Below are 144,179 nucleotides of genomic sequence, written 5' to 3' on the forward strand. Positions count from 1 at the left end.
AGTGCTGGTAATTGCTTCCTTTCTGGGCCCCATGGCTATGATAGATTTTTTCCCATAATTATAATTTCAGCAAATTTTTGCAATTGTAAGATACTGCATTTTTAAAGAAATCCAGCTGTCATTCCCCATTGAGTAGAGCTTCGTTTTCTGTTGTTCATTCAGTTGTCTTCCTCACTCTGGGCACCGAGCTCCAAGAACTCTTTACAGGGGCGGATTTATGATGGATGCCATCTGGTCTGATAGAAGGAAACAGATATTGATTTTTAATATTTTCTCCCAACTTGTTTACTCTAGGATAATACAGCAGCTGTGTGGCAGCTTGTCTCCGAGTGGGAAGGATTATTACCACTGCCTTTTGATGAGATAAATTACCTAGGATGACTTGAATGACTAAAGGGTATACTTTGATGTTATGTCGCTTCATTTACTCTTATGACTAAATGATTATTGATTTTATATTTTTAAGCTCTTGAAACGTGAAAATAAGTTGGTGGAGGAGCCCGGCTGTGTTCGTTTTATTAATTTATTTCTGCAGGGCATAATTCACTTTGGACCAGGTTGTGAAGGTTTTGGGTTCATGACCGGCTGTAGATACAGTTGCAAAGAAATGGCTTATTTATATAGTCATTGCAAGTAGTCCCAAAATCAATACAGTCTGGGATTGGATGATTAAACTCAGTCCCTTTGTGGGATTCATCCTTGTAGCTGCTGCCCCAATCATCTTGACCACAGCAGATCAGAGGATCAAGGCTACAAATAGCAAGTTTGTTCAAGTTGAAATATTATTATTATCATTTTTGCTCATCATTTATTTTTTATCTGCTATGTTCATTCAATGACATTTTAATAGCCTGGGGGAGAAAAAGTGGTTGATTACCTACGTCAACGAAATCAGGAATCTGTGTTCAAAGAGGCGCCTCCCAGGCCTTCTAGAATGTCTGTGCGTGGATTCAGTGAAGTGTTTGATCAGAGGTCGGGGCTGCTCTGGGTGTCCTGTCCAGGGTGCTTCTGCCGGCAGTAGAAATCCGATGTATCTGCTAAACCTTCAGCTACTCTGTTGGTTGATGACGGCTCAGTGCCTCTGTGCACTGGGCAGATGCCTACATATTTCTGTGAAGTGTTGCCTGTTTTGTCATCATCTGATGTGTAGGCACTGGTCAGTGTCTGTCTGCAGAGTGCCTGTATCAGTCTATTTCATGTCTATTACTCCCCGGTCAAGTGCAAAAACATTGTCTATAGAAAATCGGATGGTTTTTATTTCTCACGATTTTCCCTCTATTTATTTTCATAGACTTTAATGTAATTCACCTCATCCCATCTATTCCTTGTTAATAATAACATCTGGTTTGATTACTTAGCCTCATAGCATCTCTGGCATTGAGTTTAACCTTTGAAATGAAGGGTTTCAATTTTTTATGTGACCTTCTCTATTTGCCCCACACTCAGTGACAAGAGAGGTTCAGACCCTGTGGGGGGAATGGAAGTAAGAGGGACTGATTTTCTAGGAAAATTTTGCACTTATTGACTCAGACGGCCAAAAAACCAGAGGGAACTGAACCCTGGGATTCATGGTGGCAATGAAGGCCCAGGCTTTATCTTAATTGCAGCAGAGTTCTCAGCCTGAGTCTCCCCCCAACCCCCCCCCCCCCGCCTCTTATCCCCACCCTGCTGTGGCCTTCAAGAGTTTCTGGAGACGGATCAGGAAATTAGCTACTGGGTTTTGTCCTGGGATGGTATTTTAAAAGCCAAAACTTTATATACCAATTGTATCTGGTAATATTACTTTTTGCCTTGGAAAGTTATTTCAGATAAGGCTAATATTTGTAGAACGTAAAGTCTGCCGACAGAGAGGACTACTCCATCCACGCAGGAGAAGCAAACACAAGGCATTTCCTTCCCAAGACAGAACTCACTGTTGTAAATCACGGGGGCACACTTTACAGAGTTAAAAAAAGGTGTAAAACACTTTTTCTTACTTTAGTCATTATGTATAATTAATAAGTAGTAAATTATGTGGCTCCAGTTTAAAGCTTGTTTAAATGCATAGAATTTGAAGGCGAATGAAGAAATAAAATAACTTTTGGAGCAGCGTGTTGTAATATGTTGATCCATTTCATAGGGGAGTGGTGAATATTTAATTAATCACCTTGTGACAATCATTCACACTGGTTGGAATCAAGGTCTCCATTAAAGCCGAAGAATAGCTTCATTACAAATGACCCATAAAAGTGTCAAGTGCTGGCTGTGAAGACAAGTAATTTCCTTTCCCTTAAAAACCATTAGATGGAATGATGGGGGTGGGGCAGGTGATGAAGTGCATAATCGTGTGATTACAAAGAAAAGCTTAAACAGTAAATTTGACGGCTGGGTTGGAGAGGGGAGCGGATAAGGGTTATAAAGTGATGGCTGTGTCCCTTCCAAGAGCTTTCAATTTCATAAGAGGACGAGAAGGGCAGCGTTCTATTTTTGCTGGACTTTTCTCTTTATTCTGCAGTATTTGCTCAGGATGTCGGCACGCCAAGCTTTCAGGGCTGGTGGATGTAAATAGAAGAATAAGTGACTGTATTCGTGAGCCTCTTGATTCTCAGCAGAGGGGGCGCTGCATTGTGACTGATGTCTGGGAAGGCCGGCCTTGTGGCCCAGCGTCTGCACAGCACAGAGGGACCCACGTGTCCCCAGAATTGGCACAAGGGCTTCTGGGCCTGGGTGCGAGGACTCGGAACACACTGATCATCGTGGCTCCTCTCCTGCCCCAGGACAGTCTGGAAGGCTGATAACTGTTTACATTTCACCGAATCTTTTTTTTTAAATTTTTCAACATTGGCCAAGCATCCTTGACATTGATCCACTTTCAGATGCCAAGATAGGTCTCTGGGTTTCAGGAACTCTTAAAGATATTTTCCTGAGTGAAAAATATTTTCTTGCCCAAATGACTCAGGGGTGAAAATTCGTTTATGAGAATGTCAGGATTCCAGGGCCTTGGACAGAATAATACAGAATGGACTTGTCTCCTCCAACCTAATCCACCCTGCTCGGCTGAGAGAGTCACCCCGGGTGTGAAAATCAAAGCTCAACTTTAAGAGATCCAGTGAGATGCCTGAGCTTGTGTTGGGAGAAGTCTTTCAGACATTTGAATTTAACTGTAATTACAAATGGCCTCTCTAGCTGTTAGAATTTGTCTAAAATTGGGCAAAACACAAAGGGCTATTCCTAGCTTTGACAGCAATAGCATCTGAAGAGACTTAAGTTTTCAGCAAGTCCTGGCCACCCCTGAGACGTGATGCTTAAACCTCTTTGGACCTCATCTATTTTAGGGTCCTACGCCTCTGGGTAGCCTGACTCCGGAGTACACACCCACTCACACAAGTTCAAGTGGCCACTCTGGAGAACTAATGGCTATTGACGCTCCTTCAGATTTCTGAGATGTTATCTCGCTCGGTAAAGACTTTGCGGTATGCAGTTTACATTGTATCTGGTGATTGTATAATCATTATTGATTTCCTTGTGTGTAGTACCTATGTCAAACAACCTAATATATTTAAATGGTGATTATTTCGGTTCTGTATCTACTAGGAGATAAGATCAAAGGCAGTTAAGTCTGCGATAGATGGGCGCAGATAGCGTAATGTACTTGTGCCTCTGCCTAGGCTATTATACAACTCAGCAACCACTGAGAGTATTTAATAATTAACTTTCTAAAACAGGTTGAGATTTTGGGTCTGCAGAAGAATGAGACTGGCCGATGGAGGAGGGAGAGCATCCCAGATTTGCAGCTAAAATCTTCTCGGCCGCATGAATGCCAACGGAGGGATGGATTGCTTTCAAAGATGCTGGGAAATCATTCTGTGTGCTTAATTTACTCCTTGTTTTGTACAAATACTCCTGAAGAAATGAGAATCACATTTAGACCGATGTGTAATTTTCCCCAGGCTGGAGTCGCTGCTCGTCACAGGGGTGGGATGGGCTGGGAACCCTGCCAGTGAGTGGTGATGGGGTTGTCAGTTCAGTCTCAGGGGGTGGCACGGTAATTGTGCTTTATGAATGATCCAGTGGTACCCAGCTTGGGCTGCTGGGTCGGGATGTCTGGTCAGGCACATTTGTTTGAAGACAAGACAAGCTGATGTTGCTGTGGCTGCAGAAACTTTTTTATAGCATTTTCCTTTTTCAAAATACATTTTGTATGACAAGTTTTGGAATTCTTTGTAATGTAATAAAGAAATACTTATCATTTTGAAAAGTACTAGCACTACAGTTAAGACAATCTAAGGAAACTTTACGGCAGTTAGAAAATAAAGCCCCACAAAAACTAAATCTTAATATGAGGCTTAACATACACATATATCAATAGACACTTTTGAAAATTATTGTTTAGACAGTCTCCCTGGACCATGACTCACGTGGATTGCAAGCCTTCTCGCGGCTCTGCTTTCCTCTCTGGCGGGGTAGGTGGGATGCGCCTGCCCAGCCCTGACAGAGGCTTCTGCGGCTTCATGATTTATTCAGACTTCTTGGACCACAGGATATTTTCCCCTTTCCATGGTGTTTATTAGAAGTTATCCTGCTTAGTTGGGGTCATTAACAGGACACTGAGGGCAACCACAGAATCAGAGCGAGGCCAAGTTTTTCCAGGAAAACATATATTTGAGTTTAATATCAGGTCATTCGTTGGAGTGATTTGTTTCCATGGACTGGTCCGCATTTGCAGGTGGAAAGTTCATAGTGCAAAACGTACCTCATCTTTTAAGCTTTGCAGAATGCTTTTGGGTCTGTCTCACGTAGAGTCTAGCAACGCCGAACGAGGAAGGGGCAACCCACAGCGAACGACCCATATTTCAGGTGGGAACACCATCGGTGCCGCAGGTGCGTGCCTGCCCCCGGGACACTCAGGCCTCCTGAGGGTTCGTGTCCTGCCTCCTTAACCCTGGGCCGCCAGCCATGGGATGAAGGCGTGCGGCTAGGCAGCGGATGCTTGAGTTTCCCTGAGTTCCCTGAATAACTTGTTGCGGCTGCAACGTGCCGACTGAGTTCCAACAGGTCCTCAGCACAGGGTACCTGGACAGCAGTGGAGTGAAGTGCTTCGGGTCACACTCTGGTTGAAATGCAATGATCTTACTAAGAACATTTGATTGGATTTCTATTTGGTTTGCTGATTTTAAGTGATCTCGAATTTAGTTTTGGAGTCTAATTCATTACAACATTTACCCCTTAAGCTAATTTCATACGACGACTAATGGAGTAATGTGTTTCTTCCTTATTTTTTATTTATTTATTTGTTTAGCTAAGGTCATGGCTGGAAGAATGTAGAAAGTGTTTTAAATTTTAGGGGGCTATCTTGCACACTGTTTTCTGTGGGTAATCTGATTTTGAAATGTGAAATGTCACGCACTTCATGGAATGGCATCCTTGGGCCGTGGTGAGGTGGAAAGCCCAGGGCCTTCTGCCCAATACCACGTTTGGTCCCCAGAGTTCATACCTTGAGTGGATGATGCAGAGGTCGTCCATACCCCAGCGCTCATTGGATGCTCTCCGTGTGGACACTGGGAGAACAAGGCCAGATCATCACCCCTCAGCCCTCAGGGCGGAGACCAATATGCTCATGGACGGGAGAACCCAGGACTTTGGAACTCTGCACACAGTCAGCAGGGCCTATTCAGTCATGGGGTGGTTCTTACAGAGGTGGGGGTCCACCCCTGCTGGGGGCATTTTAGCGTCAACTGGGCCATCTCCTGGCACAGTCTCTGCAAGCATCAGGGCCACAAAGGAACGCCCATGGGTCTCAGCCTGGCGTCTCCCCAAGCCGGCACCTGGATGGAAAGGCCTGGACCAGACAGTGCCTCCAGGACAACCTGTTGGGGGGTGGGGCCTGGACTTGGATACGGAGAGGCCAAGCAGTGTGTGGGGTCCAGCAAGTCTCATGGGGGGGTGCTCTGGAGATGCCCTGGGAGCTCTGGGGCCTCCAGAGTTGTCCATGGGGTAAGGGAGAGGGGAGGGAGTGGGGACGTTGACGCCCCATCACTCCAGTCCTGGGAGGCTGTCCTCGTCAATTTGCAGGCAGAGTTGGCTCTGGAAAGCAGGGGCTGCCTCTGATGGTGACTCAGGTGCAGTTCGCTGGGCATGAAGGCAAACCGGGGCTGATGCCCGAGGACGGTGATGGGTCAGAGGGGATGTGGCGGCCCCCAGACAGCCGCCACTCGGAGCCCCATTTCTTCGTAGCTTGGCTACTTTTATCCTGGTTTTGGCTACAAACGTAAACTTTCCACCTAAATTTTGAAAATACTCACTAAATTTGATTATCTAAAAGTGTGTTTAGTTCTAACTGCCACTTGAACATTGTGGGTGCTCTTTTCAGGGTGCAGATGTTTCCAGTGATGGCGTCATTTCACTGAGAGCAGCTCCGAAGGAAGCACCGTGTGTGGCCTGCTCGACAGCTCTAGAAACATCCAGACTGCAGACGGAATCAGGTCAAGATGCGGCCGCTGGGTGGGTCAACCCCATGTGACCGTGTCCTTAGGAGACAGCGGCCGTAGGAGGGAGATGCCATGGGAAGGTCGAGGCGGAGAGAGGCGCGATGCCTGTACCAGTCAAAGATGGTTGGATAGTCGCCGGGACCAGAAGCAGAAAGAGACACAGAAGCGCCCTCCCCTGCACGCTCCAGGGGGCGCGCGGCCTCGCCTACGCCTTGAATTTTGGCTTTCAGCCTCCAGAACTGCGAGGCAGTGCAACTCGGCTGTCTTAGGCCATACGGTTCGTGCCGCTTTGTTATAGCAGCTCAGGACACGGACACAGACCCACCTTAATAAATTGGTTGCCAAACCTGTCACACGAGAGTGGATGACAGTGACGTCTGATATCAGGGGTGCAAACTCTCCTGGGGCCCCTGTCCCGTCTTGGAAGGAGAGGCCGCTCGGGGAGGAGAGGCCGAGGGCCGCCCTGGCTGGTGTGTTTCTCGCTGGCCGTGCTGTGTGGGCCGTGTCTCAGCAGAGGAGAGCGGCCTGGATGAGAGGGGACAGGCCGCAGCTCCACCAGCCTGTGTCCCCAGCTCTGGGGCCACCCTCAGGTCTGTCTGGGGCTGTCCCCACTGCACAGACTGTTAACTGGCCCCCATGGGCTGGTTTCATGTGCTGTAAACCCAGTCAGCCAGCCTGCTTTGTGATGCTTGAAATCACTTTGGAGTCTCCGCTGCTACTCCTTTAAGTCTCCTCAAATTCCAGGCGCGACCCTTACCTGCAGCCTAATAGTCTGTGTTTTCTCCAGAAACTTCCATTGCTCGTGTAGATATATTAGTTAGCTAGGGCTGCCATAACAAAGTACCAGACTTCCCGTCGTGGTGGTGGTGAGGTGGGCTTAAACAATAAAGGTTTACTGTCTCAGGGCTCTAGAGTCCAGAAGTCCAAGGTCCAGGTGCCACAGGACACGCTCGCCCTGAAGGCACAAGGGAAGCGGCCCTTCCAGGCCTCTATCCTGGGTTCTGGGAATTCCCTGGTCTGTGACGGCGTAACTCTAGTCTTCACCTGGTGTGTTCCTTGTGTGCATGTCTGCCCCTGCACCCACATTTTCTTCTTTTTACGAGGACATGAATTGTTCTGGATTAGTGCCTGCCCTAATGACCTCATTTGCACTTGATTAACTCTGGAAAGACCCTGTCTCTGAACAGTCGCATTCTGGGGTCCTAGGGAGTCAGGACTCCAAGAGACCTTTTTGGAGGACATGGTTCAGCTCGTAACCGTGGGTTCTTAGGGAGTCCTAGAAATTACCTGCTACCCGGGATCATCTTTTCTGTGGGGGCCTGGCACTCAGTCCTCCAGAGGGACGACCCCCCCCCCCCGCCCCGGGAGGGTACAGACCTCCAGGGTCACTGTGCTTGGCACTGGCTCCTGGCTCTGAGTCTCAGGGCTGAGTGGCCCCAGTGGCTTTGCTGTTGGAACGAGACGCACCTGGCTGGACAACAGGCAGGTAGGCAGTGTTCCTCTGGCCCACGTCCTCTTTGGTTTAGGTCAATCCAACAAAAGCTGAGATATGTTGGTGCCACTAACAGACATACCCATTGTGTTTTACCTACAGTTGGCATGAAATATCTGAAGTTGTCCTCTCCATTCATGACTCTGGGCAGTGATCTTACCCTGTGTGTGAGGTCACACCCTGACCTAATCTTCCCACCTGTGCACAGGCTGACAGCTCACCTGAGGGTGGTGTGTGCACTCTGAGGGGCGAGGTGGACAGGACGGGTGTCCAGGGATGACAGGGAAAGTCTGAGAGGGCCTCATGGATCCTCCTACAGCCACAGAGAAACAACCGACCATCCTCACTGACAGAGAAGCTGGGAGCCTCACTCAGACCACGCTTACCGCCCCCCTCCCAGAAACCTTTCCAGGTACATATGGGACTTCCCTTTGACAAGCAGGGACACTGGGTTTTTAAATTATGAACAAAACAAGTCCAGGGTCACATGGGCTGTTAGAGGCAGAGCAAGGATTTGGATCCGGTGGGCCTGAAACCAAAGACCATGAAGTTTCCGTATCATGGATTTGGGCTTTTCCTGATGCATTCATTTCCCGTCAATGCTCTAACAGATCGCCACAAATGTTGCGGCTTTACAACGGCAGAAATTTCTTCTCTTGCAATTCTGGAGACCAGAAGCCTGAAAAGAGTCTTGGGCTAATTCAAGGTGTCCCAGGACTGGAAGCTCCAGGGGAGGACTCATTCCTTGCCTTTTCCAGCTCCTGGTGGCTGCCAGCAGTCTTTGGTTTGTGGCTACATCACTCCAGTCTCTGCATTTGTGGTCACATCACCTCCCTTTCTGTCAAATCTCCCTCTGCCTCCTTCTGAGAAGAACACCTGTGATGGTGTTCAGGCCACCTGGATACACCAGGACAATCTCACTATCCTTAACTTAACCGCACCTGCAAAGCCCCTTCTGCAAAGTCAGGTAACACTCTGGTTCCCAGGATGAAGACTTGATATATTTGGGGGACATTATTCAGCCACCACACCTGCCATTTTGCATTACGACATTCCTGGGGGTGTGCTACTCAGATCTCTCCCCCGCCCCAGGGAAACAAGCTGGCAGTGACGTCTTGGATTGTGGTCAGTGGACTAACTAGCTGTAGTAGCACCCAGACCCATCCACTGCTCACCTCCTCCCGGGAAGCTACAGCTGTCAGCTGGACATTTCTGCCCCATGTGAGGTTCTTCAAGGGTGCCCACTTCTCCACAGCCCTCCTTGGGTTGGCTGCTGGCAGGGGAGTGACCCTGCTCACAGGAGTGGGGGCTGCGGTTGCCCAGCATGGGCAGGGATTCTCCCCCTGTTCTCACAAAACTACACTTTTTCTTGTCTGTGTAAGTATCTTTACACTGCTTTAATTTTAAACTTGATTTCCGTGAAAAACTCCCAGTTGTAGGATTACTACATTATAAAAAAAGGATAGACATTTTATGTCTGTTTTTATGTTTTGTCAAAAGACAATTTGAATCAACTATTAAGAAACCCAGAGAAATCTATTTTTAAAACATTTCTTAAAGTATGTTTACTGTTTCATTTCTTATTTCATTGGCCTAAATCATCAAAATCAACTTTAATAATAATGTGTTCTTATTGTTATTTCTATTCTAATTTTAAATGTAACCCTAGTGTTTCCTCAAATGATAATTGTCTTTTGATTTAAAATTTTGTCCGCTGTTGATTTATAACTCTTATTATGTTAAGAAAATGTTTGCATTTCCGTGCTCTGTCTGAATTTTGGAAGTTTGAATTTCATCAGTTGCTGCCTCTCCCTCTGTTACGCTCACATAATTTAAATTACTTAATTTACATTTGTGGTACAATCATAGAATTTTCTTAAATTGATAATCATCACATAGATACATCATTATGCAGAACTGACCACGTAATTTCAGATCAATGGCACAAGCATGACATAGAAAATGTTTTTATTCCTGAGCAGTTTTTGGACTGTCCCTAAGTCATAGGACAGCTCAGTGAGAAAGTACACACGTTAATTGACAGGACTGAAATGATCCCTCCAAGTGCCTACGGCACACAATGGTGGCATCCTTATACACACATGCATGCACATGCACACGTGCATACACAGGCGAACACACACGCATGCATGCACATGCACACGTGCATACACAGGTGAACACACACACATACATGCACATGCACACGTGCATACACAGGTGAACACACACGCATGCATGCACACACACATGCAAACACACACAACATACTTACAGAGCACACGCATGCACATATACTCACACTCACTAACACATACCACACACTCACACTCACACACACACACACACGCACAGGTTCATCTCCACAATCTCTATGTACGCAAAGTCACTTCCTGCATAGCACGTGTGATCATTCCCACTTGTCAAATCTTCTCTGTCCTTTGTCTCTGACCATCACCAAAGCTGTGAACTCGGGGAAAGGGATGAATTTCTTTCTGATACTGTAGGAAAATTAAATTGTGATCTGAAGCATGAGCATTAATTTTCATACCAGCTAGAGGAAGTTGCATCTCAGCCCAACTTCTAAAATATCTGCTCTTAATGAGATGAATTTCACCCGGGAGACATGATTTTAAAGAGTAACCTTTGGTAGGTCTGTGACAGTCAGACTTTCTTGAGGAAGTGTATGTTACAAGTTAGGTAATTTTAGTAATTTTTAACCTCTTCAGGTATTTAAATGACATGTTCTTTGCTTACTATTTTGATACATTTTTACCCAAATTGCCAGCCAACTTCCCAACTGTTGTCCAGAAAAAGCTAATTTGGTTGTGATGGCCAAGCCAAAGAGAGATTGCAAATTACCTCACTTTGCCGGTGGATAATCGACAGTGACACACATTTTCTCCACAGTGTGGTGACAGTGAAATGCTACCCTGGACATCAGCAGAGAACATTTAAGGGTCAAGCAGCTAGTCTAAGGGATTTCCTGAGTCTTTCCATTTTTCCATTTCAGATTTGCGCAGCATTGTACCATTTTACTCCTTAGTTTTTATGTGCAGGAGAAAGAAAACAAAAAGATGATTGAGCCAAACTTTACTATTTGAAAACTTAACATGGACACCAGACCAAGGGTCCCTATTACAGCCTGTGTCCCCGACAGCTGCTGGCGACCTCCCCAGGTCTAAGATCTTTCTGCCATGTGACACCACTGTGTTATCCTTTTGCATTAAAAAAAATAATCAGTATCTCTTTTTGGAAAAGCAGTTTTAGCAATAAGAGTATTTACACAATGTTTTAGTGACTAGGATGTTCTGTTTATTCTAAGAAAAGATGGTCACAGAAACTACACAAGCTATCAAGGGCAAGACAGGCTGTGTGGAGCGTCTCACACCATTTAGGGACTGCCTTTTACGTTCCAACTCACAGTACCCTTTCAGGCCACTGAAAAATTGCTTCCGTGTAAAATTCCATTTCAGCAATTTGAATCATTATTCCACCTCGTTTGAGTCAGTTTTAAACAAGCTGTGAAGCGAAAGGGGAAAAATAAATGTTCCTTTTTACTTGTTCCCTGTGACTGCTGCTGAGTGATCCCAGCAGTGACTTTCCAACGGCAAACACTGAGCAAACCACGCCTAGTCAACTATGAGTTTCAGTAGAGTTGGGATATCAGGGCCTCGAGGGATGTTTCTGTTGTTTGAAAATGTGGGCATACGCATTTTTGATTTAAAAAAATTTAATCCAAAATGATGAGTTCATCAAATACTTAATGAATTCCTATTGCTTGAAATTACAGCTGGATGCCTGGAAAGTTTCTGATATTTCTTTAGAGATTTCTTGCTATTCTTTCTGGGATGTCTAATGAAAGAGAAAGGAGATTCCAGTCTATGGAGGTTCTGTGGCCTTTGCAGAAACCCTGACCCTGACATTTCAGTGCCAATTAATGCTCTCGGGGAAGCCTGAGGCTCTGTAGAGGGGACTCGACTCCGTTTTCACTTTCATATGCTGTGGAAGCTTCTCCGGCGGTCATGGAATTTATATTGGGAATTGCCTGTGTCCAGCCAAGAATCTTCTAATGCTACCATTTTGGCTCACACCAACTAACTAGTCCCTGCTATGTACATAGAACTGTGCTTCATTTTTTACATTAAAGCAGAACCTTTCGAATATCCCTTTGTCCTTTGCAATCCTACATTTCATTGTACTTTTCTTAAATGAGGGGAGTTCGATGGCTCTCACAATAGATAAGCTCAGAAGTTAGGATGGCATTCAGGCATGGTTTGATCAAGCTTCTGGCTCTGTTTAGCTATAATTGTCTTAGAGCTGCCCTCCTCCACGTGTAGCTGTCACCCCAGAATCACTTCTCTTATAGTGGTAAATAAGGACAGGTCATGCTTTGCGCTCTCTAGAGAATAGCTGCACCCTGAGCAGATGTTTTCTCCAGGTTCATCCACTGAATGGAGTCACAGAGCTCTGATGAACCAGGTGCTGAGCCAGGAGATTGGGCTGTGCTCATTGACCTCCCATTGCTACATGCCTCACTCCAGGTCCTGCTACAGTCAGCTCCCCCAACACAGAGCCTACCCGGGGAGGAAGAGGGGTGCGATTGTTACTTTCCATGTATTTCAGTGCATGGAGAGTAATACAATAGTACTGACCATGCTATTGCTAGCTTCAAGGAATGGTGGTGGGGATGGGGAAATCTCTGAAAAGAGAACCAGGAGAACATGCCTGCTCTTCCTCAGGCCACACCTGCCCATACCTCGTTCGCAGCATGGCAGTCTGAGCTCCAGGTGGTGAGGGCATAAAGCAGAAAGTTCCTGGACCCTGTCCTCCATCCCTTGGACCCCACCTCTCCATGATTCTGGACTCAGCCCCTCACCCTGACCCCAGTGCCAGCCTCTGGCTTGCTGTCCCGGTACTGGGAGCACAGCCCTCTCGTGCTACCTTAAGTCAAGTTGCTCGCTGGGCCCTGTAATCAAATGTGGGCTCAGGGGAACCTGCACCCTGGCCTTGTCCCTGGCTGCAGCTCCTCTGCAACAGACAGCTGCCTGGGAGGACAGGGGTGGTCTCAGATACATCCATCAGGCAGTGTTTCCAGGTAGAGGAGAGGTTTAACATCACCAAGCTCGCCTGGCCCAGGGCCCTGTGCTCTGCATGAGGCAGAGGAGTTCAGGGCCACAGCCTCCACAGCAGAAGGCCATGCTCATCAGAGGCTCCTGGAAAATCCAAGAACCAGACATTCAACAGTGGCTCAAGACAGCAGAAGGACTCAGTGTCGTGAGGAAAGATGACATTAAAAAACAGACTCCCGCCCTCGGGGGGCTGCCGATTTATTTATTTATTTTCCTGGGAGACGAGTGCTTTATGCAGATAATTACACATCAGCTCTCTTTCGTGAAAATGCATTTTTCAGCTTAAAGGGTGCTGAGCCATTATCACCATTTCCACAAACTCAGTGCTACCGTAGAGGTAAAAACAAAGAAGCCAGGGACCCGGGAGATGCTTGCAGGTGAGGAGAACTGCCTGCCTGCAGGAAGTGGGGTGTCTGTGGAGCCTGACATGCAGATATCCATCCACTGGCTGCAGGCAGAAAGGGTGCTGGGGCTGGAAAGCACCCTGCTGGGGGACTGGGCTGGGACCAGGACACCTAGGAAGGGGTGTGAGCTTCTCTCTGTAGAACAGGAGTTGGCAGAGGTCTGTGAGGCAGAAAGGAACATGAACCCATTTTGACTTTTACAGGAAACTCTGGCACCGGCTAAAGAAGGCATTTTGGAGGGGCAAGGTAGGGGCAGGGGGTGCTTGGGATGGCAGTGAAGCTGGGGCGGTTCAGTGGGAGAATGTGAGGACATTGTGGCAGGAGCACAGACCGGAAGCAAGGGTGGTCCTGAGACTTCTCACCCACGAGAAGGAGAGGATGGCAACACCATTCACTGAGCCAGGGAGCACAGGTGAGGATGGATGGATGGATGGATGGGTGGATGGGACTCAGGGCCATCTGGTTGACCTGAGCAGCAAGGCTTGGAGAAGGAGAGGAAGGGTTGTCTCCGAGGGAGGAGCCTGCGGATGGGAGGATCTCTCAGGTTACAACTGCCCCTGCCTGGGCACCTCTCAGGGCGGCTCCCACTCCCACTTGATCCTTCCTCTCCCACCCAGAGTCCACTCCACTGTGTTCTGGGGCCGCTGAGGGCTGAACTCTCACCGCCATCTCACCAGGCTTGGGAGCCAAGGAAGGGAGACTTGGAACCAATAACGGGTTGACATCGATCCCCGAGGGACAGGTAGGATTTGGTGAGCTGGACGCGAGGGGCAGGGCACTCCTGAGAGGTGGAGTCACGTGTTGAGGGCGGAACCACAGACACATTTAGAGCACAATCTGGGTGCAGAAGAACTGGGTGGGGGAGAGGCAACGTGTCGGGGCCATCAAGCACCAGGTCTTCCCGTATCCTCGTAAAGGAAGATGCTCATTGAAAGATCAGAAAGTCTGCGAGCCCTGGTGGCTCCAATGCCGGGAAGAGGACCGGCAGAATGTCCAAGATCACAGGTCAGGGCTGCACATGGCAGTTGAGTGTGCTCTTCTGCTTCTGCAGTTTTGCTAATCAAAACTAGATTCGAGGGACTTCTCTGGTGGCACAGTAGTTGAGAGTCCACATGCCCATGCAGGTAACACGGGTTCGAGCCCTGGTCCGGGAGGATCCCGCGTGCCGCGGAGCAACGGAGCCCATGCGCCACAACTACTGAGACTGCGCTCTAGAGCCTGCGAGCCACAACTACTGAGCCCGCGAGCCACAACAACTGGAGCCCGCGAGCCTAGAGCCCGTGCTCCGCCACGGGAGAGGCCACCGCAATGAGAAGCCCGTGCACCGCAGCAAAGCGTGGCTCCCTCTAGCTGGAACTAGAGAGAGCCCGTGCAGCAACGAAGACCCAACGCAGCCAAAAATAAATAAATAAATTGGGGGAAAAAAACACAACTAGATTCGAATCTCCCATGTTAAACAGATCCAGGGAGCCACTCTTGGTGGGTGATGATGTTATGGAAACAGGAAGGTGACGTGGTTTCTGAAATTTTCCATGGAGAATATGAACCGCATATAGAAGCTGATGGACCCTCCGTGGCCACGATGTGAGGTGACATCTTTTACTTCGTTTTCAGCCTTTACCTGACAAATATTACCTAGGAAGTTGCTGAGGTGAAGGAGAGGACCCCAGGGCCTACTGCTCACTGCCATTTTGCAAACACACTCAATGGCCCAGCTGCCAGCAAAGGCCCAGCTCAGCCCAGACAAATCACTTCCACCTCCAGTGCAGGTAATGGCATCCCCATAATCACATGCTTGAGGCACTTAAGGTCTAGATTTATTTTACTGAGAATAATAATCAAAGTGAAGATTGCTTCTGCTGCACCACAGTGCTCCACCAAAATTGATTTTCCTGGGGTCTGCATGGGTGTTTAAGGCTTCTTTTCCTTTGGTCTCCAAGGTGGATGGGTATTTCATTGCCTCTATCCCTTAAATTCCGTATGAATGATGGATATAATATTGATACCCTCACAAGAGAATGGTTTTAAAATCACAAATCTTTATCCAGTGCCTTTATGATCCAATCGATCACAGACACTGGGCAAACCCTTTGATTTTTACAAAGGAATTCCTTTTAAGTAAGGAGAACGCGCACGCATGGAAATGTCTTTGCCTTTCAGACCATCGAGTCCTGCATTTTCCAAGCAGGTTTCTCTCTGGTTGAGGAGGTTGGACACAGAGCCGGTGACAGTGGCTGCCCTGCTTTTCCCAGCAGAGGGCCTCCATCGCGGAAGTGTAGCCTGGCGTCATCCAACAATAATTAAGTCCTCCAGGCTCAGTCGTTTACGATTGCTAATCTTGGTGACTGTTTACACGCTACTATTTGTTAAATGGCAAAGTTTATTGATTTGGCAAATTCAGTCCCACATTGTAGCTTTTCTCTCAGTCTGTGTTGCTACATGTGGTTCAGCATTTTTAAATGTCAACTGCAAAGTATTATTGATCAGTAATTAAAAGTGCGGAGAAAAATTAGCATAGTAGAAGTTTACGGTCATTAGCACAAGTACCGTTGGGCAATTATTTAGCATGTTTTAACATTTATTTTCCTTCCTGTTATTGACATAGTGTATGATGCTCACCCAACAGTTTTTGTTTTGCTAAAAAGGGGAAGTTTCAACGTCAATAAGAATTAATGACATGCAATTCTTTTTGAAAATGTGCCTGTTGATTTTCCTGCTGCATAAATAAGCGAATCTGAAGGATCTTTTGTGCTCTGGCTAGAATGAGAGAGAGGGTCCGGGTATCGTGGGGCAACCATGGGAAGATGATGGCTTCCCAGGACCAAGGGCTGGGCGTCCTGGCTGAAACGGAACCAGGAAAGCTAGCAATGTGGGCCAGGCAGGGGGGCAGGAAACATTAGATGTTACCAGTGCCCTCAAAGGCCTATATATTACCATGTTTAAACATCTAAAGCACAAGGTCAACCATTCAAGTGTGCTACCCACGTGACTGTAGCTGAGGGTGGCCATGGGGCGGGGGCAGGGCGGGTGCTGATGGTGGCTGCTGGCCTTACTTGGGCATTATTTTCAGCCAGTGGAGTTTCATATTCAGGAGCTTAGTGATGGGCCTGGAAAGTCAGAGAGGAAAGTCTGAGCTACAAAACCAGTTAATCAGGGCTGGGGGTCAAAACCTGACCCGGTGGAAGGCCATGGAGCGGGCAGTCATTCCAGCATCCGTCTTTCATCCTTTAGGGGCTGAGTGCCCTGTAGGGGGGCCAGGGGACCCACTGCAGATGGGTAGACTGAATGCTCTCCCTTAGCTTGGAGCCTACACTGCAGGGTGCAGCCCAGAAGAGGGGTCTCCCCTGGGGCTGCGTGTGGCAACCACCAGGGCCGGGGCTGGCACAGAATGCCGATGCTCGGGCCCTGGCCAGCTACCTGACGCTCCAGCAGGGGGGCCTGGTTGAGGAGCCCCCAGGAGGAGGGTATCCGATGCTGAGAGGGGCCTCTTCCAGCAGGTGCGGGCGGGACGTGTGCACAAGGCCATGCTGTTCATGGTGGGGACAGTGGTGCAAGGTGTGTTCCCAGAGAGAGGGACACAGAGGTCCCCCTGGCCCAACTGGTTATCTCTAGGGAGGAGAGGACATTTCTCTGAAACCTGGTGAGCGGGGAGCCGACAAGACCCAGGTGCAGCTGCGGGCGTTCTGGAGGGATTTGACTCAGGAGAAAACCCAGCCCGATTCGGGGACAGGGCTGGGGGTGCCCACTTGCTGTGGTGGGGTTTTGACTTTTTCTCTAGTTGCCTGAGGTCTGCAGTTATGTTCTCCAAGACGGGAAGTGTCCAGAAGCTGGGTCACTGAGAATGGGGGGTCCTTGGAGGCTGAGATGCTGTGCTGGATTCTGGCTCTGCTTTGGGGTCTGCGGTTTGAAAGGCCCCCCCTGCATCTCTCAGTGCCAGCCTGCACCCACCAGACAAAGAGGCCTAGGGCTTCAGCAAGGTCGAAATTAAGGATTTAAAATAAAATTAAGTGGAAAGTGATCAGTAGTAGATCACTTGAAGATGATAGCTAGGTTCTTGAAGTTTGAAAACCTCTAGGAAACCCACAAAGGAAGGTGGCTCAGAAGAGGACAGAGAGAGGGGAGAATCACAAAGGAACGCTGATCGTTAAGGGAGAAAGATTCATTTAATAATTTAGTGAGCTCTTTTTTCAAAGAAATGAAATCTATTAAAAGCTCTATTTTCATTTGATTAATAAATGCTCTATAGGAACAACAAATAACCAAATAATTAAAGCAAATCCAATCTGTTAATGCAAACATCCTTACACCGTCCTTAATTTGCTTTTAAATATAAATATTAAATAGTGCCTACCCCTTCAAAGATGCCTTTCTGCAGCTCTGTTTTCCAGGCTACTTCTGCCTGCCTCGTTTTCACTGAGTGCAAACTCTTTTATCTAGTGGCACCACGTGCCTGCCTCTCAACTCTGAAGGATGCTTTAGCCTGACTTTTCTTTGCTAGCGATTGATTTGATACAGTACATTATACATTTTGTCACTTAAGGTCACTAGTATCCTGGATGGCATTAAAGCTTTGCATGTAAGGTTGGACATAAAGCATAGTAAAACATTTTCATTTGATTTCTCCAGTTTATTTTATACATTTAACCTCCCCTCCCCCCCCCCTTTTTTTTTTGTGCACAGTGTGTTATTTGTACATATTGAAGAACTTTTCCAGGGTTAGGTACACTGGTTGTTCAGCGACATTTTACTTTACTAAGATTACCTGAAAAGAAATAAAAAGAGAGAATTACAAGTGTTTTCCTTTTATTATTATTGCTACTACTACTATTACCTTTAAATATTATACTTATTGATAATATAAATTTATATGTATGCTTCAAAAATTTGCAGGTAGCACACTCAAGGCTCTCTGTAAGACAATTTGCTGATTCCCACCTACCTTCTGGGAAGAGGTGACAGAGCTCTGCTCATCCCACAGACGGTAAAGATGAGACAGTGAGAGCTGCGAGTCCAGGGAGAGGGGCTGAAACATCGTTACGTGGGTTTCCAGCTGTTCTCCAAGTGTTCCTTGTCATCCTTACATGTGCAAAATACCCATCAGCAAAATCACATCACGAGTGTTACCCACAATATGAACATCTTATTTTTCATGGACAAGCATATCCAATTCCAATAAAGAAACAAAAAATATTTGCCTACAAAATATCGTAGAATACCAAAAGGTATTTCTCAGACATTGCTCCAAAACAGATGAAAAATATATCCAAACTTATAGCCTGGAAAAATGTCCCTGCATTTTCTTTGTTAGAAAGCATTTCCTACTTAATTTTATATCTGTGTACTTTCTATTTTTAAAAAAATATTAGCAAAGAAGAACCCATAACCCTTTTAAGGTTTGGAATTTGAATCTAACGGTGTCTCTGGAAACTTTGGAGGAAGAGGCTATATATTGGATGATTCTTTAAAATGAAAGGTCTTTCTTGAAATTCCAAAGTATTTAAGATTTCCATATGATCGGTACTTTTGGAATGGGAAGGCTATTCTTATGTATGACGTGTGAGGTCATTTTAAAGTCCTAGGCTGATTCTCACGGCCAGTTAGTCATTCTACAAGTGGAATGTTGTCCTAAGTCTCCTCCTCTCCAACGTTAGACATCATATATATTTCCTGAAAAAAAGAGATTTGGTGCAGAAGGCATTTGTAGGACATCAAGAATGATTGACTGTGAGCTGGGCCTCTTGTCCCAACACTTCGATGGAGTTAAAATCAATGCCTTTGAGTGGAATGGTCTTATACATCATCCCAAACCACGTACTAGCACAGCCCCTGGTCAGGGGCTGCACAGGGGATATTCCTGGCATGCGGGCGCTGTGCTGGACGCAGGTGGACACCGCTGTGGAGACAGGGCCTAAAGTGACCGACGGCTGCCCCTTGGACCTCAGGCCCGTCGAGTGCTGTGCTGACAGTGCAGTCAGAGCCAGCAGGGTGTTGTGACGTGGGTGCTGATTTTATCTTGTCCCTGCTGCTGGGTCTTGTGACATTACACACCCACCAGCCACCCACCCCCGCCGTCTAGTACTCACTCCCCTCCAGCTGTCTTTTACTCTCCCTCACGCTGTCTTTTACTCTCCCTCACCTTTAATCAAGAACTTATTCTCTGTGCTATACAGGGTTGTGTATTCACTCTGAATGTAATAGTTTGCATCTACCAAACCCAAACTCCCACTCCATCCCTTGCCATCCCCCTCCCTCTCAACCACAAGTCTGTTCTCTATGTCTGTGAGTCACTTTGCTATACAGCAGAAATTAGCACACCATTGTAAATCAACTATATTTCAATAAAAAATAGAGAGAATTGGGCTTCCCTGGTGGCACAGTGGTTGAGAGTTCGCCTGCTGATGCAGGGGACATGGGTTCGTGCCCTGGTCCGGGAAGATCCCACATGCCGCGGAGCGGCTGGGCCCGTGAGCCATGGCAGCTGAGCCTGCACGTCTGGAGCCTGTGCTCCGCAACGGGAGAGGCCACAACAGTGAGAGGCCCGCGTACTGCAAAAAACAAACAAAAAAAAAAAAAAGAGCGAGAATTAAAAAAAATAACTTAATAGAGAAGTAAAAGAAAAGAAATGATTCTCCATCGCTTGCTTGCTATGGCCTTTTCTTTAGCTGTGGTTTTGAGAAAGTGGAGTTGCTCTGTAAAGACAGATTCCAGCTGAGTGCTTGTCTCAGGGAATCTGACGTTGCATCATCAGAGGGAACCAGGGCCCACGGGGCAAGTGGGGAACCTGGCCTCCATCACCCAGCGATGTCCCAGTGTGCCCGGCCCTGCTCAGCACAGGAGCCTGGAAAGGAGGGCACCTCCCAGGAAAATCAGCAAGGAGGGCAGCCTAGGAGTCCAGGTTAGAAACAGGAAGTCCTGAAAAATGTTCTCAGTCATGAGGATGCTGACGTCAGCTGGGGAAGGCAGTGTGGCTGCAAGCCAGATGGACTCCTGGGGATGGGAGGCCTTCCATGGAGGTGGCCACAAGTGTGATCTGTGGGCTTATGATTGTGAACGTTTGAAGGCATGGTGCCTGGAGTCGTACGGGGCTTGGACATCAAGAAGGTGCCCTCTGGGGGCTTTCAGGGTGAGAGTTGCCCAGACAGGACACCCCAGAAATGGAGCACCTCTCTCGGGTTGACCAGAATTCCCCCAGGGAAGGGAGGGCCTGTTGGAGAGCAGAGCTTGGCAGGGAGTTGGTTGTGGAAAAGCAGTGGTAACAGCGATCACAGCACAGGCCTGAGAAGTTTTGTCCTGTGTGGAGAGTATTAGCGCAGCCCAGGGCTCACTGCCAGGGAGATGTGGGAGAACCGTCTACAGACGTGTAGTTTGGGTGATTACTTATCTTACTACTGTGGGACACACATCAGGTTTATTCTCCGGCGCGTCTTGGAGAGCTCATTCTGTCCGTCATGTGGTTCTTCCCTCTCTCCAGTAGTTGGAAAGTGGTCCAGGTATGCAAGAGCTCCTCTTACTGTTCCGTTCCTGATGGTCATGGAGACACTTTCTAGCTTCCCACTGTGAAAACCAACCATCAGTGAGCATGCTTGTACACGTATGTTTTTGTGCAAGTGCACGTAGGAAAGATCTGGATATATAGGCACAGTGTGTACATGTTGATTGACTATGAGATGACGTATACGAAGGCACATTCCAGGCCACGCATCCCATGTGTTCATACAGCAGTGTATCTCTGATGGAAACTCAAGGTTTGGACCGTCCAGCCAAGTGTCTATGAAGTATATGCCAGAAGACAGAGGAAAATGGGAAAACTTAGGAGCTCAGAAGCACAAAAATTTACAGGCCCTGCTTGACAGGGGTTATGGTAGAACATCAGAAAGAATATAAGTTAAAGATGGATGAGTTATATCCTCCTGCAGGGTGTCAGGGGCCCTGCAGAAATGTCACCCAGGCTGCAGTGTGGACTGACCTAGCTGGTGGCCATGGGAGAAACTATCAACAGAGTGTAAGTTCTAGGATGGGTAGAGGAGACCTTTCAGGGTGAGTGCCTGTTCACACAGAGAGCTGAGAACTGGAACAAATGGCATGGTGTACGCCAGCCAGACACCTGGCTACTCTTCAGACAGGATGAGAACTCGTTCTGTCAATAAACAGGTTTTTAATTTTGACTGTAAAACTATCAGCTCTATTTCAGGTTTTGTTTTCAATACGACCGCCTTTGCAAAACCTTTTCTGGTCCTCAGAGGGAAGGTGGCAGCTTTCCCTGTGAATGCCCGGCACGCACTCTAGCTTTACCTTTGCGTGTTACTTCTGGGCATGGCTGTTGGTCCTCTCCATGGAAGTGGGCTGGCTTTGTGTCATTTTTAGCCCCAGCAGTCTTACCAGAATGTCTCATATTTAGTAGGAACTAAGTAATGCCTGCTTATTAGCCCGAATTATAGAATGAACAAGGGTACTGTCGATTGTTCAATTTTGCTGCTCATTGAATTTTCATTTTTATGCTCCTGGCTTCACCTTAAGGTTCTACCAGCTGTCAGTGATTTTTGTAAATGAGAGGGTAGAGTAATACAGAAAAGTGAGATGTGGTCTCCTGAACATTAGAAAGATTGAACATATAGAAAAGTGGAAAAGAACAGGATGGTCAATGAAGAAACACAGCAGTCCTCTTTACCTATGAATGAGATAAAGGATTAACTGTGTCAATGTCACAAAAGCACTTTCTGTGACTATGTGTTTGTTACAAAAGTATCCTTGCGAGCTGCCCTGTGAAACTTATTGAAGGAAGTCCCACAGCAGGCATATTTCCTCTGCTCCCTTCCCACATTCTCAGAAACCAAAGTTAGGGACTCTGGGCTTGTCTGTGGCTCCCGTGCACACGGCAGGGTGCTGGGGACCAGACCTGCTGCGTGATCTTATACATATCTCCACACCTTCAATGAAGACAGAAAGAATAAACAAAAATGTGGAAGAGACGCAAAGCAATGTAAGAATGCTGTTGTAGAACCTGACACAGATCACTTCACTGGAGAATTAGGGGAGATTCAGAGAACTTGTGATGACAAAGGTCCCTCTGCTTGGGACTCTCAACCACTGCGCCACCAGGGAAGCCCCTCTAGTTAAATTTACACGTTTATTGCTGCGGTTTTTTGTGTTTTTTTGAATCAAGCACTGTAGAGAGTCTCATTATTTTCTGTGTACTCGGTCTTGACTAGAGCAAACATTCTCACTAAAGCCAGTTTAAATTCGCTCTTTGATTGCTGCCTTAGCTTCACGCACGTTTCATCCAAAATTATTTCATTTTGGAAAGGATTTCTTTTGGAAGTCAATGGGAAAAGGATGTGTGCTTTTCAAAAGATTTTGAAACAAAGAAAAGAGGTGTTTCTTATTTTTTTAAAAAAATAAAATGTGAATATATCAGCTCCAGCCTGAGCCGTGCAATGCAAACGTTGGTTCAGAATGGCACAGTGTTGTGGAAAGTTGCAAAAGTGGAACCAGGGGCGTCCTTGTGGAAGTGTCTCTTCTCTTCGGTGTGCAGGGCCACTGCGAACGAGGTCCTGGATGTACCAAGAGGCTTAAAGGAACCACAAGACTAATTCCCCATTTAGCACATGTCTCTGCACCAATCTGGCCAAACCAGCAGAGAAGAGTTTCCACCTGCAATGAACAGATTGTACAGCATTGATATTGAAGACATTTTATTTTGGGGCAAACAACTTTATGGTTTTCATTGCAAAATGTCTTGTTGACCATTGTAATAAAAATGTAAACTCACATAAGGTAAAACATAGAGGGCTTCCCTGGTGGCGCAGTGGTTGAGAGTCCGCCTGCCGATGCAGGAGACACGGGTTCGTGCCCCGGTCCGGGAAGATCCCACATGCCGCGGAGTGGCTGGGCCCGTGAGCCATGGCCGCTGAGCCTGTGCTCTGCAACGGGAGAGGCCACAACAGTGAGAGGCCCGCGTACCACAAAAAAAAAAGAAAAAGAAAAACAAACAAATAAAATATATAGAGCATTTTCTTCTTGCTTTTCTGTAACCATCGGCAACATAAACAGAATGGTCATAGTCTACCAAGTGCAATTCAGTGCTGCACGTGAGGAAAGGGTATCGCTGGGTTTTTGTCCAATTTCTCTGTGACTGAGTAGCATGGGGAAGGGTGTATAAGGTTTTGAAGCTTTCTAGTTCTTTTCACTTATGTGTGCTTTTTGATCAATTTCTCTGTGAATATTACTCAGTGAGGGGGAATTCTCTCTCAATTTACTTCCCAGTCCTACTCAGATGTAATTCTGTGTCAAATGTTTCTACAGAGTGAGTCCTGACATCTAAATCTTTTAACTTTGAATGCCTCTTACTATTTCAATTCTCGAGGATATAAAAAAAAAAATTACAGTTATGTACATGTGTTAAGCACTTGTGCGGATCCCTTTGAACCCGCTGTCCCGTTGCTCTGGTAGAAAATGGATGTGTGTGTGTTTCTGTGTATACAGGCAAATAACCTCAGAAGGTCTTTCACTGTGATGGTAACCTTTCCATACACTTTCCAACTTGTCTCCGTTTTCTTGAAGGTCGATTGGGTTTTCAACTGTGTTATCTGCTAGGTGTTTGATGGAGTGGTCCAGATAACAGGGAGAGAGCAAAGGAAGGAGAATTTTTTGAAGATCAAAAGTGGCTGTTCATTCTGTTATCTGACCCTATCTGTTGTCATAGTAACAGGTCCCTTTTAACCTATGTCATGGGATGATTTGTCTCCATCTGCTCTGACTTCTCCTTTGACTGCGGAGCTACTCCTACGACAGCATCGAGACCGTTCCAGTCTCTCTGTGAAGCTCTGCTGAGGGGGCAAAGGCACAGACTCCCTGTCGGATAGGATTTAAATTACATTTTCCATTTAAACCACTCTCTTAATTTTGGAGGAGATAAAGCCAGCAGAGATGCTTTCCCCCTGGTTTTACAACATATAAGTAAATGTCATTTAGAAATGAAATGAATGAACATGTTGATTCTCTAACACTGAGGACAGGCAGGGGGAAAGTGACTGAGCACAAGCTGGTGTTTGACGTGAACGTGTAATGAAAGGGACAGGCTAAACCTGGTGACTTCCCGGCGGCTCCTGGAGAAGGTGGGCGGAGGTGGGGGCTCCCTTCTTGCTGATGGCTTGTCTGTCCACTCACATCAGGGTGCCGAGGACTGACTGGACACCGTTCCATTTATTTTGAGACAAAGCTTTCGGAAAGCTGAGTTCCAGTTGCAAGCTTTGGTCGTCCCGAGGATATACTGTGTCTGTGACATTCCTTTTAGGTTTCGCAGGTAAAGACATCTTAGAAATGACCATTCAGTGTCCCCCTGGGTCCCATCCCCCCTCATCCCCCTGGGCCCTCGTTTTCCCAGCACCTCGCTGTCTGTGGGTGGGTACACACAAGGGCCACACACAAACACGGGCACAGGCCGGCTCAGGAGAAATTCCAGAAGCAGCCTCTCTGGGTGCAGCAGTGCAGGTTGAGGGGTGAGCCTGGCCTCTCCCCAGTCAGGGACTGCTGCGCCCTGTCGGTCCAGCAGCAGAAGGAAAGACGGCCCCTCCTTGCTCCCAGGAGGCGCCTTGTCCAAGCCAGCCCGGCACAGGCCCAGGATTGGGGGTGGGGGCAGTGTGGGCTTGGTTAAGCCCAGGTGGTGCCCTTCCGTCTTCCTCTGGTTTAAAAACCCTCCAGGCACAAAGCACTTCGTGTGAATTTCTGAGGGTAGCTCGGTAAACGAGGTACTTCGCTGACAGGTTCCTGAGGGATTTGCATAGACCGAGGAAAGACTTCCCACTTTCCGGCTCTGGAGGAACCTCTCTTCTGCTGTGGAAGATTCCCACTAAGAATAGGGGAGGCAAGGGACCTTCCCTGGCCAAAGCCGTCCTCTGGCCGGGGGCTCCCTCAGCCGCCCCACGGAGGGTGGGGCAGAGTCAGGCCTCTCCCCTGTGAAGGGGGGCACGGCACACTCTCCTGTGGAAGCCTCAGCCTCCGCATCTGTAAAATGGACACGACAGGACTGTGTGACTAGTTGAGCCCTTTTTCTAGAGTCTCAGCAAAGAGCTGGACACGCGGCGTCCGATGGCCCCGCTGTCGGCAGCTGGGAGTGTCTTCATCTCTCCCGGTCCTGCACCTGTGTGACGGCGTTTACCTGCAGCGTGAGGGTCGAGGGCTGCTTGAGGAGACTTAGGGGTAACTGTAGTACGCAGACTAGCAAGCAGTGGCAGCCGCTGTGAAGGCAACGACCCGCGAAGGGTCAGAAACGACGCTCCTGCCCTGGGGGACGGTGGCCTCTCTTCGTGGAGACCTCGGTCTGCGGGCCCAGCAGCTCTGTCTGCCTGTGGTGCCTTTCTTTCTGCCTATTTTGTAAAAGTTCTGTCCGGATGAGCTGAGGGCAGCCACATTTTGCTGCTGTGCCCTCCTCTCTGGCGATCTCCCGCGGCATCACACCGGCCGGCGGGACGGGAAGTGGGCGCACACAGGGAACCACGCATCCCAGACACCAGCTCAGCCCTTGCCCCTCACTCTGGGCTGGGCTCTTTTTTTTTAAGAGCCAAGTAGCTCAGGTTCGACATGTGGGTACAAAGCAGGTAGGAAACAGCGAAGGATAGTCTCAGGGCCAGAAACCAGGCATGGCCGAGGCCTGAGGGGCTGGCAGGCGGGAAGCCTGGTCCGTGGGCGCCGCAGGGCGCGGAAGCCGAGGGGCTGAGCATCCCAGCATAATTGCAGCAATGATCGTGATGCCGAGCCAGCTGCAAACAAGCCTGAGTTGTGAGTTTTATGGGCTGGTTTTACAGCTCTAATATAACCATAGGAATACTGAAATCAGCGTTTTAGGGAATCTTTCATCAAAATTATTATGTGGGATTTTAAAAATGCGTTCGTGTGTGTGTTTCCTCTCCCACTGGTCTCTGAAATGAGGAGCCTGAGGATAAAGAGAACCAAGGGGGTTGCTTTGGACGATTTAAATATTCACGGAAATAGTAAGATCACCTTGTAAGATTCTGACACCTGTACACTCTTCCATTTCTATTCTCAATGTAAACGCCAGAGCTTCCGATACGGAGCTGCAATGAATTAGAAAGTATAGTATATTGAATTTTTCCCCAGAACCTTAAATATTATGCTGCAAATTTGGTAAATTTGATATATTTATTAATCTAATTTTCAAAAGGAACTTTTAGGACAGAATAAATTCTGTTCTCTGGAGAGCTCTTCAAATTTATTTTTAGATCCATGGGTTTAAAAAAAAATACAAAAACTTTCTGGACCTTCCAAATATACCTATCAAAATATAAACTACTACCCGTTCAGATTCTTTTAAAAATGAAGGTAATTTCAATGGGTCCATTTAGCATTTTGGCCGCTAAAAACATATTTTAGCAACTTGTTTCATTGCTGCTGCACAGTTAAACTAAAAGTATACATCAGTTTCTCCTTATTTTGTGACCCCATGGTTCCTGTGGGTGTGTTGCGTAATGTACACTGCTTCAATCTCTTCCAGGTCAGGAGAGGCAAACAGGAAGCTTTAGAGACAGCAGAAACAGGGTGCTGTTAATATCCAAAGATTCAAGGGATGTGACACTTACAAAGGTGATGTCTCAGGGTTCCGGGAACAAAGTCCTTCCTGGAGCAGGTTTTTCAGAGGTGGTGGAGCACAGAGACCCCTGGCACACGGTCAGCCCGTCACCCACTTGCACTCTGCCGTGTTGGGACATGTGTCTGGATGGACCATGTCGTCCAGCAGGGCACCTGCCCGCACCCTGGCAGCAGAAGCTTCCTGGGTCCTTAATTGCATGGCAGCTCAGCCACAGGTCCTCAGGTGTGCGCTCTTTCTCGTGAACACTGCACATTGCTTACACTTAAATGGTCTTTAGCTCCCCTGACACTAGAGCTACGGCAATGTGCTATCAGACCCGCAACTTTCCCAGCTACTCATTCTTTAAAGCCACTAACACTGAAACACCAACGTTAACGAAGAAGTTCGCTGTTAAACCTGTCAACTGTGTGTCACGTCAAATCACCACGGTTTCCTCTAGACCCTTAGAGAAGTCTTAATTGAATAAGATTATGCTTAATAACCTTGGGAAAATATCTTGTGTGAGTAAAGTTTTAAAATAAAATTATGAAAAACTCATAGACAGAGACGCAAGAGGGAAGAGATATGGGAACATATGTATATGTATAACTGATTCACTTTGTTATAAAGCAAAACTAACACACCATTGTAAAGCAATTATACCCCAATAAAGATGTTTAAAAAAAAAAACTCTAAGACAAACTATATACATCTTTTCAGGAGAATACATTTTCCTTGTAATATTTTTAATGAAAATAATTTCTGAAAGCGTTGCATATACTTCAAAAGATAGATCTTTTGCAATAAGTGGAAAAGCATTTATCAATTGACTACAATGTATGAAACATTGTAGGCAATTGAAAATGCCTACAATATCAATGCAATTAGACAGCACATTTTATGATATTATATTATTATTATATTATTATAATTATTAACTATATTAATGTTATTCAATACCTAGCTTTAAGAACATATTTGAAAATGAGTAAAAAGGTCAAGAGAAAATGATTAAAATTAATTAGTGAAACGACAGAAAAGAAAATCCAGTGATTTTCCCCCATTTAGACCATCTCTTATAAGAGATTCCTTTTAGACTCTTAAGATGGTGGAAGAGAAAGGTCTTTCAGTGCTTCTAATTAGAAAAGGCTATCACTATTTAAATCGATTAAATGCATATACACAGAAAAAATAAACAATACCTAATGAATGTATCGAAAGGAGTGAGCAGATGTCGACAGAAATGAACTTCATTGCACACGATTTGCCTTCATGCCTTGGTTGTCTTTGTGTTTAAATTCTAAAAATCTATTTTAAGTAAGAGTTAGGTTTTGCACATTGTTATGTCTCTGGCTCCTTTTTCATTAAGACTGTTCCCCCCACAGAAAGCATTTTCAAGTAGTTTTCAAAAGCTCTCTCCCCAGCTTCGTCTCTGCGAAGCAGGCGGAGGAGGGCCTTGCTTCTTCAGATGTGCAGACTTGGGCTATCCCAGCAGGTCAGGCCTCGGGAGAGGACTATGTCATATGGAAATGTTTAACAGTCCAGCTCACAGCCTGTGGAGGCCGCCTTTTATCTTTGCAGGGTTTGAACATGATCCTTTCAAAGCCAGATAACCCAGGAAAGGCCTCGTCAGAGTACTGCTGCTACCTCCCAAGCCCCTGGTCGTGGGCTCCGAGGATTCAGTTATTAGAATCCAATAAGAAAGCTTTCTTTTAGTTTTCTGTTTGGGCTTCAGTCTTTATGTTCCTGAAAAATAGCACGCTCTCATCATTTTTTTGTAACCAGGAAAAGCAATTTTAAGATTGAGAACAGGGCTTCCGTGGTGGCGCAGTTGTTGAGAGTCTGCCTGCCGATGCAGGGGACACAGGTTCGTGCCCCGGTCCGGGAAGATCCCACATGCTGTGGAGCGGCTGGGCCCGTGAGCCATGGCCGCTGAGCCCGCACCTCCGGAGCCTGTGCTCTGCAACGGGAGAGGCCACAACAGTGAGAGGCCTGTGTACCACAAAAAAACCAAAAACAACAACAACAACAACAAAATATATATATAGAACAAAGTTCACCATTAATGCAAGCTTTCAGACTTATTTGGATTTGCACATCTTTTAAGGATATTGAAATACCTGAAATGGCACTAAACGCTTGTACGTCCCATTTGATAAACCCTGGGCTGTATAATTCCCAAATCTAGATACCTTGTTTCCTGGCTAATTTTAGAAAGAAGGTGCATTCTTTCTAATTTTCCACTAAGAGGGTACTTTGATACGACAGCATTTAATACCGATACGATCAAATGTAACTTGTTATTGGCCAGCCCAAATCAGCCTAGATTTTTCCACTCATGAGAATCACACGTTTGCCTGAGAAGTTACCAGTTCCCACAGCTGAGCACCCTCTGGGTCTTTACTTCACGTCTGCAGTGGTTCTGAAGCCCTCAGCTTCTCCAAGCATTGGATGGGAGGGACCAGGATTCTCCCCTACCCCCAATCCATAGCAGACAATTTTTTTTTTGTAAAATACAATAACAACATAAATAATGAACAAAAGTAAATAGACTTTTAAATTATTAGGTTCAACAGACATACAATTGCTCTGTCACAATGGGGTAACGGTTTCTAAGTGCTTACTTTCGGCTTTTATTCTTTTTTTTTTAATAAATTTATTTATTTTATTTATTATTTTTGGCTACGTAGGGTCTTTGTTGCTGTGCACAGACTTTCTCTAGCTGTGGTGAGTGAGGGTTACTCTTTGTCATGGTACATGGGCTTCTCATTGCGGTAGCTTCTCTGGTTGCACAGCATGGGCTCTAGGAGCATAGGTTTCAGTAGTTGTGGCTCGCGGGCTCTAGAGCTCAGGGTCAGTAGTTGTGGTGCACGGGCTAAGTTGCTCAACGGCATGTGGGATCTTCCCGGACCAGGGCTCGAACCCCTGTCCTCTGCATTGGCAGGCAGATTGTTAACCACTGTGCCACCAGAGAAGCCCCCGATTTCTATTCTTAATTGGCCATGGACAGGTGACAAGCCATTTGCAGACCATCAACTGCTAAATTGTGTGTATGGTCAACTGATTTTGGACAAGAGTGCCAAGACCACTCAATGGGGAAAGAATAGTTTTTCAACAAATAATGCTGTGGACAATTGAATAGTCACATGCAAAAGAATAAAGTCAGACCCTTACCTCACACCACTGACAAAATCTACTCAAAATAAATCAAAGACCTAAATACAAGAACTAAAATAGTAAAATTCTTAGAAGAAAACATAAGGGTCAACTTTCATGACCCTGGATTTGGCAATAGATTTTAGGTATGACACCAAAACCATGTGCAATAAAGGACAGAATGGATAAATTGTACTTCATTGAAATTAAAAACCTCAGTTCTTCAAAGAACAGCATCAAAAAAGTAAAAAAAAACAACAGATACAATGAGAGAAAACATTTGCAAACCATCTATCTGATAAGGGATTTGTATCCGAAATATATAAGGAACTGTTACGCTCAAAAATAAAAGGTAAGTAATCCAATTTAAAAAGTGGACAAAGGATTTTCTCCAAGGACGATATGCGGATGGGCAATAAACACGTGAAAGGATGCTTCCCATGGTTGTCATCAGGGAAATGCAAATCCAAAACATGAAGAGATAGTACTTCCCACCTACTCAGAAGGGTAGAAAGAAAAGTCAAATAACAGCACACTTGGCAAGGATGTGAAGAAATCAGAACGCTCCTACACTGTTGGGGGGAATGTAAAACAGTGCAGCCACTTCGGAAACAGCCTGGCAGTTCCTCCGATGATTAAACATAGACTTACAATACGACCCAGTAATTCCATTCCTAGGTATGTATCCAAGAGAAAGGAAAACCTTCTCCATTCAAAAACTTGCACACAAATGTTCATAGCAGCATTGTTCATAGTAGCCCAGAGGTGGAAACAACTCAAATTCACATCAACCTATGAACGAATGAACAAAATGTGGTCCATCCACACAATGAAATATTATTCAGCCGCGAAAAGGAATGAAGTATGGTACGTGCTACAAGATAGATGAAGCTTTAAAACATCATGCTGGGTGAAAGAAGCCAACACAAAATACCACATATTGTATGATTCTATTTGTATGCAGTGAGCTATAGCTAAACTTTGGGTTTGGGGTCTCTTTTTGAGGTGATCAAAATATTCTCATATTGACTATGGTGATGGCCGCACATAACTGTGAATGTACCCAGAACTATTAAATTGTACATTTTAAGTAGATGCATTGTTTGATATGTGAATTATATTTCAATAAAGAAGAGGTCGCATGTAAACTCCTCCCCTCACGTGTACTGGGTGTGGTCTCCCCGCCGTCAGGGAAAGCCTGTTCTCACTCCCCATCCTGGAGGGCTTCTCGAGACCTGGAAGGGCACAGGTGCCTTCAGCACGGGGCAGCCCTTGTGGTCCTGGACAAATGGCATCTGTAGCGAATCTGAAGGCAGCCACACAGGTCACGGGGCCTGACTCTTTGTCCTGAGGTCAGGGCTGCCAAAGCCCCAGCCGGTGTCCAGCCCGCAGATGGAGGGATGTGAAGGAAGCCCCCTCTACCCACATGGAGCCCTACTTTGCTCCCTTCCGGCGCCTTCCATACATGACCTGCTTCCAGGATGTTCAGCGAGCCGTCTCCAGGAAGTAGCACAAAGGTGGCAGAGTACCATCTCCCAGGATTTGGGAAGAGAGTCCCCAGTGTCCCGCGGTGCCTGAGATCCTGATAGATGATGGCAGAGTGCCCTCTAGGGCATGCACCTTGGAAGACGACTTCTCTCATTGCCCACCCTGCTCATGACCTCAGTATCTGTGCACTTACACAGGGATAGTGAATCTTCTTACTTCACAAGGCAACCAAGATTTTGGCATGCTTTCAAGCCCTAAGAAATGAAATGGGAAGAGAATTTGAAAAAGAATGGATATATGTATATGTATAACTGATTCACTTTGCTGTACACCTGAAACTAACACAACACTGTAAATCAACTATACTCCAATATGAAATACAAATTTTTTAAAAGAGAGCTTGACTCAAAGTGATACAACCATCATCTGGTTGAATATATACTCTGGACATCCTGTAATAGTATTAATTAGGTACTTGAAAGAATGCATAAGCATCTGTATGTTCTGTTAATAATTTGTGTCCTTAGATCTTTTACATTCATTTTTGTGTTCATGTTTGTTTATGTGACCTTTTACCACCATGCATCAAATAAAACACACCTGTCATATCTGGGAAAAAAGGGAAGGAATGAAAGGCACCCTGCCCCCCGGCACCAGCCCTGGGTCCCATAGCTCTTGCCAGGTGTTGTTCTGGGGTTTCAAGTCTATTGAACAAATGTTGTTGACCTGTCAGGCAATTAGCCAACTTCACGACCACCTCTGCAAACTATGGGACATGATTGTCTGCCATTTATTTAAAGAGGCCAGGACCTGAGTGGTATAACACATAGCAGAGCATTTCCAACACTGGTGGGATGTATCTGTGTGCATCCCAGCTTTTCTGCAGCTTTGCTTCCTGCACAAGCATGAAATCTTTCTCGGGGGAGATTCGTTCAGGAACTCGACCAGTTTTGCTGGAAATGTGCTGTTGATTATTCTACCCTAACTTTGCAACGATGAAGCATGTAGGATATGTAATGAAACGTATACTGAGCTATTTAAATAGACCCTTTTGTGGCTCATGAAAACAAAAGCTCTCAGCCTCCCAAAGAGAAAAGAAGATTAACAGGGTCTACACAAAAGCTCCAAAACGTTTTGAAAAGAGAACGAAACAGCAACCCAACAATAGGTTTTGGTTTTCTTTAAGCTGTGGTTTGGCCCATTTAGACACCAAAGCCTCGTCCCAGTGTCTGGTCTGTGTTCTGACACCTGTAACCCTGCAGACTGACGGCAGGAAGCTGGAAACTGTGACAGCCCAAACCGGATGGCACACGAGGTTCCCAAGGCCTCCTTCATCAAGAGATGTGGACGCCGCACAGATGCAATGGTGAACATTCCCCCACAAACGAGGTTTTCTCCCCAAACTGAGATCCCGCGTTCCTCTGTGGATGGCTGCCCACCCCCCATCCTGTCTTTATCAGAACACCAGTTTGGAGTCCAGGCTGGAATACCGGATGCAGGGCAAACAGAGATGTTTTTAAAAATGAAAAATCATGAAAGTTTCTTCCTGGTTGGTGATATTTAATCCTTACAGCAGTTTTATACCAGGTCATGCTGTGTAGCATGGGGCTTCCTAGGTTGTACCTTAAAACATGGATCATCTGGGAAAGAAGAAAAGCAATGCAAGGTGGAAAAGGACAGGAGTGTTTACCAGCCCCTCTTCCGATCCTGGCATTTCATACATCCCACCACCTTCAGTTTCTTATGATGACCCTTTGGGATGGATCATGTTATTATTGCTACTTTTTTAAATGAGCAACTTAAAGGTGTTTAAGAAACTCATCAGAGAGCATGGAAAGGCTGGCAGGACAGGACACAGCGAGACCCAGCGATCACTGGTCTGTGTCCCCACACCAGTCCCTGGTGCTCAGAGCTAAGCAGGGGGACGTCCTTCTGGTTCGTCCAGGTGGCAGTGCCCACATGTTAGAATCCCGACTCGGTTGTCCTGCTTGTGTCTTGCGCTCTTCACGATGCCCACTTTTCCCTCGAGGTGTGCAGTTCAAGAAGCTGGTGTCTGGTTGGAAAGTCTGATCTGGAATCCAGGTACCGGATGTGAACATTCAGGTACATGATGCAGCTGCGGCAGCTGGTCTGTCAGTAGATATGAGAGCGGCTGTTTCTCGAGAAGGTCAACTGTGCCACAGCAAATATACACCTGAGCGCCCGTCAAGCTGATTTTGCAACATGCAATGGGCATTTATATAACACAGCCCCTGCGATGCAGGCTTATTTCCTCAGATGGAGCCCAACTCCCTCCAGGGGCTTTCCAGAGGTCCCCGTCTCTATCATGTTAGACATGAAAAACCTCTGCCGTTGGCGATGGCCTGGAAAGGTACCAGGGCATCCTCAAATTCTTCAGTGCGAGTGAGCTCTTATCCATGCCTTTCTAAAGACTTTACCTTTTTTAGAGCAGTTTTAGGTTCACAGAAAAATTGAGGGAGGTACAACTCCCAGCCCTACAGTAGCCTCCCCAGTGATGAACATCTCCATCGGATGATGTATTTGTTACAATAGATGAACCTACGCTGACGTGTCATTATCACCTGAAGTCATAGTTTACATCAGGGTTCACTCTTGGCGCTGTACATCCTGTGGGTTTGGATAAACACGTAATGACACGTGTCCATCATTACAGTATCACACCGAGTGTTTTCACTGCCCTAAAAGCCCTCTGTGCTCCATGCCTTTCCTACACCCCCTGGCAACCACTGGTGTTTTATTGTTTCCATACTTTTGCCTTTTCCAGAGTGTCCCATAGTTGGAATCATACGGTGTGTAGACTTTTGATATTGGCTTCTTTCACTTAGTAATATGTATTTAAAGTTCTTCCATGTCTTTTTTTTTTTTTTTGCCACATCACAAGGCATGTGGGATCTTACTTCCCTGACCCGGGATCGAACCTGTGCCCCTGCAGTAGAAGCCCAGAGTCTTAACCACTGGACCGCCAGGGAAGTCCCCCTCCATGTCTTTTGGTGGCATGATAGCTCATTTCTTTTTGGAGCTGAATAATATTCCATTGTCTGGATGTATCACAGTTTATTTACCTACTGAATGATACCTTTGTTGCTTCCACGGTTTGGCAGTTCTGAATAAAGGTGCTGTAAACATCCATGTGCAGGTTTTGTGAGGTCATAAGTTTACATCTCCTTTGGGTAAATACCAAGGAGTATGACTGCTGGATAGTATGGTAAGAGTAGGTTTAGTCTTGTAAGAAACTACAAAACCGTCTTCCAAAGTGGCTGTACAGTTTTCCATTCCAACCAGCAATGAACGAGCATATGGTGCTTTTAGTGTTCTGGAGTTTGGCCATTGAAATAAGTGTGTAGTGTATCTTACTGTTTTTATACTTCTTTTTCCACGTCATTAGGAGAGCTTTTCAAATACCTGATAAATCTAGAATCTAACGCCTTCTGAAATTCTTTGGGTTTGGTATTTTACTCCCTGTGATGTTGTCTGTCCACATGTGTGTGGTTGTGTGTGAGTGTGTGTGTGTGTGTGTGTTGCAGAGGTGTGGGGTGCATTGGTAAACTAAAGGTGCCCATAGCTGATGGGGACTCTCCAGGCATCTAACTGACGTCGTCAAACACATCTGCTGTAATTAATGTGGGTCCATAGAGCATCGATAATGAAACATTAGTATCGCTCCAATTGGATGATTTTATTCAGCGTGTGTTTATTGGTTAAATACTTGACATAACTATCAGTTCAATTTTTTTTTAACTACAGAAGGCGGCCTGATAAAGAAAATCCAAATAGAACAGTGATTGCCACACTGACCCGTCAGTGTTGTGGTGAAACACCTGAAACAGATCTGTGGGGACAGAAGTGCCAGAAAAGGCTTCTCTTGGGTGTTACTGTGGGTGGGAACCAAAATGCAGTAACATAAATCTCAGGTGCTAAACGTCCTAAAATTGCAAAGGAAGCAGTATGTCTCAGGCACTAGGTTTCCACACGTAAAACCTGAGTATGCAGAAGAGAGACAAGATTCGAGGGACTGGAGATTTCTTTTTTCTTTTATTTATTTTTTAATAAAAAATAAATTATTTTAAAATTATTTTTTATTAAAAAAAATTAAAAATAAAAAATATTAAAAAAATATTTTTAAATGAAAAATATTTTTATTGAAGTATAGTTGATTTACAATGTTGTGTTAATTTCTACTGTCCAGCAAAGTGACTCAGTTATACATATATGCACCTTCTTTTCCATATCCTTTTCCATTATGACAGGATATTGAATATAGCTCCTCATGCTAGACAGTGGGACCTTGTTGTTTATCCATCCTACATATACTAGTTGCGTCTGCTAATCCCAAACTCTCAATCTATCCTTTCCCCTCCCCCTCCCCCTTGGCAACCACCAGTCTGTTCTCTATGTCTGTGAGTCTGTTTCTGCTTCATAGATAATTCATTTGTGTCATGTTTTAGATTCCACATATAAGTGATAGCATACGGTATTTTTCTTTCTCTTTCTGACTTCACTTAGCATGATCATCTCTAGGTTCATCCATGTTGTTGCAAATAGCATTATTTCATTCTTTTTTAATGGCTGAGTAATATTCCACTGTATATATACACCACATCTTTATCCATTCATCTGCTGATGGACATTTAAGTTGCTTCCATGTCTTGGCTATTGTAAATAGTGCTGCAATGAACATTGGGGTGCATGTATCTTGTTGAATTAGAGTTTTGTCTAGATATATGCCCAGGAGTGGGATTGCTGTATCATATAGTAGTTATATTTTTAGTTTTTAAAGGAACTTCCATACTGTTCTCCATAGTGGCTGTACCAGTTTACATTCCCACCAACAGTGTAGGAGGGTTCCATTTTCTCCACACCAAGGGAGTGGAGATTTCTGGGCTAACTATAAATTTTTATATGTACTTTCTGTAAACTAAATTGTTGGAACTGAATGGTTCAGAAAGTAATTTGACATATTATTGGCACCAATTTTATGAATTTGGAATATATATTTCCTCACCTTTCAATCATGAAAACTACTGGAATTCATGTTAACATAAAAATTCCATTTGATGAGGTCTAGAGAAGAGCTGGGAAGGCTCCCAGGGGCTGTCTGTCAGCCACGAATTCCTGGTGGGTTGGGTCAGCACCGGGATCCTCACGTGCTGCCTCCAACATAGAGAAGTGGGTCTGAGAGAGTCTTTGTCTCTCTCCCAGCACCCCTGCCTCCAGGATCTCGGGGGAACATATTATTACTGTCTGGTAAAGACCCGACACTGAGTATATAACCAACGTCCCCACTGTTTTTACAGAGCTTCATTCTGGAAGTTCTAGGCATTAATATAAAACAAGTTAAAATATTGAAAAGCAAGAGTCGTATCATTTTTAGAAAATTACCTGTAAAACTCAAAAGAGACAATGAAAACTGTTCCTTCTATGAGAAGTTTAGCAAAATACACAGCACAGAAGGCTGGGGCAGAGGACTCACTGCGTTGGCACAGAAACCCACGTTTGCCTTCAAGAGCCCCACAGAGAGTTTGATGGAAAAGGATTTCATTCCCTATAACAACAAAATCTAAACAATACTAAGAAACAAAAGTGATGGAAACGTTCAAGAGTTGAGGAAGGAAACTACCTAATCGGAAAGACACTTTTAACAACTGCAGAGGAAAATGCCAGATTCCTGGACAAGACTCACACTGTCAGATACAAATCCCCCCTCAGTTCATTTATAAATATTATATGATTCCAATAAAATGCTGAGGTTCACCTAAAATAACACGTGGATTTAATAGTCCAGATATTTTAAAAGACTAAGAGAGACTGTAAACTTGCCAGATATGAGACACTATAAGGTTACAATAAATACAGAGAACCAGTGAGAGAGAGAGAGAGAGAGGAATAAAGCAGTGCAGAAATACCAGGAACTCTCTAAATTATAAAGAAATGGTGAATAGATCACAAGTGAAGCACTTCTAATGATTCAGGGAACGATCATGAGTTAAATGGTAGGTCCTGAGGGAAAATGAGATCAAATCTCTGCTTCACCCCTCACGCGGAAGCAAACCCCTATCTGGTTGAAGTTAAATGTAAGAAAAGAACCCAGAACATTCACATGAGGGCATAGCACGGTCTGTCTCCTAAGAATAACATCAGAGATAAAAACCATAAAAGACTGATAAAGTTGATTAAATAAAAACAAAATTAAGAATCATTCATTTTGCAAAATTATCAACAGCATCAATCCCATTAAAAGTTCAAACAAAAATTTGGAAAAAGTTGTGAGACTCCTGGCCAAAAAAGGACTTTTATTCTGCCTGTGGGATAAGGAGAAAACCTATTCTAAGAGAAAAAATCGCAGGAAAACTTGGAAATGATTTTTCGTTGAGACGTGGGGATGAAGGAGGGGAGGAAGATGATGTTACTAGCTTTTTGCAAAAGATATAGAAATGAATAAAACAATTTTAAATAAAAAATTAAATTAACAAGAGAATATAAAAAAGAATGTCTATACGTGTATAACAGAGTCACTTTGCTGTACAGTGGAGACTGGCACAACATTGTAAATCAACTGTACTTCAATAAAAGAAATTAAGAAACGAATAAGCTTTTAAAGATATTCAGATTCATTAGAAATAAGGAAAAGAAAACTTAAAATTTTGAGATTAATTTTTATCTGCCAGACAGGATCTGATTTAAAAGAACACCAGTGTGCTCAGTGCTGGCGATGCTGTGGAGAGGGGGGAGGGCAGGGTGAGCCTGAAATTGCCTAGAACCCACGTATTAGCATCGCTTTTCTGAAGGAGGCAGTAATCGTTTTAACAAAGTGTTTCCTCAGGTACGTGTATATTAAAACTCATCTTGTTAAGTATATAAATGTAATACATGTACATAGGTATGAAAATGCGTTTTGTTAAATACATAAATATATAACGAATGCATGCATAGCTTTTTGGAAGGTATGCATGTGTAGTTATAATAGTCACATAAAAGAAAAATAATGTCTGCAATGTTATGGTAGTAAAATTACAGGTTAGTGTAAAATAAATTTTCTGAGCCCCCATGATTTTTGCACTGAGCATGCTTATAATATGAGAAATACTCTTTGAAAAGATGGAACTAGAACGCTTTAGGTGGGGAAAGAGTAATTCAAAAGTCATGTCGTAAATACATAATTTGGAGTAGTATGCAAATAATTAAAGCGTGTATTCTTTAAAAGAGCCTTATACTTCTGAAAAGAGAAAAGATTAATCAAATTATGGTATTAAGTACAAGAATACATCTCAGCCTGTAGAGAAAATAGGTAGAGCTGTGTGTTTTTCTGTCTGCTTGTCCACCGCAGGATGCAAACAGCTGCACAATCCCATGTTTGGGAACGCCAGCTCACTTCTGAGGACTTTGGAGGCCCACGACTAATCCCTCCAAATCATACCGATTCCTGCAGGCACAGTTCTCTGTAAGAGAACCCAGCACAACCGCATGCTCTTTGTAAGGCAGCCGCGAAGACCACAGCTGCTGGATCTGAGGTGTGGATGCGTGAAACCATTGGCAGGACCGTAGTTTTGGTGGGGATCTGAGTGCAAATGCAGGGCAACCGTGAGTTCTGTGGGGAAGTGAGCGTAGAGGTCAGTCCATCACCCCTTGGAAAATGCAAACCAACTGAAGCAAAGGTAGGATGCCACCCTTAACACACAAAAAGGCGTCTCTTAGATCAGGGGCAGATCTTTGCCTGCCAGCCTTCCAATGAGCTATACAATGAAACAAGTTCACAATTATTTTGAATGATTATAGTTTTTTAAAAAAAAAACCTTACTAAAATATTTTCTGATTTTAGAGTATTTGATAAAGTCAGGGAGTCTTTTGATGTGTTTTCTTTTAAAGTGAATGGATTCTGTTTTGGTAACTTTGATATTTCATTTGAAGGGAGTATAATAAACTGTTTGCTCTGTATTGATTAAAGAGATATAGTGCTTATTTTTTTGCTTGGTTTTCTAGTAGTTATTCAATAGGTTAAAGGGCAATGCCATCTGTTCCCTAACAGGACATTTTGCGTAAGATTTGCAAGTCCTACAGGCACCTTTAAGCGTGGATGAATATGCACTCTTGGGTTCAGACGGGTAGTTTTTTACTACGAAGGGATGATTATGTTGTGTGCCTTGAGACATTGGCTATAATATATTTCCTGTCCCTTTATTGCATTTTGGAATCATAAACAATGACTGTTTGGCTCAAAGCCATTTATTCAGCCCAAAAAGACATTATTTGCACAACAAAAATCAATAAAAATGTTACTAGGTCTGGCTGGATACTTTGCTTAACTGTGATATTTGTCTATCACTGATGGCATGCCATCTCTCGCAGGAGACTGGGGCCAAAACACAGCTATTGATCCAGTCAGAGATGATGGATACTGGCATTTGGAAAGGGCTGCTGTAGAGAATCTCGATTAAAAAAATATTTCTAGGTTTTGCCTGGAGCAGAGTCAAGATAACCCGAGTGAGGAGATTTTTCTCTGTTCTGCTGGGTTTCTCCCTCTTGTGGTGGAGAAACACTCGGACCAAAGTCATTATTGAAAGAATTAAGTCAATCTATGCTTAGCCAAAGGCTTTGGCATCACATCAAGCTGAGCTGATGTAGAAAGGATCTCCTGTCCTTTTCATCACCTTAAAACGTTGGAAAAGCATTTTGTATACACGAAGGATAGAGAGAGATGTGCTGCGATGGTGCCCTGCCTGCCTTTTCTCTCTTTTTACGTTATCTCTTTACATATAGGAAAACGGGACAGACTGCTTCCCCCTCCTCACACACACAAGTGATTAGCTATGCAGGATCACCTTGAAATGAACAATTTAGTTAAGACTAAAGGAGTTAACTAAAATGGAGCCAACCTGAGTGATACAGAAAATACGGCAAATAGGTTATGGACAATTTATGGCACTGAGCTTGAGGAAAAAAGTGATATACTGTTCTCCAGTCTCATAAATTTAAAATATGAAATTGTTTTTCATTTTTCATTTGCTATCTACCCACCTCCAGCATAAATCTGACCCACATAGCCACAGCAGAAGGTGATGGGAGGTGAAAATGCTCTCGTTCTATTTTACTCCATTTCATTTTGTTTTATTTATTCATGTGTTTGTGCCACACTTTTTCCAAAAGGACTTCCTGGGAAGTGGAGCTATCGGAGCAGAGGTCCTGCCCTCATGACTGCCGAGGGCAGGCTCCAGGGGCTGCAGTCGGCGAGGCAGTCTAGATTCCCAGCCCCGTGGACCTGTGGCGGGCTCAGAGCCAACAACTGGACTCTGCAGCCAGTGCTGTTTGCTGGGTCCCAAGTGCCCACCACAAAAGTAGCCCCTTTGGTTCTGCGATTGGCCTGAAGGACGGCTGTTACTTTAAACCATTCAGACACCCGTGTGCAAGGCTAGTGGAGTGCAGTCACTCTGCCCCGTCCTTGCTTTACGGTAGACGTCGGGCTGTTCTTTTGTTCTGAAACCAAAACATGGATCATAGAGGCCATGCGTGTTACTATTATTACTGATTATTCTTTTTAATCTCCAAAGTGTTCTGTTTGGGCTGCAAATGATTCGAATTCACAATTTAAAGTTAACCGATGTTGCAGTGTTGGCTGTTTTGGGTGAGAGGTTGGGCCTGCTTGTTTCAATCTACCTGGAGGTGTCTCACAGTTACTAAGTCATTCTGCAGCTAAGATCCTGCCTAATATATGGAAGTTTTACTCTAATAGTAAGTGAATTAGTTTAGTGTTTCACATCATGTGTCACTTTCTCAACTTGTATTATGGCTACATTTGTAAGTAGAAAAGTATCATATCACAATAATTAAAAGCATATTTGAAAGAGGTTAAATGACTAATAAACACTTAAAAGTATTGTAACTGCATTTTCTATTTGCAAAAAGTATATATATCATACATATATTACATATATATACACATATGTATATGTATACATATATGTATATAGGCACATGTATAATGCATATTACATAGATGTGTGTATATATGGGCATGTGTAGGCATTTTCTTGCCTGTGTGATTGTCAATGCATTTGCTACATCATATTCTTAAAAATATGTTTTCCATCATGCCAGATTTGTGAACTCCTGAGGTGAACATACCTCTCGAAGTCACACTTACGATTGCTGGGCTATCATCACACATACAGTAGAAAAACTCTCTTGCCGAGCTCTTGGTGGGTTCACTGGTGACTCCCTTTCACATTCCTTTCCTAAACCTGCATGTTCTCCAGTGATGAAAACTCACTGCCCTTTCAAGTCGCAATAGAGAAAAATCAGGGAAGGCTCCGAGTCTGAAGCAGCGGCCCTTTAAGCACTGAGACAAACACAGACCACGCTCATCCCCCCTGAAACAGCTTGTTCCAATTTAATAGCAGAATAAATACTAGGAAGCTCCTCGTAAATGACAACGAACAATTCAGCGGGGCCCTAACTAGATTTTGTCTTACCCTGCGGGTTCTCCTAAAATTTAAATGGTCTCTAAAAACGTCTATTTTGCAAGTTGAAGAATAGACAGGCTGATGATTTTTCTTACCATCACTGCTTTGACGCTAAGACTTCATTCTTAAAATTCATTCCGGTTTTGGTTTAGTCCGTTGCTTTTAGATCCTGGTAGGAGTTGGTTTCATATTAAAGACTTCAGTGTGAGATCCTCATGTCTGCTCCTGGTAGGACGGGTCGTGGCCTCCTCCTTAGGGAGCAGAACCCTGGCTCCTGTTTGGGAAGGTTCCAGGAACAATGGATCGTTGATGCTGCTCTTTTTTTTTTTTTTTGCAGTGCGCGGGCCTCTCACCGCTGTGGCCTCTCCCGTTGCGGAGCGCAGGATCCGGACGCGCAGGCTCAGCGGCCATGGCTCACGGGCCCAGCCGCTCTGAGGCACGTGGGATCCTCCCGGACCGGGGCACGAACCCGCGTCCCCTGCATCGGCAGGCGGACTCTCAACCACTGCACCACCAGAGAAGCCCGATGCTGCTCTTTTTAATCAACAGAGAAACTGGCCTAATTGGAGGACTTAACACTTATTTGTTGAATGAATGTGAAAGTGTATTTACTTTAATACTAAACCTAGTTAAGTCCAGGGCAGCTCACTGTCTTTTCAGTGACTCATCCAGCAGAGTGTGAATGGCAAATTCTCTTCATTTGAACAACAAAAGACCACCAGCCAGGAATTATTTTTGGAGAAGTACAGGCCACGGCTATGGTCTGTTTTGCAAGTAAACCCAACTCTACAACTGAGATGACGTCTTGGTTTTCTAACACGTCATCCTTTGCTGCCCTGACAGTAGGACTGCATGCTATTCTTAGGAAAAAAACAGTTTTTATGTATCAAAATCATGGGTGGGGGAGGGATGAGAAATTAATTTAGCGTGTAATTCATTAGCAAATGTAGACCCCATGATAGTCTGCAGAGGACGCTCGGGAATCCTGAGCAGGGAGGGCAGCAGGCAGAGATGGAGTAAATACTTTTCTTCTCCCGGATCGATTCTATTGATTGTCATTAAAGCAGCGAGCTCAGAAAAATGAAGTGGTTTCTAATTTCCAGGCTCCAGGTGGAGCCTGGTCGGCTTCTTCCTCATTCCAGTTAAGAGCGTCATTAAATGTAAGAGCAAACAACACAGTTAGAGGCCGAGTGTTTCATTAATTCATCATCAGAATTATCTCCATGCGTTAATATTAATAGCCTCAAATTGGATTTCATTTAAGAGGTGAAATAAATATACAGAAAGTAAAGTCTCACACAGCCCAGAGAGTCGGGACAGGCATCCCCCGAGCTGAGTCTCAGGAGGGCTGTGGCTGGGCCTCAGCTCCTGGACCAGAGCTGCCTGGAGGGAGAACGTCACTCAGAAACCACCGCAGAGCCCGCAGCTGGGCCTGAGCAGGGACGTGGGGGGGGGGGGGGGACAGAGGGCAGGGTGGTGTGCCCCTCCCTTCTCATGCAGGGCGTCTCATATGCAGGGCATATATTTGATCCTCTTCCCATGCAGCACGTGAGGAAAACAACATGTGAACGAAGGATGTGAGCTCTCGCTGATATTCCAGGTGTGTGGAAGAGCCATGTGAAACACGAGGGGAATCATTTCTGTACAAAGAAAGCTTCCCTGAAATTATGTTTCGTTCTCAAACGGAGATGGGAAGATGAGAAATTAGGTCATATTGAGTTACAGAAAGGCAAGAGCTTCCAGGATGGACATACACATTATTAGAATCTTATTCAGACAAGTCTTTGATAGAATGAAAGTTAAGTAGAACTTTCTTTGGTTATTTTCAAGTTACATGTAATTTTCTACCCAGGTACACTACTTTTCTAGGTCTGCCATTACAAAGAACCACAAACCCATGGCTTAAACAATAGAGATTTATTTTCTCTCAGTTCTGGAGGCCACAAGTCTAAAACCAAGGTGTCAGCAGGGCGGCACTCCCTCTGAGACTCTGGACAGAATCCTTCCTGGTCCCTTCCAGCTTCTGGTGGTTGAGTTCCTGGGCCAGCAGCTGCATCCCTCCTGTCTCTTCCTCGGTGGTCATGCGGCTCCTCCCCATATGTCTCTGTCTTCTTAAAAAGACTCCAGTCACACCGGGTCAGGCTCACCCTGATGACCTCCTCTGAACTTGACTACACCTGCCAAGACCGACTTTCCAAACAAAGTCACAGTCACAGGTACTGGGGGTTAGGACTTCAACATCTCTTTTGTGGGGAGAAGCATAATTCTACTGATGACACCAGGATAATTTTTAAAACGAAAAAGAACGTGTTTTTAAATCAGCGGATCTCAAGGTGAAGGAGGTTGCTCTCAACACCTGGAGGAAGGGACGGGCCCTGCAGAGAGTAAGAGGAAGACGGGTCACTAAGGGTGGCCTTGCAAGCGGTGACCAGCATAAGGACCGGCCCTCTGACATGTCAGAGGAGGGTTGAATCACAGGTTACACGGTGAAAAGCACAAAATCTACTTGTCTGTGCTCGCCAACCCGGCATCACCGAGGCCCCGGGGGTCTTTGAGGAAAAGGCATTTGGTCAGAGTTTCCTCAGACTTGAACTCCATCGTGCTGGGGAGGGGATGAAGAGCGTCCAGCCCCATACATGCTGGGGGGCGGCTCTGGGTGGAGGTGTGCTCCCGGCAGGACAGCTGTGGTGTCTGGAGGGCTCTGGCCTCAGGGGACCAAGTGAAGAAGGAAACCATGGCTGTGGAGAGCTCTGGGTGGCGTGACATCTTTCCCACAATTTTGCACGTGGTTTGTCCCGTTGCTCGATGTAATCCACACTCTGTAAAATCCTGCACCTCTTTGGGCAGATTTGGTCCCTGCTCATGTGCTGTAGCGCTTTTTGAGGACACCTGCCCCAAGTGTAGGAGGCCTTTATATGCAGTAGTCGAGATGTACAGGGTGGGAGTTGATGCCTTTGCAAACCCTCTGGCCTCTCAGGTAAATGTACCTTCCAGCCCTAAGAACACCTGTTCTGTCTCAGCATCATCTCACTGAAGGACCAGTTGCTGCCCAGGGTGACCTGTTACCAGCTTGAGCCACGCAGCACAAATGCATTTTCAACTTCCCTCTTGCTGTGCAACTCCAGATTACTGGGATAAATTTCTGTCCTTTAAATGTCTTATTTTTTTTAAAAAGCAAATTCTTAGTTACCTGCCTCAGGACACTGGGATACTAGCATTTCAACATGAATTTATTATATTATAATGTATCCTCCTGTTAGAACATTTTAGAATGGACACATCATCCAATTATTATGATAGATAATTTCTATTTCTTAAATTGTATTTTAAATGTGCAGTTAATGATTTCTGAGACTAGAAACTTAAACAGAAAGGAAATGGACAGAATCCTATAATTAATTTAACCATACACAAAAATGGACTTTTTTGGAGGATAAACTCAATGAAAAGGTAAATATATATTTTATATATTATTTCTTTCTTAAGTAATGAAAAATAGTCTTGTATTAGGGGGAGAAGTTTTTAAGGTAAACTGTCCCTGATCGAAGTTCTTATACAAAATTTTTTTCATCCTGGATGATACTAATATTTTGCTCAAGAATTCCAGTCTCTAGTAGGGATACCTCTTCCAGTCTACATGGTTTTTTAGTTACTCTTGGTTGAAGGACCAAGGCTTGGTTATTATGACTTCTTGAAATAAAGCAGAGTATTTCCTATAAATTGTACTCATGCTAGGTGGGCAACTAATGTGCCGGAAAAGCAAGAACTGCCTGAGATCCCACGGCCATGGGACATACCCAGGGCCCATGGCAGAGTTTCAGGAAGACCTGAGGGACTTGGGGGCACAGGTGACCACTTACCCCAGGACGGGCACCCTGAGGCCAGGCACAGACCTGGACTTCTGTCTGGGCCCCGGGTCTCCCTGGCAGGAGCAGTGGCACTGGTTACTTGAGAAAGAAGGGACAGAATTGGTTTGCAGCTCTGTCCTTTTTGCATCAATTATTTGGGGCCATGACTTAACCCTTGGTCATTTTTTGTCACTGTCATTCTTGATATATTCTTGTAGCAGAATCTGTCTTAGATGCAAACCAAATTTTTCTATTGGAATTTTAGTTAGTTTTAAGTGTACAGGAAAAAAATCAGTATATTTTAATTATAGCAAAGTTTAAGGTACACAAGTAGGTGCATGAAATGGAGATAGCTATAAACACATCCTTTTACCCCCTTCCGAGGTCCCAGAGAAAAGAAAGAACAAATAAAATAAAATAACAGTGCTGGGAAAAGAGAAAGAGAGCCATAGAGCTTCAAAGAACATTTGATGAAATGAATGTAAAATCATTGATTTAAGTTTTCTCTTTTTAATTTTACCCATTTTCGAGGATCTTTTGAAACTTTTTATGCATTGCTACATTAATTTGGAAGCAAACATCTCAAGAGAAACTTCACTCCTCTTCCCCAAATAAGCCCTCTGTAAGGTGATTTTTCCCTGATAATACTCTCTGTCTTTGCATAACTATAGGCACCTAGACACACTGAGAGTGGCTTTTTATAAAAAAAGAAAGCAGATTACACTTACTATTCTTTGTTTTTCTGATTTAACATTGTATCTTAGAAACATTTCATGTCAGTACCTAAAGGATTACATTGTGTTGAACTAGGCTTGCATAGTATCCCACAGCTTAAATGTCCCATACCTTTTTAGGATTGGAGGCGGGGGAAGAAGAGAGGCACTTCCCATGATGAACAGTTAGATATTTTCCATTTTTTCTACTGTACATAATGCCACAATGAATAATTTTCCACATAGATTATTTTGCCCAAATGAAAACAATATTTTTTTATATATTACCGGGGGTGAATTTACAGAATTGAAAAGAATTACTTCCTCAAAATTGTACCAATTAACACTCTCATCAAGTACCAAAAAACTGGTCTTTCTTCCCCAACCTGTTGGGCCCAAGTGGTTTCTCATTTCCACTTCCATTCTCTCAATTACTTGTGCATATTTCTAGTTTATAAAATTGACAATTTCTCTTGAGTATTTTAAATCAGGTTGCTTTTTTTCTTATTAATTTGTAGGTCATCTTTGTGTACCATGGATTTTATACAGATTGTAAATATATTTCCCCAGTTTGCCAAGTGTTTTTAAACTTAATTCATCATATTGTTTGTTGCATAGATTTTCACTTCAGTGTGTTCAACACTGCCAATCCTGTGTGCCTGTGTGTATATGGGAGGGCACTGAATTTTGCACACACACACACAAATCTTTTTATGTAGACATACATATATATAAATATATAATATATATTATATAATAATAAATATATGTCATAAATATATAATATAATAATAAACATATTATATAATAATGAATATGAATATATAAAATCTTAAATATATAATAATAAATATGAATATATAATATATATGCCATAAATATTATTTATATATATATATATATTCTATATTCTCTCTGTCTTCACGCATACTCACATCCCCTACAAGCTTCTGTGTTGACAGTCCCATATGTGTCCTGGTATCTGTGCGTGCACAAAGAGAGAGGGGGCTTTCCCCTTGCCTTCTTTCTTGCAGGGGTGGTGCTGTTTCTAGACTTTGCTGGGCATTTGCCTTGCTCACTCAGCGAGGCCCTAGTGCATTCTCTGAACAGCCTGGTCTTTCTCCAGGGTCTGTTCTCCCGTTCCATCCCCGGACAGTCACTTAATTTTTAATGCTTTGCTACTTGAAACAAGGCAGTTATATACCTACTTCAAATACTTTCGTAGACATTGATGATTTTAATTATTTTCAATAGATCCCCAGGAATCTGTGTGTTGAGTTAAACAGTATATTAATTTAATTTTAGGAGAAGTTTCCAGACTGCTTGTCAAAAGTCCAACAATTCACAAACCCACAAGAAATGTATGGGAGACTCTTTTTTCCTAGCATTCCTACACTGGATGAATATTTTTTTTAAAATTTTTTCTTTCCTGTTTAAGCTATGAGTTATTTAAGAGATTGCTTTCAAATTTCCAGGTTCTGAGATTTCCTTTCAATGCTCATTGGTTTTCCATTTATTGTTCTCAGAGAATTTGGCTTTTGAGGTTTCTTTGGGGAGTAGCATTTATTGACATTTTCTGAATTCATATCAAATTTTGTGATTATTTTATGTTTGAAAAAATATCTACACATACATTCACAATTGTGTCAGGCTTGTTATTCAAATCAAAAGTTTATCTTTACTTGATTGGAGGATACTTTATCTGAGTAAAGAATGTTCAAATACTTGTCCTGTATTTCTATAAACTTTTGCTTTATCTATTTTAAAGTTCTTATTGTTAGATAAAAAAAAAATTACTTGTAACTCCTTGCTAGATTTTTGCTCTTATACACACAACATGCAGCATATTGATAAAATCCACTTGTTCTTTTTAATCACCTTTTGCCTGAAGTCTCCTTTCTTTGATAGCCTGCTAACAGTCATGTTCATGCCAGACTGTTCCTTATTTGCATCACACTTGCATGTCACGTGTTGACAAATTAGCCCCACCTCCTGTCATCTGAGTCCTTGAGTATGGGCACCTGGTGACTTGCTTCTAGGAACAGAATCTGCCAGAGTGATGGATTACCACTTCCAAGGTCAGGCTGTGAAGAGTCCATAGCATCTATCTTGGTCATCCTCCCTGCCTCTTCTCTCTTGCTCCCTCCGATGAAATACATTGCCCTGTTTTGAGCTGTCTCAAGGAAGAGAAGCCCACGGAGCAAAAAATGAATGGGGTTTCTGGGAACTGTGAGCCTCAGTCCAACAACACGTGAGGAACTATATCCTATGAGCTTGGACCCCACCCCAGTCAAGCCTTGAGATGAAACCACAGCCTCGGCCTTGACTGCAGCAGTGGGAGATCTTAAACCAGAGGGCTCAGCTATGCCACACCCAGACTCCTGACTCAGAGGGTCTGTGAGAGAGTAACTGTCTGTCGTTTAGGCCTCTAAGTTTTGGGGTGATATATTACACAGCAATATCTAAATAACACATTCATAAATCAAACTTAGACAGATGCTCTCTGTAGTCTTAGACCCTTGAAATTGTTGAGTTTAACCAATTCCATTTGACCATGGTCATTGCTCTTGGGTATCTTTAGACTTATTTTTGTTGGCTTAATTTATGTTGGCAGTTCTCTTAAAATTTTAACATATTAAATTAATTTACGTATACACATTTTAAGTTGTGTTTAGCATACTTTTCTATGAATATCTGAATTCAATACACTTCCTCTTCCTTCATGAGATAAAATCTTTATATGTTCTCACTCTTCCACACTAAGATTTCATGTTAAAGCCATTGTAAACGTTATTTGTGTTTCTATTAGTCATTGTCTTATCATGACTCAAAGATTCATTATATTTAAAGATCAGTTTTACTGATTTCTGAATTCATCATCATCATTTCTTATCCTACATACTGCTTTCTGAGGATTTATTTATTTATTTTGTTTTCCTTGAGTACCTTCTTAAGTAACTTTTTTCCAGTGGCAATCCTCCTGAGTTTGCTATTCAACATGTTTGACGGTGTCTTCAAACATTAAAACATCATTTTGTTTTCAAACTTAAAGGTTTGTCTTCTTCGACAAATAGTTCTAGGTTTAAGATATTTTCGTTTTGAACTCTGAAGCTGTAATGATTGTCTTTCTAGTATACCAAGATATCTGAAGCCAAATTAAGTAATTCTTGTGCATTTTTCGGAAAAGTAGGATTTGGGGGGAAAATTTTACTGTTTTCTTTGCATGCTTGCAGTTCTAAAGCTTCATCAAGTTATATGGTGGGATAAGTAAATCTTTGGTATTTATCATACTTAGCCTTGTGTATTTGTGTATGTGGTAGTCGGTGAGGGGGGCAGGTATTCTAAACTGAGAAATTTCTGAGAAAGTTTTTTCTTATTCTCCTCCTTCTTCTTCCTATTGGTATGTAAGATGAACTCCTCTTCTCTGTTCCTCCCGGAGCTTTTCTAAACAGATATGATAACTTCTGGACCTACACTCTAGGTCTCTTAACTTCTCTGAACTTTGTTCAATCAGAATCAATCGCATCATCTTTCAGCTCCCTAAATTTGATCTTCGGACATATATACTCTTCTAGTCAGCCTGTTTGATTTATTAAGAACTCATTAGTTTTTCTTAGGAGCTTATCTTATTCGTATATGTGATTGCCGTTTGAATCTTAGGGTATCCTTTTTAAGACTTTATTTTAAAGTCTATTTTTCTGTTTGTTTTATTCTATTTTCTCTGATGTTGGTTCTTCTGCTGTTGAGATTCCGATTTTTCTTGCACGATGTTTGTTTTTCTAAGTGCTTGGAAATTTGGGGTTCTTTGCTTCTGTTTGTATTTGCAACAGTTTTTCCATGAAACAACTGATTTCCCAGACAGACAGACAGACAGTTCTCTCTTATTTTCACCCTCAGTTTGGAGTATCTCTGGCATCACTGTCATCGTCGTAGGAATTCTGCCTTGCATTTTGGACTCTGACTTCTCACTCTTGTTTTCTCCAAGTTGACTGGTCTTTGCAGAATTTCTCAATATATTTCAGTGAGGGGGGGCATTCTGTCGGCCTTCTTGTACTCTTCTTTTGTCTAATAACCTCCAGGATTTCTTCCTATGTAATACATCTTACTTGTTATTTTTATGAAATTTGAGATGGAAAGGAAACATGTACTCAGTATTCCATCTAAATCTCTCCATAAAAACAATATCATTGCTACGATGCTAGGTGTTAATTGTTGTCATTAATATTGCCAATAGCTATTTCTTTTATTCAAAGCTTCTCTGAAGATTTGAAATAAAAATTTATTTGTCTATACCAGTTACTCTCTCCAGGAAATCATTTTAGTTTGGTCAACAAGACTAACCACAACAAATTTCATTTTCTTGCTATCAAGAATTCTAATATTATTAACAGTTTCACTTAATCATATATATTATAGCAATTACTATTATCTTGTATTTAGTATTTATACTTAATTAGAAATGTCTTTATCTATTAGCAGTTCTAGATAGAAAAATGAGTCTCATTTGTGGTGAGAATGGACATTTGACAGCATTTTATCTGGCATTTGACCCTACCTCTTCCCCAAATCCAGTCACTGTGGGAGTTCAGATTCCCTGGGAATGTAAATGAGCCCAAACCACCAAGGTCTCCTTTGGAAGGGGACCTTAGTGGGACCAACAGCAGCCTTAGCTGGTCCAAAGACAAGAGAGAAGGACAACCCTGCTGGACCAGGTTTCTCTCCCTTCAGTCTCCTGCCAAACCAGCCACAAGCAGTGCCACAGGGACAGGCCACCGTGAGTGAGTGGACACCTGCCCATGTCCCCCCATCCTCAGGGAAACACAGGTAAAAGTCAGGTTCCACTGGGAAGGAGGCCCCAGCCCCAGCCTCTCTGACATTAAATCATTAGCCTGGGTGGGTCCCCCGCCACCACAAGGCTTCTCCTTGCTGGACCTCAGAGAGGCACCTCCGTGGTCGGCTTCCCACCCTCTGTGGGTCTAGAGCAGGACAACCACGGCTGCCCATCAGCATTCTCCATGGAGGAGTTGGTGTGAAGGTGGCATGGATTCTCTAGGACAAGCCCCAGGGGCATTTCTGCTCCAGAAAACTGAATCTGCATTTCCCGTGTTGACATTGGTGACTGGCTTGGACAAGAATAGGATGTGACATGATAAAAGCCTTGAACAATTCCCAATTCCAGTTCTCCAGATAAGGTCCAGACACATTCCGTAAAACACATACTATGTGAGTCAGTAGAACAGAGAAGGCTCCACAGAGAATCCAGGCCAGCCTGAAGACACGCTTGAAACCCCCAAGACTTCCAAACACCATCATGAGAAAAGGCTAATGAAGAAATTAGGAAAATAGAAATTAGAATTTATTATGTAGAAAATATAGAATCCAGTGGAACACTTATTTTGGAAAAAAAAATTTAAATTGATCCTAAAATTAAAAATTAAAGAACAGAAGCTATTTATAGCTACTAAAAAAGCAGAAAAATATCTCAATTTCTACTTAAAAGAAGAAAATAAAAATAATTAGATAATTTCCCATAAACGCTCTACATGCTTACAGAAGTGGCCATTTCCAAGAAGTTTAAATGTGTATATTTACATCACAAATGCCAATAAAACTGAGACAATTGTTTGCTTTTTGACAAGGTAAAGACGTATATTTAAGAATTTTCCAGAATCTATGTAGAATGCACACACAAAATGTATATTGTGCATGTGTGTGGATTTTGTTAATGTATGTACTGTATGCATGTTATTAAAAATCCATAACTTAAAATTAAACCATAAATTTTCCCAGTGAAAATTACAATCCTATGTGTTTAAGTTTTTTTTTTAAAGATTCTGTTTTTTTAGAACAGTTTTAGACTCACAGTAAAATTGAGAGGAAGATGCAGAAATTTCCCATATACTCCCTTCCCCACACATTATCAATATGCCTCTCCCACTATCAATAACTCCCACCAGCTGGTACATTTGTCAAAATTGATGAACCTATATTGACAAGTCATTACCACTCAAATTCCACAGTCTGCGTTGTGGTTCACTCTTGGTGCTGTACATATGGGTTTGGACAAACGTATAATGACCTGTATCCAGCATTACAAATCATACAGAGTATTTTCACTGCCCTAAAAATCCTCTGTGCTCCACCCATTCATCCCTCCACACAACCCCTGGCAACCCCTGGTTCTTTTACTGACTCCATAATTTTGTCTTTTCCAGAATGTCACAGAGTTGGCATCCCGCAGTGTGTGGCCTTTTCAGATTGACTTCTCTCACTTAGTCACATACATTTAAGATTCCTCCATGTCTTTTCATGGCTTGATGGCTCATGTCTTCTCAGTGCTAAATAATATTCCGTTGTCTGAATGTAGTTTATCTGTTCACCTACTGAAGGACACCTTGGCTGTTTCCAAATTTTGGCAATTATGAATGAAGCTGCTATAAATGTCTATGTGCAGATTTTTGTTTGGACATAAGTTTTCAGCTCATGTGGGTAAATACCAAGGAGCACACTAGCTGGATCAAATGATGAGTCGGTTTACTTTTGTAGGAAAACTTCAAACTGTTTTCCAAAGTGGCTATGGTATTAAGATTTGATAATAAAATGCCACTGATGATGCAGAGCTGTAATGTAAAGTTTGATGTTTTCCAATAAAGCTTTCAAAGGCTCAACACTTTCCAGCTTGATAGTTTCCCAACAGTTGACAAATTTCGTCCAGGAGACAGGGAACGGGGACAGTATTTGGGACTCCCATAGCCAGCAGTACTGCTCGGCCCATAGATTAGAATGACAGTCTTTTCTCCTACAGAGGCAAATAAAAAATAAAAATAAATACATACATGCAAAGAATGAAGAATAAAAAGAAAGTTTCCATGCCACAGAATTTCAGATGCTTACATTTGGAAGCCTGGATAGTTACGAGGAGGTATGTCAGTCTCCTGGGGCTACATAATCATCACCACAAACCAGGTGGCTTAAAACAGAAGAAGTTTATTTTCCTAGTTCTGGAGGCCAGAAGTTCAACATCAAGTTGTCCATAGGGCTGCACTCCCTCTGGAGGCTAGAGGGGAGGGTCCTTCTTTGTCTCTTCCAGTTTCTGGAGGCTCCAGGTGTCCTTGACTTGTAGCTGCCTCACCCCAATATCTGCCTTCATCCTCACAGGACCACCTCCTCTTTTGCATCTCTGTTTCCCCTCATCTTCTACTGAGGGCACCAGTCACTGGGTTTAGGTCCCACCCTAAAGATGGAGGACCTCATCTTTACTTAATTACATCCGTAAAGACCCTATTTCCAAACAAAGTTATGTTCTGAGGTTCCAGGTGGATGTAAATTGGAGGGAACACTGCCCAAACCCCTACAGGGGATACAAAACTACAGTGAGACAAGCAGCAAGAAACAGAAGGAGAAGCAATGGTAGAGAGAGGGACAGAGGTGAGGAGATGGAAACAGATTCTGCTAATGTTGGACATGAAAAGACTTCATCCAACCCAGTCATCCTAAAACTTGTAACAAACATTGAACTTATTGGATGAATATTAAATAAAATAGGATTCCTAAATATTTCTAAAATATGAATTAACAAAAAAATTTATTATAGATCCCCAAAAATAATAAGTTAATTTTGGAGCAGCAAATATATAATCACTTTTGAATAATATTTAATATTTAAAACATTTTTCTGACTTCACACTTTATTTCTTATTGAGGTACAGTTGATTTACAATATTCTGTAAGCTTCAGGTGAACAAAATAGTGTTTCACAATTTTTAAAAGTTATACTCCATTTATAGTTATTATAAAATATTGGTTATATTCCCTGGGCTGTACAATATATCCTTGTAGCTTATTTATTTTATACATAGTAGTTTGTATCTCTTAGTCCCCTACCCCTACCTTGCCTCTCTCCCCTTTCCTCTCCCCACAGGTAACCACTAGCTTGTTATCTATATCTGTGAGCCTGTTTCTTTTTTGTTATGTTCTCTAGTTTGATAAAGACCTAAATGTAAGACAAGAAGCCATACAATTCCTAGAAGAAAACATAGAACACTCCTTTACATAAATCAGCAATATTTTTTTTGGATCTGTCTCCTAAGGCAAAAGAAACAGAAGAAAAATAAACAAATGGGACTTAATTAAACTTCAAAGTTTTTTGCACAGCCAAGGAAACCATCAACAAAACGAAAAGACAACCTACTGAACGGGAGAAAGTATTTGCAAATGATGTGAACAATAAGGGGTTAATATCCAAAATATAGAACAGCTCATACAACTCAACATAAAAAAATGATTTAAAAATGGGCAGAAGACATTTTTTTCCAAAGAAGACATACAGATGGCTAACAGGCACATGAAAAGACGCTCAACATTATTAATCATCAGAGAAATGCAAATCAAAACCACAATGAGATATCACCTCACACCTGTCAGATGGCCATCATCAAAATGAACACAAATAACAAATATTGGCGAGGATGTGGAAAAAAGAGAACCCTTGTACACTGTTGGTGGGAATGTAAATTGGGGGCAGCCACTATGGAGAACAGTATGGAGGTTCCTCAAAAAGCTAAAAACAAAATTACCATATGATCCAGCAATTCCACTCCTGGTTATATATCCAAAGAAAATGAAAACATTAATTTAAAAAGATACATGCACCACAACGTTCATAGCAGCATTACTTACAGTAGCCAACGTATGGAAGCAACCTAAGGGTCCATCAATAGATATATGGATAAAGAAGATTATATATATATATATATATATATACACATATATATACACACACACATATACAATGAAATGCTACTCAGCCATAAAAAAGAATGAATACTGCCATTGCATCAGCATGGATGGACTTGGAGGGTATTACACTTGGTGACATAATTCAGACAAATACTGCATGATATCACTTATAAATAGAATGTAAAATTCTTTAAACTTTTAAATTGCTATATATTAACAATTTGCAAATTTTTAGTAAAGATATGATTAAGTTTTCTTAGATTCTTACTGTGTATTACCCATCAATACTCTCAAATTATTCTGTTCTATTAGATGTTTTCCTAATCCAGAGATCACTCTTCTTCAAGTGATTCCCAGTGGTCTGACTTCTGTTAAGAATGAGGTTGATGTGTATCCCAGGTGAGTGAAAGCACCTGAAAGCACTGTGACCCCAAGACCCAATGACTATAAAGCGAGGCTGTGTGTTTGGCTCTGGGCTCGGCTGTCATTGGACCTCTGCTGCTCTGTGGCTCATTGACTCATCTCTCTAGGCATCTGTCTCCACATCTGTAAATGAAGAAAGACAAAGGCACCCATCTAAGGAAACACTGTGTCACTATTTCTAAGCCAGAAAGCGCTGTGATGCTGTTGGAGTCCATGGTAGGTCAGAGCCATCTTTAGGAACATTCTCCAAAGCACTCAACACGGTGAGACTTCATGTAACTCATCCCCAGTGTACATCTGCCTCTGGGCTGGGAGGTGGTGTCGGGCTCCCACGGGTTCAGGGCAGGAGGGCCTGTTCACACTTCACCTTCTCCTAGGAAGGCGTGGCAGCGAGCGGACCAGGGTGCTCGTGGCGGCGCCATCCGTGGCCTCGGCTCACGTGGCTGCAGCCACATGCTGGGAACGTCCCTGCCAGGCCGTCCCCCCCATGGGGAGGCTTTGCCTCCACCAAGAGACCGCAAAGCCGCCTTCACTCCCACGTGAGTTTCCGAAAGGTCGAGTCTGACTCTGGAATGAAATGCATCCTGGCATCCTTGCTCCTGAGCATCTTCAGAGTGATGCTGAGCTGCAGGACCCCGGAGAGCATCCTTCTTCCTGAACATCTTCAGGGTGATGCTGAGCTGCAGGTCCCCGGAGAGGTCCAGCCACCAGGGGCCAAGCTTCCTGCTCAGCTCAGTGCTGCCCATAACTGCGCGCGCGGAGATTTAAAGAAACGCGGCGACATGCTATGGGTGTCCCTTTATAAACCGAAAATAAAAACAGGTCTAGTCAACACTTGTCCGACTTTTTAAGAAAAGGAAAATAGTATTTGCTATCATCTAATTTAAAATACCAAGGCTATTGCAGATGTGGTAGAAAGAATTCAAGTAACTCCCCTTTAGACTCTCCGGTTCGTTTACTAAAATCCCACAGGGCATAGTATTTTGGGTCATGATGCCTTTCGAATCCTTCTTCTAGCAGGACTGGACTCAGCAAATGTGTGAGCCATACGATACCTGGTACTGGAATGTTTTCCCTGAAAGAAAAATGAACGAAACAACATAAACCATCCAGACACACAGGTTTACGAAGCTGGGGCAAGTCCATCAGCTGTGCTTTCCCAAGTTGGCCCAGAGGTGGTGTTTGCACACGTGAACTTCCATGCTTGAGCGTGAAGGAAACACATGTGTGTATCACTCATTTTGTTCGGGAAAAATCACCTTAAAATATTACGTTTCTGAATGAGAGGGCAAAGCTTGTCCCCAAATGCTCTAGTTGATCTAAATTGAAACTGGAGGGCAAGAAAAATCTTTCCAAGTATCTACTTAAAACAGGGAAGGAGAGACTCTAGTCCAAATATACAGTCTTTAGAAATGCACTATTTTTAGACAGTCAATTTTCTTATCTCTTGGCTTCCCTGAGATTTGCTCAGTTAAAGCCTGAGCTGAAGATTAAAAAAGAAAAAAAAAAAGCCAAACTTCCCTCCAACCAATCCCTCCTCTACCCCTGAGGTGCTTATTTCCCTGGGCTGGGTCCTTGGGCTGTGCCCTCAGCAGTGCCATTGCACCCCTCGGCCGGGTCTCCACAGGTCGGGGGTGGCTGGAGCAGAATTGTCATTTGAGGTTATTTACTTTCCTAGTCAGGTTAATTAAAACTCTCAAGTCTGTGCTTATTCAAGCTAAATAATGTAATTAAAAAGACATTTAGTTATTCACCTGTTTATTATAACATTTACAATAACAATTTTTTTTTTCCGAAATTACAAAATGGTTTCCATTTTTTATCTCCTGGTGTGTGATTTTCTGCTCTCGACTTTCTGATAAATTTCCTTCAGGTTGGAAGCGAATCAAACATTCAGCGTCTTTGGAGGTGGCTGTCACTCCGTTGGATGTGGATTGAGGTACAAAGTTAACAGACAACGCGGTGGGAGCTCAGTGAGCAGATGGGAGGGTCAATGCCTGGGTCCCGATACCTTCCTGTGGGGACCCCAGGCCTTGCTGTCTTCACAGCCCGTTTCCTAAAAACAAACAAGCGAAACCCACAATAAGAATGTGGATCACGGTGAGTTGTCCACTGTTAGGACAAGTGAGATAGTGCGTTGTAAAGGCATCTTTGGTGCAAATAGTTGTCCCGAGCCCCCAGTGTGGACGGCCCGGAGTCACACACGACCCATCGTTTAATTGAGAACAGAATCTAGAACTGTCTAGGAAAAGGTATGGGTATATCTCTACAGGTAAAATTCAAAAACAAGTTCAAATAACGTTCATAGAAAAAGTGAATTTGTCATTTTGAGCTGTGACCCTAAGTGAAAAGACAAGGGGAAAACACGTAACTGTGAGGCTACTGCAATGTCTTCAAGGTACAGCAATAAATTGTCAGGACATTTTTATGGAGTTTCTTAACCTCTGGCTTTTGGAGGGAAAATCAATAAGATATTAAGGAAATCATGAATTAATGTTTCATAGAGTGTAGACCTCAATACGAGCCCTGTGGTTTAGAAAAATGTCCAGACCAGGAACCTTGTGTAGGCGGTTGAATCATCAGAGACCTTCTGCGCGGGAACCACGAGAATCGTTCTCTGCTCACACCAACTTCCCGGTATGATGCGTAGGATAAAACACGTAGAAGGTTCCCTGGATTATGATGATGAAATCTCCAGCGGAAATGAAATACAAACAATCCTTTTTACCTTAAATGAAATCACTTTTGTGTCAGTTTGCATACACGACACACTACGTTTCAGCAACTCTAGGTGATGGAGATGATCTTTGTTTAATGAATGATGGAAAATACACATATTCTGGACTTAAACTGTCTATATGAACATGCTTCTTTACACGAGGAGCAGGGGACCTTTCCCTCTGTCTCTGTCTCTCTCACTCTCTCTGGAGCAGAGGGCGTCTCCGCCCTCTGGAGGGCGTGTCCGCCAGGGGCCGACTCAGAGCTGTCGGCACAAGCAGGTCACACGCACACCTAGATGTCGGATGGTGGGGATCTCTAGGGGTTCCCAATCACCCTTCCCTGCTCGTTCTTAAAAAGCTCCAGGTAACCAAAGAGCCCATACGTCAGTGTCCTGCTCAGTCACCGGTGGCACGTCCCCCCTGCACAGCAGCAGACCCCCGAAGGCCCTGTGAGCGTCTCTGCGCCGGGCAGGTGCTGGAGCGAGGGTCTGTGGTGCTTGGCAGGGCCCGTCGTGCCTCCGGAGGACAGAGTCCCTGTGGAGGTGGCCGGCGCTGTGCTCGGAAGGGACGGTTTCAGGGTACCGGGGTCTGCAGGGTGATCTGAGGACACGGATCCCTCTGCTTTCATTAAACACACACCGTGCGACGCTGGTGGCTGATGGGGATGTCGGCTTCCCCAGCTCCATCAAGAGAACTAAGACGGGCCATGCACCCATCGGTCCTTGTCAAGCAGCGGGTTCCAGTGCTTGGGGCACCCAAAGGCAAGGGCGGGGGAAAACCAGACATGCAACTGCTAGTTGTTACTCGAGCATGACACCTTTACAACATAGCTTAGATCATGGTGACTCCAGGCTCAAAACCTTAGGAGGGCTTCTCACCATGCTCAGAGGAAAACACAGAGCCCACGTGGAGCCCTGCCCCCAGGCCCCGGGGGGGTGCTGTCTTCCTGTCTCTCCAGCAGCGCCTCCTGTGCCCAGCCCACATCCCCCAGCCCCCCTGCTGGGAATTGCCCTCCAGCTCCTCTGGGACCTCTGCCCTCTTCATTCGGGCCTTGGCCGTGGCCCTCGGGCAGCCCCTCCAAGCCCGTTCCTGAAGGAGCCTTTCCCAGCTCATCAGTGCTTACAGCCAGTGCCCCTGCGGGGCTGCTTTTCTGGGGAAGATGCGTGTGACCTGCTGGTCGCTGTGACTTCAACAGTCCATAGGCAGCTCCCGTGCACCGAGCCCCAGCGCACAGCTGGGCAGCAGGCTGTCCTGAGAACAAGAGAAAACACATTTGGACACCCTGGCCACAGTGGAGGGTAGCACGTGCGTTTAGTCCACCGCACAGGGCAGGGAGGGCTGGAGGTCAAGGGCAGGTTCAGGAGGCCAAGGTCCCTGCTCAACCGCCTGCCAGCTTCCAGGTCGGGCAGCTGTCCCCATCCGTGACCTCTCTCCGAGGCAGTGTCATGACTGGAATCCCCTGGGGGTAAAAGTCCATGGCCATTAAGGTGGGTTTTCCCCTACATGGCGGGGTGGGGGAGGGGGAAGACCTCTTACAGTGCCCTCAGCCCTGATGCTTCCGACAGTTGGAGCCCAGGCCTCGCTCCACTGGTTCAGTCCAGGCACGGGCCAGGCAGAGTCGACGGGCACCACTCCTCGCCTCCCCACCTGCCTCTCTCCCTGCATCAGCCGGGACCCTGCAGCCACGGGGCAGCTGGGCTCCATGGTCAGGCGAGGAGGACCCTGGCCAGCGGGCAGGTCAGGGCTGGGCCACTGGTTCCATTGCCAAGGTCTCCTGGGCACCAGCATCCACGTCGATGGTGCACAAAGTGGAACGTTGTCCAGAATGTCAGGTTTTGAACAAAATGCCCGTGCGTAATGTATTCCCAGGTGGCACCGCCAAGCTGGCCTGCGGTGGCCACTGTGACTGGAACACAGGAGGCTCAGAGAAGTGACACAGATGTCCCCCTTCGCCCCCATGTGTTTACAGATAGGAGCAGCTCTGCTTTGAGCTTCAGACGTGAGTGGCCGCATCCCGACTCGACTCACCTGCCGGCCTTGGAGGAGGGCGTGCGGCATTCAACAGTCATAAAGAAACCGCTTTTTTGTTCAGGAGCAGAGGTTTCTGTGAGGACTTGGTGGGGCTGAGGGCTCGGTGGGCGGAGTCGGTGGAATCGGGAAAACAGGGAAGCTCCGTGGTGCCTGTGAGCTTCCCCAGCATTCCGGTGGCTGCAGCTTCCCCAGCCCTAGGTCTCCATGGACCCTCTGTCCCTTCCCCGAAAGCAAGGCTGGTACATCCACACTGGACATTCAAGGCTGGCGTTGGGAAAGCGTGTCATCGGTATTTCCCCTGGAAGGAACTGGTCTTCCTGGAAAATCGGACATCTTTTAGCACATGGGAAGAGAGAAATGGTCATCACTTCTATTTCAGAAGAGCAAGAGACACATACATGGCTCAGCTTGGCCGGCCTGGAGCACAGGACAGCTCTGCAGTCCCCGCCAGGACGCCCAGCCTGGGCTGAACAGGTCCCAGATGAACTGCAGGATATACGTGGGACCCTTCAACGTGCAGAGAATAACCCTGAGTGTGTGTGAGGCTCCAGACGCCTTTTGAGGCTCTCGGAACCCGGCACTGTCCCACCTTCCGTCTGCCTTCCCGGCTTTGATGTGATTGGCCAGGAGGAGCCTGAACCCTGGGCGCAGGCGGGAGCCTCCAGGCTTGCTCAGCACGAGCCAGACCTCGGAAGCGCCACTCAGGAAAGATGGGGCCCCCGGGGGTCCTGAGCTCTTATAACCTGCCTCCCAGGAGGGCATCCATGTCCCCTACGAGAACACGTGGGCAGAAGGAAAGTTCTCCCATTCGCTGCTGTCTTTGCCCTGCCCGTCAGAAATCGGGGCTTTTGAGTTGAACTTGGTGTTTGGGAGTCTGAGTGACAGGAGCACATCACGAGTATTCTTAGGGGGAAAAGCCCACAGTGGAGAGTGCAGGCAGGCTGGGACTTGTTGTGCCCATGCAAGGAGTTTGTCAAGATGACTCGGAAGCCAGCATCACATTCCTCTGGCTTTTTTCACCTGGAGCAGCTTCATAACGGTTTTTTTTTTTTTTTTTGCGGTACGCGGGCCTCTCACTGTTGCGGCCTCTCCCGTTGCGGAGCACAGGCTCCGGACGTGCAGGCTCAGCGGCCATGGCTCACAGGCCCAGCCGCTCCGCAGCATGTGGATCTTCCCGGACCGGGGCACGAACCCGTGTCCCCCGCATCGGCAGGCGGACTCTCAACCACTGCGCCACCAGGGAAGCCCCCTCATAACGGTTTTATAGTTAAAACCACTTAAATATTTCTACTGACTTCTTCTTAGAGAGGAAGGCTAGGATGTGCCAACCGTGAGCACGTGGGTGACATGGAAGCTCTTTCTATGACTGTGCACAGGAGAGTCTGACAGCAACTCTCACAGGGAAAATGTGAAGGGTGCCCACACCCGCTTCCCGTGGGAATGAGCTCTCGTGCCCGGTCCATGGTGGGTGTTCTCAGGGGTCCCCGATGGCTTCTGCTTCGAGCTCACAAGGAAAACAGGAAGGGAGTGTGATTTCAATCTGGGCAAAGACTCCCCACATAACCCTTCATACGGGACCAGCAGTCCGGACAGGCAGAGGGAGGTCAGGGGTGGGTGGAAGAGGTGAGCGTTTTCAGGTTTCCCTGACACACAAGCAGCTCAACATGTCACCAGGCTGCTGGGTTTCCAGAGCCCGGCAAGGCACGGAAAATCAGCAGGTCATGGGTCTTTTCCCCTCGCTCCTTCTCCCCAGCTTCCAGGGATATTTGAGTGTGTGTCGGGGAAGGAGGCGCTGAGCATGCTTGCTGGGCGCTTCTGCTGAGCCCTGAGCACGTGCTGAAGGAATGGGGGAATGGAAACGCCAGGAGGGTCAAGAGCTGCGTGTTTGGGATTCCCAGTGCTGAGCTGCCCAGCCCCAAGGGACCACATGTGATGAGTGAGCCCTCCCTCCACCGGCCTGGACCTGCAGGTTTCTGGGGCACACGTGGCACTAAACAAAGAGGAAATAGCTCCTCTGGGTCTCCTTCTAGGAGCTTGAACTTTCAGGTACCAAGACAGTCCAAGGGCCACATCTTAATAAGAGAAACATTGCGGGACTAAGATGTGTGCAGAGAAGATGACGTCACGAGAGCTGTTACATCACAAGGAGGTGAGAGTCTCCTGGGACTCAGCCCTGCAGGAACATGTGAGCCACGGCGTGATGGGAGGGGCGTGGGGACCTGAAGCCCCTTGGGGGAGGCAGTGAGGGCTGAGGGTGGTGGATTTGGTTGGAGGTGGGACAAGATGGAAGCCTCCTTGCACTTGAAGGTGGTTGGACAGATCATCGTCTGAGCCACAGAAGGTCTCTAAGCCCCCGAGTCGCCATGGAAAGAAGTAGTACCTGCTTCGCAAGCTGTCGTGAAGGTGGGTCCAGGCTGTACAGTGGCTGCTGAGGGAATGAAGCGATGTTCCTGGGGGTGCGTAGCCGATGGCCATGACTGCCTAATTCCTGCTGTTGAGTGAGAAAAATGCTGCAGCTGTCATTATTGACAGACGATACGATGATCTACCCAGAAAAAAGTAACAAATTTATTAGTCAAACTGTTAGAGCCAATAAGAGTTCAGAAAGTTTGTCAGATACAAAAATCAGTAGCATGTCTTTGAACCAGTAATAGTCATCCAAAAATACAAATTCTTTGCAATATCCACAGAAACTAAAATGTCTGGAATTAATAGTACCAGCAACACACAATACCTCTATAAATCAGCATTTAAAGTTTTGACGTAGGACATAGAATCTGACCTGAGTAAGTGGGGGAGATCTCCCATGCTCCTAGCTGGGACAGCTTAACATTTAAAGATGTTAATCCCCTCAAAATTAATCTATAAAATTCATGAAATCCCAATTAACATTCTAGTTTGATATACAGTAAATTTAAAATGTCATGGAAGAATAAAATTTCATGAAGATCTATCTTAACCATATAAAACAAAAGACAGCAGACCAGCCCTCCCAGATATTAAGAAATACATAACCACGGTCATAAACACAGTGCAGTATTGACATAAAATCAGAGCAGTGGAACATAAAATAGAGCAGTGGAACAGAGTAGAGAGCTCAGAGGTACATCCATTTGTCTATAAGGACTAGAGCCATGATACAGATGGCACTAAAATCAATAGGGAATGGATTGTTGATTAGTAGATGGTGCTGGGAAAAGAGACTCACTATATAAGAAAAGTAGAACTGGCTCCTTTCCACCATATACAATGGCAGACTCAAGCGAAAGACCTAAACATGGACTCTAAGACTCTAGGTTAGTAGAAAATTTGGGAGTTGAACAAAGATTTGGGAGTGGAGAAGGACTCCAGAAACACATCTCCAGGAGCATAGACCATAAGAAGCACAGAGAGATGCCAGCTCTGTGATGGGTGCAGGAGGGAGCTCTCAAGCCAGAGACATGTTGGGGTGTGCGGGCCAGGGGTCTAGGAGAAGAGAAGGGCGATTGCATTATCTATCATATTTCCAGGGAACCCTTAAGCCAAACACTCAGAAAGTGGGTCAGCCCAAGTGATAAATTAAGTGGGAAAATGCTTTGGGAAGAGCCCATTATAAGGTCATAAATTTATTAGATAAAGTAATTGTGCAGTGTCAGACCATGCCAGCTTTGAATTCCCATTCACATAGCTAAGAATGGATCTTTTCTATAATTTCCTGGAATCATAATTGACAGAGATTCAATTATTCTGGAACACATGAACTATAATGGGCTAAAATACCAGACCCTTTCTTATTCATGGGCGTGTATATTTTTAATTGTCTTTTGGAAAGTTATTAGGAAGGGACAGTTGAGTAACAATTAATTTTAAAGATGTAATTAAACATATGCTTCAGTGTTTGATTTCAGCTCTCCTTCAGACACTAAGCACGATGGCTGCAGCACTGAAGCCCCGAGCTTGGCCGGGCTGCCCCCATCTGCACCCCTCGGGGGTTTGCTCCCAGATGCCAGGCGGGACTTCATGCCCTCCTCTGGCCTTCCCCATAGTTCATGGAAGTGATTCAAAAGCACGCATCACAAAATCAATGAGTTCTCCAAGGAGAAGCAAATACGTAAGTGGGAGGTCCCACAACAAAGCTGGAGTGTGCACAGTGGCTTCTGAGGCTCTGCCGCCAGCAGCCAAATAGCAGTGATGGAGGCCGGCCGGACTCCATGGAGTAGAGCCGCTCTTGGGGTCTGGATCCAGCAGAACTGGGTTCAGACCTCGGCTCCACTGCCTACGAGCTGTGTGACCTGTGTGACCTTGAGCAAAGCACATCACCTTCACCAGATCTCCATTTCTGTCCCTGCAGGGCAGTCCTCAGGGTGGAGGTTAAATGGGGTAAGTCGACAGGGCTGGCAGCAGTGATGATGATGAGTATTATTATTATTGCTCTTTGGGAGCAAATATAGGCAAGGACAAGTCGCCCATGATCACTGTCGGACAAGATAAACACGTAAGACACTGAACTGAACAGTAGCCGGACGGGATTACTTAAAGGAAGAGTGGCAGCTTCTGTGAGATCCATTGAACAGATGTACCTCTGCAGAGCATATAAATTATAGCATACGAATCTTTCTTTACGCAATGTCAGGAGAAGCCCTGATTGCCCAGGGGTGGAGGGAGCCTTCTGCTCCTAACTCTGCTCTGGAGGCTTCCTTACAGGACTCTGCAGGCCCTGTTCCAGATCTGCCTTCCTTTCCACACTTCCAGCAGAGTTGAGGCCGAAAGAATCTCCAGTAAATAAATCCATCCACGGCTGGTCAGGAACACCCTGGGTGACCTCCGTGTGCTGCATCAGCAAATGAGGGAGCAGGGATATTAGCAGATCAGCCCAGGGTCAGCACTCTCCTCTCATCGGTGATCAGCCCTGTGTCTTGAGTCACAGGGACGTCATCATGGGGCGGCACCAGCACAGCCAGAACTGGCTCAGGCTTGCTGCCTGGGTGACAAGCACATGGACCTTCTCCCTGCGCCCACTTCTGCGGGTAATGCTTGCTCATGGTGCCACCCTGTCCTCATGCCTCTGTCTGCGCTTCTAACTCATGCCTCTGTCTGCGCTTCTAACTCTTGTTACCAGCGGTTCTGTAACCTCGGCCCCCACCCCAGACTGGGCTGGTCTTAGCCATGCCCCGTTAGTGTTAGACATGGGGTTTTCCCCAGACTGTAGACTTTTGATCATTGGCTGCCGGTTAATGTTAGAGAAGAGCGGCTAATATTAATATTAGATATTTATAGATTTAGGAATAAGATTTCATCTCCTATTACGAGTATTCAGAAATGCTGGTTGTAGTTATTGTTAGGGACACACGGAAGTGTGCTTTTTTATTCTTCACCTCGTATTTTCAACACTTCATGCTATGCTCCACCTATGTACAAGCTGCCTGTGCGTACACAGACACAGCCTGCCATTGCCTGCCTGGTGGCTCCATGGAGACCTCTAGCTGAGGCTGTTAATACCCAATGGAGATGGAGAATTTCTGGGCTCTAGAGCCCGTCACTGGGACACCTGTTCTACTAGGTTCCGTTATGGTTCCCATCACTTGCTATGCACTCCTGTAAGCGGATTGTGTTTCCTTGTTCCTGTACAGCAGGCGTGGCCACATGACTTGCTTTGGCCAATGAAATGTTGGTGGAAGTGACACGTGTCATTTCTGGGTGGAGACTTTCAGAGCAAAAGTGTGCTGTTCTGGGATGCACCCTTGTGCAACAAATGCAGTAAGAGAATCTTCATCCTTAGCCATTTGCTTCCTTCTTAGGAATCATTCCTGCTCATCTACTTCTAATGAAGAAGCTTACCTCAATATGCTCACCCTTCAGGTGAAGGTTTCTGTGCTGTCATTTTGCAAATAACCAGTAATGTTTAGCTGAGCACTTCCTATATGCTTCATGCACCAGTTTATTTAAGACAAACCCCATGAGAGTGGTTCTGTTATTATGATGACACACATAAGAGTAAACAACCTGAACACGGCCCACTGAAGCCGAGATTCGAACCCTAGGACTTGAGTTCTAGAATTCTGCACATGACTTCCCCAAAGGTACTGGTAACACCCTATGGAAAAATGTATGCAAATATAGCAGACAGGAATGGACTCAAACGTGGTCCACTTAATTCCACCCTGGAGGACCCTCTGGGGAGAGGTTGATGAGCATTTTGTGCCGCAGAAGAAGAGAGGAAAGCATTTGGGTCATGGGTAAAAGGCTGGCCTGGTGCCGGGATGCTGCTTCTGGAGTCTGCTAACGTGTTGCTTCTCCCACTGGCTACCATCCAGTTGTACAAGTGTAAACTGTGATGCTGTATTTCCACATGGCGTCTTCTGTTCTACCCACTAGAGGATGTCTGGAAGGAAACATCAGACACAAGAACATCTGTCCTACTCTTACCTGGCTGAGTGAAGCTGCCCAGAACAGCAGGACGTCAGGAAGTTGACACACGGAGCCACACAGAATGCATGGAGTAGTTTATTTTCTTTTTAGTAAGAGAAATCAAGATAAAATTTTTCCTGATGGTGAAATTGTGTATTTTGCATTTTATTATTATAACAAAAAGATGGCCAAGAGTATTACAGTAATTTCAGTGTTTGATGGAATTCTTAATTTTATATGTTTTAATTCAGAGCAATTAATACTACTGAAGTTTTTATGCATGTTACCCTTGTGTTCATTAAACATACTCTCATCAGTGTGAAACTACATTCAAACACATTATTTTCAGCTGGTAGCTGGTTTATGGTTTTGGTTTGTACTTTAATTTGTAGCAGTGAAATAGACTCTGTAAAGCATTACTGCATTTTTGTGCTTAAAACTTACTGTATATGATAAATATAAAAACTCAATGCCATTAAATATATAAATGACAAAAAGTGGACTTGGATTTTGTTTCTATTGTAGGAAAATCTGATTTCTTTGACAAATTGAATGTGGGGCTCTAAGAAGACAAAAGGAGTTGAGAATGCCTGTTCCAGAAGCTGGTGATCCCATTTATTTCTGTCCTATGAGGAGGGACATAGGACAGAAACTGAAAGAGTTGAGCAGAAACCACAGCATCCAGGTCTCCTTCTCTCCCTGAAGTCCTCCTGTTGGCTGCTTTTCACCTTGCTTCAGGGAGATGACTGTACTAGGACTATGGGTCCCCGGGGTCTGGTCCTTCCACCAGAGCAGTTTAATCACAAATCAGTTACAGGAAGGTAAGCAAAGCCACCAAGAGAGCTCAGGGGCAGTGTGGCCACTGTGACTCCTGCATGGGCTGAGAGGTGACCTTCTCCAGAGGGGGCTCCATCATGGCATGTGCAGGAGGCCTTCTCTTCAGGCGTCCAAGCTCCAGAGACCCTCGTCCTGTGCCCTGTTTGTGCCACTCTTGGCTCTGTGAGCACTGAACAGCGTAAAGGGGGTGAGTGGGATAAGTCAGGAGACGTTTGTGCTCACTTAGAGGGTCCATGCAGAATGAAAGTTGAAGACACGATTCAGTGCTCCAGGACCGGGGGAATTTGAACCAGTTTCAGAAAAGCATCTTGCAAGAAACAAAAGCAAAAGATGTTCAGTGGTGTAGTTCTTTAAGCAACCACACTGCTGTGCAGATTGCAGCCAAAAGCAGCAAGAACCTGGGCCACAGAGTTCTGCTCGGCCCACACAGACTCCTGTTTGCACACACTGATGCACAGACAAGCTGCTGGATAGCCTGAGCACCTACCGGGAGTCAAGGACAGAATCAGTGATCCTCAGTGATCCCCTGCCTGTCCGTTCCTCCTCCACTGCCATGTGCACGTGTGTGTGTGTGCATGAGAGCTCAAGTGAGTGTGTAAGTGAATGTGAGTATACGTGTGTATGAGTACACATGTAAATATTACAATCATACTTGCAGTTTTGAATCTCTCCCAGGAAGCAGTAAGAAGAATAGAAAGCTTATGTCCATGAACTTTGCTAGAGTCGTTTCTGTGGAGGGCTAAGAAATGGTGCTGAAGGCAATACGTTGATGACTGGGCTTCCTGACTAAACACCACTCCCTTCCATCAAAACCTTGGAGAAGCAAAACAAAGGAAAAATAATTTTTACAAAAAAAAGAAACGCCATCTTCAATTAAAGGGAGGAATTTCCACAACTACCAACTGTAAATCAGGAGAACAATGAGCCAAATCCTGCAAAAATATGTCAAATCCTCAAAATGATACATTTGTGACAACCATCACCAAATGTGTGTTTTTTGTTTTGTTTGTTTGTTTTTTAAGTGCCATTAGATCTAAGGATGTGGTTGGACTACAGGGAAGCAAACCCATTTCAATACCAAGTAATGTCAGGGAAGAACAAGCTGATGGGGAAATGAGGCTGACAAGAATTTCCATCATCTGCTACTTGGCTTCCTTGCAGAGGAATTGACTTTGGGGGCATAGGAGTGAGGTCAGATGAAGAGGCAACAAGGCCCAATAGCACTGTGGAGAGCTTGTGCAGGGAATGTCTGGAAACTACGTTCCAGTGGGCATGCATTTCTCAGATAAAATAATTATCAGATTTCTCAAGATTTGTTTGAGACCTCAAGTCCCATTAAAAGCTAAATATTTGTCCAAGCAATTTCCACTTGTCTCTCCCTAGGCTCTTTTTAACAGAGATCTGGAACCACAAAAATGAGTAATAATCACAAAGGAACCAAAATGGGACCTAGCCCAAAGGTTAAGAAAATTAAAGAAGGAAAGTAATATAAGCAAAATAGTAAGGGTACAATATACATGGAATAAACATCCAAAGAGTTCAGACTATTGGTTCACCATGATCTCAAATTGCAGACAATATCAGTTACTGAAAAATAAGCTAAAAAATAAACATAAATATTCAAAAGGGAGACTATGTAATCATAGAAGAAAGAAATAAGTGAATTTACAGAGTTCCAGAAATAAATTTAACAGAAAAATAGACATTTACAGAAATTAAAATCATCTTATAAACAAACTAAGAAAAAATAGGATAAATACAACTAAAAACAAACAGATGTGTTAAACAGGCTTTAGGAAAACATGCTACATTGAATGTAGTAGATATTTGTCACTAATTTTGTCCACCCAACATATGAACTTTTTCAATATTTGGTGAATATGTCATTTTATGCCAGATTGCTTGCCCAGATTCCCTTGCAAATAAGACAAAGTGGAGAGATTTGGGTCCTGCTAATAAACACCCATAGAAGACTGGACACAGCAGAAAAAAGGATTAGTGAATTCAAAGGCAAGCTAGTAGAATGTGTCCAAACTGGAAGAGAGAGAGAAAACAGAAATACACACATAGGTTATGGTCAAATCATCTCACATTAGGTACAGCTGGAGTCCAGAAGAAAAGCAGAAAAAATGGGTAGAAGAAATACTGGAAAAGATAATGACTGGGCATTTTCTAAAATTGATGAATGAAGACATTAACTCACTGATTCTAGAAGCTCAGTGAACTCAAATCAGCAAAAATAAAACATGATTCAACAAGAAAAACACACTGAGGCACATGACAGTCAAAATCCTAAAAAACAATCCTAAAAAACAAAGATAGAGAAAAAAAAAATCCTAAGGGACACAAGAAACATTTCACAAAAGGAGATGCAGATCACTTTTGAACAGAAATTATGGAAGCCAGAGGACAATAGATATTTAAAGAGTTGGTGGGAAGTCTGCCAGTCTAGAATTTCTTCCCAGCAAATGTGCACTGTAACAGTATTACAGAATGTTCTTCAGGCTAAACAATAATATTACATGGAAACATGCAACTACAGAAAAGATCAAAGAGTACCTGAAAAAGGTAAATATGTCAGTAAATATATAAAAAAATGTTGACTGGATAAAGCAAAATCAAGTAAGAATCTGTAATGTACATACCTATTAAAATACATTACAAAAATAGCACAAAAAGAGAGAGTAAATAAACTGCTGTAATTTTTTTTCAAAGTTCAGGAAATAGTTATAATATTTATTTAAAGTAAAGTATAATTTGTCAAAGATGCATATAGTAATCTCTGGAGTGACTACAAAATATATGTATATATATAAAGTGAAAGAAAATTAAGCCAAAAAGAGACAAAGAAGAAAAGAATGGAAGCAGAAAAAAAATGAAAATAAATATCCAACTGTTTAACTTAAATCAAATATATATAGGTAACTATGTTAAACATAAATGGATTAAACATTCCACTTAAACTGCAAAGATTGTCATGTTGGGTAAAAATATAAGACCCAACTATAATAAGTCCCCTACATATGAACAGGTTCCATTCTGAGAGCACATTTATAAGTCCAATTTGTTTGTAAGTCCAACAAAGTTAGTCTAGGTACACAACTAACACAATCGGCTATCTAGTACTGTGTTATAATAGGTTTATAATAATTTTCACACAGATAATACATAAAAACAAACAAATACAAAAATAAATAAAACATTTTTAATCATACAGTACAGTACCTTGAAAAGTACAGTAGTACCAGGTACATCACTGCTGCTTTTAGGCTTGCTTCCAGACATCCTGGGCTTGAAATAAAGATACTGTACTACTGTACTCTATACAGTACTGTATAGTAAAGTACACAAAAGCACAACCACTTGCAGAGGGTGCGCACACGTGACAATGTATGCCAGATAAGTGAACTAAGTTATGTGATTGAACATGCGAATGCACGTTCTCATCCTTGAAAGTTCACAACTTGAAGGTTCGTATGTAGAGAACTTACTGTATATGCTTCTTATAAGAGGTACACTGAATATAGATGCCAAGAATATATCATTACAGAGTCTACAAGCATTAAAAAGATAATAACTATGTAAATCAATTTAAAATGGAAATCCCTTGAAATTGATACATTCCTGGAAATACACATTTTATAAAAACTGACACAAGAATAAATACAGAATCTGATAAGTCCTATATCTGTTAACAATATTGAATTTACAATATTGAAACTTCAAAATTAAAATATTGAAAACTTGCCCACCAACAACCTTCAGACCCAGAGAGCTTCACTGGTGAATTCTTCTAAATATTTAAGGAAGTGGTGAGACTGATATTACCTAAACTCTTTCAAAGAAACAGAAAATAGAAGTGATTTCCAACTCAATTTATGAGGCTGACATAATCCTGAAATAAAAATCTAACAAGAACATTATGAACAAAGAAAATTACAGATCAGTATCTTTTATTAATATAGAAACAAAAATCCTGAGCAAAATACTAGTAAAAAGAGCCAGTATACATACAATGAATAAAGTATCCTGGTTATTGCAGGAGTGTACATTTACTTCAGTACCTGAAAGTTAATCAGTGTGATTCGCCACATTAACAGAATAAAGGAAAAAAAAAAAAAACAAAAAACAAAAACACATGATCATTTATTATATTCATTAAAAGCAAATGTCTAATAGAATTCAGTATCTGCTCATGATTCCAAGGAAGGACCACCCATGCTGTATGAGCATTTCAGAAAGTCAGGGAGAAGAGGGGCTGAAGATTGTGGAATTGATTGTCTTTCAGAGATTGTCATTATGCAGGGAAGAATAAGATTACAAGGAGTTTACAGACACTGGAACTGGGATGAAGGAAGTGATACCACAGACTGGATGGGGAAGGAAAGTAAGTCAGCAAGGTGGAGGAGATCCAAAGGGAGAGGTCTCAGTATAAACACAGGAGAGCGAGAGAGTTATAAGGAACTTGTGCATATGGGTTGGTCCGAGGGAGTGTTACTGCAGTGGAAGTGGGTCAGTGAAGCCGGAAGCCTGTTGGGTAAGAATATGACCTGGTTGTGGACTTGGAGGTCACCCTGGGTGATGGCAGGATACGGGGTGGAGGGGAAGGCTTAGATCACCTGTGAAAGTCCTTACCTGTGGATTCCTAGTGATAACAGTGGAAAGAAAGCAGCATTGAAGACTCATCCCTGTGTGTTACTTTTACTCATTTCAAGTAGAAGAACATGAGAAAAAGCTTGGCTGGACCAGAAGGAGGAGCTGCCCAGCTGACCCAGAGGGAAATAATAAACGTCTGCTGTTTAAGCCAATAAGTTTTTTGAGTCTTTTGTTATACAGCAACAACTAACTTATACACTTTAAAAAAAAAAATAAGAATGCTTTCATTCTTAGAACACTGGAAAACCATCCCTACTATAATATTGCTTTTTAAAAAAAAAAATAGTTAAGTTTTAGAAGAGATTATCTATTGGACTTGAGACTAAAATGGATCAGAATATGTCACCCCCAAATATACCCTTTGGCACAAAGATTATTTTGAACTGAAGGCAACTGAGAATCAACAGATGCAGGGAGAATTCTCTTCCCTCTCTGTTTCTGCCTAAAAGCAGGGCATGCATTTCCTTTGGTGCACATGTCTTTGTAAATCAGACCAGGAAGAAAAGAGCAGCTCCTATCACTGGAGACAGAGCTGGCACCTAGATGAGAAGGCAGAACAAAACCTCACTAAAATAACCCTTATCTTCCATTGTTTCCCGCACTTATTTCTTTGTCACTTGCCCACAGGTTATCATCCCTTGAAGCCAAGCCCTCTGTTCTTTGTTAAAATGATATATAAGCCTCCGGGTCTAAACACTTCTTTGAGTTTTATTTCTTTTTTGTGAACTCCTGTTCACATAAAATATTAATGAATATTAATAAATAATTATATAATATAAATAAATCTGTAGATAATAATAAATTTATTTATTTATATCTATTTAAAATAGAAATCAATTAATGTATTTCTTTCTCTTAATTCATCTTTTGTCATAAGCCCCAGTTGCCGAACCTAAGAGGATACAAGAAAACAATTTTCCATCCTGAAAGTTTAATGAATAGGGTATCTTTTACTTTCTTCTTATACATTTCAGGATTATTTGACTTTTTATAATAAACTTATTTATTTTTACTGTTAGAGAAAAAAATATTAACATTTTAAGTAACACTGTTAATTCATCAAATATACTAAACTATATAACACCAAGAATACTTAATGATTACTTTATTCTCTTCCCGATATCCGGTTCTCCATTACAATATTATTTACATATATTCCAATTCTAGAAAATGGCAATAGAGAAATGAATTAGTAAAGGAGCTAGGTTTCTCCAAAGACATCAGATTGGCTTCGTGAAACAGAAGTCGGGAGACCAACGGCAAACAGGATGGGCTTTTTGACAAAGACGCTTTATTCTCATTAACGCATGCGATGATTGCAGACTGGCTTTGAAGATTTGTCTCTTTTTAAATTTGCTTCAGTAACGTACAGAAAATAAGATAAAATGCTTTCTTTGCTTCCTGGCATTGATGTCTCTGCTGTGTTTCAAATCTGAAGTTTTCTTTTTTTTTGCAACGAAAATCAAAAAATCATTAAATGATGTTAGAGACAGCAGGAAGTGTGTAAGAATCATAGAACATCTTGCAGCGGTATATATTATTTCATTATCTAAATCAGTGGGTAATGATTTCTTATATATCAAAGCTTATAATTATTTTTCAGGGATATGAACCACAGAGGGGAAGTGGGAGTTTGAGGATGATGTCAGTCAAAGAGCTAGGGTTTCTGCAGAAAAGTGGAGGAATTTGCCCAAAGTGTAATTATGTAAATAAAATGTGCCTGGGGCTAGAATAATTTGACTGTCACCCACTGACAGAAATGGCCCCAGGCTCAGGCCCATACCATTCACTTAGGGAGGGAGATTCAGACGGTTCTCCCCCGCAAAAAAAAACAGCTTTAATTTATTTTGCTCCTGACTATAGAATGCTGGAAGATGGGTCTCCTCTGCAGCTGTGCTTATTTGCGTGAGACTGTTCTAGAAGAAAGCGTGGCATCGGTGGCCCCCTTCTCCTTACCTCCAAGCCCCTAAGCAGCTCAGCCCTTCCTCCCACCTGAAAAGCAAAACGAAAACTTCCACAAGCATGGACACTCACTCCCTCAACATCCTGGTCTTCCAACAACTATCAAATACTTTGAAAGAGGGGTTTCCCTGGTGGCGCAGTGGTTGAGAGTCCGCCTGCCGATGCAGGGGACGCGGGTTCGTGCCCCGGTCCGGGAAGATCCCACATGCCGCGGAGCGGCTGGGCCCGTGAGCCATGGCCGCTGAGCCTGCGCGTCCGGAGCCTGTGCTCCACAACGGGAGAGGCCACAGCAGTGAGTGGCCGCGTACCGCCAAAAAAAAAAAATAAATAAATACTTTGAAAGACCATCTCCATAGAAGGAACCTTTGGGATGCATAATGCATTACCTTTAAAAAAAATAACAAAGCAGTCCAAATGGTATCGGCATGCTTGTACTTTGTCAAGCAAAGCCATTATTTCAAAAGAACGTGTACTACGGACAGTTTTTTTTAAAAGAAAGGGCACATTGTAAACACTATACCAAACACTATAGGACGGAGATGATCTCGGGATATACTTAGCTTTCTGAAAAATTCACGAAATTGCCATTATCCTTATTTTTTCTCCTGATTTTCCTGAGCTGACAGAAACACTGCGCTGGGTGCTCTGCTCCCAGGCCTGGGCTGGGGGGGCTGCTTCCTGCCTGGCAGTGGGGGGACTGGGACGGGCCTCCCCTTCTCTCCCAGCTCTGCCACCCTCTTTCCAGACCCTCCTGGACTCTGGCCTCCCCCATGATGTGCAGCCTCTCTGCGCACCTCTTCTGTGAACTATCTCACACTGTTATCCACCCCTCACTCTCCACGTCCCCCCACCTCCACCCCCTGGCGTGACTCCCTGAAGACCCGAAGCGTGTGTCTCCAGGTGGCGTCTGCCCAGGGGTCGGTGGAGGCTTCCTGTCTTTTCAGTGACTGCGTGCCTGGGTCTTTACCAACTCTTCGTCCTCTCTAAGGACAGGTAAGGAGGACAAGGTGATTTCAGTTCTGCACGCGTTTTGTGCGCCAAGGCACACCTCGGCTGTTACCATTTCTCCGATGATTTTCCTTAGACGTGCCATCTTTTCAGGGCTTTTAGAGCTACGGGCCAGCTGACTGGTTTTGCTTTCCAAGCTCCCTTTTCACAGTTACCCAGACCTTACTGCCCGTCTCCTAAATCGGCATTTCAGGTCACCATGTGGTGGTCCCAGCCCCACCGAGCCCAGGGGACCGGCTGCTGTGTCCTGTCCCAGCTGTGCCCACCCCAAGGGCCCGGGTTCCCTCCGTCCTCTCAGGAAGCCTGGCCCTCTGCTTCAGCACAGAGCCGTCTCCTGTTTCTCTTTCCAACTTCCTCTCCCCAGGAAACAAGCAGTGAAATTTTCTCCATGGTTATAAATTAAGGTGGGGAGGCCTGGAGGTGGGCAGGGGGCAGGGCAGCCTTGTACCGAAGCCCTTTGGGGCTCAGACTGGAAGCAGGGCCGGGTTGTGAGGCAACCCGCAGCAGTCTTGGAGGGAAGGGACCTGGGGGCCTGATCTGGGTCTGTGGACAGAATCGGGGGCCCCTCCGGCCATCAGGGCAGGCTCTCCCGCAGTGCAGCGTTAGGGGGCACCCCTTGGTCCCCGGCATGGGGCATTGGAACAAGGAGTGTCTGGAGCCCCCGTGGGCACCCTGCCCCCAAGCCCTGGAAGCAGTTCCCTAGGACAGGGTGAGTGGAGCCGCCCCCGTGAAGGAGGGACGACGGGCAGACCCTCATCCCAGGAGACCTCGGGTAGCTCCAGAGACAGACCAGGCCTCAAGAGAGAGACACAAGGAGTGCCCCTGGCGACGCCCGCCAGGCATAGGTTCGGTGGCTCATCTGAGAATAGAAGGGACACAGCGGCCGGCCTGGCAAAGCCTGTGAGTCACAGCGGGAGGCCGGGACCCCAACACTCCCGGATGCCCTGCAGCCCTGGTGCTTTGTGGTAGTGTTTCATGTCAGCGCCCCCGCCCACAAGGTGCTGTCAATGACCCCATTTTACAGATGAGGAAACCGAGGCAGCAAGCGGTTAGGTAACCAGCTGGTCGCGCTGCCCCACTCTCAGTGGTGAGCATCACTGTGGATTCAGGCAGATGTCGAGAGTCTTGGCGCCGTCCTACTGCTCTCGCCCATCCCCTAGGGGGTGGGCACCATCAAGAGGGGGATTGGGGCCACTGAGGCCGGAAGGCTTGGGCCAGGGTCTACTCGAGTCCACCCTGTGCCTCACCCGGCTCTCACCTGAGTTCTCCAGGCGGTTCAGTGTGACAAACCTCTGTCTCCCACCCTGAGAACTGTTGGAGGCCTTGCCTATTCCTCAGCTTCAGCTCAGTGCATGGTGGAAACTAGACAGTCACCACTCACTCGAGCAGGACTGGCGGAGGTGCCACGCTCCTGTTTGATCCTCACAACCCCAACATGTAGGGGTCCGAACAAACCCTGAGCACAAGGTGAGACTGTGAGGCTGAAATAAAAATATTTAGATGGTTGAAATCACCCCTATGAGTTCCTTGCTGGGTCTAGATGGTTTGCTCATTTTCACCCTCTGCTGAAAGGGCACCTTTCCCACCACCAAGGCGGACAGGTCCTCTGCTACTGAGAGTCTCCTGCCTACCCAAGGGCTGCGGCTCCTGGTCTCCTACAGCCCCAGGGTCTCCCTGCCCGGCCCTGACCCTGGACTACTGGCCCGAAGACTGAACAAGAGCCACTCCAGCCGCCTCTGAGGCCTGCCAGGCACAGCAGGGTCTGCACTGTCAGAGGGCGGACACGCAGCCAACTCCAAGGAGCCTGAAGAAAGGTGGGCTTCTCGGGCCCCCCGGGCAGCTCCTCCTTTGAGACAGCCCTGCGTCAGGGGTGTTCAGAGAAGAGAAGTGTCCAGCTGGCAATCCACTCTCCCCTGACATGCAACGTGCTTGCTCGCGTACAGAGCGCTCCCTGTTTTGAGGACACAGGGGAATTTCGATTCCCCTATCATATTCATCCTCAGACCTCCATCTCACTGCTGGACGCTGGGAAACCAGAATATAAGCCCCCGGCCCCTTCTCTCCTAGAGCAGGAGACCGGAAATTCCAGTGCAGGAATATGAACAAAAGACGGCAACTAGCTCCCCTGAGCGGCTGGGAAATAACAGGGGCGACCTTGGGTGACCTTGAACCCTGTGCAGGGCGACAGCAGGGACCGAAGCTGGAGATGGGTGGACACAGTCGTGAGCCTGGAATGCGAGGGACAGGAGAGGACCCCCATCTCCCACCTGCGGAGAGTGGACCGTCCAGGAGGAAGAGACACACCTCATGGGGGGGGGGGCGGTCTCCTCTCTGCAGCCTGAGGGCCGGTCTCTCCAGAGACAAACGCTGCTGCTCTAGAAAGCTTGTGAGCTATGACCAAAGGGAAGAAAGTGTAGCGTGCAAAGCACTAATTAGGGATCTCCTTCATGAAATGAGCACGTGTAACAAAGTAAAATGATCCCTTTCTGGTCTCCGCAGGGAGCTCCACAGGCCAGTTAGTGATGGGGTGAGACTCCCTGAGGATGAGGACCTTGATTCACGTGCAAATAACATTCGGGGATGGATGGAGACAACGGTGCACGCTGGCAGTTTAAACACACCTCCTTGGTTGCTGTTACGCTATGAATTCTGGGGAAAGTTTTCCCTCACTCTGGAAAGGCAAGCTTCAGGCCAATCTCCTGCTGGTCTGGATCCCTGCAGTGCCACGTTTGTCCATGCCGATCCTGGGCTGCTCTGGTGTATGCCGTGCGTGCGTGCATGTGTGCGTGCGTGTGTGTGTGCATGCGTGTGTGTGTGCGTGTGTGTGTGTGTGTGTGCATGGCGTATATATGGGTGTGTTTGTATGCATGTGGGATGTTGTGTGTAGTGTGTGTGTATATGCGTCGTACACAAGTGTGTGTATGATGTGCTTGCGTCATGTGTGTGTTGTGTGTGGGTCTGCGGGTGGATGTAAGTGCATGTATGTGTGTGTGCATATGAGTATGTACGTGTGTGTCTTCCTTCAACATTTGTTCTTGGTCCCTCGACGCACATTGAAGAGTACAAACCTGGGGCACTAGTGAGACCAGATTTGAAACCAGGCACAACGAGAGAATGGAAATCATGGGACACTCGTGGTTATTTCAGCTAAAGTAAGTAAACACCCTTTTTAGGGGAGAAAACCCTTGTTTAGTGGCCAAGGTCATGAGCCCTGGAGTGACAGTCCTTAACCTTGAAATCCAGCCCTGTCCTTACAGGCTCTGCCACACTGGAGAAGCTTCTAGATCAGATAGCCAGCTCAGCTTCCTTGTTCGTGAAGGGTTGTACTGAGAGTTCACGGGCACGTGGCCCTTGATCACTGTCAGGGTGTGAGGCTGTGGTCGCTCCCTTTTAACCAGGTGAGTGAGGATCAGTGAGTCAGATGGTGGAAACGGATGCTGGGTGGAGAGAAAGTGGGGAGGGGAGGCGGGTGCAGGTGGGAGATGGGGAAGGATGGCGGGTGCACCCAGCTCGCTGCAGCTGCACAGGACTGCAGGGCACCGGCTCCAGGCGCAGCCCCCAGCTCCCAATCACAGGGACGCTGTACCTGAGGGTGGTGGACAGGCCGGCAAGGGCATCCAGTGACTCAGAAGCCTCCATTGATTAAAATCGCTGTTTTTTCTTGACACCATTCTTTTCACACCTGTTTCATTTAGCTGGATTTGGGATTCTAGATTTGGACAATTTTCTCACTTGACCCTGAACATTAGTGATTGTGTTACCCCTTCTGTGGAAATCATGTTACTAATTCTTTGTTGTTGTTTTTTGTTTTTTTTCTTTTTGGAGAATCTTGGAGGCTTTGTACAATGATTCCTGTCTCTCCAGACTCCTTGGAAGGCAATAAAAAACACACTCTAGAAGAATCATTTTACTCTGCGCTGAAACCAAACCATTTTGGGGGGTGGGAGGGAGGCTGTGTAAGCTGCTTGGTAGAGAGTTGGACGCACTATCCCGTTGACGCTGTGAGTGAGGCAGGTTGTTTCTGGGAGGCAGTTAACTGGCTGGAAAGGGTCCAGCCTGGGCTTTCCTCTCGAAGAAAGTTCTGGGCAGACTTTATGGCCACATCAGTCAGGCCCTTGGCTTCACATCCCAGTGGAGAGAGGACCCTTCACGGCCACCTTTCCTGGGCATCAGCTCAGAACTGGAAGAGGGAAGAGGACGGAGGGCAGGCTGTGGGCAGGGATCCATGCGGGTGAAGCCCCTGGGGGTGGGGCTTTTCCCTGTAGCCCCGTCGGGAGGAGCTGGATTCTGGCACCTGAAGAATGACTGTGGCACTACGTGCTGTGTTCTGTGGTTACCACATCCCTGTGTCCATACACATGGCTCTGGGTGACCGTACAAATGAAAGGGTATCAACGTGAAACAACTATCAGCAAATCACCCAGGGCAAACACGCACAGTGAGTACAGGACGGAACGTGACATGCAGAATGCCTTCCTGGGTCTCTGCTTCCTCGTTTTCAGATTTTGTTACTAAATCCATACGTAAGGCGTTTTAACTTCACCCTTCTTGTGCACAAGACAGGCTTCAAGGACGAGGGAAAAGACTGATGGGAAGGGAAGCGTGAGTGGCATGTTGTGACACTTATGTCACCTTTTAAATACCTTATGGTTTGGATCCATAAGTGATTAGAGCGTGGCTATAGCTGCATCCAGAGGAAGTTGGAATCCAGGGAGCTTGCATGCACACACAGGTATGCACACACGCAGTGCACGTGGGTACCCATGCATGTGTACACATGTACACACATACATGCGCATACTTATGTGCATGCACTACACACATGGACACATACACAATGCACACATACATATGCACATGTGCACGCACACACTCAGTACACACACATGCACGCACACAATGCATGTGCATACTCACATGTGCACACATGCAATGCCCACACGTGCATATACACGCACAATGCACACACACATGCATGTGCACACTCACATGCACACACAATCCCCACACATGCATGTGCACACGCACACAACACACACATGTGCATACTCACACACACAATGAAATGCCATGCATGTACACATGCACACAGTGCACACATGCATGTGCACACACATGCACACACATGCACACATACAGTGCTCACACGTGCACACGCACACACATACATATGCATAGTCACACATGCAATGCACACACACAATACACACACATGTGCATACTCACACGCACACATTCAATGCCCATACATGGACACATGCATATGTACACACACACACAGTGCACACATGCACACACATACATGTGCATACTCACATGCACACAATATGTATCCTTGCTGAGAACGGAGCCCAGATTCCCCACCCCATGTTCCTGGTTCTCTGGAAGGGGTGATCCCCACCACCACACAACTGCCTCATGTTTGAAATTTTCCATGAGTTCAGACACTAGATCGATCATCACCATCACATTAACCTGTTAATGATGGGCTGAGGGGTGGAGAGAGCAGTGTGTCTCTGGGCCCCGCTGGGCATGAATGGTGACCTGCACTCGGATGTACACGAGCCCCAGCGGCAGAGCCCATCCGGCCCACCTCTGCACTTACCACCTGAGGCTAGTTCGCTGGGCTGACACTAGCTGGGGCTGAGGTGTTCCCATGTTGCCAACATGAACAGCCACTTGCCAAGTTAAGACTTTATAAAACATGGTTCCTTCTAACAGGCCATGCACATTATTTAAAATTCAAGATGTCCACCAATTATTTAAAAGCTCCCTAGCAGGCTTCCCTGGTGGCGCAGTGGTTGAGAGTCCGCCTGCCGATGCAGGGGACACGGGTTCGTGCCCCGGTCCGGGAAGATCCCACATGCCGCGGAGCGGCTAGGCTCATGAGCCATGGCCGCTGAGCCTGCGCGTCCGGAGCCTGTGCTCCGCAGCAGGAGAGGCCACAGGAGTGAGAGGCCCGTGTGCTGCAAAAAAAAAAAAAAAAAGAACCTGTTGTATAAAATAAATAAATAAATAAATAAATAAATAAATATAAAAAAAATAAAAAGCTCCCTAGCCATGCAGTAATCAGGAAAGAATTACCCTAAACTCATGAGGAGGTGTCCCCCCTCTGCAGTGAGAGGGTCCCAGAATGCCCTTCATGGCTGAAGCAGCCTCCCGGCACACCTGGCCTGGTCCAGGGCAAGCAGCCTCTCCCTCTCGCGCAGGGGATGCGTCCTCCTGCCCTCAGGGTCATTTCTGAGTTGGAGTTTGGGGGGCAGAGCAGCCCCATTCCTTTCCATTGGAGGCTGGAAGGCCTCAGAGGTGTCTCCCCCGTCTCGCCGCACCACCTCCTCAGGCCCCGCCTGCCTGCACGGCCCCCTCAGATTGCACATGTCCTGTCTGTGATCTTTCCACCCCTGCACATCCAGCCAGGTTTTTGCCTGTCGTGGGTGATGGAGGGACAGGGCTGGGATGGGTGTCAGCATGCGGGTCCCAAACATGACCCCACCCTCCACAGGCTGGCAGCCTCGTCTCGTTTGGGGCTCTACTGCCCAGGGACTCCATTTGGTTCTGGGAGCCGGGAGCAGACGGTGAGGGCAGGGTGACCTGGGAACACGGGCAGCTGAGCGGGCAGGAGAGGCTCCTCGCTTAGAACTGAAGCAGCTTGAATTGAACCTCGAGACCACACTGCAAAAGACTCCTTTCAGCGCTGGCTTCTTAGCCAGCAAAAGAGGGACGTACCCCTTGCCGTGCACCTCCACGCGGAAGCAGGAGCCTGTAGAGAGGGAGGTTTCTGAGGTGAGAGTTTCAAGTGTCCAAATTCACCTGTTAGGGGAAGCGGTATTGCTCCATTACTATTTCTTATCATTAAATTCACATGTGGGGGGCAGGGGTCGGGGTAGTAGTGTTTACTAGTAAGCTTATAATTAAGTATTAGTTTGCTCAGGCTGTCATAACAAAATACCACGGCTGGGACGGCTTAAACAACAGACATTTATTGTCTCACAATCTGGAAGCTGGATGTCCAAGATCCAGGTGTCGGCAGGGCTGGTCCTCTTGAAGCCTCTTTCCTTGGCTTGTAGACGGCCATCTCCTCCCCGTGTCCTCACGTGGCCACTCCTCCCTGCTGGTGTGTCCTGATCTCATCTCTTATAAGGACGCCAGCCCTATGGGGTTAGTGCTACCCTAATAGCCTCATGTAAATGTAATCACCTCTTTAAAGACCTTGTCTTCAAATATGGTCACATTCAAAGGTACTGGGGGTTGGGACTTCAATGTAGAAATCCGGGGGTCACAACACAGCCCATAATAGAGCCCGATGTGAGTTCACATCTTCTTGGGGTGAAAGGCCAGGGTCCTGTGTGCTTGGTAGCTAATGGGTTCAATAAATGTTTGCGTGAATTTATGAAAGCGATTTTGCTGCAATCAACATTGTAATATTTGACCAGCATCTGATGTGATTTCCCTGCTTTTGTGAGGGTTTTTTCCCCATTTTTTAATGCTGTGGTCATAATTGTTTAATCTTCTCCAACTACCCTTACCTGGCCACTTCTTGAATTTTTTGTGTGTTAAACCCTAAGAACAAGGGTTCGATAAAACGTCCCTGGTATTTTCCGAAGGGAGAGGCCCTGTTGGCGTGCTTCTGATCCTTTGAACCCTCTCGTTCCAGGTCCCCCTACCTTGTTAAGAGAATATTTCCCCTGGTTTTAATCAAGTGGGGCGTTTGCACACAGGTTTGCTTTCTGCCACTCGTGTTGACTTCTCTCTCCCCAGCTTCGTTTGAGCGCAGTGGCACTAACTCATAAAATTAATTCCCTTTTCGTGGGTTTGTCAGAAATGAAGATTGTTCTGACCCCTGGTTGAACTCATCAGCTGAAATGAAGTTGTTCACTGAACTGGAGAAGACAAAGCTTGGTTCCGAGAGATTAATCGGCTCCATCAGCCCTTGGAGGAGACCCGGCCACGGCCCGTCACGCCGACCCTGGACAGCTCCAGTCCCGCACAAATGAAAGCCATCACTCCCGGCCAGGAAGATACTAAATTATAGGCTTTTAAATTTAATTTTCAGTTTACTTGTGTTTTCGATTAGCGTGCCATGTCTCATAAAGACGGTGCTACGTTTGAGAAGCAAACACCTCCCCTCGTAGCCCGGGAGGCCCTGGTCAGATCCACCTGAGATCTGTCAGCACGTGAACAGCAAACTATTTTCTTCATCCCCGAATCAATAACAGCCTTGGCAATAAAAAGTCACCCTGGACCTGGGGCCACAGGATTTCTCGACAGGCTCCTAAAACCACCCTCAGGTCACCGGAGGCCTGTGGATGGCCGTCCACTTTCTATTCATGACTGTGAGGGGGTAGGAAAGCTCAGGGCTGATGACCTGTCATCAGCTGGGCAGCACTGCCCCTCTTATCCTCCTGGGACCCCAGCTGTGCACGCACCGAACGGACTTTCTCCTGGTCCCGAGAGCAGACATTAGAATTGCCACTGCCTGGAGACTTCTAAGGGTGGGTGACGGTCCTCTCTGTCCTGTCCTGCCTTGCATTATTCCAGGTGTAGGTTCACACATAACCAGCCCTCATTTCTACTGAAGACAAGCTTCGGAGAAACCCGAGTTAGCATCCAGACCTGACGGGCCCCACGGGGAGACCCCACAATCCCCTCCCCTGCGTCGAACGCTCTCCCTGGCCAGACCCCATGCCGGCCTCGCCCTCAGCCCCCAACAAAGCAGGGGTCTTCCTCGTCCACTGCCTCTGCCGCCTTCCCCATCCTCCTTGCTCCCAGGAGAGGCCATTCCTGGCACGACTCCTGTGGCATTTCCCGACAGTGTCCCAGCCGCTCTTAAACCCACAAACCACATCTGCAGGTCTGCAGTCCTACCTCGCTTTAGATAAGAGCTCCCTTAGGTTATAAGATGACAAAGGACAAAGACAAAATAAACTTCAAAGAAAAGAAAGTGTAGAAAAACTTTAAATAGCGTTCTCACCTAGTCTACAAAAATCAACGTTAATCTTGGTCTTTTCACCTTCCTTTACATTTCTACAGCACTTCCGTTCATTCCTCCCTCCCTCCCTCCCTCCCTCCCTCCCTCCCTTCCTTCCAGAGATTCTTATAAAATTGAGCACAAAGGGAACACAAAAGAAGAATGTATTTGCGTCTCCCCCAGTTCAAGTTTCCTTTGCCCTGACCCAAAGGTCTGGACACGGAGAGAATGTTCTAGACCACGGCCAGCACACTTGTATGATGCAGAGCCAGAGTGTAAGTATTTCGGTCTTGGCCACATGGTAGTGGAAGCAGCCCTTCACCGAGAGCAGCGTGTACCATAGACCTCGGCGACCACCGAATGTGGACTTCAGACTGTTTTCACGTGCTACAAAATGTGGTCATTCTTTTCTTTTTTCTCCCCACAATTTGAAAATGCCAAGACATTCCTAATTTGGGGCTGCCCAAAAATCGGCAGGGGCTGGATCTGGCCCCTGGGCAGTCACGTGCAGACGGGGTGTTGTGGGAGCCCCGCAGCTCCAGGAGTCCCACCTCCTCTTGCTTTCTGCCGGCCACAGCCGAGGAGCAGAGGGGCCGCGCAGCCTGACGCAGCCCTCTGTAGGAGGTCTGGGCGACTGAGCATCTGCCTTTCCCAGGCTCCTGGGCCGCGGGCACTGCTGGTCCCAGCGCCAGCCTTAGGCAGAGTGATCAGGTTCATTGACCGGGGCTGTGTCTGCTCCCTCTTAGAAGAAATGGGGTTCGGTAGCTCAGAGAGAAGGAGCAGCTCCCGAAGAACGAACGAATGAGGGGGTGAGTCAGCCCTGCACCAGCCCTGGCTTCACTCACTCGCCTGCTCTGTGAGCGACGAGGGCTCTGCAGACACTGCCTGACCTGGGACGCAGCCTGGATCTGCTCTGGGCGACACTCCTCCCGAAAGGCGGGGGCCCGGCTGTCTCCCTGCTGCACTGCACTCTGACACCACGACTCGAGCGCCTTTGCAGGGTAAATCCCCCGTGTCACCCGCTTGCCTTAACACGGGCGGATCCAGGCCCCGTTTTCTCATCTCCATCTCTCTGCCTGGAACACTCGAGCATCCCCTCGGCCCCATGCTCTCCGCCAGCCTGAATCCCTGGAAATCTGTGCCCAGGTAAGAAGCAGGATCTGTAGCAGGCGGGACATTTGCAGTACAGTCAGGAGGAAGGGGAAGAGAGACACAGAACTGAGGCTGCTTCGGAGGCAAAGAAATGAGTGCAAAGTCGGGGGAGGCTCTGCCCCAGGAGGCCCGGGGCTGTGGCTGTGAGCACTGAATGCCCCAGGAAACCCCGCTGTTCCAGGCCAGCCCCCTGCTTCCCCTCTTGTGTCTGGGTGCTGTCTGCACAGTCCATAAGGCCCTGTGTCCCTGCTTGCCCCAGCTTTTAGTGAATGCAGCATCTAATCTAGTGCATTATTTGGTTTTCGTCTCACCTTAGCAGGACAGAAAACCCTGAGTTCTCATGCTGAGTTGTGCCTCAGAAAGCCGGCCCTCCGCCATCCCGTTCAGCCACCAGGTCCAGGCCCCCAGACAGCCTGCGTCCCCCCTACTGTGAGGCTAGCTGGCGGGGGCGGGGGGGCACCAGCAAAGAGATGACCCCAAATCAGTCTTTTCTGGAGATAGTTTGATGCCTGATAATTTTTTAGAAAGCATGTCTGAGCAGCCTTGGAAAATCAGAACCTGGTGGGGTGCTCTTCTCACTTTGCGTTTGTGGCCTCTGGGAGGACGGAGGGGCTCCGCTTCTGCCTTCTGCTAAGCAGTGATTGAAATGTGCCCCTGCCACTCTGTTTCTTGTTCCGTCACAAGATGTGTCTCTGCTCAGGATCACGACCACAGGGGCCTCGTGTGGAGGTAGAGGCCGGAGAGTTCTCACACCTGGCGGCGTGCACCCTGGAGACGGCTTGGTAGCATCTCAACCAGCAGGTTGAACATGAAGAACAACCCAAGTTGGTGTTTCCTGCTAATCGTGCCTGGGGCCGGGGCTGGTCTCCATCCTGTGATCACTCCAACTCAGTCCGGCTGGGATCCTGGGAGGCTTCCAGAAACTCAGGTGAACTGATGGACTTAAGAAGAGAGTCAGCCCTCAGCAGGAGTGTGGTCCCTGGAAGCAAGGGAAGTATTTGTCCGACAAAAGTGCAGGGGCTCCAGGAACCACTTTCCGCTCCACGTGGCTGCTGTGTGCTGCATCGTGTCTCCCTCCAGTCCTGTGTCGGAGCCCTACCCCCAGCACCTCGGGATGGGTGGTGTGGAGGTGGACCTTAAGGAGGCAGTGAGGCTGAAAGGAGGTCACCGGGGTGGGTCCCAATCCTACAGGGCTGGTATCTTTGTGAGCAGAGGAGGTGAGGACACAGACACGCAGAGAGGGCCAGTCGCGTGAGGACAGGAGAAGCCAGCCCTGCTAGCACGTTGATCTCGGACTTCCAGCCTCCAGACGGTGACAAATACATTTCTGTCGTAGAGCCAGGTGCTGACTGCCAGATTAACATTAACTTCGTTCAAATTGATGTGCTCCGCCACCCATGTTCATGTGAGGAGCTGGCTCTCATGGTGTCTGTGGTCAGTGGCTCTGCTTGGACATGGCGTTGAGCTGGAGCATGGAAGTCTCTCCCCCATTGGTGAGGAGTAGAAAACCCCCTTCCCACTGGCACACTGACCATGGGGTCCATTCTGACCATCAGAGTCAACAAGGAGGAGTTGTAATTAGCTGGAATGTGGCTTGCGCAAGAGGCTAATTGGCGATATTGGTGGTTTGCCTCAAACCTGTTTTCCCACAAGGCCCTCTAGGTGCTCCTTTCCTGGTGTCCCCACCTCCCCTTGTGTCCAGGAGGCTGTCCACTGCTCTCCAGCCAGACACACTTCCAAAGTTATATTTGTCTGTTTTGACAAAAGACATGCAAGTGTCTGTTTCTATGTTGACTTTGTTTCTCATGGAGGTACAATCCAGAGAGTCCGACTATTGTCATAAGACAGAAATGCTGCAGCTCAGGACATGCCGCCCAGGGCTGGGAAGTGAGGGACTCCAGGCTTGGGAACAGATATGGCAGCCATGCTCCTGGCTCTTATAAAAAGCCCAGTGTTGCAAAGCTGCAAAGCCTGGGATCCGATATGACTTCTTCTAGCTTGAATGCCAGGGATCCTCTGTATGTCTGAAACGTGTGTTCCTACAGCTGGCATGCTGAGCCTGCCGGTGCTGTTGGTGGGAGCTGTCATAACACTGTCCCTCATCCCCCAGTCTGCCGCCTGCCCTGTCAGGTGAGGGGGGTCCTGCTCTCTGGGTTCCACCCACCCTTGCTCACCTACAGGTGCCGGAGGAGACCCTTAGAGTCAGACAGGCAGGCAGATCTGCAGGCAGATTCAAAGCTGAGTCACGCGAACAGGTGTGAGGGAGTGGAAGTTCTGTCTGGGGGATGACATTTCTGTGGTTGTCTGTGTCACTCTCAGAACACACTCTTTGGTATTAGAAATTAGTCAATGATTAAACTGATCGTAAATTACACACCATGGGTGCTTTCTTTCCATTCAAAGCGGGCTTTTCTAATTTTAAAAAGAGAAAGAATAATCTGTATGAAATAAGCCAAAGGACTACTTCTCTGTGATGTGTGGCGCTTTCCTCTCACGTGCGTGATCCCTTTTTCATATTTTGCTTTTTACGCATTTGTACAAAAATATGCTGGGAGTACCTTGGCCATGTACTGTGCTAGTGCAGTATGGAACGCGTTGGAAATACTGAATTTAATGGGTGCAACTTGCAACCTTATGGACAACGTTAAGCAAGGCATGCATTGTAATATCGATTTTTTTCTCATGCTCGGCTGGACCCAGGACCCAGAGATGAGTCGTCACGTGGATTGATGGGCCAAACGGAAGACACGTCTGGGAAAGGTTCCGGATACAGGGATCCGCTGCTTTTTAAAAGTTTGCTTTACTACACTTCGCTCTCACAAAAGACCTGCATTGGTACCAGCTTCGCTTACAGAAAGAAATTCGAAGAGGATTTTTGAATTTACAAAAACAGGTGAAAAGTTCAGTGTGGGTTTTGCAGTGAAGCCCTTACAGAGGCAGTGCGCACCCTGGGGGCGGCCCCGCCGAGCTCTTTCCTGGGAACCACACTCAGCATCCAGCGTCCAGCTGCCAGAGCTCTGACCGGTGTCTGCGAGCACCTGTGCTTCGTCCGGATTTATTTTGTGACTTCGTTATAAAGACACGTTCTAAGGTAACTGCTTCTTCTCTTTATGTCATTTTGGCTATGAAAGGTTTCACAGGAACACTCTGCTTTCAGATAGCGGGGCAACCTGCAAAATGGTGCAGACGTTTGTCGTCCAGAACGGGACTTCCCTGTGGGTGAGCGGCCCTGAGGACTCCCGGCCAGCAGGCTTCCAGGGAGGAGGGCTGCCCACATCCACGGCGAGTGTCTACGTGTTTCTCAGGAGGAGATGCCCCAGCCCTCCTGCCTCCCCTACTGGGACTGAGCAATGCTAAGGAATCCGTTTTTTTCTTTTCCTCTCACTTTTTCCCCTCCCTCCTCCCTCTGTTCCTTTCCTTCTTCATCTCACCCTCCGAAAGCACATCGTAAGGAAGGCTAATTTGGAAGCACAGCAATGATAACTTCCGTAATTGATGGATCAGGAAACCCGCTTCAGGTGGGAGCGTCCCCTTGGACAACCGGCTCAGAAGCCTCCGGACCCGCCTAGCTGCTGTGGCAGGAAAAGCATCCTACTCGTGTCCTGAATTACCTCCTGTGGTAGTGATGGGTTTGGGACATCATTAGATGAATTACCAAAGGAAACAGCAGTACATCGAAAGTAGCCGCCGTGCTGTCAATCAGAGAACAAGTTCCCCTGCCATCTGAGCGCGGGCACCCTCCCGTTTTTGGGAGGAGGGTCACACGGGCAGGGCTGGCTTCCTGGATGGGTGAACCGTGCAGTTGCTCAGGGCCCCCCAACCCTCAGGGGGCCCCATGCTTCGCTTAGCGCTCTGCCGTTGGCACCCGACCCAGAGGCCACTCCTCCGTGGTGCCCAAGAGTGGGCAGGGGAACAGGCTGCCAACAGTGCAGGCAACAAGCAGGCATTATCTGTAGGGAATTTTAAATAATAATAAAACGTAGTAAAAGTTGGTGCCCCTTTTATTATCATCCTCCAGCAATTCTAAACAATATCAGTAATAAAACCCTCCTCCCTGGAAACACCCTGTGTGGAGTAGTCAATACCTGATGCGATGGCTATTGAGATTTAATAAGCAGATACGTAAGTAAGCTCCACTATGTGCTTAATTCTGCTGGAATCACAACTTTGGGTTCGTTCCTGCCTTTGCCACATGAGCAATTTTACTTCCCAGAGCCTGGAGGGCTTCGGAAGGGGCCGCTGCAGCCCGGTCTGGAGGCAGAGCCGGCTGGGAGGGCTGGCGGTGGACAGCAGCCCGACAGCGGTCATGTTGGTAACCGAGCAGTTTGGAACAAACGGTACCTTCCAGCGTCTAAAGTTTATGGATATTATTAGCCAATCAGCTTTTGTGTTTATATACTTTTTTACGAAGGTTGACACTCACACAGTCCCCCACCCCCAAGATCATGACTTTGTGACTACATTTGCTGTGTATCAGCCAGTATATTCCAGATCCTATATAACTTTGAGTAATACAGATTACACTGTATAATTCAACATGCAAACTTCTTAAGATCCAATATATGAGTATTGTGTTGCTTTTCAAAAGTGACCATTTAAACTTAAAGTGATTATATATATATATATATATATATATATTTTTTTTTTGCAGTACGCTGGCCTCTCACTGTTGTGGCCTCTCCCGTTGCGGAACACAGGCTCCAGACGTGCAGGCTCAGCAGCCATGGCTCATGGGCCCAGCCGCTCCGCGGCACGTGGGATATTCCCGGACCGGAGCGCGAACCCGTGTCCCCTGCATCGGCAGGCGGACTCTCAACCACTGCACTACCAGGGAAGCCCAAAGTGATTATATTTTGATATATTCACGCTTTATTAATCAAACCCTCAGGAAAAACAGTAATAAAAATTTCACCTTATTTACAAGGTATTTGCAGGGTTTCAATGACTGTTGAGAGGCCTTTTTTTCATCATTAAGTGAAACATACCCTATTTTCCCCACAGTTATATGAGGGTTTCGGCAAAGGGCCCTGGTTTTGTTCCTACACAGCCCCGGCACAGCTGCCCCCAGCCCCGGGCTGCCTCAATCTCCCCACGGTCAGGCACATTTTGGTGTCCTCACAGCAGCCGGCTGAGGGGCAAAACCTCTTCCCAGAGAACAGCATCACATTACCTTGTATTACGAGAACAATAAACTGTAGAGTGAAGAAACACAGTGTTTTTTGTTCTGGGCATCACATTGCTTTTTTGTTTTGTTTTATTTTACCTTTATTTTTTAATTGAAGTGTACTTGATTTACAATCTTGTGTTAGTTTCAGGTGTACAGCAAAGTGATTCAGTTATACATACATATATTCTTTCAACCCACAAATCATTTCTCATTTCTTCTGCTCCTGCCGAGGACTTACCTTTCCAGGTGTGCTGACTGTTGCTGGCCCATCTTCCTGTCTGGAAATGGATTCCACATGGCAGTTAATACCCACGTGGTCACCTCTGGGTTCAGAAGCAGTTTGGTGGGGCTAAGTTTTCGTCCCACTCTGTGCTTCAAACCGAGCTCCTCGAACAGCGGGTATGTGGAGACTCGAGCCGCTGTGGCTGCAAATCACATTCAACGTTGAAATTCTGCATTAGAAGATGAACATTCCCTCTTGGATGTGGAATAAAATGCTTGCTGTATGGTTGGGTGCTTAGAGAAAAGGTTTATTATGGCAAAGGGAGAAATGAAGTTTGGTTAAACAGATCCAGAGGCTATGAAGCCAGAAAGGATTTCAAGAAGTAAATTGCAATTTTACTGTGAAGGCAAATGTTCTTTTCAGTCTTGATTTGCACTAAACACAGAATGAGAGTCAAATGGAAATGGAATAGAGGCACATCTCAGAAAGGAACCCACAGACAAGGACACACAATGGCAAACACGGTTAAAGCCTCCTCAGCACAATGATTGCACTGGCTTTTCTGACAAATAATGAAGTATCGCATCTTCTGAGGAATTGTGATAACTCATAATGTGGGTAATTGTTTTCAAATTATAACTGTCAGCTTTGTAAGTCTGATTTGCATTGCAAATGAGAAATATTAATTAAATAGTGAGCGTGTTTGAAAGTGACACGGCTCCATGTCTTAAGGGTTACCGTTTCAAAGCTGCGTTTAGAGACCTGTTCTGACCTGAAAGACGCTTTGGGATAAACACATATTTACAACAAATTTTTATTTTCCCTTTAATTCAGATAAAGATATTTTAGAATAAACTTAAACTCAGGAAGGGTTTGTATTCTTGTGTATTATTAGCTGGAGGCTAGCCAAAATCTTCCTTTAAGTAACAGAATAGAGAAACAAATGAGATGATTTTAATGATTGAAGCCTTGAACTTAATCTGCAGTTTAATATAAAATGTGATATTGCAGGTTGATTGAAATCAGAACACCAAAACACTCAGAACTCAGAGCAGTTCTTAACGATCAAGTGCATTCAAAAGAGTTTCATTTTCAGACAGTTTTAAGAATTTAAGCTACATTGAAATAAAAATAAATTCATGCATGTGAAAACTTGAAATTTTGAATAAGCAACAACTTATGGGCATGCTGGTGAATCCACTAGCCCCCGACTTTGCCTTCTAAGAAATAAAAGTGACCAGCTTGAAGGCCACCACGTTTCCTAGTGACTGTATCATCAGCGCCAGCGTCCGTGAGGGAGCCAGACAGCATCCTTGGGTCCGACCCACCGTAGTGCTCACACAGCAGGGGCAAGCGGGGGCTCTGTGCACTGCAGCTCTGGGGAGCAGTCACCATGCGCCAGCGAGGTGCCCCTTTGCCGAGAGATGAGATCTCAGGCCCTCAGGTGGGACGTGTTGTAGGGAACATCCCAAATCGGATGGGTACCCAGTGTGATAGCTCTGTGCTCTGTCTGTTCTAAGATGTGGGATCATGGCCCCTCTGGCTATCAGACACTAAGTCTGGGTCATGGAGTTCACAGTCCCAGTTAAGGGGCCCTTCCAGACCCCTGTCCCCAGCGTACTCCCATTCTTCTGTCTGACTGTCTACAAAGATGGTAAGGGTGTGCGTGGAGCGTCAGAGAAGGAGTCTCTGACTCCAGACACCAAAGTTTCCTGCCTGTGCACACGCGTGTTGGGTATTTGCCAGGACCACCTGCGCACAGGTGGCAGGACTGTGCCCTCAGTATCATGCCAGCGCCCTTCCATTCATCTGATAATGGACTCCATGTCTCACGTGAAGTTGCAGAGAAGTATCCAGAGATACAAAACCTACACTAGAGCATCAATTTCTATGCATTACTGCCCTATCAGTAAATTATATGACATTTAATGCAAGTCATTAGTCAACATATAAATAATTTACCCCCAATACATAGGGCCATGAGAGTCAGAGAAATATATAATTGAAGGCAAATTTTCCCAAAAAGACATCAATTTATTTTATCGATCATTTCTCAGGAAAAAAAAAAGAAGAGGTAACTTGGGTCCTTAATCGTCCCATCTAGAACTTTGTTGTTTGTTACTAGGCTCTACAGCATTTTTCTTCCAACCTATTTTTAAAATTTCATAGAAGCTGGAGTAAAAAGGGACCCCAAACCCTGTCCAACCTAATGTTTCCCCAAGTGGGGTCCGTGCAACTCTGGACCTCTACGCTGGTCCGTTTAAGTATCTCATCGGTTCCATATACTATACCTGACACACACAGGATGGTATGTAAAATAGTATTTGTATATACTTTACATATATGCACCCATAAGTGTACCATATACATAGCTACATGTAGAGATCCCTTTCTGTACATGTATTCAAATGGACCTGCATCAATGCAGAATTTATTATTTGAACAGGTAATTTAGTCCAAAAACTAAAAAGTAAAAAAGAAAAAGTAGGTTTGCAGTGAAAAGTCTCTCTGTCCACTCTGCTCCATCGGCCCAATGGATATTAATGTCCTCTGTCATCTTCAGAGATGTTTTACACAAATATAAACAAAGACAAATATTTCCTTTTTCCTGCAGATGGAAGCTTACTAAGCACAGTGTGTTCTACACTTTGCTTCTCTGACGTATAGGCATGTCTTGGAGCTCTTTCCATACTGACGTGTAAACATCTTTTGTGTTCGTTTGCACAGCTGCGTAATATTCCTCTATATAACATTCATTAAATATGATTTTTAAAATTCAGTCATTGTTGATGGACACCTGGGTAATTGTAATCCAATATTTTTAATGTTAGGAAAAAGGTTGTCAATTAGAAAAAGCTTTTTAATATTAGAAACAAACACCCTACACATGCTCACAATACACACCCCATAAAAGTCTCCACAGGACATACACATCGAGCACACTGCACACACACGAAATATAAGTTAAACATCAAAAGCATACACTCTTCCTGTTTGCTGGGTTTGCTGGCCTCTGGTAGTGCCTGTTTTGTTCTAGTCCGTTCATTTCTATTTATTCTATTATATTTTTAGAAAGATTCTCCCGACCCACTGGCTTGATTCTGAGGTGCCCTGTTGTGGGCTGGAGGGTACTGCTGGCCAGCGGATGCCATGCCATCTGAAAAACACCGCCTGTCACCCAACACCTGTCACCTGTCACCTGGTCCCCCTGGTTCATTAAGCTGTCTTGCTGGCTTGGTTAAATCCTGGCTGGATTTCTTGAGGCTGGACAGGTCCTCACATATTGAGGTACAGAGGAGTCACAGGCATACTTTAAAAAAAAAAAAAGCAAAACCAAAGAACCTCCTCTTCTGAATGTGGACACCCAGAGCTCTGCACAAGCCACGGCAGACTCTTGTCTTCCTGACCTGGCGACACCCCCGTGCTCCCAGCGTCCACCCTCTGGAAGTCAGGGTGCCCCTCCAACGCAGCCCGGGTGTTTGCTGAGGACCGCTCCTCTGCCGATGCAAATACCCTGGGATGAAAGGAAACGCAGGGCAGGGAAACAACAGCGAGCTCCCTCAGCTAATAGCTCGACGGCCCCGGAATGCAGGCCACTCTCCAGCCAGGGTCTGTAGGGCCACCCCGGGAGTCTCCAGGCAAACCTTCCAACCAGCCAACAAAAGGATCAAAAAGTCTGCGGGCCTCGTGCGTTTGCAGAAGAAGGTTCTACTTTTCAAGAACCGTCATTTTTGCTTATTTATTTATTTTTTTAATTTTTAAGGAGCTGAGCTTTCATCTTCTTTCATGGAAGAATAAGAAAAGGTCTTTCTAAGGTGTTTTGAATTTCAGAGCCCCGATCCGAAGCTGCTTGTCAGCGTCTCTTTGGGAAGTCTCTTTCTAATCGCTCTATTTGATATTGGATATGTGGTCGTCAAATGTTTACATTAAGAAGTATACAGTAAGCCTTCACTTTAGAAGCAAATTAATAGTCGGGCACCGTGAGAACCCGACTTGATCTGAATATTGATGATCTCATTCTCGGAGTCTCTCCGGGGCCGGGGGGTGTGCGGTGTTGATCATTGCTTCTCACTGATAAGCAAAATATTTCCAGAGCGTGAAGAATTCTGCGGTGTGTGAAGAGGATATAACCATAATCTCCATCAACACGCTAACTTCTCCGCTGCCATTTGCATTGACAAGCAGCCGGAGTTATGCTAAGCTCTCTATTAGAGCCTGCGCCCTGGGAAAGGTCTCCTCATTTGAATAAGGCCTCTTCTGCATGTGAAAAAGCACATTGAAAAGGAACGCTCCTTTAATTAGGGTGGCATTTGGAAGCAGAGGCCTTAAATGTTCACTTTTTGTGATGCTAAATTGTCGAGTATTTTCGACTGTATTGTCATTTTCGTTCAACATTTTTATTCTTCCTTATTTCTTAAAGAGGGAATGAATGGCCTGCCTGCCAGAGAGAGCGAGGGAGCAGATTAATGTGGCTATCTAGGTTATGGAAAATTTAAATCAAACTGTTTGATGAAATGTAGAAATATGTTTAAATATAGGATTAGACTTCTAATATAGGAAGCAGTCAGGAGATCAAAAGGCTCCAAAAGTCATGCTGAAAAGGAGTGGAGAGCTGCCGCGGGAATTTTAGAGCTAAATGATTGAAGAGTGTTTTCAGTGCACTACATCCAATCTGACTTTAAAATAGAAGTAAACATGGCCGGCAGTGCAGCCGGGGTGGTGGTGTCCCTCCGCCCTGGACCAGCGGCCAGGCGGCCTGACCGTGGGGTTCTATCTCCAGCACTCACGGGAAGAGGACCCTTGGCTTAAAAATTCGGCTCTGGACAATGACATGAAATGTCCCAGCGGGCATTCTGGGGACCGGAGTAGCTGCTGGTCTTCTACGCGCGTGTGAATTTCTCAAATCCATCTTTTATCTTCCTGTATAAACAACAACGACAGCAAATCAGCCTAAACCCAGACTCAAGCAAGCTGGGAAAGTCAGGCTTGGGTTTTTGGAATGTGATTCAGCAATGAGAAAAAACAGAAGCTTGATAACCAAGCCAGGGATGCTGGGAGGACCTGTCTGGTGGAGCCTCCCAGGGTACACCAGACCTGACCTTCAGATCTTGGCTTTAAGAAGGCCCTTGTAACCTTCTCAGCATGGCGGTGAGTGCGTCCAGGCCTGAAAACTCCCACATGTGCAGTGGTGGAGGTGCTATAACAGAGAAGGTGAGTCAAAGCAAGTCACGGGTCCCTCGGGGACTCAGAAACGTCTCATTCTGATTCCTGTACTCATCTGTCAGAGTCCAGAGTTTGTTTGCTCATAGCTGGTGTCTCTCTCTGTGCCTCTCTTATACTTATCTTAACATTTTGTGCAAATGAAAGTTTTAAGACCTGAACCTTAATATCAAGGAGGACCGTTTATCGCTACTTAAAATATTATAACTATTTTCCATAAATGTAACTTTATGTAAATAAGCATTCCACCAATCACTACGCTTTTCCTATTATAGAGATTTTCATACCTTCAAAAGGTCCTGTTCTTGCTTCTGTCTTGCTTGCAAAAGGTCCTGTTCTGGCATCTGTCTCACCAAGCCCTGACCCCAAATTTAATTAATTTAAATGCTGATGAGTCCACACCTCTTTCCATTTTCCGATTTTTAAGTATGTTTTGAAAATGCAAACTATGAAATTGTCAGTGGACTTGGGAAGAACAGCTGCAACAGGAAGTCCTTTCTGTGCAGGGGGAGGGGGTGAAGAAGGTCATAGGAGGTACCAGCCCTAGCAGTGAGGGGACTGGACCAGGGACACACTCCCTGGTCAGGTAGGTAGATCTGAGTCCTCTCCAACCCCCGTCGCGCTCTCTGAGCCTCAATTGCTCCAGCTGTGAAATGGGGGTAGCGATGGTAGTGAGCCCGTGACAGCAGGCACGGGTCCCTGGAGAGGAAGCACATGGTGAATGTGTCTGGGATGGAACGTGACCACCCTCCACCCCCAGAAACCTCATGATTACATTTCTCCTGGTGTCCCTAATGGAGACGGACAGGGTGTATGCCTAAAACCATGGGTCACCCATGAAGGTCTCTGAAGGCTTCAGAGAGGGTATTTTTTAGATACTTTGAATAGTTTTGAGGGATGTAGATTCACTAAAACTGTTACAAAACTTTTAGTCGTTTAATTGATATTTAATGAGCCCAATAGATCTTTATTTGGACTTGGGGACTCTCTGGCCGAGACCCCATGAGGATGACGCTGCGTGAGCCAGGGAAGAAGCAGCAGGAATCTCCTGTCGCCCTGCCGCTTCCTCCAGGGCTCCCGGGCTACCCTCCTGCACCTTCACCCAGAAAAGGGCAAGGAGCAGAGGGTGCCCTCAGACCCTCGTGTCCAGGGCTGTGGCCCAGAGAATCAGCCCTGAAGACCCTACATGTGCAGTAATTTCAAAAGTGATTTGAAATCATTGTTTATTGTTGCCAGGAGACGTGATTTTGAAGTAAAATAATTCCCTGAGCGACACAGTTTGTGGATAAACTGCAGAGGGGCCCAGTGGGAGACAATGAAGGCGAAAGAGGAAACGAAACCACTGTCAGGAAAACAGAAAAGAAGGCGGGACCTTTTCTAATTCGAAATAGAAGTAGGTGAGCAGCTCTTCCTGACGTCAGAGGAAGCAGAGGGTGGGAGCGGTCTGCCACGTACTCCTGGCAGGCTGGCACTCAGGCCCCGGGCAGTGCGCAGCCTGGGCAAGGAGGTCAAAGGCTGGGTTCGTTTCTTCTTTTCCTCCCTAAAATGGGTGGGTCGAAAAAAGTGCAGCAATTAATAAATGAATTAATAACTATGGGAAAACTTAGCTGGGCGAAATACAGAAACTCTATGAGTGCAATGCTAAAATCTTCTGGAAAACATTTTTTTTTTTTTTAAATCTTGACTTGTGTTTCATGGTTCTGAACAGGAGAAATTAAAATACACCGCCTTTAATGTAACTTCAACCTGTATTCTGACAGTTTTTTCAACTTCACAAAATTATCCTCAAGTTCACCTTCAGGTACAGACTTGAGAACTATTAGGGGTGTTTTTGAAGAGATGCCAAATGAGGAGGAGTTTGCCATAACAGAGGAAAAAATATAATATAAAGTTAAAATAATCGAAGCAGTGTACATTAGCACTAGCAATGGCAGATACGTCAATAGAAGAGGATGAAAAAGTCAAAAATAGTATAGAGGGTTTAGGGTGCAATAGATTTGAAATTATAAATTGGTATGGAAGGGACGGATTGCTGAAAGATTGCATTGAAAAGACTGCCTAATCACGTGAAAAGAGACAAATATTGATTGCTACTACACTACTGATTTTAAAATAAACATTTAAATTAAAATTGTTAATTAAAAAAGAAAAAACACTAAATCTCACTATTCCTTGTACTATTCTGCAAGGAAATAGAAATATTTATTTTATCTTTGGTTGAATATGTATTATTAAACATTACACCAAAACCAGAAATCGTTAAGGAGTTTAACTGATTTTCCCATCTAAAAAGTGTCGAAAATTCATAGAAGAATAATACTATAATCAGTGTTAACAGATAGACAGTAAATTGGCAAAGTAGTTTTTTTTTTTTTAAATCTTGGCAGACAAGAGTTAGTACTTTGATATATAAAGGGTACACACTGCTGTATTTAAGATAGGTAAACAGCAAGGACCTACTGTATTGCACAGGGAACTCTACTCAATATTATGTAATAAGCTAAATGGGAAAAGAATTTGAAAAGAGTAGATACGTGTACATGTAGAACTGAATCACTTTGCTGCACACCTGAAACTAACACAACGTTGTAAATCAAGTCTACTCCAATATAAAATAAAAAGTTAAAAAAAATTTTTTTTAAGGGTTAATATAAATAGAGAGGCAACAGTAATTTTTTTTTTTTTTTAAACAGGCAAAGGGTACGAACAGATAACGTTGAAAAGGAAAAACATAAATGGCCAGAAATCAGGTAAAAGTAACTGCAGGCTCACTAGTAAATAACTGCTGTTGTCGCTGTAATAAACCACCAGAAGTTCCGTGGCGTAAAGCACAATATGAATTCATCACCCTACAATTCTGTCCCTTAGAAATCTGACGTGGGCGTGGCTGGCTGAAATCAATGTTCCTTTCTGGAGGCTCCACGAGTCTGAGTCTCCGTGCGTTCTGCGCGGGTCCCGTGGCCCTCGGCCCCTCCCTTCACCTCGAAACCGACAGCATTGAGTCACGCCCTTTGCTCACTGCCTTCTCTCGTGTCTCTGCTGATTCTCCTTCAAATTCTTATTCTCGTCCTTGTGTCCTTCTGACCACAACCTAGAAAGGCTCTCCACTTTTAGGAATTAAGATGATTATATTAGGCCAACCCAGGTAATCCAGGATAATCTCTCCATTTCAAGGTCCTTAAGTTAATCACACCTGCAGAGTAATTTTTTCCCCGTAAGGTGGATATTCCCTGGACATTCACAGATTCCAGGAATTAGGACGTGTACATCTTTGGTGGGGCATTATCCTGTCTACTGCAGGCATATAAGGAATTCAATATGCATTTTATATATGTATATAATTTTAACATACTTTTATTATATGTACAACATATATGTTATATATTATATAACACATAACACACATAACAGTATATTTATATATTATATAATATGCATATATAACACTATAATATATAATATATTATAGTACATTATAATATATAACATACATATTATACATTATTTTAATTACATTTGTTATGTATCATACATCATAAAAGGATATTGAATTTCTTAGTGCATCCTCTGACATCTGTTGAGGTGATGTGATTTGTTGTTTTTTCCATGAATCACATAAATTAATTTTTTTTTACTGTTGAGCAAACCTTTTATTCCTGGGATAAACATCTTGGTATGATATTTTATGATTTTTATATTTCCTTTGTTTAGTTTCATAATGTTTTGCTATGATATAAGAATGAGATGGCCTACAATTTTCCTCTTTTGTACCATCCCTGCTAGGTTTGGTATCATGGTTATACCACCACATAAAATGAACTGAAAAGGCTTTCTTTCTCTTCTTTATGTTATTATTGTTATTATTGTTGTACTCTGAGTCTGGGTAACATTGAAATTATTTTTTCTTGACTGTTTCACAGAATTTGCTGTTCAAACTATCCAGAATTTTTCTCTGTGGGACGTTATTTATTTACTAATTTCAGTTCTTTTACGATCATATGACTAATCAGGTAGTTCATTTTTATACCTCTTCTAAATTTTTAAATTAACGTCGTGCATTTATTTATACGTGCTTTTATTATCTCTTACAATACATGTATTTCTGATTTTCAAACAAATCCTTTAACTATGTCTCAGTAAAATGAACTTATTTAGTACCTACTTCATAAGATTGTTGTTAGAAATAATTTAGTATGGGCACAATTCTTAGAATACTGCTTGCACATAGTGTTATATAAGTGATTGATGTTAATATTAGTCAGCTTCCAATTTTTTTCTAAATTCAATAGCAATTTCTGTTCTGACCCATGAATCATTTAGAAATGTTTCTCTTAAGTTCCAAATATATAGGGTAATATATATATATACATATTTATATATTCACAATTAATTTTTAACTTAACTTCATGGTGGTTAGAAAAATGTGTTCTTTGTAATAGAATCTTTGGAAATTTGTCAAGAGTTGCACGAAGGGTCACTATGTGGTCAAATTACCTTAACACTGGATCTTGAGTTACTTCTCTGATTGACGCTGCATGAGTGCTTGAAAATAATTTATATTCTGTTTTCTTGGAGGTAGATTTCAGGATTATTACTCGTGCTGTTCAAATATTCTGATTTTAATTGATTATTAAAATCTACTTATTCTATCAATCGTAAGATCCGTGTTAAAATCTACCATGATTCTGGATTTCTCTTTCTAATCAAATTAATTTTTGCTTTATGTATTTTAAGTCTAGATTATTGAGTTCATACAAGTTTAGATTTGTTGTATCATTTTTTCTGAAGTGACTCTTTTATTAATATGTAGCAATTCCCTTCATGTCTATATGCCTTTTACTTTAATAACTGGAACCGCTTTTTTTTTTTTTTTGCGGTACGCGGGCCTCTCACTGTTGTGGCCTCTCCCATTGCGGAGCACAGGCTCCGGACACACAGGCTCAGTGGCCATGGCTCACGGGCCCAGCCGCTCCGCGGCACGTGGGATCCTCCCGGACCAGGGCACGAACCCGTGTCCCCTGCATCGGCAGGCGGACTCTCAACCACTGCGCCACCAGGGAAGTCCTGGAACCACTTTTAATTAATATTTTGGTTAATATTTTTTTTCTGACATATCTTTTTTATCCTTTTTTTCTACTTTTGTATTCCTATGTTTTTAATTGTCTTTTACAAAGGCTTATAATTTGAGTTTTTCATTTATCCAGTTTGATAATCTTAGAATTTTAATTCGAGTACTTAGTCTATTTATAGTAATTGTATTTGATGACTTATTTAGATTTATCCCTATCATATTATTGTGAAATATTTTTCTTCCTTTTGTATGTTGCTTTTTCCTCTTCTCTTTTGCCTCATTTTGATTGATTGAGCACTTTCCCCTCATTCTCTCTATTAGGAAGTTGTTTTTGTCATGATGTACTTAGTTATGCTTGGAATGATCATCCCTGAACCAAGGCACTTTTAAGAATGAAAGAAGGTCCCTCTTCATAGTTAACTGTCTTGGGAACCCTGCAAAACATAACCACTGTGATAACAAGCAACCTTAAATTCTCAGTAAATTAAAAAAAGTGTGTTTCTCAATCATGCATCTTTGCCCAACGTGAGTCAGCTTATCACAGTTTCTCAGGGACCCAGGCTGACACAGGCTCTATCTAACCACATGTTTTCACATGCTCACAGCAGTGGGAAGAGAGCATGTAATCACACAGTGGCTCTGAGCGTGTGCTCTCATCATGTAAAATATGCAGGGAGTAACCGAATTCAGAGAGTGAGGAGATCTGGACGGCTTTACAGAAGGGGCGCTTCTAAAAAGGAGTCCTGAAAATAGAATTTAATGTTAAATATTCAAAACAGACTTAGGTTATTCCAGATTAGGTCCTGTGAGACTAGGATATTTGCCTAATTAGTGACCTACTGTTAGATATCTGGGAACCTTTGCAAGTGCCTCTACAAAGTTAATACAAGAGATAAATGCCAGTTGATTTAAAATTGGAAAGCTTTGGAGATAACACTACATCTCTGTAGTATGCTATGAATCAGGGTGGTGTGGGCAGCCAGTTTACGTAATTCAACCTCAGAAAATTTACATTTACTATGTAATGTCTGTTTTTTTTTTTTTGCGGTACGCGGGCCTCTCACTGTTGTGGCCTCTCCCGTTGCGGAGCAACAGGCTCCGGACGTGCAGGCTCAGCGGCCATGGCTCACGGGCCCAGCCGCTCCGCAGCACGTGGGATCTTCCCGGACCGGGGCACGAACCCGTGTCCCCTGCATTGGCAGGCGGACTCTCAACCACTGTGCCATCAGGGAAGCCCAATGTCTTTTTTCTTAATGTATGGAGACATAAAACACATATCATGTATCATGGCCAAGGAGGATGATAAAGGGAATTTTTAAAAATTTTATATATTTATTTATTATTTATTTATTTTTATTTTTGGCTGCATTGGGTTTTCGTTGCTGTGCATGGGCTTTCTCTAGTTGTGGCGAGTGGAGGTTATTCTTTGTTTCAGTGTGCGGGGGCCGTCTCATGGCAGTGGCTTCTCTTGTTGTGGAGCATGGGCTCTCAGCATGCGGGCTTCAGTAGTTGTGGCGCACAGGCTTTGTTGCTCCATGGCATGTAGGATCTTCCTGGACCAGGGCTCGAGCCCATGTCCCCTGCATTGGCGGGCAGATTCTTAACCACTGTGTCACCAGGGAAGCCGCTATGTAATGTCTTAATTCATTGCTCCTCTTTAGTTGGTCAGGGTGTCATAGACTTGCAACGGAGTTTTAATTTCAAAAAAATGAAGCTAATTCTAGAATGTCACAGGGATCTACATAATACTATTCCTTGGCATTCCAAACTGGAGCTTCAGCAGCAAAGTTCATTTAAATATAGAGAGAGCGAATGAAAGAATAGTGATTGGGATATGTGTTCTCAGATCATCAAAGTCAAGGATGAGTTTAATAGCCAGGGCTTGAGAAGGACATAATGGACTACCTGCTGATCAGAGGGTAGGATGTTGTCAATGGAGGTTAGGATGGGTCTTAATACCAGGCTCACTCAGTCCTCTCTCCATTAATGCATCAGATTCCTCCATCACATATATGTACAGCATTCTGACTGTAAAGCAACTTGACCACCCTGTTTATCAAGGTAAAGCTCATGGACTCTTTCCTTTTTCTCCTTTGCACATCTGAGGTCTAACACCCAAACCACAATCCCATTGACATTAGAACGGCTGCCACGTAACCTCCACTCTCAGTTAGTTGGTAGAATTATAATTAGTCAAGAAAACACTTGAAGAAACAGCTTTTTTTGAGCGTGTATATATAGCAGTTCTTCTTTATAAAATACTGGTAACACAAATATAGACGACTATTCAAATTACCTTTCCATCTCAGCTCATTTTTGACCTGTAAAACACAGCATCAAGTCCATGGATAAATGTAAACCTGGAAACAGGAGAAGCAGTTTAGAGTTTGCTGTTGAAGCCGGGCTTTCTAGCTTCCTCCTTGTCCTCTTGCTTCTTGGGGCCCGTCTCTTGGTCAGTGTCTCTCTTCTCCATCTTCAGCCCCCCTTCTGCCCCTGCTTCACATGCTCTGACACAGATGGGTTTTGAAAAGACCTTCCCTAAACTATGCATTTTCTCTAGCAAATATCTGCATCCACTTCCTTTCACAAAACATCCTGTCCAATACATGGTCCTGACTTGGCTGCCATCACCTCTTAGTCTATTCTCTGCTCAGTCCGTCCCCTTCATTCTAGAATTTGCACTATTCACTGGAGTGATTCCTGCAACATCCGATGTCCCCCAGGCCATCCTGGGCAGGGCTCTGCCCTTCTCTTATCCTCCTTCTGGACCATGTGACACTGAACCCCTATTATGTAACAGGCTCTGTTCTAGGCAGCTGAGACACATCAGTGAAAACGACAGATGAGATTCAATCTTTTTGTTATTTTTTATTTCAGTGGAAGAGGGAGCCGATAGCCAATGACCTTGGTAGACCAGAAGGCCACCCACAGTGCTGTAGGAGGTGACAAAGGCCATAGGGAGAGAGGGCAGGGGCAGGGGATCTGGAAGCAGGGGGTGGGGGACCATTTCTCCAGGACAGCCAGGACAGTGAGAGGCTCCTGAGCAGGGTGAGCAGGGGAGGAAGGGGCAGGCAGACACAGTGGGAGAGGCGTGGAGGGAGCAGGGCTGGCGAGGACAGAGGGTGGGGATGACAGAGGGCCTCGCGACCTCTCCTTCTCTTGCTTCCTGCCCCTGCTTCCCCACAGCACAAGTAGCTGACAATTTCTGTAGATTTCATCTTCCTCTGGCCCTCCAACCTCCCTCCTCTTCTCCATGACCGTCCCCATGGGTCTCTTCACGTTGAGGTTGGTGAGTGTGGATGTCTCTACAGTCCATTGCTCACATTCCAGCCTGGACAATCTGTCCCACGCGGGATGCAGATCACAGAGCCTCGCCCACCTCCCCGTCCCCTCCCCCTCCCCATCTAACGCTCTCCGGCACACACCACTCCAGGGGCTTCCCGTGACTTTCTGGACAGAGGTCTCAAGGCCTTGCCCCACCACAGGCCTGTCCTTGGTGTCTGTCTTGCTGTGCACCCCATCATCTCTCTCTCTGGCTAGATGGGACCAGTGGCTCCTCCTCTGACCCCTCACACAGCCTCTCCTGTTAAGTGTCCCTCTCTCGTGTCTCATAAAACGCATCACACGGTGACCCAAGTGCCATCTCCTGCCTTCTGAATCAGATGTCCCCCCTTCCCAGTACATTTAACACAACCACAGAGTCCCCCACGTCCTGGAGGAACAGTTAGATGGTTTGTTTCTCTCCCCAATCCAACTTTAAGTTCCTTAGGGATGGAGACCCGCCATGGCATCGTTGTACATCCCAGTGGCACGACATCTCCAGGTACTGGGCCTCAGCCATTTCAGACCCCTACAAGTACTGCCTGAAGGCTCTCTCCTACCCCATTTCCTGGAAGCCTTCAACCCATCCTTCCAGATCCAGGTCGAGTCTCCTCTTGACCTTCCTAAAACTCAACTCAGTGAAAATAACCTGCTTTTTTCTAACAACATTTTTGAACTATTTGTTCTTGATCTTTCTCTTAACTGTGTGTCTGTTTTCACGTCTCCAGGATTTAAAACTATGCCTGACACATAGTGGGTACTCAACAAATATTTACTGAATGGTTGGATAAATCAACCAATCGAAATGTGCACAATATTGTGGGAGATCAGAGGAAGATGGACTTGACGAAGAGGGACTAGGGGTGGGTAATAAAGGTGGAAGCATGAGTGTGTGATGGACACAAAGCATTCTTTTCAGCTGTGCCCACCAGGCCTTGGCACCTACTTCTCTAACCCTTGGTCTGGGCTTGTCCTTCTGACAAGCATCGCAAGACATTAGCAAATGTGACTCAAGCCATCTTGGAACACCCTTGAGTGTTGGAGGCTCCCTTGCTTTCTCTGTCCTCAGAACTGACACCCTGAAGTAAAGAAGCTTGGCCAGCCTTCCAGAAAGGTCCCATGGAGAGAACCCAGGACCCAGGTGACAGCCATGCGAAGAGGCCATTCTGGACGTCCAGCCTGAGCTGGCCTCACTGGAGCCCAGTCCAAACCACCAGCCCACAGAACTGAAAACTAACAAATTGTTATTTTTCTTTTCCTTTTTCTATTGAATTATAATTAACATATGATATTATATTAGTTTCAGGTACACAACATAGTGATTCTATAGTTTTATACCTTATGAAATGATCACCACGGTAAAACTAGATACCAGCCATCGCCATACAAAGTTGTTGGAATATCACTGACTCTATTCCCCATGCTGTACCTTCCATCCTGTGACTCATTTATCTCATCGCCGGAAGTTTGTACCTCTTAATCCCCTTCACCTATTTTGTCCATCTCCCCTCCTGCCACCCCCTGGCAACCACCAATTTGTTCTCTGTACTTATGAGTCTGTTTCTGTTTGGTTTGGTTTGGTTTGGTCATTTGTTTTGTTTATTAATCATGACTGTGTTAAGCTTTCAGGTCTTTTGTTACATTCAAAGATCAGCTGATACAAGTTGTAATGTATTAAGAAACTCCTTGCAGTTTAGACTTATAAGTTAAAATTTAGTTTGGGCAGCAATATAAAATTAGAGTAGGTTACCCTTCTCCCAGGAAGTATGAGTTATTCTACTGAAAGTTGTTTCATTTAGCATTGTTTATTTTTCTTTAATTCTCTCACCATGTATAACAAGTGAATTCTGTACACCTAAGATTGTGTGCCTTCAAGAGAAATGGACTTTGGACGTCATTAAGCATCGACTCGTGCGATGAGCTCTGTGAAGCACGAGGTTTCCACCACGGGAGAGTAGCCATATTTGCCCCAACATTTCCGTTCAAATGAAGGAGTATCTGATAAAGGACCATGCAGTTTCAGGCTGGATTCTTCTGGCCCTGTGGGGAAAGCACAGTGAATCTGAGCCAAGCCTCTGAGAGACAAAGACTAGTTTGGGCGAAGGTGACCCACAGGATGCACAGGGCTGAGGGCAGACAGGAAGCGTCCCCAGCCTATGACAGAGGTGGCAACGGTAACATCCACCCCATGCAGAGCCTGGGAAGGCAGGAGGAAGGGCATTTGGCAGAAAGCCAGATCAGAACTCAGACTGAAAGTGGCAAAGCCTAGGTTTATGAGAGAGGAAGGGCAGGGTGGTGACCAGGTGGCCGTCTTTCCTTCCAGAGGGATGGCCTGCATGGTATCATGTAGGCGAGATGGAGAACCTGTTCTAGAAAGCCCAGAAGGTCTCAGCTCCTGGTTGGAGAATCACGTTTGACCATTTTTGTGTCCAGGGGAAGCATTTCAGATGGGTACTTACTGAGCGTAAGAAGTCACTTTGACCCAATCTCGGCCATCTTTGTCCCAGTTCTTGGGGAGAACAGAGCTGCTTCGTGTTCCCTGGTGTTTGGAGTTTCTATCACAGATCAGCACAGGCTTCCAGTATTCCAACTCCTTCTCCCAAGGAGCCCATCCCAGGCTGTGCTGGCTTTCTGGATTTTGCCCAGAGGCTCCTGCTGGGTGTGGGGAAAAGTGCATAGTGGGGAAAGGAAGGAGAAAGAGCCAGGGGGCAGCGGTGGGTGGCCAGATGGGCCTGGGTCAGGATCCAGTCCTCAGTTACTAGTTGTTTGACCCGAGTCCAGTCAGGTAGGCTCCCTGACCCATCTGTGAATGAGGACAGGGGATCCACTTCACAGGATTCAGTGACATAATGTGAGAGCTCCTCATTCTGTTCTGAGACCAGAGCCAATCTCATTGGGAACAACAAAACCTGGCCTTCCTGACAGGGCTTTCTTCCATCTTTACACACCTTGTCTAAGCAGAAGGGATTCCAACCCCAAGACAGTAGGCTCAACATTCATGAAGCTTCTTTCACTACTTTATTCTTGTCCAGATTTGCAGCACGTAGTATCTGAGGGAGAGCTGGTGAGTGAGGGGCCAGCACACTCTGCCTTTAGACTGCAGCAGGGGTCTCCTGCCTGGCCAGGGGCACATGCATCGCCTGGTGCACGAATGCAACCCAATCTGAAGGTCACTTTCATGTGAAAGCAAAGACAACTATATGCATAAATGGAATTTACAAACAAACGAAGTTTTCGGTGAAAATTGGGCCAAAGAATAATGCTCAACTGAGACATTTTCAAGTTTTTTCCTAAAATCTAAATTTTATGGTAGTTCCCTCCCCACTTCCCAAATGGGAATCTGTTGTATCTCAAAGAATAAAAGCTTAGTTATAATATACTCAGGAAACTAAATTCAAGAAACTTTATATATATATATATATATATATATATATATATATATATATATATATATTAGAATCCTCCAGCCTACCAGACTTTTATCCAGGATTTACAACTGCCTGGTTCTTCTGGCCTCATGAGATCAGGAACATGCCTCCTTTTCTTCAAGGAATTCTACCTGGAGACACTTTCTTTTCACACCAAGCCATAAGAATAATGGAAAGCCACCCCAACATGCTGGCTGGGGACCAGAGGAATGGTGAGGACCAGGGTGCCGAATAGCTCAGAGATGGGTGGCAGTTGGTGTGAAGTTAAACAGGTTTCTGTCAGTAGGGAAGGGAGTTTGCTTCTCACGTCACCCCAGGACCTAGCTCAGGGCTCAGCAAATAAAAGAATTGCAATAAAACTTTTTTGATTATCTAAGCCACGAAGGTATGAACTATGAGTTCATCATCTCACAGCCACATGGGAATCCTGGACTCTGTGAAAATTGGAGTTCTGGCACCTAATATTGACTATCACTCACTGTTGACCACCCAATATTGATGAGAGACTCATTAAATAAAAAGTGGTACCAGGATGAGAAGTTAATTTTGTGCAACCTCTTTGGAAACCTGGAACATCAAAGTTGAGTTTAAAATCCAGTGATTTCACTCCCAGTCATACAAGTGATGTGCACAAAGGGAAAATCTGGAAACAGCATCACATACAGGGCAACATCACATACAGGGGAGCAATAATATGATTAATGGCTGATTTCTCATCAGAGGCAAAGGAGACCAGAAATGGAATTACATGTGCAAAGTGCTGAAAGAAAAGGGAAAAAGAACTATCAAAGAAAAATTAATTATTAAGTAAAACTATTCCACAAAAATAAAGGGAAATCTTTCCAGATAAAGACCAGGAGATCTTGTTGCCGTTAAACTTTCATTACAAAATATACTAAAGGAAGTTCTTCTTTAAAAGGCATAGATTGTATAAAGCAACAATTATAGCACTGCTTTATTGATTCTATTATATAAATTCATAAGTATATGATTATATGTATATAGTGCAAACATATATAGTATATGACCATATTATATTATATGTGTGTACACAGTACTAGTACAAAGAAGAGGAAAAGAAATGTAGCTATATTAGGGCAAAGTTTCTAAACTTGACCACAATTAAGTTAGTATTAGTCTGAAGTAGATGCAATTAGATACATATGGTAATCTCTAGAACAAACACACATAATAAATATTTAAAATAGTTTAAAAATTAACAGAATTAAAATATTACACTAAAAATATTTATTTTTTACAAAAAAGTAAGAAGAAACAGAGAAAGCAGAAAATGAGACATACAAAAATGAATTAGCAAAATGGCAGACATAAATCCAACATTAACTGTGAATAGACTAAATCCAGATTACCAAAAAATAAAAGACAAGATCCAAACATATGGTGTCTACAAGAGATACTCTTTAGATTCAAAGCCACAAATAGGTTACAAGTAAAATGATGGAAAAGATATACCACGCAAAAGTAACAGTAAGATATCTGGAGTAACTATAGTGATATCAAACAAAATAAAGTTTAAGAATATATATATTACTACAAAGAGGAACATTTCATAATGAACAAAGGGTCAATTAATTAAGAAGCTATAACAAATATGAACATATGCCAAATAAAAGAACCCCAAATACACAAAGCAAAAAACTTTGTGATAGGGCTTCCCGGGTGGCGCAGTGGTTGAGAGTCCGCCTGCCGATGCAGGGGACGCGGGTTCGTGCCCCAGTCTGGGAAGATCCCACATGCCACGGAGCGGCTGGGCCCGTGAGCCATGGCTGCTGAGCCTGCACGTCCGGAGCCTGTGCTTCGCAACGGGAGAGGCCACAACAATGAGAGGCCCGCGTACCGCAAAAAAGCAAAAACAAAACAAACAAACAAAAAAACTTTGTGATAGAACAGAAGGAGGAATAATTCAACAATAGTAGTTGGAGTTTTCAGAACCACACTTTCAATAAGTGATAGGTGACTTAAACCAAAGGAAAATAAAAAAAGGCAGCTAGAAGACTTAAAAATCATGACTACCAACTTGACCTCACTGACATTTCTAGAATGCTCCATTCAGGATGCACATTCTTCTAAAGTTCACATGAAACATTCTCCATGATAGACCATATGCTGGGCTGTAAAACAAACCGCAATATATTTTAAAGATTGTAATCATACAAAGTATGTTTCCTGACCATAATAGAATTAAATTAGAATTCAGAGAAGGATAAAAATTTGAGAAACCACCAAATATGTCGAAATTAAGTGACACACTTTGAAATAACCTGTGAGTTAAAGAAGAAATAGAAAAAGAAAACAATTGGTAAATATTTTGAAATGAATAAAAACAAACACAACATCAAAACTGATGAGATGCTGTAAAGAAGTATTTAGAGAAAATTTAGAGATCTAACTATCTGTAATAAAAAAGAGGAAGTGTCTAAAATTAGTCACCTAGGATTCTGCTTTATGAAGCTATACCAAATAGAGAAAACTAAACCTAAACCAAGTAGAAGAAAATAATAAAATATCAGAGTGAAAATCAACAGAATAAAAAAACAGAAAAAAAGAGAAAAATCAATGAATCTAAAAGATAGTTCTTTATAAAGACTGACAAAATTCAAAAAAGTTTAGCTAGAATAACTATAAAGTAAAAAGAGAAGAAAAATTACCCAAATCAGAGATAAAGAGGGTTATCCCTAGTTACTCTACAGAAATTAAAAGGATTATAAAGGAATATTATCACAACTTCATGCTAGTATATTAGAGAATGTAGGTAAAATGGACAAATTACAAAAAATACACAAACACCAAAATGGACTAAAGAAGAAATAGAAAATCTGAGTAGACTACAACTGGTGAAGAAATTGAATCTTTCATCAAAAACCTCTTCACTAAGAAAACCCCCAAGGGCAGATGGATTCATAAATGAATTCTATCAACATATAAAATAAAATAATACTACTGTTACACAAATTATTCCAGAAAATACAAGAGGAAATAACACTTGCCAATTCATTCCATGAGGCCAGTGTCACAGTGATACCAAAGCCAGATAAGACAGGAAAAGAAAAAAATATTACAGATCAGTATCTGTCATAAGCATAGACTAAGAATACCTAAAGAAATATTAGTAAATCAAATCCAACAACTTATAAAATAAAACCAGGAATTTATGCCAGGATTGCTGGATTGGTTTAATGTCCAAAAACAATTAATGTAATTTACTATATTAATAAGTTAATGAAGAAAAGTCACATGAAAAGAAAAAATAATGGACAAAATCCAACATCAATTCATGATTGTTTTAAAGCACTCAGCACAGTAAGAATATAGAGGAATTCTTCTATCTGATGAAGGAATCTATAAAATTTCAACAGCTAACATCATATTTAATGGTGAAAGACTGAATATTTTCCCTTTAAGGTCATGAAAAAGGCAAGGATGTCCACTTTACCACTTCTACTCAATACTGAACTGGAGATTTATTATTTTTTTTAAAAAGAAATTAAAAACATACAGATTGAAAAGGAAGAAATAAAGTTCTTCATGTTCACAGATGATGTGATCCATTTTATAGAAGATCCTAAGGAGTACATACACACAACCAGACTAATATGTTTTAAAATATCTCAAGATACAAGTTCAATATTTTTAAGATCAATTTCATATCTGTATGTTAGCAACATAAAAACTGAAAGTTAAATTTAGGAAATAATTCCTAGTACAGTAGCATGAACAGGAGTAAAGTGTGTGGAAATACTATAACAAAAGAAATTAAAGCTGATACACTGAAAACTACAAAATGTTGTGAGAGAGATCAGAGGATATCAATAAGTGGAGAGATAGTGCGTGTTTACCTAAGGGAATACCCAATCTTAAGTTGTCAGTTCTCTTCGATCAGTCTACAGGTTCAACACAATCCCTATCAAGATGCCAGTATGCCTTTTTTATGTACAAATTGATAATCTCATTACAAATTTTATGTGGAAACTCAAGGACTGGCCAAATTTCTTAACATAAAAAAAAAATGGAAGACTAGATTATCTGATTTCAAAACTGTCTAGAAAGTTGTAGTAATCAAGACAATGTGGCCTTGAACATAGGAGAGGTTGTAGTGACCAATGGAATAGAATTGAGAAGCCAGAAGTAAACTTTCCATATGGTCAATTGATTTTCAACAAACAAACCAAGGCAATTCAATGAGTAAAGTATAGACTTTTCAATAAATAGTACTGGAACAATTGGAAATCAATATCAAAAACAAATAAACAAGAAACCTAAAACAAAGAAAAACAAAACAAAACTTAGGGCTTAGAATCTTACTTCACACCATACATAAAAATGAGCTCAGATGGATCTTAAACCTAAATTTAAGAGTTCAAATTATAAAACTTCTGGAAGACAACATAGGAAGTAATCCTTGTGACCGTGGATTAGGGAAAAATATTTTATTATGACAGCAAAAGCATAATAAATAAAAGAAAGAAAAGAAAGAAAACAGACAAGTTAGACTTTAGTAAAGATTAGAAAAGCTTGTTGATTTCAAATGATGCCATTAATAGTTGAAAGATAAGCCACAGACAGGAAATACTATAAAAATAATATCCAATAAAGAACTTTTATTCAGAATATATTTAAAAACTCTTGCAACTCAATGATAAGAAAATATCTCAATGAAAAAAAAGGACAAAGGTTGTGAAAAGAAATTTTACCCAAAAAGATGAACAAATAAGTAATAAGAATATGAGAAGGGCTTCCCTGGTGGCGCAGTGGTTGAGAGTCCGCCTGCCGATGCAGGGGACACGGGTTCGTGCCCCGGTCCAGGAAGATCCCACATGCTGTGGAGCGGCTGGGCCCGTGAGCCATGGCCACTGAGCCTGCGCGTCCGGAGCCTGTGCTCCTCAATGGGAGAGGCCACAACAGTGAGAAGCCCGCATACCGAAAAAAAAAAATATGAGAAGATATTCACCATTATTAGTCATTAGAAAAGTCCAAATTGAAACCACAATTAAAAAAAAAAATCTACTCTCCCACTAAAATGGATTTAGTCAAAGAGACTGACAATATTGAATACTGTAAGATGTGGAGAAACTGGAAACTTCACACACATCTCTGATGGAAATGCTAAATGTACAATTAATTTTTTTAACGTTTGGCTGTTTCTTCAAAAGTTAAGGCAAACTTAACTTACAATCCAGCAATACCAGCTACTTGATCTAGATGTGTAAGTCATTAATTTTTAGTTACCTTTCTTTACTTTGTGCACTTAAGGCTCTGAATTTCTAATCACCGCTTCAGCTGTATTCTTCAAGTTTATGTTTATTTATTAATATTTAGTTAAAATTTTTCTAGTTTCTATTTTAATTTTTTGGACTCATGGGATATTTAGAAATGTTGTTCAATTTTGAAACATTTGAAGATTTTCTATTTATCTTTTAAGTTAATCTATAGATTAATTCTGCCATGGTCAGAATACGTACTTTTAAATATCTCAGTTCTATAAAATGGTAAACATTTTGTGTGTATTAGAAAATCACGTGTATCCTGTTGTTCTTGAGTTTAGTATGTTTATTCTACCAATTTTGTAAATAATCTAATCATTTGAATCATCTAAACACTTACTGATATTTTAATCTGCTAGTTTTATTAGTATATACCTAATAACATAGTCCGAAATTTCAGGAACAACAAAACTAAAGAAAGAAAAAGACAATTCTACAATCATAGTTGATTTTATTGCTGTTCGTTTTACTAAATAAAGACATTTTTCACTGAGGGTTGCTGAGCAGTGTTTACACATGAAAATTCAGTGATGCCAAAATAAAAATATGAACAAAAAAATGAAAGCAAAAGCCACATCAGAGGTTAGTATGGACCAGAAGGGAGTCCCCCGGGAGAGGGTCCTGGTTGCACACGGTGGGTCCTCACACCGCCAGGACCTCTGATCACTGCCCGGGGCAGCGTGGCCAATGCAAGGAGCTCCAGCTGTGACCTTGGGGAGGGAGGGAGGGTCTTCTTCTCAGGTGGTCTGTGCCTGGCCAGACTAGACGCTAGTTCCAGGGCCCAGAGATGCTGTCTTTGTTCACACCCGTGGGCCGGAACTGCCTGCCCCAGGTGTGCACCGGCCCTCCATGCAGCTCACTGATTCCCTCATCTTACTCTGTACCAGACATGAAGCAAAGCGCCTCCTGTGCGTCACCCACTTCCTCGAGTCGAAAGTTTTCCTAAGGAAGCAGCCTCCAGGACGTGTGACATTGCTGCTGCGGTGGCGGCAGATTTGTCCTGGACCAGCCAGGACAGGAGGGTCAGGGCCACGCCCAGAGCAAGTCCCGCTGCCATGTTGTCCCTAAACATAGATGTGGATGTGGCAGCAGGGGCCCCCCTCAGGGGTGAGGTGACTCCGCCTGGTTGCCTCTGGGCCTTACAGAAAGTCAGTGAGTGGGACCGGGTCTTCATGTTAAGAAGTGACTGTCTTCACCATCACAGAAGCTTTTATTAAATCAAATAGTTAAAGTAATAAATTAAAATCAAATGTCAAATCCTACGTATAACTGTGTAGTTACCTCTAGGAACTTCAATGATTAAAAAAGAGAGAGTGTAGGCCCAAGGGTTTTCTTTGAAGGAGAGAAGCAACTGGAGTAAAGGCCCTTAAACTTTTAACTCAGAAGCAAAAAAGGCTCAGACGCCAAAGACCTCAAGCAGTTTCCAAAGGATGAGAAGGGAGTGGAGGGTGTGATGATCTTTGCATAAATGATACAGTTCCTTACACGGGGGACACAGAGCAGAGCAAGGACCATTTAAAGATTTGAAATTATTTAATGATTTCATCCCTTGCAATACCTCCTATCTCAGTGCATTTAAAATATTTTAATTTTAAAGGCAATAGATGTCATTGCCACGGAGACAGGTGTCTCAGAGTAGAAGCTGGGAGGAGGTTCTGGTAGGGTCATTGTCCAAGGCCACTACTGGGCTTGAACCCCTCTGGGTCTCAGAAGAGTCCTGGACCGGGGGCCACCAGCCCTGGTCTCCAGGGTGTTGGTGTGGACCGACCACGACGAATCAGAGGTGCCCGTGATTTCCTTCCATTATCCCCGTGAAGCTCCGATGAAGCTTGTGTTAGCAACTGGAAATGTATTCTCAATGCAGTCACCTTTTGTCTTTGGGTGCATATTTTAATTTCAACAGACCTACAGGACACGGCTATTTTAAATAGTTATCCACTTAGACCACTCAAGTAATTTGTTATTTATAAAGAAACTGTCTCCTTACCCTGCCTCTGTTAAGCACTTTGGTATAAAACGTAGGTCCATCTCTTTCCATTTCTGCAAATAATATCTCTGAGGAGAAGCAGAAACATGTGGTCAGTAGGTGAATGTCCCTCCTGGCGATGTGGGGTGATCTGTCACGGCAGCTCACCGGGACATCTCTAAGGAGGCACCCACCTTCCTCCACCCAAATTACTTGCACATCAACCTCCCGAATCAGGCTGCTTGCTGTGACGAATGGCTGGGACAAACGTCTTGGTATCTGGGATGAAGTGTTAGGTGTTGTAAGAACTTCGACCAGGAGGGCTTAATGTGCCTGATAAATTGTGTCAAGAACAGGAAATGGGGACAATTCTGGTTGAAATTCGCCCTTGGATCGATTTAGCCTTAATTCTTGACACCAGAGACAATGCTAAGCAAACATTGCGTAACTGCATCTCTCTACAAGGCCTTGTTTACACCCAGAACATTTTCTCAATATTGCCCATGTGTCTATTTACCCCTAAGAGTCAACTGGACATCTGTGAAAATGAATTCTAGGTCGGGAAGCTATACCGATAACTTCACCGGGAAGTTAGATGTTTACTAACACAGAAATACCCGTGTGCATCTCAGGGTTTGAAATAAAGTTCAATTCTAGCTGCGAATATTTCCCTTAGCTGCATGTCCTCCAGGTTTTGCTGATAAATGGTTTCTAATCTATAGCACTTCATAAACACACTATGCATATTGACATATACTTTAAATTTTCTAGCATTTTACAGCATCTGTTAAATTATCAATTACTTTCAGTATTTCTGCGTAATGGGATATTTCCTTTAACAATTTTACCTGGATGGTATTTGCTCCTAGATTACCTGACTGTATAGTTGTTCATTTAACTGTAACGTGTCACTTTGCAAACTACGTTTTTGCTGTGTGTTGGTAATTGAAAACAATCACACAAAAAGCATCTTGTATTACACAGGGAGAGCGTGTGATGTTGTAGCTCGAGAACGCTAGACAAACCAGACTCTGGAGCCCTGCCTTTGAAATATGATTTAAAACAGAATTTATAATGTCGCAGAATTACATAAAACTGTGTGAAATTGTGCAGATAATCATTTAAATCTCCCTACATGGAAAGATAATTGCTCCAGAAATTAACTGTACCTGGGGTTCATTCATCTGGTCATGGCTAGTTTCTTGTGTGGCAGTGATTTGATATTAGAGTTAATTAAGTTCAGGTCAGAGTTGCTGAAGGTCAGACATTAATGTGTGGGATCATTGAAATGATAATTATAAACAGATTAGGGAGCCACGGTCTTTTATAAGGGGTTATTAGATAATTACTGTGAGAGTGAACGGCTTACTGTAATAATGGATTATCGACTACTTAACAGCGTTTTAAGGGCGAGAGTGAATTACTTCCTCAAGGACTAAAGAATAATGTTGCCGAAACTCAGAGCTCAGTAAATAAAGTCCAAGAATGGTGGCTACAGTCCCATTTTTATTTTAGGGGGATGCCGGGTGTCATGGGCGGTGTTTTTGTTTGCAGGGGTGTGAAGGTGGCAGGTCCTGAGGGGAAGACAAGAATCATCTCAGGATTCCCTATCTGGAGCAAGGGAAGCTGGGAAATTCTCTCCTCTCTGGTTCCTGTGCTCCGGAGCTTTCCTGAATGTCGGAAATCCATAAAGGATTTTCCAGAACGGGACGAGCTTTCGGGGCCTCCAGCACAGAGTTGGATTTCCTTCACTGTTCCCTCCTCTGTCGTAACAGGGGATGTGGCGACCAGAGCCCAGGTGTGACTGGGGCGAAGTATCCTAAACTCAAATCCTGAAACTCTGTGGTCCTTTGCCTCAGGTCACGTCACAGAGGTAAGCTTTCCAGGGACATGAGCTCATAAGTACGAAGAAATGCCCCGGCTTTAACACACCGTCAGACCTGAGTAGCCTCAGTTGGAGGACCTTGTCTGTCAGCCCACTTTCCAAAAGATGGCTATAATTCCTTTCAACCCTTCGTCCTCTGGGAACAAACAGCAGCGACTTTTTTTTTTTTTAATTGAAATATAGTTGATTTACAATGTGTTAGTTTCAGGTGTACAACACAGTGATTTAGTTATACAGGTATTATATGTATCTATTTGTTTTCAGACTCTTTTCCCTTATAGATTATTACAAAATACTGGGTATAGTTTCCTGTGCTCTGCAGTAGGTCCTTGTTGGCGATCTATTTTATATAGAGTACAGTAGTGTGTCTACGTGAATCCCGACCTCCTAATTTATCTCTTCCCGCAACCCCTTTTCCCTTTGGTGATCATAAGTTTGCTTTCTAAGTCCGTGGGTCTGTTTCTGCTTTGTAAATAAGTCCATTTGTATCATCTCTTTAGACTCACGTAGAAGTGAGATCATATGGTATTTGCCTTTATCCGACTTACTACACAGTGTGAGAATCTCTAGTGACGATGACGTGGGTCAGGGTAGCTCATAACCCGGGAGCTCTCCCAGCCCCTGCTGAAGTCAGAACCCCTTCCAGCTAAGAAAGAGGCTGAATCAGAGCCACACTTTGCTGAAGATTTTGTGTTACTGGGAGTCCCAAGAAAGGCAACTGGGAGGAGCTGGTGCTCAGGGTGGGATGCCCGGAAGGCCAGCCTCCCCAGGGCCGGCCATGGAGTCATGACGTGGGCGTCCGCGCTGCCGTGGAAGATCACACTCCCTCGCAGGGCACCTGGCAGATAAAATTCTGCCGTTTAAATGTGATGTTTGAGGCCTGCTTTCAGAACAGCTTGCCAGGATCTCTACACCCCCACCGGGGTCCAGCAGGAAGGAGGGCGGCTCCCGCCGTTCAGGGCCCGCTGCTTCCCCCGAAGTGTGGGCATCCTTGAGCTTTGACCCAGGTGGAACCACCATGGTGTGTCTGCTTTGGCAGGTCCCCCAAGTCAGAGAGCTGCTTCTCCGTGGCCGCAGCCTGGCAGCCCTTAGCACCGCCTGCATGTGGCTGTGGAGAGCCTGGGGGAAGCTGGATGGTCCAGGTGTGGGGCCTCCCCTAGCCTTGTATGAGTGGCACTCAGTCATGGAGAAAGAAAAGCAGTCCTGCCAGGAGCTGAGTAGAAAGGCTTGGGGTATGAGTTGAATATTGACCATGACCTGGAAGCTTTAGCAAAGCTACCACGTGCCCCACCTCCAACCCTGGCCAAACGTGTGGGTGACACCCTGTGTCTCCAGCAAGGCGGTAGCGATTTGCAGACATTGTCTCGGGTAGCGAGAGCCCGGATGCTTGGGGAGGCCTAGGCAGGCTTCACAAAGACAGAGGCCTCTGTTCTGAGACTGCACGGTTGGAGGTTTGTGGGAAATGGATGCACGGGAGTCAGAGTGAGAAAGCAGGAGACACGAAGCTGGTGGTTATACCAGTCTCACCCCTGGGTCCCGTCTTCTGCTGCATGTCGCAGGCCAACGCAGCAGCCAGGGAGACAGGAATCCAGCTGGTCCTTCGCTCCAAAGAAAACTTGACTGTGGTAAGAATTCCTCAACGTCCAAGATGTTTTATTAATATTTTAAATGTTTATATTGGAATTCATGCCTTTCTTGCTAAAATCTTATTCACTCAAAACTCATATGCCTTATTTTGTTACAGATATGTGTTGAAATTTGACAAAACACGGCCAGACATAAATTGGTATTTGGATTTCATTTAAATTCATGTAAATCTGCTTGTACTACCTGTGACTTTTAATAATCGCTGTCCTTCCAGAGGACTGGGTGGCTGCAGAAAAACGAGGAGAGTCCCTGTGCAAATGGTACATTTCATAATCGACATCTTGTTGGGTTTATAGAACTAGTAGTTGTTCAGTGAGAGGTTTTTCTTTCTCTCTTCATATATTGATCCAGGTTCCTTTAAACCTGGAATAAAATGAAACACAGCCTTTTATGAAGGCACAAACTCTAGAACTCATGAGACATTCTGGGGCACAGAGAATCCGTGGCTAAATACGTTTGGGAAAGGCAACATGCAATTATTTCCCTCCTGGAGATTCACAGCAGGGGCCACGGTGCTGAGGCGAGAATTCCTGTAGTAAGTCACGCTAAGGAGCTTTGTTAAGCTACCCTTTTCTCAATCTTCTTTGACAACAGAACACTTTCTGATGTAAGAATGTACTGACACTCCACAGAATGGTGTGTTTCCCCAAATGCACCCTGGGTCCTACCTTTTATTTTTATATGCGCCTCATGGGAAGAACTGGGATCATGTCAGTTATTCAGAGCTGGGCACACGTATGAATTTAGGAATCCTTACGTACAATGGTCTCTAAATTTTGGTAATTCCTCACTGGGAGCTTCCACAGCAGCAAATCTATTACTATCTTCTGCCAACTGGCTCCACGAAAGAGTTATAGGTAGAGGTTCTTATGAATCTACTTTCAATTTTCATTTAGAGACATTTAAACCATATGAGTATAAGCCTCCTTTATCTTTTTTGCAAAAATTGACTATTAAATAGAGTATGAAAGACTTAACCCAGCCAGGATTGAACTGAAACAGAGCTTTGATGTGAGCAAGACAGCCAGCGCTATGGATCTCAGGCCATTTTGATGTAAATTGAAAATTCCAACAGTCCACAAGGAGAATGGATGGAAACCTTAGACTCACAACAAAAGTAGAAGGACATTTATAGGTTGTGTTATTTGAAGATAAATGATGGTTTGGATTCAATTCAGAAATGTTGCCCATTTCCAAAGCAGTCTTACCGGATGGAATCACAATGATTTATGAAGATTTTAAAAGTAAAAATTTTAGGTGGCAGCATACCTGGGATGGCTAAAATTCATTCTGCTTACTGAGAAGCTTACTACTGTCAACGCTACATAGAAATCTAACAATAGGAGTTTAAAAATTGAGTTAACTTTTAGAAATAGACCCTGAAAAGTCTTTCTCTCTCCTATTTCTTTCTTTTTTTTTTTTAAAGTAGCCATAGTATTCTGTGCTTAACTTGGAACTATTAATTGTTTAAAGACATAGGGTGTGTCTCCCCAGCCTCTCCTCCAGCCGCAGGTCCCCACCAGGCCTGCCCAGCCTCTGCTGACCCCTCGCTGTCTGCCATCCACTCCTCTGTCAGATGCACCGGAGGCAGAGACCTGATTTTTCTCCCTGTCCCTGTGTATAGTTATGCAATTTCGTGCAGAACTTTCCCTTTTTGAGTCTCATTTTTCTCATCTCAAATATCAGGGTAGACACGTGCTTTTTCTCCCCTGAGGTAGGGACACAATCAAATGATTTTGCAAAACTCTTGTCTGGGTCAATGAGCTACAATATGATTAAATGGATCTGATGAAATAAATTAGACCACAGATGTAAATAATTGATAACTGGTTCTATATTTCAACCCTTAAAGTGCCATTTATCCTTCAAGGAAGAACACGTGTGTTCAAAGGTAGCGCTTGCCCAGAGGAAGGGGTGGGCTGCGTGCAGCGGGCAACCTGCTCCCAGCCCTCAACAAGCCCGATCTAATCCCATGTAGTTCATCCCGGTCTTACCTAAGTCAGCAACACAAGAAAAAGAAGAAAACACTTACGTTCAAGAGCTGAACCGTCTGGCTCTCTGCTCACTCCTGTGTGTGGAGGAAACGCCAAGGGTGCTTTCATAGCGCAAAGTTTGGGTCCGTAGTTTTCAACCTCTTTATGCCCAACTGGTATGTTTTTGAGCTGAATGTTCTGAAAGCTACACACTGTCACTCATGGATTCTCTTCTCAATCTAGATGTCCGTGGCCTCAGCAAACTACATCCATTTCTGCTGAGTGGCCGTCAAAATGCATGCCAGGTGTGTTTCTTCAGAAAAGCTTCTTAGCAAGCACGTTCTGTGCAGGCAGCTCCCCGGAAAGGTCTCTGTTATGTTCAGCTAAAAAATAAATGGGCTCTGGGATGACTTTGTGTCTGAGCCTCCCCTGGAGTTCTGCTCAGTGAGTGGCGGGGTCAATGTGGAGAACACAGGAGCGGAGGCGGGCACTGCGGGCTGTAGACGCGCGGGGTGACAGGCAGTCACAGTGACCAGCTAAGATGTTGACTTTGGCTGGAGTCTGAGCTGCCCTCCTCTGAGTGGAGACCTATGCATCCGGCCAGCCCGCTCTGGAATTCAGCAAAGGAAAGACTCAAAGCACTTGGGTATTTTGAAGGGAAAGTTGTTGCCTGTAGAAATCACACTGAACTTGCTCGTGTGGACCGACTTTGCAGAAGGCCACCACCCTGTGCATCCCCTCTGCCACTCTTTCTCATCCTGCCTTAGTTACACACTCTCCTGGGGTTGTGAGAGCATCATTTTCCTGCTGGGTTAAGGCTGAGGCATCTCTGTGTGTGTTAAGAATATTTTCTTCACTGAACCCTTGCATTGAAAGTTCCTTGTCCAATTAATTGAAATCTGAGGTTAAAGTCTGAAAATTGAAGTGAGATGTTGAAAGGAAACTTACTAAAAGAAACGGGTTCTTTAGCCTATAAAAACATGATTTTTTTGTTTGACTTGGGGTTTCATTTTGTTGGGTTTTTTCCTTTTATTTTGAAACTTGGTATTTAGGGATATTTCCAGTCTTTGAATCAGTTGGCTGTAGTCAAACTGTGCCTGTAGCCCAGGCTAATATAAGCAACCACACTGGTTTTAAAGACTAATAAAATAAAGCTGTTTCTTGTTTAATGTCATAAATTATGAATGATTCTATTAAATTTCTGTATGGTCTTATTACCATGTAAGAACAGATCATCAAAGAGACTCACACCTCAGGCAGCAGGAGAAGCCTGGTGGCCCATCATGAATCTTTCTGGCTGGTCCTTCCAGGGTCCTCACGAGAAAACACCAGGGTCTCAGGGAGTGTGCGGGCTCTGTGACGGAGTGTGGAGGATCGTTCAGGGCCAAGCACGTAGTACGTGCTCAGTAAAGGCTTCCTTGAATGAGCAGGGGTGATCCCGCCGTGCGTTTAGTCCCTGTGGGGCCTCTGAATTGCTAAGATGTCTTTGTTATCAAAACTATATAAGGAAAACCATTGTGTTCTTCAATCCAGTGAGGATTTTCCTTTTACAATCCAAGTGTTTGGTCAGTGACCAACCCAACTGAAGTACGTTGGCCCCATTTCCTGCCTTGGATGCTCTACTGTGACCCATTCAGTTGCCCACCACGCAGGCCCCTCCTCCCTCCCTAGCTCTCTGCTCTCTCCAGCCTCTGCCCCCTCGTGCTTTTGTATGCCTGTCTAAATGCCCATCCAAGAGGACCCAGGCAGGATCCACGGTCAGCCAGAGGCATGACTGTGAATCAGTGTGGGTAAACAGTAACTCCCTGTCAGACGCCAGGACAGCTGGAACTCGGGCCGCCCTCACCCGTCAACGAGACCGTAAGACGGCTCGAGCCCGTGCCCACCCAGGGTAGAGATGCGCCTGCCCCCTTGGTTGAGAGGCTCTGGAGACTTCCCCTACCCGCCTGTGTCCATCAGATGTGCTGATGGGCATGAATGGGGTGGAGGGGGGAGTGCCTTGCCTGCCTGCACCTGTCAGCAGAGCTGATGGGCAGGGAAAGGTGGGGGAGGCCCCCTCCCATGCTGTCAACCCAGCTGACAGACAAGTGTAAGTGGGCAAGGCCCCTGGCCTCTCCTAGTCAGACAGGGGAGTCGTTGCCTGATTGGGGAGTGGGTAGGGCCTCCGCTTGCAGGCTGAAGGGTCTACATAGACTAGAGTGAAAGGCAGGGCTGGTGTGTGTGTGTGCATGCGTGTGTGTGTGTGTGAAACTTTTTTTTTTTAATATGAAGACGTGGCCCTACAGGCACATCATGGGGTGTCCACTGAGCCATAACGTTTGTCTTATAGTGACGGGAGCAATGGCAACCTTTGTCCAAAGGATTTTGCTACAAATGAGACTTTCACATAAATATGCTTTAAGATTTGAAGAAGGGAGACAGGGATAATATTTGTTAAGTTCGAGCTTCAAATTGTTGATATAAATTTGGATATATTATATATTTGGATATATATTTTCACATATATAACCAAAAATAGTAAGCTTGTTCCTTATCTCTTAGCAGGTAAAGAATGTGATTCCTAAATCCTTCACCCAGTTGTTTTCTTTTTTTTTTTTTTCTTTGTTAGGTTAGAATGTCTTCACCCCAAGAGACATTTAAAGCAAGGATCTGGGTGCAGGTCTCAGGCAGGAAAGATTGTTTTTGGTGAGAAATGCTATGTACTTTTCACTTGCAAGGCATTTGTACAAGGTTGATATACTGAAGCCTCCATGTGAACCAAGCTTTAGCCACATTTTCATGAGCTCCTTCTGAAAATGGGTCTCAGGGAGAGGGTTGGTTATGGAGCCGATCTCCTTGGAAAGGGCTCAGTGAGGAAGCAGTTGAAGTGTTTTATGACTTAGTATCTGGTCAGCGTTACACAACCTCCAAACAAATATACAAAGTGTTTCAGTGATTCATTAGGTAAACAAAACACTTTTGTTTAAAAAAACCTCAAAATAATTTGCAATTTGGAGAAAGGAATTTGGGCAATTATTCCAATCTCATTTTGTTTCCGTGAATAAAAAATGAAATGCCTAGTTTCACGTATCTGGGGATTTGGGTGTTAAACTGGCAACGAAATATTACTTTAAGATGGAGCCCTGAGACACAGATGTAGAGAACAAATGTATGGACACCAAGGGGGGAAAGTGGCGGAGTGGGGGTGGGTTGGTGGTGGGATGAATTGGGAGATTGGGATTGACATATATACACTAATATGTATAAAATAGATCACTAATAAGAACCTGCTGTATAAAAAATAAATTAAATTAAATTAAAAAAAAGATGGAGCCCTGCGTGGTTCTGAAGATTAATTTAGATGAAGGATACATTTTTTAAAGAGGTATGATCACTCTCAAAATTTCCTAATTGTGTTCTCCTGCGATAGTTCAGTAAAAATGATTAACAAGACCGTACAATCTCAGAAATTTGTCTGGGAAGATCTAACAGCTGGTCAACCATTTGAAGCAAAAATCAACCCGTTATTCAACAGTATACCTTCTTTCATCAAAAAATGACACTGGGAATTCCACTAGCCACAGTAGTTGAACCTGGTGGATAATCAACGCATCCCCCCACTCCCTGAAATATGCTCGTTATTCTCACATTCACAAGTCCTGATTCCATCACGTTGACTCATTAATGAATATGGTCTCTAAACAGGCTTTCGGAAGAGAGTGAACTTGCTATGTTTTGCAGCTTTTTTGTTTTCATCTTGAGGCATATAGTGCTTGCCTGGAGTCATTCACAGATTCTGTTTATAAGTGCAAATGGGCTATGGTGGCAAGGAATTTGGATATTAATGGTTGAGTCAAAGAAAATATGTCTCAATTAGACCCAGAAAGAGAGGCCTCCATTTATGTTTACTTTCCTTCTGTTTCTGGGAAACTTAACCCTCTGTTCCAGACTGATGTCACAGGCACACATTATAAGCCTGCTGTCAACTGTTTTTTTTGGAGTCATGGATTTATCCTTACTCTCCAGGTTAATCTTTGCTTCCAGTACAGTATCAACAAAAAGACAAGTGAGAGGTATTCTGTGAATTCCTTGACTGTTTTCTTTTTATGCTCTGTGCTGGTCATTTTACACCTGGAGTAGTGTATCCAGTTTGGGAAGCCACATTTAAGAAAAAAATAATAATGAGGAGGAAAATCCCAGGGGGGACTGGCAAACGGCAAAGGTCTTTGACAACACAACATGAGTAATAGTTGAAGATACTAGAGATAATTAAATGAAGAGGTAGAATACTTAGCTGGGGCATTAAAGTATTTGAAAGGTTTCCTATGAAAGAGACATTAGAGAAGAGTCTTGGTCATTGTAGAGACTGAGCTTGGACCCTCCAACAGGTCAAGTTATAGTGGACAAGGCATGAGCTCAATTCAGCAATGGTCTGCTCAGTAGAGCTCTTAGTAACACAACAGTCAGTAAGTGGTTGGAAGAACATCTCTTAGGAATGTTGAAAAGAAGAGTCCTTCCTTTCAGTAGGAGTTCGAAGTCAAAGGGTCTAAATCCTTCCTCTATTGGTATATGATTCAATCATAAAGCTATTTAGAATACTTTGGGTCAGGATGAAGCCAGATTTTCCCCATTCGTTATAGATCATTTGGGCTTTTTCTCAGATTTAACACTATGAGGGTTTGTTTTCAAACCTAATAGAATAGATTTATCAAGTTTTCTCATATTAAGGCACAAGTTGATTGCATATTCAGTTTGGGTGGTTATATGTCACCTTGAAGACAACCAGCTAATATGAAAGAAAAATGGAATGAGCTTTAAAATGGTAAATTTTGACTGCCTGATAAATAAATATACCCTAAAGATTCAATAATTCATCACTTTGAGTTATTTATCTCTCTCAAAAGATTTCTGAAATCATTCTTTACTGTTTCGCTTGATTAATTCTTTGATCTCCACGATGAAGATCACTTTATCCATGGCCAGCGCACAGGCTGAGTTATTAAACGGATGGCGGGGGGATAAGCAAGTCGGTGTTAATCATTTAAAACTGTAAAGAGGCTGGGTGAGAAGGCAGGGAACGACAGGTTTTATACAATCATGATTTGGAGAGCCGCGGCTGCTGTATGTTTGTCTATTTGTAAAGTGTAAGTGGTTAATTTGCAGGCATGCTGGTCACCAGTGCAGTGCCACCTGCTTGCAAGGAGCACATCTGAATTACCTGCCTAAAGTACCTAGTTGAATAGGGCAATCAGTTGCCAGTCTTTTTTTTTTTTTTTTTATGTCAATCCACTTAAAAATCTATTTATTTATTTTTATTGTAGCAAAATATACATAACACATCTACCATTTTATTCATTTTTAGGTGTGTCATTTGGTGACATTAAGCACGTTCACATTGTTGTGTAACCATCACCTCCATCCTTCTCTAGAACTTCTTCCTCTTCTTAACCTTAAACTCTATCTCGATTAAACAAAAGCTCCCCATTCCTCCTGTACACCCAGACCCTGGCAACCACTATTTACTTTTTGTCTCTATGAAATTCCCTATTTTAGGTACCTCATATAATACCTCATAGTATTTGTCCTTTTGTGTCTGCTTATTTCAGTCAGCATGTCTTCAAGTTTCAGCCATGTTGTAGCATGTGTCAGAATTCTACTCCCTTTTTAAAAAACAAATTATTGGCATATAATTGATTTACAATGTTGTGTTCAGTTGCCAGTCTTTATTGGGAAATACAAAGAGTAGAGATGCTTAAAGTTTCACTCTGGTGCCTAAGTTAAACTTTGGGAAACACACAGACTTCCAAAAATCACTGTCAAGAGAGCTAATCTTCCACTACAGAGCAAGAGTTTGTGTATATTTGCAAGGACTCAATTAAATTCTGACAGTGTTTTTCACTGTTATTAACATATTACAGGAAACCCGGACATGAGTTATTGCACCTTGACAATCTTCAGGCGTTCTCAATCAGGATCCAAAATGTCACCCAACATGCGGATGGTGGGAGGTGACCAGCTTGACAAACGTGGGCGAACAGGACCTACAAAGACCAATCTGAACAAGCAAAGACCTGAATCATAAGCCAGCCTCCTCAAAGCTGCCTTTTCTCTGAAATGGATACAGTAAGCTGATAAAACATCTCCAGGTAGAGGAAGTTTCCTTTGATAGATTAGAATGGTGCACAATTGATAACTGAATATATAAGCAAGTGATTAATGCTTGAAACTGCTGGGTGACCTGTTTATTTCACCTGTGTGGTTGCACACCTGGATCTGGAAGTGGCTTGGGGCCTCCAGGGCAGAGGAGCAGTGAAGGCCTGAGGGTCTCCACACTGGACTACGAGGAAGGTTTCATACCCCCTTGAAAGACATGCCAAGTCCCTGACATAAGAGACCAGGGATGAGCAACCCCTCCCCACAACAGCTCTTTCCCTCCTCTGTCCCTTCCTTCCTCTCCTTTCCATTTCGAGCCTGTGACGGCTCAACAATTTTCACATGATGGTTATAGAGAGATTACTTGGCTTTATGTATAACAGCACTTCCCAGATTACAGCAGATTATTTTTCTGGAAAGAAGGAAAGAGGGGTTCAGGGATGGCTCCATTGCTCACTGCTCTCAGGGAATCCTGGAGTGAACAGTCAGATGGGTCCCTGGGATGTCTCCTGAGCCCTTGCTGTGTAGATATGCATCATTGGTCTCCCAGGATAGATGCACACAGGGATTCCTGAACTTATTTGCCCATGAAATCCTTTTCCACGGAATACCTATTAATATCTCAGAACGCAGTATGGAAAACTCTAGTTCACTTTATTAATTTGCTTACCAAACCCTTTCTCCACGGATAAAGCACCGACAACACAATCCTTGGTCCGGTCTGCTTTTATAGCATTCTAAATCGGCAAAGGCAAACTGGTGACATTTTACCCTTGTGACATTTCTCTTCCAGGGTGGGAATTAAGCAACGACAGCCATGATCCCCAAAGTACATCCAAGGTTTGCCTGTTTTGTGAAATGTCTTAAGAAAAAAGACCTTAATGATTCAATAACTTTGGGAACTACTTCAAAATCTACTTGCTCTCCCCGACGTACAATTCACGTCATGGAGATCCAAAAAAGTAATAATAACTCTGAAAAAACATTACAGAAAGAAAGAGAGAGAGAGAGACAGGAACGGTGAGAAGAGGGAGGAGGGAGGAAGGAAGAAAGAATAAAAGAGAAAAATACCCAAATCCAACAAAAACCCTGCATACCTGTCTTTAAACTAGAATTCCACGACATAATGGGCATTAAATTGTTATTGTTGTCGCTGTTGTTCTAAACTTCAGAATAACCTCCCACAAGTCAGTTTTCTGGAACACACTTGGGGAAGTGCTGACCTGCCGCTATCAGCTCAAAACTTCTTTGCGAACCACCGTTGTCTTAACTTCCTATCTTTCCAACACTCAGGAAAGCCTGAAGCAGGAACAACATAGGGCCTTTACTCCAAGATGCCCCTGGAGCTCTTTATGAGAGTAAAACAAAGCCAGAGATAGGACTAACTACCTTTGCTTTAAACGCAGCTGCTGTTAAGCTCTGCTTTGCAACCCTCTGTTTCATGTCTGTATCCCTTTCACAGATGCTGGGGAGCCAGGCTCTAATTGAGCTCATTAACACTCGGATGTGAGGACACACTTGATAGGAGTGTGGCTACTCCTGCGGTTTAACTGTTCTAGTTTACAACGCATATAAATCTGATCTTGGCATATTGCAGCAAATTGACGCGGTTGGAAAAAGTGGCAGCATCACCGCAGATGTATTTTGCATTTATTCACATGCTTAGACCTTAAAAATGATTAGTAAAGTTGGGAAATTTCTTTGTCATTTCATAGCAAGTTAAGATTTCCTAAAAATCATCTCAGCAATTATTTTACTGGATGTCAGTTCACAAGGGCTCCTTGCTTTACTATGTTTGTGTTGGGTTTATAGAAAACAAACCAGACAAGTCTTTCTTCAACCTGAGATCTTTAAATCATTGCCTGCAAGGGCCGTATCTTTGTTTTTCTTCCCTCAAACTTCTGTCACCTTTTCATAGGATGTTGTAATAATTCCAGATATCAATATACTCTATTCACGGTGTGACTAAGTTAAATATATAACAATAGTAGGCTACACCTATCTGAAGGTTAGAATTCTTTTATCAAAATTATTGTTGATATTGTCACCGTCATCATCATTAACATTAAAACAAGGTGATGTGGGACGAGCTCAGTAATTTCAAATGTATGCATTCTATAACTAATAACCTATGAAAAAAGCAGTTTTTCTTTATTTTGAAAGCTAAAGAAATATAATTTAAATTATAATTTAATTATAATTTAAATTATATTTTAATTATAATTTATAATTTCCATTCCTTTAATTTGTGCTCCCCCCGCCCCAAAATTTAACTACCAAGAAAATACCTCTTACAAAAAGAACACCAGTGTAAACTGAGCACTTACCATTTATTAGGAATATTGTAACTGTTATTTCTAATACATACAAGGTCTGAAGGTTTTTACAGATGAGAAGACTGAGCTTAGAGTGGTGAACAGCTAGTAAGGGTGAATCCACGGTTATAGGCATCCCTGGTTCTTTCGGTAAGGTCGGGCTGCCCCACTACGAGTCTCTCAGGGGACAAAGTGTCAGATGTACCTAAAAGAACCACGGTAATCACACCATTGTCAGAATGGCTAATCTTTTAGACTTTAACTGGATGTTATCTTATTTTACTCAATTACATAAAAAATACTCAGTTCTGGGGCTTCCCTGGTGGCGCGGTGGTTGGGGGTCCGCCTGCCGATGCAGGGGACGCGGGTTCGTGCCCCGGTCCGGGAAGATCCCACATGCCGCGGAACGGCTGGGCCCGTGAGCCATGGCCACTGAGCCTGCGTGTCTGGAGCCTGTGCTCCGCAACGGGAGAGACCACAGCAGTGAGAGGCCCGCGTACCACAAAAAACAAAACAAAGCAATAAAACTCAGTTCTTCCTACTTACGGTAAGTATAAAGTTGCAGAGAGCGACCATGATATTTCCTCCATTTACCAATCCTCAGAATCCCGCCTGGAGCTCACCTGGAGATGTGCCCTCGGCACCTAGCAGAACATCAATACACACCAATACCTGCACATTTTGGTGGCATTCACCTTGAGTGTCTTCCTTCTGCTTCAACTGAGACACACCTGTGTTTCCAGAGCACCAGCCTGTCCATCAGGTCAAACCTGTCTTTCAGGTCTTCTTCCTGAGGTTTCTAAGGATGACAGATAAGGGACTGTACCCTTTGTCCCTGAGTCCCCAGACCTTCAAACCTGATGGACTTTCTGTATCCTCAATGCTTTTTCTTGTCAAATCTTATTTATTAGTCTAAAAAAACAATATATATTCATTATTAGTAGTGGGGGAAAAAAGTACAGAGAGGTAATTTTTAAAGAGAAGTATCTTTCCTCTTCTACCCATGAATCTGTTTTGGAGGTTAACCCGTTAACACTGGTGGTAGCTGTCCTTAGCTTGGTGTGGTCGAGAGGTTATATAAACTTAGCAGTACACACAGAGAGGGTTATGGTGTTGCCACTTAGCTTTTCAGAAAAAGATCATACCAAACTCTTACACTGTAATTGAGTTGTCTCACTTAATACAGCATCATGGACATTCTCCCCGTCAAGAGCTATACAACTCATTCTTGCTAATAGCATGATAATATTCTTATTGGTCCTGATTTTTTTTTCTCTTGCCAACATACACAATATTCTTGTTCAGGTATTCTTACATATTACTGCTTTTTTTTTTTAATGTATTTATTTTATTATTTTTGTTTATTTATTAGTTTTGGCTGTGTTGGGTCTTTGTTGCTGTGCGCGGGCTTTCTCTAGTTGCCGTGAGCAGGGGCTACTCTTCATTGTGGTGCGCGGGCTTCTCACTGTGGTAGCTTCTGTTGTTGCAGAGCATGGGCTCTAGAGTGCGCAGGCTTCAGTAGATGTGGCGTGTGGGCTCAGTAGTTGTGGCACACGGGCTTAGTTGCTCCGCGGCATGTGGGATCTTCCCGGACCAGGGCTTGAACCCGTGTCCCCTGCATTGGCAGGCGGATTCTTAACCACTGCGCCACCAGGGAAGCCCCCATATTACTGCTTTTTACATTTCTGTATTTTATGTTACCAAAAAAAAAAAAGAAAAAAGAAAAAAAAGAGTATGCACATCTTTATTTAATAAATGACTCTAACAGGCTGTAGCAATTCAAATTCCTACCAGTAATTTATGAAAATGACTATTTTCAAGTACCCCCATCCATACCAGTTCCTGTTGAACTTTAAAAATTTTGCTATACTGGTGGTGTTTAAAAAAAAAGCTTTCTCACAGCTGTCTTAATTTGCATTTCTCTGACAATGGGGTTCAGCTTCTTTTCATATGTGTACTGGCCATTTGGATTGCCTTTTCTATGACTCAAGGCTCCATAAAAGATTTTTGTCTTTTTCTTTTCAATTTGTAAAATCCTGGTGATATATACGCTTTGTTATTTGTATATGTTGCAAATAGTTTTTTCAGTACATGGTTTGTCTCTATTTGTTACCTTTTACCATTTTAAAAAAAATGCGGTCAGATAGGTCTCTCTTTAATTTATGGCTCTTTGTTTATCAATAACACAAATATCTCCCAAACGATTGTCAAAATATTCGTGTATTTTTAAAGATTTTGTTTGACTATGGTATAAGTAGACATTTAGTTTTGTTTTCTTCTAAATGGACAGCTAATTATGTCAACACCATTTACTAAGTACCCCCGTGTCACCATCCTGAGTTGAAACAGCTCTTTTGTCATCCACTGTTTCTGTACACACTTACTTTCTATATAGACCTCCTATTATGGACTTCTGTCATGTCAGTGTAATACTGCTTCTTATGTTAATGGCTTTATGTACCTTTTAAAATAGATTAAGTCAAGTGCTTCATCACTATTCTGATATTTAAAATTCTACAGTCTATTCTAAAATATTTACTTTTCCATATTGTTTCAGTTAGATTCAGCTAGGCAAAGAAGAAACAATTAACCTTGACGTTTTAATGCTTAACTCAACACAGGTGTGTCTCTTGCACACTCCCAAGGAGGGGTGGGTTAGTGCAGCTTTTCTCCTATTGAGGACTGAGGATGCAGGTACTCCTTGTGGCACTCATGGCACTGCCATTTCAAAGTGCAGCTTCTGAATTTGTCTTTGCAAAAGAAAAGTGAATAAAAAAACACATTAATTCTCAAGTACAGTCCGTTGGTCAGGTCAGTCATGTGCTTTCAACCTAAGACTAGAGCAGATTGTGATACGCATGTAGAATGTGGAATTTTGTGAGCAGGATTGTCTCTGCCTTATACCTGGCCTCTCAAGCCATTTTATTTAGTTCAAAATAAAGTTTTCTTCTGAATAAAAGTGCATCATATGTGTATATTATTTGGGAAGAATTAATACTTTTATGATTTTAAGTTTTCCTACCCAAGAAAATATTTGTAGCTAATGCCTACCTGACCTGTTTTATGTTCTTTAATAGGATTTATATACAGATTTTTTTTTTTTTTTTTTTTGCGGTATGCGGGCCTCTCACTGTTGTGGCCTCTCCCATTGTGGAGCACAGGCTCCGGACGCACAGGCTCAGCGGCCATGGCTCATGGGCCCAGCCGCTCCATGACATACGAGATCTTCCCAGACCGGGGCATGAACCAGGGTCCCCTGCATCGGCAGGCAGACCCTCAACCACTGCGCCACCAGGGAAGCCCCAGATCTTTTATCTTTCTTATTAAGCATATTCCGAGATATTTTATAGTTCTTGTTAGCTTGGCAAAATGGAATAATTTGTACTCATTTTCATTTCTAATTATTGAAAGTATAGAAGAAAACTACGGTTTTGTATATTTAGCTTGTATCCAGCCACCTTACCAAATGTTATTATATGTTCTAGTAATTTATTTTATTTTATTTTTTCTGGGCCAATTTTTTTTATTGAGGTACAGTTGATGTATTATATTATATAAATTACAGGTGTACAAAGTAATGATTCAGAATTTTTTAAAGTTTATACTCCATTTATAATTATTATAAACTATTGGCTATATTCTCTGGGTTGTAGAATATATCTTTGTGGATTATATATTTTATACATAACAGTTTGTGCCTCTTAATCCCTCACCCATTATGTTGTTCCTGCCCCCTTCCTTCTCCCCACTGGTAACCACTAGTTTCTTCTCTATATCTGTGAGTCTGCTTCATTTTTCTATATTCACTAGTTTGTTTTATTTTTGAGATTCCACATATAAGTGGTATCATACAGTATTTGTCTTTCTCTGTCTGACTTATTTCACTTAGCATAATGCCCTTCAAATCCATCAGACTTGTTGCAAAAGGCAAAATTTCATTATTTTTTTTATGGCTGAGTAATATTCCACTGTATACATATATACCACATCATCTTTATTCATTCATCTGTTGATGGACCCTTAAGTTGCTTCCATGTCTTGGCAACTATAAATAATGCTGTTATGAACATTGGGGTGCATGTATATTTTCAAATTAGTGTTTTGAGTTTTGTATTTGTTTGTTTGTTTGTTTGTTTGGATATATACCCAGGAGTAGAATTTCTGAGTCCTATGGTAGCTATATGTTTAGTTTTTTGAGGAACCTCCATACTGTTCTCCATAGTGGTTGCACCAATTTACAGTACAACCAACAGTGTATGAGACTGCCTTTTTCTCCATTCTAATAATATTTATTAGTTTCTGGTTTTTGTTTTTTGTTTTCCTTTTCTGGATATAAAATGTCATCCATAAATAGAGTTAATATGTTTCCTGTTCTCTGGTATATAAGGCAATTATTTGAGATTTCTTAGTATACTATCTAGATTCTCTAAAACAATTTTGTGTAATTGTGATGTTCCTTTTTCTTTCTTTTTTTTTTTGATGATTATATCCCCCAGACATCTTTATCTTGCACTCTCCTTGAAAGCCTATATGTGATCCATCACAAACCTTTCAACACTGTCTCCTTAAGATTTCCCTAATACTTCCTGTCATCTTCTTCTTACACTCCCACATCCTCAGGTCATAGTTTCATCATGTTAACCAGATTATTAGAACACCTTTCTCATTGTCTTCTTTGACTCCGAAACCTAGTCAGCTTCCAGAGCTGTATTTCTATACCAAAATCTAATCAGGATGCTTCTTCCATTAAAACATTCAATGGCCCCTCATTGCCTACAAGACAGAGATAAGGCTTCTTAACATTTGTTCTTCTCTCATTGCCCTGCACAGCCTTGTATTTGTCTATTTATTTGTCATTATACACTCCTATACATCCCTATGGGCATGGTCTCTGCTAAGCACAGAAGCACCTCTCACCTGCCTGATTTTTCTTTCAAAGTGGCTCCATGTTAAGCTTTACGGACAAGTTCTTCTGTGTTATTACATTGACTTCTTTCTTGCAGGCATTGTGACTTCTTAACTGACATTAGACTTTCAGACACGAGTGTAAAACCTTGTTTTCACGTGGATCACTGGGCTGATTTGGAGTGCATAGAATGCCAATATGTCTGACCAACGTCTGGATGATGTTTTTATGATGTTTTTAATCCTATGCACTGAATTACTGATGAAATAAAGTGAAATTTCTACAGTTATGAAGAGATTGAAGTTACTGACCAACTGAGAGTGGTATATTGCTGCATGAAATGATTTCAGACTTTGCGACAAAGTAGTAAATTAAATTGATCTTTTCAAGCTAGTTTTTTTTTTTTTTTTAACATCTAAAGGTGATAGAAATGTAACAATTTGTAGGCCTAATATAGTTAAGACCCGAGATAACACACAGACACAAGCTTAATTTTCATCATTTAAGGATTATTCACCTAGAAACAGTGGGGCATATTACCAGGATGATGTTCCATGAATTCAGATGTCTGTCTCACTCCCACTTATACAGGCAAAAATTGTTTAATTACACTTCACTTTATTGCACTTCACAGACGTGGCATATTTTTTACAAATTGAAGCCAGGCTTTTGTGCCCCAGGCTCTGCATGGAAGGTGGGTATGGAAACTTCTCCAGTAAGACATGGTCATCTTGTCCCAGTGCCAGGAGGTCCAGCTCACCAGAGGGCCCACTATCTTAATATAATACTTTGTCTTTTTATTGTTCCTTGTTATGACCTCAGTGTTCCCTGCATCCTCCTCTGAAGGGGAAGCCAACCCTAGCTGAGACATCCAATCCGGGACACAGTGCACACCTCACTCTAACTGTGGTCAGATCACCTAGCGTTTCTGATCAGTTTGCAAAGCTCTTTGTTGCTGCCTGGGTGCCCAGTCGGAGGCGTGATGCGCCCCCACTCATCCTATCTTTAGGTAAAACTGAGATCTTTTGTTCACCATGGATTTTTTTGGTGTTAATTTTATCTGTTTAACTGTTGTATTACAATATTATGTCTCGTACTCTGTCTGGTCTCTCCTTCAATGTTGCACCTGTGGTTAATGCCAAACTCATTATACCCCAGTCCCAGCCCTCAGCTTAACAAAAAAATTCTAGGAAACATTAAAAATGTCCACTAAATTGTCTGAGTGGTTCAAACATTTTTAAAGGAAGTTAATTTTTACTTTCTAAGCTTTGTTTATCCACAAAAAATAAAAATATCTTTATTTTACATGAGAGAAGAGAAAAACAGAAGAGCTGAATAATTTTACTAGATTATTTCGAACCCAAGCCAAAACGCCAAAATAGTTTTTAAAATGAACAGTAAATATCCTGAACAAGTCCTTTGTCAAGTGTGGTTGGAAAACAACACCCAAATTGTGACCTTTTAAGAATCTCATCAGACATTTGTTCACTCATGGATGAGAAGGCACTCAGAAACTACTTTGGTGGTCCATGATGGGGATGCCTCCTTCCATTCTGGAAAACAAATTATCCCAAGAGCACAGCTTTGAATCATAGGACCAGAGCACACAGGCACTTTTCTTTGAGCAGGGAAAGCTTTCCTGAACATATAAGTGCAGTTTAAGTTGTATTCTACAAACATTATGAAAAAATACATTTTAACGCTATTTTATAGAAAAAATTGTTCTATCGTCTTTTTGTCTACTAAAACTATCAAATCATGGATTTTTTGTAGGAGCAGGGCCTTAGAAAGCATCTCATATAAATCCGTAATTTTACACAAATCACACAGATGAGGAAACTGAGGCTAAAAAGAAAAGGGTGGCTTTCATTTATTGGATTTTCTTAAATCCCATTGAGTTATCATAATTTATTCACGGGGAGCCTGAATGGCCAGGGTTTTGTGCCTTAAGTAGCGAAATCCTATCTCAGCTAGTTGCTAAGCTTGGGGCTAACACATTTTTTCTTTAAATACTAATTTGTTCTCTTACTTGAAAATCCAGGATGCTGGTCCTTCTCCATCAGTCTGCAGAGGGAGTGCCCTTGGATTTCATCTTTCACTGGCTGTCATTGGTCCATATTCTCCGAAGTCAATAAATGGCTGCAAAACATTCTGAAAATAAATGAAGTATTCAATGTTGCCACTTTTCTTTCTTTATTTCTTTAGGCTGCTGAAGCATCAGGTAATGCACTGCAGTAATACTTCTATAGATGCAAAACGGAGCAAATCTAGCTCATTATCAGCCATTTAAATTCGGTCTCTTTCTAGCAGTATAATCACAGACCTTAAAAAAATTAATGGAGTAAATGTAGAAAAAAAGATTTCATAGGCCAGCCACCTTGATATCCAATGATCCTATTACTCAGTTTTTCCTCTCCTTAATGCTCTTTCTTGTGATTTTTTGGTTGATGGATGTCTTTCAGAATTATTTTTTTTCGAAACATAGTTGATTTACAATGTTGTATTAGTTTTAGGTATACAATAAAGTGATTTATATATATATATATATATTCTTTTTTTTACAAGAATTCTCAGAATTCTTATTTTGAATATTTCAGAGTTCCTTCCACACTACTGTGTGTGTGTGTATATTTAATGCAAATTTTTTATAGCGATATCTATTAATGTAGAATATTCTTGCTACAAATTTCTACATAAAAGTGTAGGAAATGCTGCTAAAAACATGCATAATTTCATAGTGTAGACTAGCATATGGCACACTGACTGCAAGCCCCAGGAAGGTAGAATTTATGTCTTTTTCATTTAGCTCTTTCTCTACAGAACCTTAGTGCTGCCACTGGCACATGGCAGCAACTCAGTAAACATTTAATAATGAATGGATGGATGTACAAAGGAATACATGAATGCTGCCATAATTTATTATCTTTGTCTTTTCGTGGGAGAGCTTTAGTTTTTATAAGCTTAACAACAAGCATAGATGGAGAATATACTGCCATTTTATGTATTGTCATCCATGGACTTTAAAAGACAGACACCATTTAATTAGCAGAAGCTAGATCGATGTCGATAAAGAACAATAAAACTATCACTACTGTAAGACTTTTTTGGAACCAATGGGAGCATCAAACACGTTTCCATACACTGATCTTTGTCCATGATTTGTAATTGTAAAACTATCTAAATATCACAGATGTGACTATTTCCTTTTTCACTTATCTGTCTTTTAGCATTCTGGAAGAATTTATTTTTTTTTTTGGCTGTGCTGGGTCTTCATTGCTGCGCAAGGGCTTTCTCTAGTTGCGGCGAGTGGGGGCTACTCTTCCTTGCGGTACTCGGGCTTCTCATTGTAGTGGCTTCTCTTGTTGCAGAGCACGGGCTCTAGGCACATGGGTTTCAGTAGTTGCAGCATGCAGTCTCAGTAGTTGCGGGTCGCAGGCTCTAGAGTGTGGGCTCAGTAGCTGTGGCACATGGGCTTAGTTGCCCTGCGGCACGTGGGATCTTTCCGAACCAGGGATTGAACCCATGTCCCCTGCAGTGGCAGGCAGATTCTTAACCAGTGGACCACCAGGGAAGTCCCAGGAAGAATATTTTAAGGATGTTGGACAGAAAGTACAAATTGGAAAGAAAAAAAATGTGAAGTGCTGTTTCTGATGTCATTGGTCCACCTGGACGATGGCTGAGCTTGGTGGACCTGCCACATATAACCCAGTACTACAGCCAGTCACCCCAAGTCCTGGCACCAGCCATCCCTGAGGCCCCTGAACCATGCAAACACACATCCACACTGCACTCAGATTTAAGGAGGTGCCAACACCCTCAGTCGTCAGGATAATTCATATTTCAGTGCAATATTAAAACAAAAAAACAGACTCACTGCCCCCAAATCCATAATAAATAAAATATCACAGGTTTAAATAAAGACAAGATCAGCAGCAGGTCATTAACACCTCCGGTGCCCGTCTAGCCAGCAGTGAAGAATTATGCAAACTGATGAGACACTAGGTAATGACCAAAGTCAGAGTGAAAGGTGGAGCGCATCCCAAGTCAGACGGCGCCTCTGGATTGGACTTCCTAGCATGGCTAAGTCTCTCCTGGTAGAACAGATTCCTCTCTGATCAAAATTTTCCCATCCAGTACCTCTCATCTCGGGCATACATTTATTGAAAGTAATGCACATAATATTTGCAAGTTTCATAAAATACCACTTAAAAAAATCTACCATCTGTGGGAACAAAACTTACAAGTATTTAAATACTTGGGTTTTAAAAAAAATGTGATCTGCCTAATACTTATTTATACTAGAGAATGAAAATATTAATTTTGGTCCTACAGAATAACTCCATCATCAACACAACCCATCATTATGCGACTTCTGATTAGCCAGGAGTCTAATTAGGCAACTTCAAGTATAAGAGCTACATATAGTAAAATCCGCAAAAAACCCAGCCTGTCACTTACCACTTCTTATCCTGAACACGAGTGTTAAAAGAGCATAGTGTTGGGCTTCCCTGGTGGCGCAGTGGTTGAGAGTCCGCCTGCCGATTCAGGGGACACGGGTTCGTGTCCCGGTCCGGGAAGATCCCACATGCCGCGGAGCAGTTGGGCCCATGAGCCATGGCCGCTGAGCCTGTGCGTCCGGAGCCTGTGCTCTGCAACGGGAGAGGCCACAACAGGGAGGGGCCCGCGCACCGCAAAAAAAGGAAGGTAATTTACTCAGCGGCGTCCTGCAGACATGAACCAGCTTACGTGGACGCCGTACAGTGTGTGATTGGGGCAGCGGCTCAGGCAGAGGGTGATGCCCAGGGGAGGAGAATTTGCGTATTTGTTGCTAAGAGTCTGCACACTGTGTATTTAAGAGCCTTGGCGTCTTAGGTCAGATGAAATAAAGCCTCAAGTGTGTGTGTGTGCGTGTGTGTGTGTGTGTGTGTGTGTGTGCGCGCGCGCCCAGCACATTTCCAGATTCTTCTGGAACCTTCTGCACAGTCTCTGTGGGCCGTTGGCAGCTTCACTGCTGACCGCCAGGGCAGTCCTGGCTCCCTGATTCCAGGAAGTGGTTCCAGGTGCCTCCGTATACTTAGGGCTGCTGTCTGGGCTGGGGGGCCTCCCCTAACCCTACAAGAGCCCCACACTCCAAAGCCGGGTCCTCGGGGGAACCTGCGGTGACCCTCCAGGGTTTGCCCCACTGGGAGCCTGCCCCTGACGCACAAATTGGGGGGCAAGCCTACTAAGCCATTCCCTGCAGCTATTTGAGGGCAGGAGTAGGAGCACAAAGCGAATTACAACCCTAGGGAAGCTGCAAAGAGAAAGATGCAAACTCAGTGCTTCCCGCGACTTAGGTCTTGAAAAGAAAAAGGAAAAAAAAAGACTTGATCCAAACATCCGTGTCTACAGAAACCCCTTTTTTGCTAAGTCCCCAGCCTGGTCATTGAACTTGCAAATGAATGCGGTTCTGGGCATCAAACGAGCCCCCAGCCCGTGAAGGCAGCCCACAGCCGTCGCAGTTCTGAGTGCCCTCCGACAGACGGTGGCCGCTGTGCACTGCGCCTGCGCACACCCTCTGTTGGCCCCTGGGGTCCAACGCCGCAACTCTGCACAGCCGCGCCGTGATGCGGGGGCAGCAGAGGCCAGTCCCACACTCGCGGCCTCGTCTCCCTGCAGAGCAGAATGCATGGCCCGGGGGAGCGCCCAGATCCCGTCTGCGCTGTCCTGCTCTCCTGCCGCTGAGCTGAGCACCGCCCAGACTGCAGGTGAGTCTCTTCCGGTGGCTGAGTCCACACGTTCCATTACAAGGATGCTAAGGGGTGAGCGATGCCCCCTGGAGGGTCTCTTAGTCAGCTGCTCTCCCGGTAGCCCACCTGTGCACCGGGCCTGATGGAGGGACCGTACCGGTTCTCGGTGCGCCTTGCTTACGCCAGCTCCCCGGTACCCGGTGCTTCTCTGCGCAGGAGCGCCCACGGCCTGGCTGGCCTGTGAATTAGGAGGCTAGGCGGGCCAGTCTCCTGGGGCGGCTTCAGCAAATGACCACAAACTGGGCGGCTTAAAGCCACACTATTCCCTTGCAGTTTGGAGGCCAGCGGTCAGACATCAGGTGTTGGCACTGCGCCTGGGGTTCCTAGTCCTGCCTCGGGGTCACTGGCGTTTCTGCCTTCGTCCCCCGTGGCTGTGCTCCCTCTGTGTCTCCATGTTTCCACCTTCTTACAGGGACAGTAGTCACTGGTTTGGGGCCCCCTTCTCCAGTATGATCTCATCTTAGTTTATGACACCTACAAAGGCCCTACCTCCAAATAAGGCCACATTTGGAGGTTCCAGGTGGACGTGAACTTTAGGGGAACACTATTCACGCAGTACATTGCCTTGGAGATGAAGAATAAGTGTGCGGTGTGCCTTAAAATCAGACCATGGCAAACAAGAAAATGGATTGTATTTTTACCGCTAGAAAATGTGACCACAAAACTTACAGAGATTGGCCAGCCTATTTGAGCTTTTAAATATTTACTTGGGTTTTGGATTTTCTTTTCCTTACTGTTTTACTATTTTTTTTTTTTGCAAGTCTGTGTTTCCACAATCAAATTAAAATATTTCAATGTACAAGTATTAGTCATATATGTTTCTTTTTCTTTCTTTTTCCCTTCCTCCCTTCCTTCCTTCCTTTTTCTTTCTTCCTTTCTTTTTTACTTTTTTAAAAGAAAACATTCCTTTGAGCTTTGAGGTAAACAGATTGGGAGAGAAAGAGAAAAGGGATAGATATTGGGGGACCAAGGTTTAAAGAACTTTGCTTTTCCAGCCCATAAACTTTCATCAAAGATCCATTTAGAATCTTAAAGACCCAAATAGAATTCCATTACTCTGAAAAAGCAAAGTGGGCTTTCTGGACACTTCTATTCTCCTGATCTGACACAAATCAGGAAGAAATCAGGTGGAGGAAGAGTGTCATCCCACCTGCCTCTTCTGTCCCGACCCCTCCCTCAACCACCCGGAGCTCTGGGGTCCTTTCAAAGGACTTGCAGAATCTCTGCATTTTAGTTAAATACTGAGAATTCCTCTACTTAAATTCTATCGCTCACCTACTCTGTGCACAGACCGGGAGGCTCAGGCGTCCTGGTTCCCAGTGAGCGCCTCTGGAGCAGGTGTTAGGATGTGTACACATGGAGGGCTGGTCAGCTGAATGAGCTCCCGGACCCCTGGTCGGCCCACCTACTCGGAGGCAGGTCCAGGTCTGTGAGGCCTAAAGTTTTATGCACTTTGGGGAACCCCACCCCTGAGTGACCCTTCCTGGGCCCTCTGGACTCAGACATGCCATGGCAACGTTCTCCCGAGGGGTATGGGGCAGCCTGACCCTTGAACTGACCCCAGGAGCCTCCAGCTTGCCCCCTCCACTGACCCGTCCAAGCAGCTCCACCCCGAAGGCCTTGGAATCAAACAGCCCAGTAGAGGGGCCCAGAAGGGACTTGCAAGGCCTGGTCTTGTTCATCCCCTCGCCTCCCAGGAGAACAAGGGCACGGACGACAGCCAGAGTCCAGAGGAGGGCTGACACGTGGGGGGGGACCCTCTGCAGCGTGAGAGTAAGAGACCCCGAGGAAGACCCGAGAATCCTGAACAAAGCATGGGGGGGGGCAGGACAGTGGCCCTGGAGCCACAGGATGTGCGAACCTATAGGAAGCACGAGGACGGGACGATGAGAGGGACCGACACCCGGGCCAGGGTAGGGGACCAGGTCCTGGAGCTGTTGTGACGGAGGTCAGAGGGCAGGTGAAGAATGCAGGCTCACATCCGGGTGAGGACAAGACGGAGGACAGTTGGGAAGCCACCTGGGGCCCAGGAATACGGCCACTCTGCGGGCACCTGCAGCCATTGCCTCAGTCCTGAGGGCACAGGACACAGGCTCAGGGCACAGCCGTGCCTCCAGACACGGCGCTCCAGACAGCGATAGACCCTCAGGGCCTCTCCGGGGTCCGCTGTGTACTGCTTTACATCCCGAGTCTCCTTACAAGAACGAGTTTTAGAATCTACTACTCACTGGACGATTATTTTGAGTGATTTTTCATTTTCTGACCCGGGCTTACTCCTTTTACCAGGGAACCCATCAAGGAGTTCATCTTACCCGGGACCTGCCTGCCTACTCTTCTCCCCCTCCCTCCTTCCCGCCCCTCTGCCAGCTTCCCCTCTTCTTTCCCTCGTCTTGCCCCATTCCCTGGCACGTGTTTCTCGTGTACCCACTTGGGACTGGCCTTGTTCTGACAACTTGGAGTTGCTGTCATATCAACCAGTCACACTCCTTTATGTTGGGTCCCCCATGAAGTGAGTTCCACTGCACCTGATCAAACACCCCTGAACATCAGTTGCTGTGTGTTGGGGGCTGGACAGCACACCCTCACGGGAAGTAGCTGTTAAGTTTAAGGGACCTGCGGGTGTGGACAGTCACGTCTGTCGTGTGCTCGACTTGCTTCCTGTTCTAGAACACGCAACTGCAGGAGAAGCCGCCTCCTAAAAGCGCTGAACAGAAACGCCTTGGGTGCCCTTTCCCAGACGCCAGGGCCTCTAGCGAGATGGTTCATCCTACCTGTCAACTTGGATGGGCTGAGGGGCGTCTAGGTATTTGGTTACTCATTACTCTGGGTGTGTCTGCCAGGGTGTTTCTGGATGAGGTGAGCGTTTGAGTCCATGGGTTGAGGAAGTTTATCGCTCTCTCTGATGAGGGTGGGGCCTCACCCAACCTGCTGGGAGCCTGAATCGAACAAAAACCTGAGTGAGGGAGGCGTCTCTGTCTGCCTGGCTGTCTTCAAGCGGGACGTTGGTCATCCAATGATGGACTTACACTGTGGGCTCTCTTGCTTCTCAGGCTCTCACGGTTGGACCGGAACTGTGCCCCTGGGTGTCCGTCTTGCTGACTGAAGATCTGGGGAGTCATCAGCCACTAATCATATAAACCAAGGCAATTCCTTACAATCAATCCCTCTCCCTCTCCCTCCCTCTCTCTCTCTCTCTCTCTCTATCAATCTATCTATCTATATATGCCCTGACTAATACACTCAGGATGCCAGGAAAAGCCTTCGTCAACATTTATCATCTTGGCACAGTGGATCCGTTTCCTTTTTATTCCTTTATATTTTAAGTCAATTTTCAAACCATTTACAATCACAAGAATTTTAGCATTGCAAACCCGCATTTTGCTTCCATGTTTTCTAGCTTGTAGGTCTATATGTGTGAAACAGATAAAGTGCTCTGAATACACTATCAGCACACCAACCTTCCTGTATAAACCTGGAACAAAGCTTTCCTGTAAAAACTGATTCCAAATTCTAATTATTTCTCTGATAGTTTCTAGATTATTATGACTCTGAGTCCTTATTTTGCTTAGCTCCATCAACACGTAATACTTAAGGACGTTTTTGAAATTTTGGACACCTCATAGTTTTCTTGAAGAGAGAAGGCAGCCATCTTCTTTGCTCCATAGTTTCAATTTTCATCATTAATTGAAAGAATAAATCCAATGATTTTTTTTCATTTTTACATCATCTATTTTCTTACAATCATTTTGTATACATACCTACTATTTGTCCACTTAAGAGCTATATTAAATACATTTTCGCACAAAATCTTTACCGTAAGAGTTGAAAGGATACTGTCACGTGTCCATTTAACCAAACAAAAAGATGCAGGTTCTTGTCCCAGTGAACTCTGCGATGGAGCCCTTCCTGGTGGATGACTAGCTGGGTGACAGTACCATATCTCCCCTTTGTCTGTTGACTGTATTGTTCACTCGCAGATTCTTGAGTTTGAGAAAATGTGTCTTGGACATTTGAACATACTCTGAGATTTCAGAGAGCTGACATCTATATATTAACCCTCTGAGTTGCCTAATGATGGTGAAATATTTTCACTTTCATCTCTTTCCTTTCTACCATTTTGGGCAAAATTGGAAAAAATTCTGAACTCCTAAATCTTTTCAGTGAAACTAAAAAAGAGATAAAGGGCTTCCCTGGTGGTGCAGTGCTTGAGA

Source organism: Globicephala melas, chromosome 3 (assembly GCF_963455315.2).
Source record: "Globicephala melas chromosome 3, mGloMel1.2, whole genome shotgun sequence".
NCBI lineage: Eukaryota > Metazoa > Chordata > Mammalia > Artiodactyla > Delphinidae > Globicephala > Globicephala melas.